General features: G+C 39.5%; 3 protein-coding genes and 1 long non-coding RNA gene across 5 annotated transcripts; 3 read left to right on the top strand and 1 right to left on the bottom strand.

Annotated features, from left to right (window-relative positions):
* Positions 1 to 48,822: 48,822 nt before the first annotated feature.
* On the top strand, positions 48,823 to 52,944 carry NPVF (neuropeptide VF precursor). Its single transcript, XM_060627302.1, has 3 exons — positions 48,823 to 48,960; positions 50,630 to 51,033; positions 52,893 to 52,944. Exons 1-3 carry the CDS (start codon positions 48,823 to 48,825, stop codon positions 52,942 to 52,944), a joined length of 594 nt encoding a protein of 197 aa, XP_060483285.1.
* A 21,657-nt stretch (positions 52,945 to 74,601) lies between these two features.
* Positions 74,602 to 76,299, bottom strand: LOC132679296 (uncharacterized). The gene is made up of 2 exons (XR_009610064.3): positions 76,216 to 76,299; positions 74,602 to 74,756 (listed from the first exon to the last, which is right to left on the bottom strand). It is a non-coding gene; the product is annotated as an uncharacterized LOC132679296 (long non-coding RNA).
* Positions 76,300 to 80,137: 3,838 nt separating this feature from the next.
* Positions 80,138 to 123,292, top strand: SPMIP4 (sperm microtubule inner protein 4). The gene is made up of 10 exons (XM_060632742.3): positions 80,138 to 80,458; positions 81,122 to 81,274; positions 91,492 to 91,668; positions 101,994 to 102,065; positions 104,115 to 104,144; positions 107,191 to 107,372; positions 110,888 to 110,976; positions 118,176 to 118,350; positions 118,643 to 118,734; positions 122,411 to 123,292. The coding sequence occupies exons 2-10, from the start codon at positions 81,141 to 81,143 to the stop codon at positions 123,230 to 123,232; spliced, it is 1,773 nt and encodes a 590-aa protein (XP_060488725.2). The 5' UTR covers positions 80,138 to 80,458; positions 81,122 to 81,140; the 3' UTR covers positions 123,233 to 123,292.
* A 7,537-nt stretch (positions 123,293 to 130,829) lies between these two features.
* Positions 130,830 to 133,343, top strand: CYCS (cytochrome c, somatic). Of its 2 annotated transcripts, none has more exons than XM_060632745.3 (3): positions 130,830 to 130,938; positions 132,027 to 132,203; positions 132,315 to 133,343. In XM_060632745.3, exons 2-3 carry the CDS (start codon positions 132,035 to 132,037, stop codon positions 132,461 to 132,463), a joined length of 318 nt encoding a protein of 105 aa, XP_060488728.1. In that variant the 5' UTR covers positions 130,830 to 130,938; positions 132,027 to 132,034; the 3' UTR covers positions 132,464 to 133,343. The 2 variants fall into 2 exon arrangements, with proteins under 2 accessions (XP_060488728.1, XP_060488726.1); XM_060632743.3 differs by having other exon boundaries at positions 130,873 to 131,004.
* Positions 133,344 to 144,179: the final 10,836 nt, after the last annotated feature.

Here is a 144,179-nt window from a genome sequence, read left to right as displayed (position 1 = left end):
TCAAGCCCTGCATCGGGCTCTGTGCTGACACCTCAGAGCCTGGAGCCTGCTTCGGATTCTGTGTCTCCCTCTCTCTCTCTGCCCCTCCCCAACTCATGCTTTGTCTCTCTCTCTCTCTCAAAAATAAATAAACATTAAAAAAAAAAAAAGGCCTTTGGTTTGCAAGTGATCATGGGCAAGCCCACATGCAATTGTTTCTATGCAGAGGCCACAAATCAATGTTTTGCCCCCAAATTTTTAAGGGTGACTCCAGGACTGTGGAAGACAGTCCATGAGGCAAGGAACAAGAAAAATGACTTTATTTTTGATACCTACCACTCTTCACAATTTTAAAGCCCCTGCAGAGTCCTACAAATCATAAATAGAAGCTTCAGTTACAACCAGAGCAAATGAAACCATGAAATGACACTTTAGAATTATTTCTTCACCTTCTCAACTGTTTAAAAGTCACAAAGATCTGAGAATCCTGAGACTACAGTACTGTCTGGAGCTGGTCAGCATAGTTGGTTTAGGCAACTGCGCTAATGCAGTAAGTCCAGTCTTCAGGTGCTAATTTGTTTATTCTCATTCTACAGCTGCTTTCACCCAAAATTCACAGAGCACGTCCTATAATTGAAACAAAAAGGAGGAGAGTCTGTGTGGGAAACTGAGTGTGGTTAGTACAAGGGCTCCAGTGCTCTTAGTAAACGTATCCAAAAACACACACCACTCACTTGCATGTAATGATGTAATGTTTACACATATCCATACACTTAATTTTGAAAATTACACCCTGAAACTTTGCCATTTCTTTTCTAAATAAATTCATACTGTGGGGCGCCTGGGTGGCTCAGTCGGTTGAGCGACTGACTTCAGCTCAGGTCATGATCTCACGGTTTGTGAGTTCAAGCCCCGTGTCGGGCTCTGTGCTGACAGCTCAGAGCCTTGGAGCCTGCCTCGGATTCTGTGTCTCCCTGTCTCTCTGCTCCTCCCCAACTCATGCTCTGTCTCTCTGTCTCAGAAATAAATAAACATTAAAAAAAAAATCATACTGAGAAAGAGAAAAGCAGCCCCTGACATCCAAGGAGCTGACCTAGTATGATTAGCTGGGCCTTGACATTGTCCTGTTGTTCATAAGCAATTTCACAGAAAATCAATATCAGACAAGGCCACTCTTTGACCAAATGGAACAAGACAGAAACATAGCCACTCAGTAATCATATCTAAACAGAGACAAAGCATGAACATTGTCCTAACCACAAAATACCAAAAAGCCCACCTAATCTGAGTGACTGCTGGATCTTTCCCAATTACAGCTGTAGCTTTGCTCCCATCCCAATCAGTAAGATATACTGAGAGAGCCATAGAATTGTCCTTGAGTTCAGATAGCATCCAATCCAGACCCAACCTCTGTTTCCTTGGATCCTCCCCAAGTTACCCAACCAAACTTAAGTCCTATAGTAAGTCCTTTCTAATACCCTCTTACAGAGACATTCTGTGGCTCCCCAGGGTGTACAATCTCCCTCACTGGGATGAATGATAAGCATTTGTTCAAATACAGGTGTGTTCCTGGGGGTTTTGACTACAGAGCATTGACAGGAAGCATAGATAGATTTGGAATGAAAGTGAGAAACGTGGGACCATGAATGTTTTACCTTTAGCAGAATGTGGTCCAAACAATGGTGTGGCACAGTTAGAAAAGTGGTTATGTGGCCACATTTTTCCAGGCCACCGTTTTGTGACTTCATGGAAACCTGACTACTGCCACTGAATATAATCTATATGAATCTGTGTAAATATCAATTGTGGGGTTGGAATCTGCCTCCACTTCTTAAAAAGTCAGTGATCTCTCCAGTCCAAATTGGATTTTTTCATATAATCTCCACACCTTGCATGCTAGGAGGTGCTTTTATAAAGACTTCTACATTTTTCATTTTGAATACAAGATAACATGAAGACTCTCATTGGAAGATCCCAGGCCGACTAGAGCACCACCTGTTCCTGATTTTGTTTCAACCAATTAAGCATTTAAATTGTTTCTTATCTAAATTGAATTTGACTTTATTACTTTTTTCTTACTCTTTTTCTTTTCCACAGTCATCAACCATATCTAGTAAACAATTATTTAATATGCTAGGGAAACAAAAAGTGTGATTGCAAGGCAGTAGAAATGAGGGGGGATAGGATGAAGTAGAGAAGGAAAACTGTAACCTGTAGTACATCTGGGACTTATCTTGCATAAAGTGATCTTAGGTCACCTCAACTCTCTGGATGTCAGTTTCCTCCTCCATAAAACAAGGTTAAGATGAGATCTCTAAACTTTTACCAGGCAAAATTCTAACCATACCCTCCCTGCCCACCTTCACTTCTTCCTGACTCAGAAGAAAAGAAGCCCCTTCAATCTATAGCTCTTCCTTCCCTTTGAGATCCAAGTTCACCTGCCTGGCCTCCATCAAGATGTTGTTCTTTCTCTTGAATCTTTAATCCCTTTCTCCCCCATTAACTTCTCTTTTTCTACCAAAAGCTCTACTCCCAATTCACTTTTAGGAACCACTAACTATTGACTTCTGTGGCTTCTTTGACCACAATCTAATGAGTATATTGCTCATTGATTCTACATTCCTTCCTTTGGAGCTAATCTGTTTGCAACCACCCCAATTTTCAAATGATTTGGAAAACAGGTATGAGTGATCTGGACTCAACACAGAGTCAAGAAAACATTTTGTTTTTAAAGGCGTATGTGTTGGAAATGAATTCTTATTACAATAGCATTACAAGTTATAGTAATCAATAGATAACTGTATTTAATAATTTGTTTGAAACAGACCATACTTCTATTTTTCCATGAGATTAATCAGAAGCTTTCATGGAAACCTTTATGGAACACATGATTGTGTGAATATAATTTTTTTATTTAATTGGCATTTAAGCAAACGGTTAAATTTTTTTCAACAAACTACAAATTTATTTTCCTTGACTTTTGGTTTTATTAGTTTATGGTTGATTTTTTTAGGCTAGTAAAATATATGAGAAGTCAATTCTCCTCTTAAAAGGGCTAGACTGAATTTGAAGGCCTATGCCAGTAAGAGATAACAGAAAGGAGGTGCAGAGTTTTGACTCTCTTTCCCTCAGAACAGAGGCAGGGAAACTACGTTCATCTCCTCTGCTCCCAAACCTATCAATCCTTAAAACTTCTTTCCTGACAAGCCTCAGGACTAAGGAATAGGTATTAACAGAACTGGTCAAAAGTGTAGCAGCTTTCAAAGTGCTTTCAGTGAATAATCTGATTTTATCCTCATCACCCTGGGAAGTCAGAAGGGACAGATAAGCAACTCCATTTTCTTTCTCCACAGTCTCTCATATCATATAAAAGATACCTTCCTCACCTTCATTCATGTATACCAAAAACATTTATTGTGCTCTTAGTCTATGCCAGCAACAGAAAAGTTGAATTAAGGGCTGTTATGGTTTATTTCCTTTGGGGAAAGGCAGTAAGCAATCCTCTGGAAGGGAGACAAGTGCTAGAAATATCTCTTTGTTCAACACCAGCTTCCTTAAAACACCAACAACTTCCTAGGGGGAAAAAAAGCAACCACCCCCATATTTCTATGACTTGAGAAAGAGAGATTTGAAGAGTTTCCTTTAGTGTTCTCCATGCAGACTTTTTTTTAATGTGTATTAATTTTTGAGAGAGAGAAAGACAGAGACAGAGACAGAGACGGAGACAGAGCATGAGTGGGAGAGGAGCAGAGAGAGAGGAAGACACAGAATCCGAAGCAGGCTCCAGGATCTGAGCTGTCAGCACAGAGCCCGACGCAGGGCTCGAATCCACGAACCATAAGATCATGACCTGAGCTACAGATGTAACTAGAATAGGGTGGGCCCTAATCCAATATGATGGATGTCCTTTTGAAAAGGGAGGATTTGGACACAGACACACACACAGGGAAAACATCATGTGAACATAAAGTTAAGGATCAGGGTGATGCTACTATATGCAAGGAAACACCAAACATTGCCAGAAAACTACCAGAAGCTAGGAGAAAGGCATAGAACAGATGTTCCCTCACAACCCTCAGACTGGACCAATCCTGCCAACACCTTGAGTTCAGATCTCCAGCCTCCAGAAATGTGAGACAATAAGTTTCTGTTGTTCAAGTCACCCAGTTTGTGGTACTTGTTACATCAACCCCAGCAAATGAACACAAACAGCTTTACCAAAATCTCTGCAGGGCACTGGTCACAGGTAGCACTGGTATCACTCCAATAGAGAGGACACAACGAGTCAGTGTCCCCACAACTGTGCCACAAACCATAGTAAGCTCTGACATCTCATAAGCTTCCTTTCATCAGCAGTGGGGCTCAGGGTCATAACCAAAGGAAACCACAGAACTGGCTGGCACGGTGGGATGCTTGGGGGACCCAGCAGAAACCCAGAAGGGGGACATCAGAATGAAAGGAAAAGCTGAGGCTGCCATTTGTCTGGGAATACATATGAGAGCCCATAGGACCCCCGTGATTGCATTGGGGGCCATTAGTTAGCAGGAGGCACAATTATCCCATGAACAAGAAGAGCAAAAGTCACCAAAATAACCAGTTTAATCTGATCAACATTTTCATTAAGAAAATGACCCATAACTTTGAGTTCTCTACTGGGATTGCTCTGTTCATCCTAGAAAAACATCATGCTCTCACTTTCCATATCATTAAGGTAGGGTTGTTAACTGGAATCATTCTGTGTCTGGAGTACACAGCAGTTTGGCAAGATTACAGAGAAAATGGAAGGAAATGGGTTCAGAAAACATTAACAACTTCATTCAGCTGTGTTGACTACCAGTCAAGTACAGCTCATACAACTATTTCAAGATGAAAAATGTAAAGCAAATTAAGGAAAGTAAAAAAAAAACCATGAAATAAGATTATGATGCAAAAATGTTCAATCAATCCTTTCCAATTTTCTATGCACCCTAAATAAAATGTATGTTTAACTGTAAAATGGGACCTTGTTTACTAATGCAAGACCTTGTTCTTTTATGGAGTCTGTTAGATCAGGGCCATGCAAAGAGGTATCAGGAAAATGCAAAGGGAAGCAATGATTGGTAATTAACTTGTCAATGCAGATAAACAATAAGCATATGATTTAGGCCCCTAAACCAGTTTGTGATCAGATAGTATAATGGAGAACTGAAGAATATTAGCTACAACAGGCACAAGGAGATCTTGGTGGTGATCCTGGTTTTAAAAGGAGATAGTGTCTATCAATATTATTAAAAGTACATTTTGGAGTATATAGTAATTATATCATCCTTAAAGGATATTTAAAATTATGTAATTACAACTATATAATTAATATAACCAACTTAGAAATAAATATTGTAGGTATTTTCACAATGCAAAATTGACACCTGTTAATAACTGTAAATTCTAGGTGGTAGAACTATCTAGGTTAGTTATGCTATCCTTTGCCCTTTTCTGTTTTTAAAAATATCTCAGGGCATCCAGATAGTTCAGTGGGTTAAGCATTCGACCCTTTATCTCAGCTCAGGACTTGATCTCAGGGTTGTGAGTTTAAGCCCTGCATTGGGCTCTGCACAGGGTGTGAAGTCTACTTAAAATAAAAAAATTTTTAAAAATCTAAAAACAAAAAAAGTTTTTAAAGAACTCTTATCCAACAGCCTACTTAGCTGCAGATCTGAAATTTGCTAGTATTGTAAATTTAGGCAAATGTTTTACTCTCTCTGAATTGTTTCCTCATCCACCAAGTGAGTTCATAATAATAGAAGGGCATTTTCAAGAATTAGACATGATGTGTATATAGAGGTGATGGTAGACAGTAGAGACAGCCGTGAGAACTTTGAGCTCTGACAAGGAAACTCTACCTTCCAGTCCAGCCTTTTATGTTTTTTAATTCCTTATTGTTAGAAAGCCCACCAAATGGTCTCCCTGTACCCGACACCCATGATCCTAGTGGGGGCTGCAAAGTCCTTCCACTCAGCATTATTTCAGTATTTTTTAAGTTAATTTATTTATTTTGAAAGAAAGCGGGTGGGGGGGCAAGGCAGAGACAGAGAATCCCAAGCAAGCTGTGCACTGTCAGCACAGAGCCTGTCATGGGGCTGGATACCTCACAGAGCATGAGATCATGACCTGAGTCAGGCACTCAACCGACTGAGCCACCCAGGTGCCCCTTATTTCAGTATTTTAATTCAGGTAAGGATCTTCCAATCCCCTTCATCTTCCCCCATCTTCGAAGCTTCTCTTTTCCAGGTTAAAAATATCTCAATCTCTCTATCCTCCCACATGAAACTTAATTTTGAGTTCCTGTACAATGGCAATGAGTTTCTTCCTATAGTATGCTTCCATTGACCTTTATCTCTTTAAGTTGCAATGCCTGGAGTTGAGATTGGAGCTATACTTTTCTCCCTATCCAAGATCCTTGTTCTAGATCATGGATGGGCAAACATTTTCTATAAAGGGCCAGATAATAAATATTTTCAGCTTCACCAGCCATATAGCCTCCATGCAATTATCCAACTCTGTCATTGTAGCACAACAGCAGCTATAGTCAGTATGTCAAAGAAAGGACATGGCTATGCACCAATAAAAACTTTAAAAAAAAAAAAAACAGATGGCAGTCTATATTTGACCAATAGGTCATAATTTGCTGACCTCTGGCTTACATGATATTCTTCTGCTAAGGAAAGACTCCCACTGGACTTTTTCAATGGCTTAACCACACTGGTGTGTCTTTTGTCATACTTGCCATTAAGCTATGTCTTAAACAATTTGAGTGCCTTTCTGAGTGCAAATAAGGATATAGATATAGGAACAGAGTTTAGCCAACCCCCGTCTTGGTACATGTAGCAAGGAGGAGCATGTTGGAACAAAGCAGAATAGATCCTTGTTGCCAGTTCCTGTGCTGATAAAGCAGCTATCAGCTCACCACATATCTACCCAGGTGCCACTATAACTGAGCTTAGCATGGAGAAGTTAATATCCCTCATGATGGAAGAATTCTACAGACAATACAGCAGAGCTGGAGTTCCCAAGTGGTGAACTGTGCCATCATCTATGTTACATATCATTTTGATAGATTCAGCTTACCTCTCCAACTAGTTGAGTACTTTTCAGATAATCATCTTATTACCTAATGTGTGGAGTCACATCTGTTCTTTCCTTTGTTTAAAAATTATTTTCTCCTTTATTCATAAGATGTTTGCATAATTAAAGTATTTACATGGTAGCAATTAATTAGCTGCTAATGAGGCACAAAAAGCCATGTAATTCCTTTCAACAGTAGTTCATAATTCAATCCAATTTTTTTTTTGTTTACTCAGACTCAAGAATGCCCTTAATTAAGATTTGCTATAATTTCTTGCCTTGACAATTCAGTGTCTATAGTGTCATCAGCCTATTATTGGCAAAGAAGTGAAAAGAACACTGGGTTTTGAGTCAAAACTCAAATATTAGTCCCATTTCTGTTATTTTTTAGTTTGAGCACTTGAACAGGTTAATTAAGTTCTCTTCACCCCTATCTCTTCATGCATAAAATAGAGAAAATCATACTTTCCCTGACTAGTTCATAAGGTTAATTTAACTGGCAAACATGAACATGGATTTCAAGGTTATTTTCTCCAAATATGTAATGTGTTTATTATATACAAAGATTTTCACAACATACTGTTGCCAGAAAGACTAGATAACAGTTTTGCCTTATCATCTAAATTTTTCTGGAAGGAACCACACCAAAATGTCAATAGTGTTTATCTCCGTGGGGTAGAAATAGAAGTGGTATTTATTTTGCTCTTTTCTATTTATGCATAGTTTCTATGTTTTCTACAATAAGCAAGTAATACTTGTATAATAATAAAAGATCAAATTCTGAAATACTTGCGTATTGAATTATAAAATAATACATGCTAACTTAGAACACTTGGAAAATACAGAAGAGTAGAAAAAAAGATCACATATATTGGCATGTGCTTACTATGGTGTTACTATGACCCTTAAGAGGAGTTGTACTAAACCATCTCCAAGGTTGAGTTCCCACATTCCATGGTTCTTAGTACTTAGTACTTAGTCTAGAGTTACCCTAAAAAGCAGCTGAATAGCTATATGCACCAGGCAACATTTGCGTATATAAATCTCCATGGCAACTTAAATATGGAATTAAAATTGCTATGGCCCATCCAGTCAGAGGTGAATCATAGAAAGCTATTTTGGTTGGCGCTGCTAAAACTTATGTTGTGATGCTGCTAAAACAGAGCAACAAATAAAGAGGTTGTTTGGGGAACTCAGTGTTAAATAATTGGAAACAAATAAATTTTCCCTAAAAGAATATATTGAAAAACCAAAGGAAACAAGACTTTCAATTCCTTTAAAAAGGAGTAAGTTAAAGGTGAACTTTGGAAAGGTTAGCTCTTGCGAACGTAAGAATGCAATTCTTCTAAATACCTTTCAATTCTAAAGCACAAAATCTAGCTATTCCATCAGAGTGACTTCCAATCAGCTCCTACACTTGAAATATGAGGAAAACCACTAAAGCTAATGTAGAATGTTAGCAGCTTATATATGGTACAAACTTCTTCTCCCTCTTGTATTGTCACCAAGTGGGAAAGAAAAAGGAAATTTGTGACCGACTTTACACAGCAAGTGCATTTCTTCATTCTCCCTAAACCTAAAGCCACATATAAAAAGCCCCTGGTTAGGGGTGCCTGGGTGGCTCTGTGGGCTAACACCTACTTTTGATTTCAGCTCAGGTTATGATCTCATTGTTTGTGAGATCGAGCCCTGACAGGCCTGTCAGGCTCTACACTGACAGAACGGAGCCTACTTGGGATTCTTTCTCTCCCTCTCTGCCTCTCCCCTGCTCGTGCTCTCTCTCAAAATAAATAAATAAACTTAAAAAAAAAAAGCCCCTGGTTAGAACCACATGGTGATCATAAATGTAGATGGTATCCTAGGAATTTTTTTCATTCTTTTCAGAAGGCTTTTAACAGTGGCTAAACCTGTTACCTAAATTAACCCAGAACGAAAAAAAAATATTTACAAATTATATATCCTATTAAAAACTTGTATCTAGGATGTATAAGAACACTTATAACTCAGTAATATAAAGACAAATAATCCAATTTCAATTAGGCAAAATATCTAAATAGACATGTCTCCAAAGAAGACATACAAATGGCCAATGGCACATGAAAAGATGCTCAGTTATCACTGGCCATCAGGGAAATGCAAATCAAAACCACAATGAGATATCACTTTACACCCACTAGAATGGTTCTAATCCAAAACAGAAAATAATGTGTTGGCAAGGATGTGGAGAAATTAGAACCTGCCTTCACTGCTGGCTGGAATGTAAAATGGTGCAGCCACTTTGGAAAATAGTCTGGCAGTTCCTCAAAAGTTTAAACATAGAGTTACCATATGACCAAGCAATTCCCCTCCTAGGTATATACCCAAGAGAAATGAAAACATACATCGACACAAAAATCTGTACACTGTTCATAGCAACATTACTCCTAAGAGCCAGAATGTATAAACAACTCAAATGTCCATCAAGTGATGAATGGATGAATACAATGTATAGTCCTATGATGGAATATTATTTGGCCATGATAAAGGAATGAAGTATTGACACATGTTACAACATGGATGAATCTTGGAAACATTATGCTGAGTGAAAGAAGCTAGTCACAAAAACCACGTATTTTAAGATTCCATTTATAGAAAATGTCCAGGATAAACTAATCTATAAAGACAGAAAATAGATTAGTGGTTGCCTAGGGCTGAGGGAGAAGGTAACTGGGGGAAAAGAGGGTGACTGCTTAAGGTTGAGATTTCTTTTTAGAGTGAAAATGTTCTAAAATTGATTGTAATGATGGCTGCACAACTCTGGGAAATACTAAAAACCATTGGATTGTACACTTTAGATGGGGGAATTGTATGACGTGTGGATTATATCCCAATATAGCTAGTGTAAAAATGATAGGTAGGTAGGTAGGTGGGCAGGTAGATAGATAAAGATAGACAGACAGACCCAGGTAACAGTTGCTGAAGGCCAGTTTCCAGAGCTGGTTGGGTCTCAGAATTGGATTAGTAAGAATGGCTAAGTCACTGCTAGCTAGGTACTGGTTCCTTTCTCTTCCTCTACCCCAAATCACCCAATCAATGAAAAATAAATTGTTCAAAACTTCTTCCACAACTCGACTCCTGGTGCCTTCACTAAAGTTGATTCTTTCATTAAAAATATGTATATATGTTGACTACTTATGTAAGAGAAAAACACGGCACAAAAATTGTCCAACTTCCATTACTACCTTTATTCATGTTCTCCATACCCAAAAGTTTCATCCCATGTACCAACTATGGAGTCTTTAGGACTCATTCCCCAAGAAGCTGGCATTTTCTCAATCCCATTCCAGTCTGGGAGATTTAAGATAACCCCATCCCTGTCCCCAGGGAAATACTTTTTTGAAAAATAAAAATGTTATTTGGATCTAAAATTAAGTATTTCGCTTATTCAGACGCTGTGCTATAAATCCATCAATGTTAATAAAGAAGCCACAGTTATGATTTAGGAATCTCAAACAAAGACTAAGGTTAAGGTCCCAAGTGAGATTAATGAATACTCTTTTCTATCACACATGGCAGATTTCTCTGTTACATCTCCCTGTAAAGAGATTTGGATCCCCCTTATGACAAATTATTTTACTTCAGAACTTATCTTTACTCATCTGAAATATAAACCTCTGTATTTACAAGAACATTCATATCAACATTTGTGTCCACTGCTATAAATAGTGATAGCTTAGGAATTGCTATTTAGCGCTCATTTAATGTGTTACTGCACCTAGTGATTTATTATTAAAATATTATTACTGTAGTGGCAGCAGCAATAACAGTAGTGGCAGTGGTAATTCCCCACCTAGTCCTAAACTCCTTTTCTTTTCAACTATAAAAACCACAACATGTCTTCTGGTTTTTGAGATGGTTGTTTTAGAACTGTCAGCTCCCTGCTAAAGCATTTTACTACCAGCTTGAATCAAAAGTGCTTCTGACATTTCTAAGGCTAAGACAGACATGGAGCTTTAGCTCTCCTCCTACTTCAGTGGCCTTCAGTTCCTCTTACAGCAGATCCCCATGCCCATGAACATACCCGATACTCTTTCCTCCTGTTGCTCTAAGTTAGAGGGAATTGTCCATGCTGTAAAGGAGATATTCGCTAAGAGTCTCTGGTCTTAACCGCTCTTCCCCAAAGGACTCCCTAACCCTGGAAAGCAAACACAGTGGGTTGGCCTGGACCATAAGGAGCACTCTTTTCCCATAATCTAAAAAGGCTTATATTAAAACAGGTATGAGGCCCAAACCTGTGTCTTGGATCTCTCCACATTCCTTTCTGCAAGCAGGAAAAGGACAAAGGTGTGAGTCCATGGTGCTTAACTCTTTAAGCTGTGTGGACAAGGAAGGTAGACAAAGAAAAGACGGACACCGGTCCCTTGAATAAGCCCTCGTCAGAAAACCACTTTGGCCACTTGGGTGAAGGAAGAGAGGAAGTCACATCCATGAACTGATGTCTTTTCACACATTGACTTCACCATGAGCAAATATGGCCCAACTAATACCCTGGGAGCTGACCAAAAAGATTAGCATGTCTTCTACTTTGGCTAAAAGGAGAAACACAGGACAGAAGGGAACCTCCCCTCTCCTCGTGGCCCATGACTTGGAATACTCAACTTCTAAAATCTTAAAATCCACTAAATCATCACCCTCTTTTCACCCCTCCATTTCCACTTCAGTCATTCTTTGCCAGCATTTCTGCCTCCTTGTCTCTTCACCTGATCTACTCTGGAGCCCCCAACTGCTGGTGTCCTCACTCCCCTAACAGGCAGCTGAGCAATGCTGGAGACCATAACGTATAGACCACAACAACTCAGAGGCACTCTTCACCCAATTCTTTTACATCTTCCAAATAAACCTCCTCCACCTCACAACAGATGTTTTTCCAAATCTCCAGTACTCTTCTGATGCTTCTTCCTTCCTTTCCACCCACCGCCCCCCCCCAATTCCCCCTGGCAGATGTGCTTGACTGTCTCTACACAGAGAAACTGTCTGTGAAGGCAGGAAGTTGAAGTTCTGGTATCTGAATCAATTCTATTTCCTTCCCTCTAGTCTCATAGAAAAAGATGTTCTTTCTCTTCAAACCATGAAGCAACATCCATGTTGTCCCTGAGTAGAATCTACTTGTGTCTTTGCGATATTGCTAGAAATCGAAGTCTTAATCTCAGTGTATATTCAATTTGCCTTTCTCTTAATATAAGGGAAGTTGAGTGTTGTTTAAATGTTTTTTGTATACATTGAATGTTCTTTGCCTGTTTTTTCCATATATCATTTTATTTCATTCTTTTTTAACATTTTCTTTACTTTTTATTTTTCTTCTTAATTCTCTATATCGTTTACTGTGTTTTAGAGTATCTGTTCTCACCATTTCCCTTCCAATTTTGCTATCATCCCTATGATTATTTTACTACTTTCTTCCTTACATTGCTTTTGTGAGGTTTTCCAGTTTACATTTTATCTTCTCCTACACTGTACCACCTCTTCCCTGGGCTCTCACATCTCTGTTTGAAGCTCTTGTTTCATAAGAACTACTGTTTCATTGATTATTTTTAAAATTCATGCAATGGGGGTGCCTCGGTGGCTCAGTCGGTTGAATGTCCGACTTTGCCTCAGGTCATGATCTCACAGTTCATGAGTTCGAGCCCCACGTTGGGCTCTGTGCTGACTGCTCAGAGCCTGGAGCCTGCTTGGGATTCTGTGTCTCCCTCTCTCTCTGCCCCTCCCCCACTTAAATTTAAAAAAAATTCATGCAATGTATTTCGTTGCAATATTCATCTGCTCTAAGGCAACTGTGTTTTTTCACGGGTGTCCTTTGTTTAACATTTTTTCCTGTTCTTTCTTTCTTTTCTCTACAGCCTATATATATATATATATATATATATATATATATATATATATATATGGATATATATGGATTCTCACTTCTTGATTCCTCATTACTGAAAGACACAAATTTTTCTGGACCAACTATTTGCAGGTATATGTTGGGAAAAGGCCAGGGGCACTGAAATTTTCCCATTACAGAGTTTTGTGAGTGGTGATGACTGGCAGCAGTGGTTCTTTCCCACAATAGCAACTTTATCTTCTTCCCTGACACTGTGGATATGGTCTATTTCCTCTGTACAGACTTCCTGCACGACTTATTTGGTTCTGCTTCCTCTGATTCTTAAGAGCAGAGTCCAGGAGCACCCCTGGCCCCTATATAAGCATCCTGTTGCAATGAGCATTTGGGGTTTTGAGCCTCAGAGGGTACTCATTTCACTTTGCTGGCTCCTTGAGATCTGTAATCTCCACATCCTCTCCCCCCACTCTTATAAACTATCCCCCCCTTCTCCATTACCATTGATTTGGGAATTTACAGTTCCTTAATTTCACTAAAATTGGAGTTTGAGGGTTTGTATTTTTGCTTCTTATGTTCATTTTTGTTTAGGGATGATTTCTAAAAAAAGCTAGAAGCACTCTCAACAATAGCCAAATTATGGAAAGAGCCTAAATGTCCATCAACTGATGAATGGATAAAGAAATTGTGGTTTATATACACAATGGAATACTACGTGGCAATGAGAAAGAATGAAATATGGCCCTTTGTAGCAACGTGGATGGAACTGGAGAGTGTAATGCTAAGTGAAATAAGCCATACAGAGAAAGACAGATACCATATGGTTTCACTCTTATGTGGATCCTGAGAAACTTAACAGAAACCCATGGGGGAGGGGAAGGAAAAAAAAAAAAAAAAGAGGTTAGAGTGGGAGAGAACCAAAGCATAAGAGACTGTTAAAAACTGAGAACAAACTGAGGGTTGATGGGGGGGTGGGAGGGAGAGGAGGGTGGGTGATGGGTATTGAGGAGGGCACCTTTTGGGATGAGCACTGGGTGTTGTATGGAAACCAATCTGACAATAAATTTCATATATTGGAAAAATAAATAAATAAATAAAAATAAAAAAAGCTAGAGAAAATGCCAAATTTATGTTGTAATACATCAGAAATCTGTCTCTTTCTTTGAAACCTTGCTTTGAAACCTTTGAAACTTTCTCTGAAACCTTGCTTCACATGTATTTTCAAGCTCATCTATTTTTTCCTCAAATTTGGGGGAAGAAAATAAAAAGCCTCTCTGGTACTTTATGCCCCTTACCTACCACTGTATCTGTTTTGTCATTCACCAAATATTTATTAAATGCCTACTCTGGATGTGGCCCTGACCTCAGTACCAGGGTTATAATGTTGACCAAGATCAGCATTGCCCCTCCTCCCTTGGAGGTTACAGTCAAAGAGAGAGAACTGAGAATTAAATCAGCAATACAAATACTCTGTGTCACCATCCTACTTGCCCATCTTCCACTGGCTTTTCAATTCTCTGCAATTAATCTCCTGCCTCTCAAATCTGCTCATCTTGTATTCAAAGTCGTCAGGGAAATTTTCATTGACAAATCCAGTGACGATCTATCAGTCATCATCTTGCCTTACTTTCTCATGGCACAGTTTACTATTCCTTTCTCATTAAAATATACTGTACCCCAAATTTCTCATTTGAACTCCCCAACCTCCTCATTTGCCCTGGACCTCTCTGTCCACTGACAGACAGTTCCCCCTGCTTCTCACTGAAGGTTAGTGTTCTCTGGGGCTTTGTCCTTGGCCCTCTTCCCTTTGCATTGTATGTCCTCCCTAAATGACTTCACAGTCTCAATAGTTTAGCCACTCCTTCTATTACAAACAATTCTCAACTTAATATTTTTAACTCAGACTTCTCTCCTGAGCTCTAGATTCATATATCAGCCACCTATGGGGGACTCTGTATCTGGATGTCCCTCTTTCAATTCTAATCAGTTAGATCCAAAACTGAATTGAGACTTTAGATTTTAAAAGTAAGTCTGCATTCCACAGGCCTGTTTAGTGGCTTTACCACATACTTTATTACCCAACACTAAAGCCAGGCATTTACCCTGAATCTTTGCCCCTTTCTGATACCATTTAATGTATTTTAAGTCTGCTCCCTTGCCTCAGTAGGCAAGCCCATCTTTACTGCCCTAATTCAAGCCCTCACCATTCCAGGCCTGTGCTAGAGTCATAGCCTCTTACCTGGTCTTCCCGCCTCATTCCCCCCTCTCTAGGCAACACTGTCACTAACGCCACAGTGAGCTTCTAAAATGTAAATTTAATCATGATGGCCTCTACTGAAAATCCTTTAATTTTCCCCCCTACTCTTGGATAAAATATAAACTCCTTACTATAATTTGAAAAACCTTTCATGATCTGCCTGTGCCTATAACCCCAAGCTTATATCTTGCCGCTTCCCTTCCTTCCCTGTCCTATACCCTATGCTCTGCTGTACCTGTTACTCCTTCTCAAACCCTCCATGCTGGTTCAAGTCCTATAGCATCCAATATGATCCTTCTTGGAATACACTTCCTGGAACCTTCCTTTTCCATGTTTCACCTAGTGAATTCTTGCTCATTCTACAGTGCGTCTTGCCTTGCCCCACCTCCAGCTCACTCCACAACTTTATCTCCTCTGAATCCATGTCTGATGCCCTACATGCATCTAAGAGCATCTGTCCCATCATGTTTGAATTCTGTGTTTATTCATTGGGACTTTGACTACTGAGAGCAAAGCCCCTTGAGGGCAAGGACATGGTCTTATTCATTTTTGCATCCTTAGGTACCTTTCCAAGAGCCTGGTGTTCAAATACTTGTGAATGAATGAGGGAATGAATGAATGAAGTGTGTTGAGATCATAAAGTATGGAACACTATACACTAGTCAGTGGAGAAAGGCATTTTACAGCCATGGTGGTGTTGAAAGACGGGAAATACAGTCCTTCTCTCTAGCTATTAAGTGTTTTACATCAGATCCTTTCTGAAGTGTTAAAAGTTAAATCAATTTCCAGGAAAACATGACTGCCAATGTAAAATATGTCCTGAGGGGAATATTTCCCCTCCTAATACTTTCCATGTGCATGAAAGGGAAAAGTGCACCCACCGCACATGTTCGATGTTGTCATCTAGAAGCTCATGCCCTTACATTTCTCCAGGAACTTATTTGCAAGCTAGTAAATCAGTATGTTGGCCAAGGATCCATCCATGAACAAAGTTGGCAGGTTCTCTGCAGTATAACGAGCCATCTCCCTGTCGGTACCTGGTCAGGTCTGGCTGTGAGACAGAGCAGGCCAGAAGGGGCCTAAAGGGACCAGACCAATCTGGACAGACATGAGGAACAATGCTCCATCCAGGCAAGGGTCACCAGTGGAGCAAGGACGGAGAGCCATGTCCACTCTAGAAGACAGATATTGGATTCATCAGAGTATCCATGATGAAGCCAAAGGCAGTATCAGCCACAATTTCAGGAATCTACAGGTGTTAAGAAATATTGATAAGATGAGCAAGCATAATGTCCTGTGATAGAAGTCCCATGTGAGCGTAGGGGCAGAGACCAAAGGCCATGGTACAAGTCAAGGTACCCGTTGAAACTGGACCCAAGGGAGCACAAAAATAAGAGAAAGCAGTGACACGGTTTCCCTAAGGGAAAAAACCCACTCTATAACACAATGGCAATATAGTATTGATCCTGGATCAGTGGCATTCTTAGTGTATAGATAAGGACTGTGTACAGAACATTTTGGGGGTTTGTGTGCCCAGAACGACTTCCTCATATGCTTCTGGTAATAGAACCTATCTTTCCTGCAGAAAGCCCATTCCTTGTGGTTTGAGTAGACCTAACCTAATCCCCATAGCTCCAGACCCGATTTCGTGTTCCTTCCCCAGGCTGCTGGGGTCCCTAAGGTAGCGTACTGTAAGTCTCAGGCATCTGACAGCCATATTGCTTACCTGCCTAAAAAATGAACAGGCAGAAACAAGTACAAGTGAGAGATGCAGAAAGGTAAGAGATTCAGAAACATCATTTGATCCCTGAAGCAAGAGGCTACCCCTGAAATTCCTTTCAAAAGAGGTCAGAATTGGGTGTCTGCAGCTGAAAGAGTCCTTTCTCTTAGAGGCCAATGTGCATAGCTCCTAGGAGCCTGCAAGGCGTGGCAGGTGCTTGAGGCTAGATTTACAGTGTGGGCAGAACACTGGATCTTCTGAGACATTCTCACAATTCTTTTTTTTTTTTTTAATATTTTTTTCAACGTTTTTTATTTATTTTTGGGACAGAGGGAGACAGAGCATGAACGGGGGAGGGGCAGAGAGAGAGAGAGACACAGAATCGGAAACAGGCTCCAGGCTCCGAGCCATCAGCCCAGAGCCTGACGCGGGGCTCGAACTCACGGACCGCGAGATCGTGACCTGGCTGAAGTCGGACGCTTAACCGACTGCGCCACCCAGGCGCCCCTCTCACAATTCTTAATGTGACTACTAGATTTTACACTGAGATTTGTTTTTCAAAAGAGAAGGGAAGTCTATATATCCAGGCACTGCTGTTACCTTTTCTGCTCCTTTTTGTTTCTCAAGCTTTTCACACCCACACTCAACTTTCTGGATGAGGGGAGGGAAGGGGCTGGTTATACGACAACACATGACCACTTGAAGCCACCATAGGATGGCTTAGCAGTCATCTTCTGGATACTCAGGGTCCTTCTGCTTAGTGGAGGGAAAGGCTGCCTATACCACAATTACCTGTCATCTGAGAAGTCAGCATAGGCCTGACTTCCCTTGGGGTTTAGTTTCCCCATGAAACTAAAGTGGAGATAGAGCTCTACTTCATCCTACTCCCTGTGGGATCCCAAAATGGTCCTGTATAATTAGCCTGAAGACATTCCCTGCTGTTTGTTTGTCACGAAAACAAGTAGAAAGCACTAGAAAAAAAGAGTAGTTATTTAGAGGTAAATAGCAAGGGAAGGTTGGAAATGTTTGATCTCATATATAGATATGGCCTTTGTGTTCCCCAAGTAATTACTTTTGGTTTACTTTCTTCTAAAAGTGCGCTGAGATTTGAAGGTTAGTAAGAATGAACAATAAAATTAGGTACTAAAAACAAACAAGGCTCTCAGGGGATGGATTCAAATAAGAGAAAGCTAAAATCTTGGCACTACACTTAGGTGCAAAAAAAAAAAAAAAAAAAAACAGACCTCACAAGTTTTGTCAGCCCTTCTGTATCCATCAGACTTTCTTTACCTACAATAATTAACCTGGAGAGGGAATCTGAAAGTTTGAGTCAAAGCCTTGGGTTTTCAGATAAGAGAGCACATCAGCTTTCAGAGAAAATTCCAAATGTCCCTACATTTCTTCATTATAAAACCCTATCCGTGATCTGTATTCTAGAAAATTTTGAATCATGTTTCCGCAAGGTGCAAATAGCCCTGATGACGATGTGTCAGGGGTTTCATTTTAAAACACTATTAAACCAAGCAGGTGGTGGCCAAATTGGAGAGGATGTTTGATCCCGTCCCAATTTTCCACTGCTGTAAAGACAGACACCAAAATAGCAAATCATTCTTTATAGTCAGTTCTCCTGTTTTTCAAGAACCAGAAATAATTTTAGAAGACCTTTTTTTTTCCTTGCAAGGGCTCCATAACTTTGACACGCAGCTTGCAAAATAGAAGGAGAGAACGGAAACCACATCCAGAAATAACCATTTCCCAGTCCCTTGTAATGGATTATAAGTTAAAGGGACCATTGACAAAATTAGCACGATGGTGTTTCATAAAAAGTTAAGTAAATCTTAAAGGGAGGTAATGCTCTTCTCATTATACTTAGGGATGAGGAGATGGTGGGACACAAGATTTGTCAACAAGCAGCAGCTTTGCTTCATTTCTTCTTATGCCACCAAATTTAACAGACAATTTGAATAGAACATTCGCCTCACATACTCACATAAACCGAATCTTATTGCTAGCTGGGGCATACTGAAAAGCACGAGACTAATGGAGCCAAACTTTCCACAATTGTTTGATCAATTTGCTATCCCTTTATTTTCTAATTTTTTTCAGAAGAGCAAAGTTGCATTTTCCTCAGGCCTTACTCAACTAGTAGATAGGAGAAAGTCCTTATTATTCTTTTTAGAATTGCAAATGGGATTCTTTATCTCAGAGGCCCAATCACCATTTCAAAAGAGAAGATTTTTATTTTTAAGAGATTCTTTTTTTTTTTTTTTTTTTTACTTGGTTACTTAGGTCTGTTTTAGAAAACGTACAAACTCACTGGAGTTAACTTGATCTATATGGTTCAAAAAGGGGCAAATTCTACCAGAAGGAAAACAGCATGGACATTGGAATGCAGTTATCTGGGATAATAATACTTAACAACTAAGTAGAGGAAGTAGTTCCCCTTTAATATCTCAGCTCAGACTTCCCTCTGCTATCACTATGCTAGTAACATTATGTTCAGAAGCAATCAGATGCATGCGACAATTGCTTTTTAAGCACCACAGAACTGGCTGCAGTAATTTGGTTGTTTTCAACCATTCTCCAAACAAAAATATTTGAGCTAAATACGGTTTAACACAAAGGCTCAGAGTTTGTAAATTGTTATTTATTATTATTATTATTGGAAACTGACCTACACATTCCCCTGCACTCTATCACCCTGCATTGAAAATATAACAGAAGCGAAGATTGAGAAGGAGCTAGAAGAACTTAAGAGCACTTTCCAACCTTTTGAAATGCCTAGAATGATAATGCAAATATAACGTATATGCAATAACCCTGCAGTAAAGAGGAAGACGTACAGAAAAGAGAATGTTGCATAAAAGCATGGGTAATTATACATTTTATTTTTCTTTTCATGTTTTTATTTTCTTTTGAGAGAAAGAGAGACAGAGTGCAAGTGGGTAAGGGGCAGAGAGAGATTGGAAGACAGAATCTGAAGCAGGCTCCAGTTCTGAGCTGCCAGCACAGAGTCCAACACGGGGCTCAAACTCACAGACTGTGAGATCGTGACTTGAGCTGAAGTCAGATGCTTAACCGACTGAGCCACCCAGGCACCCTATATGTTTTAAGTGTAAGGGGAGATGTCAAAGCATTTAGTTATTTGTAGCACCTATTTAACTGTAATTCCATATTCCACATTAGGTGAAAATCTGAGTTTCAGCAAAGTTGCCTTTTTTGTCTCTTTAATTACCCAGGCATTGTGCCCAGAGATAGGGCTGTAATTACCCAGGAAACCAAGGGTCATAGGGAATGACTGATCAGGTCAATACTGAATCCTCTCTGAACCAGGAGGAAGGCTTTCACCAGGCTGACTTGGAAAGTTGTTCTTCTCTTGGAGTCTCTTTCCTGTAAGCAGAGTCTGCCCCCACGTGGTAAAAGTGAGGGGCTGCTCTTACTTCCCCAGATGCCTCCTTCTTGCTCTAGGTCAGCAGGAGGGTATTTGTAGCAACCCATGCCCTTGACCACCCTCCTACCTTTGAGCTGCTTTTTACTGCTTCTCTCCCCTCTGTCCTCCTTCCCCCTTTTATTGTTGTTCTCCTTCCTTCTATCTTTCTTTTTATTCGCATCTACTTCTTCCCTCCTCCTTGCCTTCCAGAACCTTGCACAGTATTATTATTTAGCAGCCCAGCCATGAGGGCTAAAACTGATGCAGACCTTCCGCGGAGAAAATTTGGATTCTTATTTAAGGAATTTAGACAATGTTGTTTCGATAAATAAATAATAATCACCTTAAGGGGTAATACCATGACATCTAGAGAGCTTAGAAGATACTGAATGAGAAATCAGGAAACACAGGTTTCACTGGCCTTGACCCTGTCCCTGAATTATGATGATTGTAATATGTTTGTATGAAAACTAAGAAATCTGGACACAGGTACACCTTCATATAGAATCAGGGGGCAGGAAGGCAATGTGGGTTTCTCTGCCCACTTCAAAGAAAAGCAGAAGGGCACCTTACCCATCATGTCCACCAGCAAATCAGCAAGCCACCCAAACACACACAACATAGGTAATTAAAAACAATGCCATTATGCAGATGTGGCTGCAAACTAAAGCTGCTCATTCTCATGATGGCCCTATTCCAACCAGCTTGTCATCCCAAGGACCTGAGCAACCAATCCATCCTGGATATCATTTTCATCAGTCCACCTCCCTACACAGAAATCTTCAAAGGTATATTTCTTCAAATATACCTTCGAAGGTATGACTTCAAAGGTATATTGCCTTCAAAGTCTAAATACCTTGTACATTCAGGATCTCTCTCTCTCTCTCTCTCTCTCTCTCTCTCTCTCACACACACACACACACACACACACACACACAAATAATCTCAACCTACTCAAGGTCTCCACTTCCAGCCACTTTTCTCTTCCTGCGTGTCCTCAAATGTCCCTGTGTTTCTTGCCTTCATGCTTTTGCATTTTGCTGTTTCCCAGCCCAGAATGGTCTGACACGAGGCCCACAGCCTTTGTGGAGTTAATGTCAGTCTGGAAGTCCCTTTTTTATTTAACAAAACTGAAACTGCATTAGTGCACAGAGTGAGACATGTTACCCAAGGCCATATAAGCTGAGGGCACTTTCAGACCCATATGAAAGCCTCATGTTGAGATATAATACATATATTTTAATACAGTGTAATTTACAAAGCTATTAATCTTCCAAGGCAGGAGGGGGGATGGGAGTGGGGAGGGTGAAGTGTTCATAAACTAACAATGAAGAATTCAAATAGCTTATGCCATTACCAGAATCCTAAGATGGAATTATGGCCCCATAACTCAACGTTGGCCAGCTCTTTCCATTCTCTAATGGATGTATTTGAGGCTTGGGTTCCTGCTAACTTTCCCTATTTATTCTCTAGCTTCCACTCCCTTCCAGTTACACCAAGAAGCCCCCTAACTACTTCATAATCTGCCTCAGAGGCAGAAAGCATGACAAGTAGTTAAGCTGTATCTTTGTTGAAATGCAGAAGGAGCTCTCCACAACCCTCTCAATCCAAGGACTGGGCACAGGATTGTGGTGGGGAAGTGCCTCTTTCATAGCAGCTGTATAAGTGCCATAGAGCATCTGCCCATTGCCTCTAGATTTGGCTGGCACTGCTCCCTCCCAGGAGCAATAACACACAGTACACAAAATACCTATAGATAAGGGAAGACCTAAATACTACCCAAATATTATAACACATGTCCATTTGCATGAAAATCCTGAAGAGTACTTATCTAAGTGTAATAATCAATCCACTGAATCAGAATCGTCTAGCATAATCATTTGAAAATGCAGGTTCCTAGGCAGCAACCCAGACCTATACACTCAGAATCCCGGAGGTAGAGCCTTGGAATATAAATGTATAAGCAGCAATTGAGGCCATTCTTATCCATACTAACATTTAAGAATCTCCCTTCCAAGTATTTACTCCGTTTTCCTTCCTTGTGCTAAATGCAGTATTCCAGGCAGGGCCTACCTTACACAAAACCATGGAATAACTAAAAGTATCAAAATCCATGTGTCGTAAACCTACTTCTGCCCCTGTACCTACCTTCCCAAAGCAGCCCTCTCCCAGCCTCAGCACTGAAGCTTCATCAGTGCACTCACACTGCCCCTGGGTCTCCCTTGAATCTCCCACCTCGACTTATCTTACTCACATCTGCACTATACCAGCATCTAGATCTTTCCCTCCACCTTCCCGTCCAACAAAGTGTTATCCCATTTCTGCTTGACTTTTCGAGAATTTTGCCATTCATTAGATGAAAGCTAACCAATTTGGTCTGATCACTAGCCCGTGCTAAAGGTTTAATTAATAGGCACTTCTTGTACTTTGGCAACGCTAACGGACATTTTCTGGGACAGATGAGGAGAGCTTTGGCCTTCTAAATTACATCATTAGTCCTAACCTGTCTACCCTTTGCTGGTAGGTTTCAGAACCTACACAACTTTATCTCTAGAATGAATTAATAATTTCCATTTGCCGCCAAAGAGTAAGGCTTAAAAGCACTTTATAAACTGAAAAGTGGTATATAAACAAAATAATGTATTATGATTCATCTCAAGACCAGCCCTGATTCAGAAATATGTGGCAACTGTTTTCCTGGTTTTCACTCTCCTGGTAGCAAACAAAACGTTCTGATTAATGTTTTGCCAGCCAAGTCTGTGTCAAATACATCCTTTGATGAGCAAAAATGGGGTTCCCAGTGTTGACCCTGTCTGCAGTTCATCTTCTTTGTCCTTCTCCATCCTCATGAATTTTGGCTTAGGCCTGCCACACCAGGCAGATGTGGCCCAGTAAGGATCGATTAGGTAGTCCTACCCTCTCATTTTACAAAAAGGAAACTGCTCCAGACAGGTGACAGGAGGTAGTAGCGGAGGTGGAGCCTGAACCCAGATCTTCTCTCAGCCCACTGTGCCACACTGCCTTGAGGTCGCTTTGTCTGAATGTACCATAAAATGTCTCTAGGATATTTTTTATAGTCCTTAGAGATGAGCCCATCATGGCCAGTCCCATACCCTGATTTTACCCATCTCCTTATCTCCCTGCCTATAACCAGATTGCCCTCTAGACAGTTCGTCCCAGAAGGCTATGTTGTTGTTGTTGTTTTTTTATCTTAAAAATATCCTATAGGAGTGACACAACACATCCAAATGCTGTACGAGCAGAACAAATACCCTACACTTATCTGTGTAGACAAGCGCTGCCTGTGGAATTCGGTAGCATATAGACATGCGGCTGACTACTTACTGCCAAAAGCAGTAGGTACCACAGGAGATGGATGGATGGTTAGACTGTTACATAGTCCGCTCTGTAATAAGCCAGGTTCTCACATGGACTGTGGGAAGAGACGGGAAGGATAGGAAGAGATCTTAAAAGTCATGACCGACCCCTCCAGACAGATGGACAAGAATCCTAACAGGATATCTTGTTACATGGAACTTTTTCAAAACCTGTGTTTCAAAAAGACTGAGTTCAATTCTTTGCCCTTTTAGGCTAGAATAGAAACAGCTCCCATGGAAGGCTTTGCACGTGAATTGCTGCATATTGGGTTTTTTAGCCCCAGAATTCCCTTGAACTGGGGGGAGTACAAATTGGAACACAACACACATGTTCTTTAGTTTGAGCCAGTGACAGAAATCTAGGGGCTGGACAATGCTGTCAAGTAGATATGATGCACAATAACAGCAGTGGCCGTGTATAACTAGCCTAGTGAATTTGAAAACCAAATCAGAGAGCATTTGGTGGCTTGATTAATTTGCTTTGCCTATCTGCCATCTGTTCTTGTCTCCAGGAGCCCAAGATGGGTAGCCCTGCTTGGTTCTGCCGACTTAGTCCAGCTGGAAACCCTCCTTCTACAAGGAATGCAGGGTGAGGTCTACAAAGAATGTACATCCCTGGCCCCTGCTCTGATCTCACCCTGTGGCTGCAAAGCCAGGTTTTGTATACGCAGCTCCTCCCATACGTTTCAAAACTCCTTTTACATCCTCTGCCTCTGTTTAAAAGTTGTGTAAACTCACAGGTTCACCTGTTTTATATCTTCCCATGCTGACGACTATAAAGAAAAGTGAGGTCACCTGGTGACAATTGGGCAATTGTTTCTTCTGAGCTGAGCTGCAGAGTGTCACATTTGAATTTTGCCTTTGTTTTTCTTTTAGCTGAATTACTTCATTCTTTTCATGGCAAAGCTTTTCATCAAATGCCTCATGCACACTTGGCATACAGTGCCCTAGGTAGGCTCAGTTTTGCTTTCTGAACTGGGCAATAAAAGTAGCGCTCATCTTTGCCCTTCTCTTACCGCACCCCCCCCCCCAGACCTACACTCAATTTGCCTCATTCATTCTTCAACACAAATATAATGAGTGCTTCATACGTGAGGGGCAGTGAGCTAGGTCCTGAGGGCTCAGAAGTGAAAGCACAGTCCTTGGTCCTCACTGAGCTCACAGGCTAGTGGGGGAAGATAAATAAATAAAACTATGCTACAAATATTATGATAGAGATTTACACAGCGTACTCATGGCAAAGATTTATGGCTGGTCACCAAAATCGTTTCCTTTCTTCTTCCATATAATAGAGTTTTAGCTAAGCATATAGCCAGCCACCCTGCCCTGAACTCCCTCCCGGGCAACTGAGCATGGTCCTATCTGTGACTCAGTTCTCCCCATCAGGAATACGAAGTGGAAGAGATATGTGCCACTTCTACAGCTAGGTCTTAAAACATGTGCTCAGGTACTTTCTTACCCATTCTCAACAGCTGGAACACGGATGTGCCTGCAAACTAGCTTCTATGATGTAGAGGAGGACACTGCCCTAAGAGGTGGGAAGAAACAAGGCAGAAGGGACACTAAATGATTGCACAGCGCGAATGGGCCCACCTACCCGTGCTGGGCTGCTCTTAGAATGAGAATAAAGTTCTTTCTTTGTTCCTTCAGCACTGTATTGTAGGGATTCTTTGTTCCAAGCGATCTGCTTTCACTCTACCCAACACAACACAGTGCCCTACACTCACGGGACTGAAGCCCTGTGTAAAAAGGGAGTCAACGATTCCTCGATTCATTGGAGATCACATCTCACAGCAGGTCAACTCACCTCCCTAGCATCTGCCATATGCTCATATCTGCTGCTGCAGGCTGACTCCGGAGGCAGTCTTCTAAGAATTGCAGGACCTTTGAGTAATGAGGGGCCAGAACCACTAGCAACATTTTTAATTGCCTAGGAAGCAATTAAAAGGTGTCATGGAAAAGGTGTGTGGAGTGGCATCAGAAAAATCTAGGTTTGAACCCTGAATCTGCTTCTTACTACCTCTGAACCTTGGGCAAGAATCTTAACATCTTTGAACATTTTCTTTTCATCTCTACATAATAACATCTGTCTGGCAGCATGGTTGAGGGGGTTGTAATAGATATAAATGCCAGGTCCAGGGCCTGGAACACAGTAACCTTCTTTAGGTGATTATTAGTAGCAGTATTTTGCAGGCCTGGTGAGAAAAGAACTAAATGCTCTCTCACTGCAGAGACAATTCTTTCCTGTAGCCACCAAGCCCACACTGCTTCAACTAAAAAGTTTGCCTACATTGAAGAAATGTAGAATTTGATCTCCTCACCTAAAAAGCAGCTGGAAGTGTATTTTGTTCTGAATCTTCCTGTACACATCTTCAAACCTAGAATAACGCACACAAACTCACTTATACCAAGAGGACAAATACACCTATTAAAAGCAGAGAAGAGCTGACTACTGTGTAAATTTATTTTGGTGCCAAATTCTGCATCACTTTTTCTGGATGCCTGTTTCCTGGATTATAAATGTGGCAAAAGCAGGAACAGTGCATTTTTCATGCCATCTTCCTCCAACTTCAAACATTTGACCCCATGGCAGGCATTCTGCATTCCGTAAATATTACATGAATCATAAAAGTTTAGAGCTAGAGGGTCTTTAGAGATAATCCTAGCTTGCCCTTGTTTCAGATTAATTTATTCATCCACTCATTCAGTCAATATATATTTATCAGGAACTATAATGTACTGACAGATTGGGCTATACCAGAGATGAAGAAAGTAACATCACAATTAGTAAAATGACTTGGTCAAAGTTGAGCTATTACAAATTAGGAGTAGCGTGTAGGTGTTGTAGCCTCAGTGGTCTTCTTGCAGAGTCTTGCACACACACCAAGATCTTACCCAAAAAGCCCCTTGGCTCTTTTAGTTTGTCACTGCCCCCACATCTGTGCAAAGCTGTCTGCTCATCCTGTGGGACTCAGATCAAGGAGGCTTTGCTCAATCATCCTAGTTAAAGCCTCTAAAACCTCCTTCTCACAGCTGATAAATCAGCCCCTCCAGGGCACCTGGATGGCTCAGTTGGTTAAGTGTCTGACTCTTGATTTCAGCTCAGGTAACGATCTCATGGTTCATGGGTTCAAGCCCCATGTCGTGATCTGAGCTGACAGTGCAGAGCCTGCTTAGGATTCTCTCCCTCTCCCTCTCTCTCTGCCCCTCCCTCAGTCGCTCTTTCTCACACACACACACAAAGTAAATAAATAAAACATTTTTTAAAAATGAGCCCCTCCATAATCAAACTCTTTGTTAAATATTCTAAAAGTTAAAAACTCAACAAATAAAAATATTTGTTATTTTAAATTGTTTTAATGTTTGTTCATTTTTGAGAGAGAGAGAGAGAGAGGGAAGGAGGGAGAGTGGGAGGGTGGCAGAGAGAGAGTGAGACACAGAATCCAAAGCAGGCTCCAGGCTCTGAGCTGTCAGCACAGAGCCCGATGCAGGGCTTGAAATCACCAACCTGAGTTGAAGTCGGATGCTTAACCACCTGAATCACCCAGGCGCCCCTGAATACAAATATCATTAATGTTTTATTCCCTTAAAATCTTCCCACTCCCCAGAAGAAGACCAAGGATACTGTGGTCCCCTTTCTTCTTAAACTATGCCTAAATCTTCCATCAGTATGAGTATCACCTTGTCAGTTATGAGTCCTCATTTCTTTTTAAAGTTGATTTTGAAATAGTTTCAAACTTTTAGAAGAGTTTCAATAATAGCACAAATAATCTCCATATACTCTTGATTCAGATTCACCAAATGTTAACGCTGTAATGCATTTATCATTCTATATGTGTGCATGTGTGTGTGTACACGCGCACACGCGTGTGAGTGTGTGTCCCTTCAACTCGTTTGGGAGAAAGTTACAGACACAAATACTTGACTGTATTTCTATCAAAAAACAAAGACCTGTTGTTACATAACCACAGTACAGTTATTAAAATCTATAAAATTAATACTGATACCTAGCTATTATGCAATATACAGATCTTATTTAATTGCCATCAATTGTCCTAATAATGTCTTTCATAGAAAAAAAATGTACTACTCAAAAATCCAGTCTAGGATCATGAGTCTCCTTGAATCTTCTTTAACACAGAACAATTCCTCAGTATGTCTTTGTCTTTCATCACCTTGACATCTGAAAGAATACAGATTTTGTAGTATGTCTCTCCATATGGGTTTGTGCCATGTTTCTTCAAGACTGGATTCACGGTATATATTTTTGACTAGAATGTCACATATGTTGTGCTTCTCCCATTGCATTTTTTCAGACAGCATGCAATTTCCATTTGTCCAATTCCTGGTGATGCTAACTTCTATTATTTGGTTAAGGTGCCAGCAGTGAGATAGGGGGTAAAATTGGGATACAGTTCCTCCCAAAGAGATGACTGCCACTTCTTCATGTAAAACTCATGAAAAACTCAGACCTACTGTCTTAAATATACCATTTCCACTTGACAAGGCAGACTTATTGGACACTTCCATCTTGTTTTGTTGAGTCCATTTTGACTCATCCCCAAATGGGTACACCCACCCTAGAGTCCCTCCATCAATAAGACTTTCAGTTTCAACAAGAGCTTAGTAGCAGATTATCAGCTGCCTTAAAAAAGGTTGGGGCAGCCAGTTGGTGGCTGTCAGAAATGGTCTACTGTACTGAAAAGTACTGCCTCTCCTAGTCCTCTGGCAATCATTATACCCTTAACTAAAGCTGAGATGTCCTTTTTTCCATCTGGGTTTATATATTGTTCCTGTTGGACCAGCTAGGAGGGGCCAGTACATGTGGTAGCCCCTGAATAGGAAAATTCCCTGACATTTATGGGCATTTACAGTACAAGCATATAAAACATCATTGCCAATTATGCATTCAATAGTGGAAACCACAATAATAGTAGACTTAAGTGGCCCAGAAGCCCCATGCAGTAGGCCACTTGAGCTTCTCTTCCCCACTTTGAACTGTGCCCAAATCCCCAAAGTTGAATTCAGGCACCAAGGAGTCTGATGCACATCAGAGTCTACACAAGATACCAGATCATGCTATTTCCCAGGTGGGCAGGTGAGAAATAAAGCATGGTAGGAGAATCTGGGCTATGGTAGGATGGCAGGGGCAGCAGAAAGAGAAGTTTATTGCTAGGCTTTTCCTCCCCTTTCAATCCTTTACCCGAGGATCAGAGCCTAAGCACAGCACTACTTCCTCCCTAAGACACTTCCTGTTGCCCAGCAAGCACCAGGACCCCGGATCCCTTTTCTTTCTGCCCCAGAACACAAACCACTATGGTTCCACCATGCTTTCTGAGGACCTTTGGGGTCTTTGGTGACCCCTGTGCCTAGCGTTCCATCTTCTTACAAACCAAGTCAAGCTGTGAAGAGGGCCATGGAGATGAGCGCAGTGCCTCTGTGATATTAGGCAAGGTGTTGGGTTCGCTTTTCTTTCTGAGTGGCCTCCTGCTTATGGCTTAACCAATGCTTTCAATTCATCCAAACCAATGTTTTTGGTTCACCCAAAGTTCTATTTAAATAGCAAGGTCCTCATTACTAACATCAATCACTTGGTTTGGGGGACTCCTGGCTCAATAGCCATAGACATAACTGCCTTTCAGCTGGGGCCATGGAGCCTGCTCGCCTGTTGTTGTGGTAATATCCCTTCCTCTGCCCGTGAAGATGAAAGAATAAGCAACAGTCAGGCACCATTTGGGTAGTTCGTTTAGTCCTACTTTTCATTGTTCGGCCTATAAGCATTAATTCAACTTGTGTTCATTAACAGGACAGTAGGAAACCCCTCTTCCACTCACACCTTCCACACATACCCCTCCTCCCCACTACTTGGGCAAGAATACTCACTACCAGATCACAGAAAATGTTCTCATCTCTCTGAACCTGGTTCATGAAAGCTTCCTCTTCCAGAAGGTCGTGTTTCTGTGAGCATCCCAACCTGGTCTCCAGAACAGTCAAAGTTGCAATTTGACTTTACCCCACTTTTATAAGCTATGAAGTTAGCCTATTACTGTTTCATGGATGCTTGTAGAAAACCCAAGACACTTGTATCACAGACCATAGACCGGCTACTCACAGTACAATAAGCATCGTGAGCATCATGAGCTTCAGTGTGCTTACATTGGTTCCCCTTACCCCCAGGTCCCATGGGGACAACAAGGAGGACCCAGATGGAGACCTGCATATTCAGTGTGCTGCACTGTAGGAAAGCAACACTTATCTTCAAGAATCTACCAATTTTACAGCAAGCAGTAAGCAAGCCTACCTTTTGTCCCGGAGAGAGACATTACCTTAATCTTCAAAATTGCTCAGATGCAACCCTGAGAAACAGCCTGGTTAAAGAGAGATCAGGCCTTACATTCTTGGCATACAAAACAAGATATGTAGAAGCATGAGAGACTTATGGAGGGGTTTTTCCCAATAACAACAAGCCCTCTGGGAAAAAGGGAAAAAGGTAGTAATTTTCAGAGGTCTGCATTGCATCATTTGCCAATTTCCTGATTTAAATACTACCTCATGGCTGACTTCAAGCCACCACTGTGACAGCACTCACGTGAAAGTTGGGAAAAGATGTGCACACACACTAGCTGGACCATCCACTGATAATTGTTGTTTGAATCAATTGTTACTATGATTGTTGCCCTTGTCTTTGAAATGCATACCTGAATCTTTTGTTAGATATGCATAGTTGCAGTTTATCTGCATGTAATACAAGAACCTCCCTCATCTGAGGATCCTAAGATAATTTCTGGTGAAGTTTGGAAGGGAAATCTTGAGTTATACTCATGGATAAAAGAGAACCCATAAAACTGAAATGTTGAGAACTGGGGTATGATAGTCCCAGCCTCTGACTGGTAGTCAATCCTCCACATTTCTTTCTGAATCTTTAGTAAACCATTAAACCCATGTTTATAAATTTCTGAGTCTGTGGTCATTTTCTCTGACATTACCTGACTTTAATTTTCTTAACAGTATTTATTACTCCTTAAATTTCCTGGATCTCTCTCTCTCTTTTTTTTTACTTCATTAATTGTCTTACTGCCTTTAAAATGCAAAAAGAAAAATTTCATCTATCTTATTTACCCTTTTAGCCCCAGCACCTATAACACTGCCTAGCATGTGAAAGATAGTCAATAAATATAGGACATATAAATGAATTCTGGGTCCTGTTTTATTACCTATCCCATCTCATTATGTTGCCTCTGTATTCAGTAATTTTTTGGATGTGGACATAGCAGATACCAATCAAGATGGCAAACAAAAGCTGCAAATTTTTCCTCTTGTAATTAAATCTTGATTAGGTTTCAGGTCCTATGATATCCCAATGCCACCACTCATATACTCCGTATAACCCAACAAATCATTAAGCCTTTCCATGCTGCAGCTTCTCCAAGGATCTCAGGATCCTTTAAGCATCTAAGGATGCTTAAGGATCTCAGAAAGAATGGCTTCAGTTTTCATTGTCATCTGTAGACCATTCAGTACTGGGCATGTATCAATGACAGTTTTTGTCTCATTCCAATACCCTCCTTGCCTCCAGAGGGTGACAGGAGAGTAGGAATGAAAAGCTATAGTCTCACATTTCTCTCACCTACCATAGTGATTCAGAAAATCTGAAGATTCTTTGAAGGCAATTTCCCAGCTTCTCTTTAACCAGGAGATAAACCGTTACTCTGACAAGTTTCCCAAACTCACGACTCCTCTGTTTTCTCATCTGTAAGATGGGGCTAATAACACCTACATCACAGTGTGGTAACAATTAGATGAGATAACCTAAGTCAGTGGTTCCCACGTGAGGGCCTTCAACCAGCAGTGTTGGCATCACCTGCCAGCTGGTTAGAAAGACAAAATCTTGGGACCTGCCCCAGACCTACAGAAGGAGAAACTCTGGGGTTGCCCCTTCCATCTGTGTCTTAATAAGCTTTCCAGGGGATTCAGATGTACACTAGAGTTTGCGAACCGCTGACAGATGAACTCAATTGACACTTGTTTAGCCCTAATGTCTGCTTTTCACTTACTCATTCAGATTCACTAGCCACCCAAACCAATCCCAGCTAAACTGCAAAATTATTTCTCCTCACCACATTTGGCCGACGAGAACAATGGGTGGGAGACCTCGGAGCAGATCCTGCTCTAAACCCAAATGTAAATGCTTATTCTGGCTGTTGTTCCTCTTCTCCCCAGTTATCATAATTTGGCCAAATGTTACCTAGGTGTTTATATTTTTGTCTCTCCTGGATCTTTTATATTTGTTGAGGAGTTGTTTCAGTAGACCATTTTATGCATACATGAGTGGCCCAATGGTTGCCTGCACAGGCAGATGCTAAGAAGGCCATAACACTGGGGTGAAAGAGAGAAGAGCATGTGCTTCAGAATCAATCAGTGCTGGGCTCACACCATCCAGGGAGCACTGGACAAGTTAGCCATGGTGGAGCCTGAGTTACTCAAATGAAAAATGGGCTTAACAACAAGAAAAACCTCTATTTATTGAGGGTCTCCTATGTGCCAAGCACTAAGCTAGGCATCTTACATTTGTTATATATTATCTCATTTAAACCAAAACCATGAGTTATCTTTTTTTTCTCTCTTTAAATGTATCTTGTTTAAATACTTCCAACATTTTCAACATGATTTTGCAACATTCAGGGCCCATCAATTTCTTTTCCAATATAATCAAAAGATAATAAAGACACTTGGGGGAAACAGGACTTAATAACTAGTTTTTGGGCAAACACTGTTAGAATTCCTCGATTCCATTAAGTGAGTGATATCAGTCGAAAAATGAGGCTAATTTTGCTGCAGGTTTAAAGAAAGTGGAAATAAACTCTAAATGGTAGTTTATCTGTGCTTTGCAGTAAAGGTTCTTAGTTCATACTTAATCGAAAAGGCAAGTTACAGTTGAATTTTGAAAATCCTGAAAGAGTTTTTAAAAGTAATTTAATGTAGCATTTTATGGTTGCTTTTGTAGTTTAGAATTTGCGATGGATATCGAGGGATGTATATGCCTTCTGATCCCTTAGATTTAATCAGACTTCTCGCTTGCTTGCATAATGGTTTATGGTACCTTTGATGATTTGCAGCCAACCTAGCTCTTTTAATAATTTACTGTAGAAGCATTTAATTTTTAATGGACAAGAATGGGTTAGAGGTAGCTTTTGCATTGGTAAGTGCTCTCCTGAAGACTGGAAAAAAGGAACAGTGTATTTAAATTCCAAACGTTATTGAAAAATACGCGTCTTTTATTACCAAAATCAAATGCATAATTGAAGAACATACCAAACCCAAAATTATTGTTCATGCTTTATTTAACCAGAAGATAGCATTGCTTTCACGATGCTATCATGAGGACATTTTTTCAAATGGCCCCCACTTTTTTTTAACCTTCCTTGCTGCTCTTAATATTTTGTCCCACTAGATAAAGTGTATCTGCTACAGGGTGAGAATATACATCATTTTATTACATCTTGCTCATCAAGAAAAGCCTAACAAAAGAACGGTTTGTAATGTCTGGTACATAAAAGAAATACCATCTTATATTCATTTTCCTTAAAAGTTTTTCTAAGATCTCAATATAATGAGCATACCTAGGAATGATTTCACATCTAGTCTCAAAAATATCAGAGTTTCCATGTGGAAAGAAAAATGGGAAGATGCCAGGATAAATATTTTTTAAGACTTGATGGAGGACAAAACATATCTTGCCTTCAGAGGCACATAAAACAAAAAATGTTGCAATTGCTGAATAACCCCTTTTTCAGCTCTGCCATATGTAAAAATAAGAATGCCTTCACAGAACTACTTTCTGGGGAATCAACTAACAGCACACAGTCCTGGAAACTTATTCTCTCCTCTCCTAACATTCCACAGTTGACTGTCCCCAAGCTTACCCTGAAATGGCCTACCGGGAGAACTCTGATGGTCAAGGGTCCAAGTCTGAGCTCTGTTTCTAAAGCACCTTTGGAACTCAAACATCAGAGCAGTTATGAAAATGGGAAACCATTCTCTTTGCTTTGGCCTTCAAACAATCTTGAGATTAACACCTGCTACAGAGATTGGTTCCCAAGAACCTTTGGTTCTTAGCCAAGAAGTTTGTGCTCTGTCAAAAATTGCCCGATCTAATGATGAAAGTTTGAGGATCCAGCCACCATTTCCATGCTTGGTTTCCTGGGATAAACCTGCAGGTGCAAGACTTACCTGGTTAACAAGGACTCTATCTACTGCCCACCATCTTTTGGCTTCCTAGCAGGGGTTATATATAAAACAGCTTATATAACATGTTTCTAATATTAGCCAGATTCTCATCTTGACCCCAGCTAATGAACAGAAACTTCTAGATTTAATCAATTGTCCCCCTTATTTGAGGAAGCAGGAATTACTCCTGAGCAGACAAGTTCCGGGGCATCTGACTTGGGTGACCTTATTAATCACATACATGCATATCTTTTTCTTCTCTCCAGCTCTCTCTGTTTATCTCATATCATCAACATTGACTTTTATTTGTTTGTTTTAAATATTTATTTTTGAGAGAGAGACAGAGCATAAGTGGGGGAGGGGCATAGGGCAAGGAAGACACAGAATCTGAAGCAGGCTCCAAGCTCCTCACTGTCAGCACAGAGCCCGATGCGGGTCTCAAACTCAAGAACCAGATCATGACCTGAGCTGAACTCAGACGCTTAACCTACTGAGCCACCCAGGCACCCCTCAATGTTGACTTTTAGAGGTAAAGAGTCCCTAGTGATCATCTGGCAATCCACGAACTTTTCTGTGAAGAAACTAACTTAGGTATTTGTCCAAGAACTAACTTAGGTATTTGCCCAAGGTTACACAGAAGCCAGAAACTAGAATTTTCTAAATTGAGTGCTTTCAAACTAGAGTGCTTTTTGCTTTTTGAAATCTGCTTTCTAAATTAAGTGCTTTTCCCATTACATCATAGTCTCACTCTCCCCTTCCTCTCCTCCCTCCCATCCCCTATCCCCTAACTACTGTCATCACTTTTGATTTTGTTTTAGGTCTTTCCAGGGTGCCAGGGGTACCCATGAGTGTCACTTATCTGCTGCGATAGGCTTTATTCCAAAAAAAAAAAAATTAAGGGAAGGGGAGGGGAGACCGATAGTGGGTGCTCCTGATCCCAGTCTAACAACCTGTTTTCCTCCTCTTCCAATCAAGTGTTCTGCCTCTTTTTTACATTCTGACAACATCATAGAATGAGCCGACTTAACCTTAGCTAATTTTCCAGGCTATTCTCCATGACAGAAACATAATTAAGTTTCTTGGGCATATTAATTCCTCTTAATGTCCTTACCAGGCTGAGGCTATGTGAACCATCTTCAAAAGAGATCAAGGAGGGGCGCCTGGGTAGTTCAGTCAGTTAAGTGTCTAACTTCAGCTCAGGTCATGATCTCAGAGTTCATGAGTTCAAGCCCCATGTTGGGCTCTGTGCTGACAGCTCAGAGCCTGAGGCTTGCTTCAGATTCTGTGTCTCCCTCTCTCTGCACCTTCCCCTCTGGCACCCTATCTCTTTCTGTCTCTGGAAACTGAATAAACATTAAAAAAATTTTTTTTTTTTAAAGAGATCTAGGAAATGTAGAAAAGAATGTTATAAATGTAGCCTTTTAACCTCTATCCTGCCTGGGTCCTCACCTCCCCCCCAAATTTATGCCAACCAAATACATGAAGTGATACATACACTAAAGTGTTAACATTCATCACTCCACAGGTGTAGACCTGGAGTGGGGTAGAACCAGAGAGAGAGGTTATTATCTTCCTTCGAGTAACATCTTTTAAAAAATGAGAAAAAAAAATGAAGGAAGGGAAAACGGGAGGAAAACATGCCTAAGCCACAGTAAAATTTGTAAGCCTGAAACCTAGAGTAACTCAGGAAAAAAATGTTTTAAATATATATTACAAATAAAAAGTTTATAGGCATAATATAGTCAAATCTATAATTCTTTAAATCTATAAGGCTAGGTTTTTAATGAAAGGTGAAAAGGTCTACAAATTCCATTTTTTTTTTTAGCAGTTAAAAATAGGGAAATTCTGAGTTATGGACTGATTGTGGGTAGAGAAGAAAAATGTCTCTGTTATGGCTGGGTGCTAGAATTTTATACATATACCGCCCATGTCTATATAAGGGGGAAAACAGATGGAATAACAGTCAATCTTGTATTTTTGTCAGACTAAATGATTAACCATTTCACATCTGAGTCAGTCTCAATCCAATCAACTGTATGGAAATTAGTCACTATAATGGGAAAAGTACTTAACTCAAAAGGGTTCATTCATTAATCACATACCAACACACCAGAAAGATAATTTTTCTGCCTAAGTTCCCAGACTCTACTTGTTCATTCATTCCTTCAGCAGATATTTGTTGAATTCATACAATGAGCCAGGTACTCTATAGGGCACTGAGAATAAAAACATACTCCTTTAAATAAAGGATATTGTAGACTGGAAGAGAGAAAATAAAAAATAAATAGATTAGCTCATGATCTATAAACATTAACACAGATTTTCCACACTGCCCCCCCTCAAAAAAAATCCTGTGGGGTTAGGGGGCAAAAGGGAATGAACAATTATATACCTATTCTAGGGCAAGTGGAAAAACCTTCACAGAGGAAGAGATACCTGAGCCAGGACTTAGGGAGAAGTTGGAGTTCATTGCAAATTTTCCAATGAAAATCAAAGCCTGAAACTAGAAGAGGCCAAGTTTATGAATACCTCCATTAGGCCAGCATTTCTCAATGTGTTTATAGACCTTATTTGAGAGGGGAAAAAAAAAAAAAAAAAGGATTCCATGGTCAAAAGAAAGTTTAAGAAATTGTGGATTCTGCAACATGTAAGTTTTCTTTACCGCAGGACTTCTCAGAACCTTTACACCCTCAAAATTTATGCCAACAAGATACATGAAATGATACACCCAAGTGTGAACACTGGTTACTCTATGGGTATGGAACTGGGGTGTAGTGGAGTCAGTGAGTATTACAGTAATCCAGAAAGGAGGGACATAATGCTCAATGATTCCCAGGCTGAAGGAAAGACCCCTTTTCTTTTTTTAATTAAAAAAATTTTTTTAATGTTTATTTATTTTTTGAGAGAGAGAGAGACAGAATTTGAGTGGGGGAGGGGAAAAGAGAGAGGGAGACACAGAGTCTGAAGCAGGCTCCAGGCTCTGAGCTGTCAGCACAGAGCCTGATGCAGGGTTCGAACCCACAAACCGAGAGATCATGACCTGAGCCATAGTCGGATGCTTACCTGACTGAGCCACTCAGGCACCCAGGAAAGCCCCCTTTTCTTGATAGAATTTGAGGGTCTACTTGTCTGTGTATACACTTTATATTCACAATCTGTACTAATGGATTTATTTTCATGTGTGTTTTAGACTAAGATAAGAAAAAGTGATTGTATGCTGCACAAGTGAATGTTCAAATCCCTATTGGGTAAAGCAGCAGACAAATCTTAACATTTATTATGACTGTTATCAACACTACAATCATTCTCATTGCTGAAGGCTGCCATTGTCTTATAGAATTCTAGAGAGGCTATGCCACCATTTTGTTTGGTGTCAGTGTCAGAAGACCCGAAAACCCAGAGGAAAATGACTGAATAATACATATGCATATGATTGGTAATTATGTCTGAAATAACTAGACCAAATAGCAACCCGGAAATCACTTTTCTTCTTTGTATAATGATCAACAAATAGATTAATAATCAGATCTTCCCTTTATACTCACTGCAGGTATGTGTTGAATTACGCTTTTTCTATTTGTGAAAAAAAAAGTATAACTATGTATATTTTAAGAAGTAGTAAATATTAATACAAGGGAGGAGAAATGCAGATAGTCTAGACAACATAGTAAAAGATGAATGGACTCACTGGGTCACTGTTTCTGTGAACAGAACTTCAGACACTACAGATAAAGAAAGACTCCAGGCCTGTTATATGACACTAGTTAAAGCATGTACCACCTGTATAATAGGCTGGGAAAGGGCTGATCCAATTGATGAAGGGAACTTTAGATCTATGACTTACATTATCATGATGAATCCTATATTAATATTAAAGTTCTATCCATCACACTGGAAATTTCCCTAGAGAGTTTTTAACAGTTCCCTGGTGGCTGCCTTAATATGTAAATCACTGCCATCCTGGGAGACCAGTGCAGAAACTCTGCTAAAACTTCTTCTACATTACTTTTTTTTTTCATTTTATTTCTGTGCAAACTGCGTCCTTTTGGGTTTTATTAAAAAGAAAGTCCCTCTCTCTTCAGATTACCTGAATCTGTATCACTCTTGCAAGTGCTCTCATTCAACTGTTCTGTATTATTTCCTATTTCCCTTTTGTTTGCTGATAGTAAAATCAGCAGCAGCAAGGCGTCTGCTCTGTAGGCTTAGGAAACTTGGCTCGATTTGCTAGCACAAGCAATAAATGTTGGCCAGCTTAGATTTTGTAGCCTGTAAAATGTTGGATACTCTAGCTCGGATTCTTTGGTCGGTGGCCACAGTCTGCAAATGTCACTTTGCATCAAAATCACTTCAGCAACTGTTGTTCACAGGCCTGACCAAAGGGAGAGAGGGTGATGCAATCAGAACACGTGGGAGAGGAGTTAGAGTCTCGTGGTACTAATTTGCCCTGTGTTAAGAACAGTGCTGCCACAGGTTCTCAGGTGTGACAAAAATCTGGGGGTCTCCTTGACCCTAATTACAATAAGTTCCAAATTCAACTACTTTTGAGATTTGGGATGGGGAGTGAGGGGGGAAAAAAAAGATACATGCAGAATTATTCACTTGCCCCGATTCTCTCTTCTGTGCCAGAAAAAACCTTGAATATAGAAGTTCATCTTCTACCAGCCTTCCAGTTATGCTCTCCTCTCTCCCAGACCACCTCACTCTTCCTCTTTCTTCTACCCCACAATTAACTCTAGAGGGTAGGGAGAATAAAAGCAGAGAGGTAGCTGTGATCAGTAACCAATATTTTGGAGGAATTTTTGGAGCTGATGACTCAGCCAGCCCTGCTGAGCATTTGCTCAACTTTTTTCCCAAATGAGTCATTCAGAAACTTCGGGCAACTGAACGGAGAGCACATGGACACTGACTAGCTACCCTTCACCCCACACCTTTCATTTGTTCCAGAATGTGGCCAACCCAGACCATCCTCCCTGGCTCCAACTTTTTTCAGAATCCACCCCTCAAAAGGCTTCCGGGGGGGGGGGGGGGGGCGACAGAGGAGGATCCTGAACTTCCTTTACTAGTGTGTAGTTAGAGGAGAGGGGTGTAGAACCAAATGTTCCAGCCTCTTAGAAGGAGAGCACCTACTGCAAGCAGTAGAAAGGAGAAATTACCTGGCAGATTTTTCATTCGAATAACTTTATAAATTTTTTAATCTTCCTCTTTCAAAATGAGCCATAAATGGGTCAAATGATACAGAATAGTGAAATGGATGTGGTATGAATTCTTTATAATTATGGAAATGGCAGCTTCCTTATTGGTTACATGAGTCACGTAACATGTAATTCCCTGTCTTGAGTTATTAATAATGGATACACGGTTATCAAATTGTTCTAATGAACACTTCTAAAATACTTTCTGCCACTGAAAGAAAATATTTTATTGTAGACAGATATACTTGGAGGACTGAACTAGGATGTCCCATTATTACTACTTCCAATTTAATGTAAATATTGTCAAAAAATTGACATAGAACAATGAAGCTAATTATCAAAAGAATATATGCTTCTAGTTGGAATAAGAGTCTTATTTTTAGTATCTCCAAAATAACCCTTACCAATCTATTATTTAAGGAAAGTTCATTATTTAAGGAAAGGGAATTTTGGAGGGTTTCCAAAGATTACCCAAGTGTCAGACAGAGAATGGCAAATCTGCCAACCTAATAGAAAAATAAACTTCCTTGCTCAAAAAGCAATGAACCACTCTACTCTGGGTCATAGAATTCACTCAACCTTAGTAAACTCAGTGGGAAGAAATGAAGCAAGCCAGTATCACCACAGAAAAATAAAGGGTGTGAAACATTTAGCAAAGAGGCCCAAGTTAAAAAGAGTTTAGGACCATTTAGGGACCAAACCACCTGGTCTTGAAATTCTCAGGACAGTGCTTCATATCTTGTGCTGAGCATAATGGTGGAAACAGGAGTGCCTCCAAATGCCAAAGAGAAACACCTGAGCCAGGGCTCTCACCTGCCAGGGGAGAAAGGGAGTCTTACAGGCTCTCGAAGTTGGCACTGCTTTTGATGGATACATGGAGAAATAGCTGGGAATTGTGCCCTCAGCTGCCCCTGGGGAAGAAGATCTAGAATTTGTTTTGTTTTGTTTTGTTTTTACCATCAAAGCCCCACATGAGCCACAAAAATATCTCACAAGAACACCTGCTGGCGAAAACAAAGGCCCAGATGGCACAGATGAAGGCACTGTCTACTGGTATCACTGAGCCAGGATAGAGACCTCGTCAACATCTTTAAAGAAAAACAGAGAAATGCCCACCAATAGAATGGTCAAGTTGTCCTCCGGCTGTAACTCAGCACCTAAGTTTTTCACCAGCTTGGGAAGCAGTTTTCCCCTGCATGGGGAACTGGTTTCAGGAAGAGAAGAGTCCAAATTCCCCCTCACACTGTATCTACCCAGCCACATTAGACACTTTTGTATTGCCTTCCCAGTAGCAACACCCACCCTCAACTCTTACACAGGTGTGCAATAGGATCTTCAATACTGGTGCAACGTGACCCATCCCTGGCCATAAATGATTGGTTCGGGATGGGGCACCTTACCTAGACTGGGCCAATCAGAATCCTTCCCTGGTAATTTTGAATCTGGAACTGAGATAAAGCAGCTTCTCATGAGGAGGCTGAAATTGAGGATGTGTAAACTCAGAAGGCATTAACAAATGGGCGGAGAGGTGGAAAAATCAAGACAGCAGTAGGAGGGAATAATGAAACTGATGCACTGAGAGAAGAAATGAAAATCCAGGAGGAAGCCCCAAAGGTGATTTGAGTCCTAGGCTCCAGATGTTCTATAGGCCCCAATCCCATTCATAAGACATCCCCATATCCTCATAATAAATTCTCCACTTTGCTTAAACACATTAGAAATTTCAGTTATGTGCAACCAAGGAGCTCTGAGTAATATATCAGGTAAAGGAGAGCCTAGTTTTGCAGCTGTACCTATATGAAAAGCTTCAACTACAAAACATTTACAAGAATAGGAAACTGCTCAATAGGCAGGGAAATCCAAAGCAAGTCAACAGTGATTTCTCTCCGTTTGCATCCCTCACCATGCCCAGGATTCAAGGATTCCTTCTTCCTAGTTATTTTTATCCAAGTTGGATCAGGTTAAGATATTCATTAAGGGAAGTTTTGAAGTGGTAAATTTAAAGTAACAAATCAACCCAAAGAATATAGAAGCATAGGAAGGACAGATCTAGAGATTAGGGAATGGGGTAAGGACAGAGATGGTATTCACTGAAAGATCCACATCAGTCTCCTAGCTGGATGCTTCTAGAGTATGGATCATCGATTACCCCTTACCAATGAATCAGACAGGGCTCCAACAGGGCCCATCAGCCAAATCCCACCATCATGAAACTGCTCTGGTCATTCAAGCCTGTGTCTATGATAAACCATTGTCCCTAGATATGATATGCCTGCTTGCACATCTAAATATGTTCTAAAACCTTTACCAGCTTTGTCTATTTTCTTTATTATTGTTTCTCAAGGGGAAAATACCTGATTTCTTCAACTCATCTGGTATAAAACCCAGTATAAAATTAAATCCATTAGGTATTTAATAGGATTACATTAACATTTATTTAGCTCATTGAATCTCAGTAAGTACAGAATTTTCTGTCTAGATCTCACCTTTTAGAATCAGGAGGTTGTCAGAAAAATCTTCTCTTAATTAAATTGATACCCCAAGTCACTACAGGTTTAAAAGTATGCTTTTAAGTGCTTCCCCCAAAGACAACTATTTGACTGAGGGTTTTTTCTGTTTGCTTGCTTGGAATTGGTTGAGTTTTATTTATCATGGAATCAGCTGAGTTTAACCAGCAGAACGCCACCCTGTAATTCCTGGCTATGTTGTGGACACATCCTTTTGAGGGTCCAATAAAACCAGTGTCGAAGGAAAGTGCAAACCACTCCTCAGTAATGAAATCCAGCCCCTGTGATCTAAGGGATACAGGTGCCCATTAGTATGAGGTACCCACATGAGCTCAGATCTAGAACAGAAAGGCAGGCAGAATGGCCAAAGCCAAACAACTGGTAACAGAAAAGAATAAAGTCAAAGTGCCAGTGTGTTAATGCAAGGGTGGTCAGAGCCAGGCCAGCTTCTGCTCACAATGGCAACTACATGGCTTCGGTGGGCCTTTGAGAAACTCCTAGCAATAGTACTCAGGAGCACAGAAAACACATGATCCCTAATCAAAGAGAAACAGGCAACAACCCATTCACATGTACATTTCAAGTAGCCCCCTTATCATCTCTTAATCAGAGATGAAAGAGCATCTAGAAAGACCCACATTTAGCGATGACACTCATTTTTTATTAGTTACTCATCTGTCCTTATTCCTGTTTTGAGAGGAGAAAACAGTTGTGCTTATAAACATCCTCCAAAACTCCTATCAATGTAGGTTTAAGTAACAAAATTTCCTCCCCAGTGAAGGTGTGTTCAGGCTAATGGAAAAATCAGGCTGGTGGATTAGGCTAGGTCCTTCTGAAACTATTAAAAGTCGTGACTTTTCTCTTCATTAAAGCAAATTATTATTAGAAGAACACATTCCACATTTTAGAGCAGAATCCTTCATAGATAAAACAAAAACAAGATACTGAAAAGGCACACACTTTGTGAAAAACTAAATTATTTTGCTCAGTTTGGAATAACAAGATGGCTGCTTGCTTATTTTAAAAATATCAAAGGCAAAACTGGCCCAAAAAAGAGAAAAAAAAAATCCCAGGAAAGGTCTTGGTTTCCATTACCTATATTTGTATAAAAGCTATGTGTTGTTTTAACTAAACATCTGGTCTTTGTCCCTCATGTAGAGCATTCTGAGTTTTCTTGACACTTTGGCAAGAGGTACCATAACCCCCTGCCAGGCCAGTAAAAATCACACATTTTTCCTGCAAGGAAAAAAATGTCAATAAAAATGAAACATTAAAAAGCGTAAAAGCTTGAATTGGAAAGCTGTGTTGTAGACCGGCCGCTTCCTAATCAGCCTTGCACAACTGCTTTAAAAATTCTTTAAAACATTACCACTCCATATCACTTGAAAGATTTAATACTGAAAAGTTTGTTCAGTACATTGTTCTAAAATATATCCTTTAGACATAGGGAACTTGCCATTTAATCAACCTTCTAGAATAAATCATTTGAATTAATTTTTATAATTACTTAATGTGTATTCTTGTACAAACTGATTCTTTAAGTTACTCCAACTAGAATTGAATTTCAGCTGCTTTTACTACATGGAGGGATAATCTTTGTCTCATGTTCACATCAGCACCTTGCAAGGCCCTGGCATTGTAATCTGTCATAATAAAAAGCATAGAAGTAAATACAATCCTGCCATCAAAATATGACATGCTCATTATAACAAGCCACTCATAAATCTTGAAACAAAGGCACCACCACACATTTTTAAAACAGTAATTTTATACAATTTGCATAGGACAATTTTATTTGGAACCAAGGCAGACATTTCTTTCTCTTTGTACACAATAGACTGAGATGTATTATACAGTAATACCATCACCCACCTCTAAAGGGGGCCTGAAATTCGTTAACAAATGGCTACAAAATACTTTGCAAACATGCAATGAAAATAATACGATAATGCCATAAATTCTTGTGCATAGCACAACAATTGGACTCTGCTTATATGGAAAGAAAGAAAGAAACTGTAAGAAGGTAAATAAATGCCCTGAAAATAAACTGCTTGGGTGAGGATGAGGAACAGGGTTGTATAAGAAAATTCTTCCGTATATTAATATTCAATACCTCTTTGGCAGACATCACCATGGCCTTAGGGGGCATGGATCAATGTGTGGAGGAAGGTAGCTCTTCTGTATAAAAATTGCAATAAAAACTTGCAGCCCATGGCACAAAAACAACCACGTATTTTAAATATTTTCCTAGAGGGGCAGATAAACCGGGACATTACAAAGTCCTAAACCCAACTCACATCACCTCAGTTCCTGACTGGCAGAAATGATTTGTCCCCTACTCTAACTGCCTGGCAAAGGTCAGGGACATCTATTGGGCATGGAAAAGTAGAGCCCTTTTCTGCCCTCAGTCAGTGGAGCCTATGAAGTCCGCCTAATGCAAGACCCTGAAGCATGGTCAGGAAGCCCCTCTTAGGGCTGAGTAGTCCCTTTTCACACCCTTCCTGCTGTTTGGACACAGTAACACAGCAAGACCCATCAGAATACATTGAACTTATCAAACTGCATATTGCACTGTAACAGGATAAAACATACTTGCATTCAACCTACCTATACTTGACTGTCCATGTATGGGTCTCAGTCTGGGAAAGCTTTAGATGTGAACCCTCACCGGGAGAATGTTAAGATGGTAAGATTTCAGTATAAGCCAACAAACTTAAGCTCTAAAAATGTATAAGTCACAGTAAAGAGGAAACTCTGGTCAACAGCCAAAACTGGGAAAAACAATTAACAAGCACCTTCAGTTTTAACTCCTATTCCTAACACCAACGAAAAATACATTCATTCATTTAGAAATAAAATGTTCTGAGCATCTGTGATATAGACAATGGAAATAGCACCGTGATGTGCAAAAACAAGGCTCTGCCCTCATGTACGTTTCCAGAACAATATAGGAGGAGGGAGGCCAAGGTACAGTACAGGACAAGTCAGAATGAAAAGGCCACAATTGGCGAAGAACAAAGAGCCATTTATTGGAGCTGGAAGTCAGGAGAGGCTTCTCACAACATGTAATGTCTCAGCTGAGACCCAAACAATGAGGAGGTGTAAGAAGGAGACAGGGGAATAGACGAATATTTCATGCACAGGAAAATCATAAGCAAGAGGCCTGGAGGCAAGAAAAATCGCATCCATTTGGAAAACAGAAGTTTATCATAGAGGCTCCTGGGTGGCTGAGTAGGTTAAGCATCCGACTCTTGATCTGGGCTCAAGTCATGATCTCACAGTTTGTGAGTTCAAGCCCCACATTGGGCTCTGCACTGACAGCATGGAGCCTGCTTGGAATTCTCTCTCCGTCTCTCTCTCTCTTTGCCCCTATCCCACTTGTGCTTTCTCTCTCAAAAAAAAAAAAAAAAAAAAGAAAGAAAGAAAGAAAAAAGAAAAAGAATAAACTTAAAAAAAAGGAAAGAAGTTTATCATAAAGCACAGAGGTGGTGAGAGAGATGATGTAGGAGAGGTAAGAGGGCTACTAGCAATGAAAAGTGGGCTATCTAAGTGATTCCAAGAAAAATGGCAAACCACTGAAAGGTTTTAAAAAAGAAATCATAAATATGTTCTATTTTGTAAAAATATGTCTGATTACTCTGTGGAGGAAGAACTGGACAGGACCAAGAAAAAGGTTAGTTTCAGATAGTGGGGTATAGTTATTTGTGGGACAGTTGTTGGGGAGATATTATAGGAAATTAGGTATCCTGAAAAAATGCTTCCAATTAAGAGATGTTTGATGGAATTGATAAGGTGGGGATTATTTTCATTGATTAGGTTCAAGGAATCGAATCGGGATAAGAGAAAATGGTGAACTGAGTAATGGCAATGGGGATGGAGAGAGGTGAACAGATTAATTAGAAGCTAGAAAAGACCAGGCTTGACTGGGTGGAGTGGCAGAGTGAGAACGTGTTCGGAATGCTTGGGTTCAAATCCCAGCCCTGCCATGTACAGAGAAAATTATTTCACCCTTCTGCACCTTAGTCCTCCTTTCTGAAAAGTACGAATAATGATAATAGTAAATACTTATGAGATTATTGTGGAAGACAAACAAGTTAATTCACAAAGTACTTAGGACAGTTCTTGGCATGTGGTAAGTGCTCAAGAAAATACTATCTATTATTACTGAGTATAAAGCTCAAAACTAGAAACAGTTGTTCATTAACTACAGAATGGGATGAGGGAGGAACGGGGAGGAAATAGTCATGGTTCTCACAAAGGATTTAGGAGTGGTCCTATGGGTGGATGACTGAGCCAGTTATCTATTTATTGCCTTTCAGCTCCAAATCCACTCCACATTTCACGCTCGGAGATAATAGAGATGGACCCAGTAAGCATTTATCTTTTGGGGCTATAATAATTTTAGGCTTTGTTAGTAAAAGGCATTAGAAGGGTACTATGGGAGGAAGGGATTTCCCTTTCTGGCTCAAATGGGTTTCCATTTGCTTCTTTTTGTTCCTACACATGGCTGCCCGTGGTGCATGTTCAGGACATCTGGTAACACTCATCCCCGTGGAGTTGATTCCTAGTGAGTCTCAGAGATATCCCAGAAGTTGCCTTCCCAGCCTTGGCCCATCTGCACCCTGGAAGAGTATCTCCCACTTGTGAGTGTAGACAGGCTCTGGCCTGGGGTGACCCAGCAAACTTCTCTGCCATCCTTACTTTCTCCAATATGGTCTGAATCCCAATCAGCTTGCCCTTTCCTTGGATACTCTCCCTTGGCTCTAGTGTATTCTTTACCCCTTTATAGTTAATCCCCTTTATAATTAATAATGCTTTATATTAATCAAACTATTGTTCAAATTACTATGTATTTTCTATCTCCTGATTGGACCCTGACAGAAAGAATACTGTTCATCGAAATGGGAAACATAGGAGGAGAGACCGGTATGAAAAAGATAAATTCCACTTTGGACATACAGCACTTAAGATGCCTGTGGGGCATCCCAACAGCACTGGGTGGTCGGAAGCCAAGGATGTGGGGGGTCTAAAGCTCAGAAGTGTTCAAGCTGGAGACAGAGGCTTAGAAGTGAGTTGATTTCAGGTTCCTAAAATCTTAGTGAAGCATGTATGTAAATGCCACGTGTCCGGGAGATAGATTTTTTTCATTTTTTTATGCTCATGTCTCAGCAAGAATCCCTAAATATACTATGTATGTGGCAGCACATTTCATCAAAAGATTTATGATGATTTCATACTGTGTATGTTAGGTCATGTTGTTTTATAGCAACATTTTCGAAGCTAACTGAAAATACGGCTGAAAAAGTGCCAAGCCCTATATTAATAAGATAATTCTCATTATACTCCAAACTTGGAAGTTTGAACCTGGTGGAGACAGGGGAGTAATTAGTCATATCGGCTACTCTAGATGCTGACTGCAATCAGAAAAACTCTAATAGATGTGTCAAAACCTCAAGTAGCAGTACTGAAAATGGATGCACTGCTAACATTTCAAACAACCAGATAACAGAACGTACTTTGAAAGAGACCCAGGTGGACCGTTTCCACTTTTTCCAGGGTGTGAACTCGGCCAACATAACTTGCTCCTTGCGTCACCCATTTCTCAAAAGTTTGGATCTACTGACCACAAAAAAAGGAAGTTCCATCAGCAGTTTGCAAAGGAACAATTTGAAAGAGAAATGCATTAAATCCTCAGGGAAATTAAACCCAAATAATCCAATAACAGTGTTACAAAATTAACCCTAGACTATGAATTGAATTAATTGCCTCCTACTGTGGGGCTTCTTGGCTAGCACAGACTAAAACAAATGAGGCCAATGATGTCAACTGCCTTTAAGAGAAGCTGCAGGCAAGTGTGACCTTGGGGTACTCAAGAGTTTAACCATTGTCTTCCTAATTTATTCTGGAGATCTATAATATAGAGAAAGGTCTTCACTTCTGCCCATCGCAAACCTCAAATCATGTAGGTTGTGGAAGAGGCTCAAGATGGTACAATCCATGACACAAAAAGATGTGATTTTATAATTTGCTCTTTTGTGAATTCACCTCTAAGTGTCTGTATCTAGAAGTAGCTAAAAATCAATCACTATAAGGTCTTTTTTTCCCTGAGAGGGCTGAATGGGCAGATGGGAATAAATAATGATTTCTCTAGAACCTAGGTAGTCTCATGATAAGACAGCTGTTTAAGAATACCAGTCATCTGCTCCAAAAGAGACTCGCTTTGGCATTTCAGTAAATAGCCATTTATTTCTATAAATTCTTTTCTTATGCCATGATGTCAGTATGCCTGTGGCAATGCGAGATTACCTAAATAATATGGGCCAGGGGACCAACAAAATTAGCATGTGTGTGACTTACCAAACCTCTGCTAGGGTTCTTAAGGGCTCTGAGGAGGAAGGTAGGGTGCAGCAGCACCACAGAAATAAAATCCCAGTGATTTATACGGTTTTGCCAAATAAGGCCCACAGGGCAAATACAAAAGGCCTGGAACTGCCTCCAGCTTCTCCTGAGACAGCCAGTTTGTCAAAACGCCTAGCACATGGTCTGATGCCCACCTTTCACGTCGCAGCTGACATTTACTCCTGAAGCTTTTTCATAACCAAACAGCATTTTACAAAAAGTTAATTAATGGCATTTATTTGGGTATTATGTGACTTAGAATTCTTTTTACATTCTTAATTTTCTTTGACATTTTGAAATTACTATGCCTAACTCTTTTGTGTGAGTAAAAAAAAAAATGTTTTTTTTTTTGTTTAAGATAGCTCGCATGTATTGAATACTATTTTTTTTCCTTCTGAAGAATTGACGCAAACACCAAAATATTTTTTATTTGCGCTCAGAGAAATGAAGCATTCTGTTTGTTCGGACTCTTAATTACCATGGCCCCAAACTTATCTAATTAGAAACTCCTTCATAATGAGGAAAATTATTTTCAAAGTTAATGAATTTGCAAACAGGAACATAGCTGTCTTTTCCAGAATGAATTACCCACATTCCTTAAATACATAGTTTAGTTAAACACTCTAATTAATATTAGTACTTAAAACATGTGGGATTGGTTTCACTGTTAAATCAATCTTTCCTTTGTTTTTAGACAGTATAAAAAGACCACGATTCCCCATCTTGCAGACATCAGGCTGCACATAGAAACTTAATTCTAGATTCTGAACAAAATGAAAGTTATTTCATCAAAATGCTTTATTTTATTGACTTTAGCCACTTCAAGCTTGTTAACATCAAGCATCTTTTGTACAGATGAATTAATGATGTCCAGTTTTCACAGCAAAGAAAATTATGACAAATATTCTGAGGTAAGTTTTTTAACTCCATCTAACATGACTAGCATTAACTATATATATGTCCTAAATCTGATGCCTTTTTGTATTTTGTAAAGAGTAAGGAATAAGCTAGTTTGTGCTTTGTTGTTTGTCAAACTGCAGGCTTCCCATGACAGTGCATTGATATAGTTTGTATTTTTTAACACAACAGCAAACAGCCTGGCCTCTCTAATGACAATTTATGTACAGGGTATGATATGTAACAAGTATAAAGGTGCATTAGGAATTTTCAACGGACTCAGAAGTACACAGTTGTAATAAATAATTGCTGATATAAGATCTGGATATGCTTCAGCTGAACATTTGAATGGTCTTCAACTATAAACTAAAAAAATACAAGGGTTGTATTTTCTACCTAGCAATTATGAGCTGATAAGTTTATGGTAAATCTACATCTAAGTAAAATATCTATCCCTAGATGGTGGAATTGCAAGTTATTTTTATTTTCTTCTTTATGCTTTTATACATTTTCCAAACTTGCTGAAATGAGTACATATTACTTTTTACAATCAGAAAAACGATCATTTAAAAATCTTAAGGGGGCACGTGGGTGGCTCAGTCGGTCAAGTGTCTGACTTCGGCTCAGGTCATGAGCCCCTTGTCAGCCTCTGTGCTGACAGCCAGTGCCTGGAGCCTGCTTCAGATTCTGTCTCCCTCCCTCTCTGCCCCTTTCCCACCCTTTCTGAACTAAATAAACATTAAAAAGCAATTTTTAATCTTCTTAGGGACAAATTTTCATGGGAAAGCTAAATTTAATTAAATATTTGTTGTATTTTAAGTGGTTCTTTTAATTTTTTTTTAATATTTATTTAGTTTTGAGAGAGACAGAGAGAGACAGGGTGTAAGTTGGGGAGGAGCAGAGAGAGAAGGAGACACAGAATCTGAAGCAGGCTCCAGGCTCTGAGCTTCAGCCCAGAGCCTGCCACAGGGCTCGAACTCACAAATGGTGAGACTGTGACTGTGCCACCCAGGCACCCCTTAAGTGGTTCCTTTAAAGTTGGTAGAGTAGTGGTGCAGTGACCCACAAACCAATCACTGCTTTAATAAAAATGTAACTTATATACTAATAAAAATGCAATCAGTTTCTTGAGCAATGCTTTTAGAGTGGAGCTCTGAATGTGAGTAGGTAAGAAAGAAATTCAGTGGAGCCTCCTCTAGCTATACCCCAAAACCTAGCTAGCATCTCTCATTGCATTTATCCACCACTTTGTCATTTAAAAAGAGGAGAAGCAAGAGACATGAAGAGGCCGTGTAAGGTTTCTCTAAAATCAAAATATAAAAATATATGAACTATTTCATAAATGGCATGAATCAAAAGCTGAAAGAGAATAACTTCAGCAAAATAAACTTTTGCCTCATTTCAATACTTTATTATGTTCCTGCTGCTCAAACACATTGCTGTATTCACTATATGTTTTTTATTAATATTTTATGCGTGCCTTACAATAGTCCAGGGACAGAGAAACTAGATTGCTTTAAGAAGCCTAATGCGAACGCTTTATTTAAAAATTCTGCACATTAACACAAACTTTGTTTATAGCTTTAACAATTCTGCAAACCAAAGTCTGGACTTAAGTTAATTTGGGGTTTATACCTACTACCTGAAACAATAACTTATTTTAATATTCTTTTCTAATCATAGCCTAAAGGAGACCCTGAGGGAGAAAAGGAAAGAAGTCTCAGTTTTGAAGAGCTCCAAGACTGGGGTCCAAAAACTGTCATTAAGATGAGTGCACCCACAGTCAACAAAATGCCACACTCAGCTGCCAATTTGCCATTGAGATTTGGGAGGACCATGGAAGACGAAAGAAGCACTGGGGCAATGGCCAACCTGCCCCTGAGATTTGGAAGAAATATAAAGGAAAGTATCTCAAGACATGTTCCTAATCTGCCCCAAAGGTTTGGGAGAACAACGGCCAAAAGCGTCGCCAAGACACGGAGTGATTTGCTCCAACAATCCATGCTTTCACCATCTGCCAGTGAGTTACTCTACTCCATGAACTGCCAGCCCCGAGAAATCCAGAATCCTGATCAAAAACACCCATGGTAAATACCTGAAAACCAGTTAAAATGAATGGGCAGTTATATATAGCTGGTCCGGAAACATTAAAAAGGATTACCTCTTTTCAAAAGTTTCTAAGAAAGTTAAGTTTCTTAGAAGGGAAAAGGTAAAGAGACAGGGAAATGAATACCTGAACTGAGAACATGACCACAGGTATAAAGTAATGAGGTGGTTTCCCCTAAGCCACACGTGGGCATCAGTCTCATCATTCTATAGCCACATACTGAGTAGGAAAATCCTGATGACGGGATTGGGAATTTAAGCCTATGACATACTGTCCAACATTTAATCTCTCTAATGTAAAAGATCCCATATGAGGGAACTGTCTGCAAGTACACAGGATGCCATTTCAATACACCAGGTCTCAAATTCAGAAGATTTTCTTCATCAACTTTAAATCAATTTTTTTTTCTTTTTCTTGATCTCATTTTATAAATGAGTGCTATTACTATCATTGTATTAATAAGTATTTATGAAGTATCTACTATGCACAAATCAAAAAGCAAGAGTTTCATAAAATTAATAGACAAGCTACCTCTTATTCCTTTTTTATTTTTTTTATTGTTTATTTATTTTTGAGAGAGACAGAGCAGGAGTTGGGGAGGGGCAGAGAGAGAGGGAGACGCAGAATCTGAAGCAGGCTCCAGGCTCTGAGCTGTCAGCATAGAGCCCTGCTTGAACCCACAAACCGGGAGATTGTGACCTGAGCCGAAGTCACACACTTAACCAACTGAGCTACCCAGGTGTCCCTCTTATTTTCTAGTAGAGAGTATATATAAAAACAAAAAAAAAATTTATATAGAGTAGAACATGAAACTTTAAGGCCTGTAGAAAGTCAGGTAGCAAGCTCTGACACCTTATAAGTGAGACCTTTTCAGAACATTCCTAGTTTATTTTTTATGTGGCTCTTATTGCCATCTGACATATTTTCTCCTTTACTAGAATTTGGGGTCCATAAATTCCATGCTTTTTGTCCACAGCATGGCACAACAGACTGTGCCCGGCGGGGGTGGGGGTGGGGGTGGGGGTGCGGTGCTGGGAGTATTCCTACACATAGCACTCTGAGAAAGTTTCACCAGTTAGACTTTGAAAGGTGGCTCTGTTTTGAACCTTCAGAGACAGGTGGGAAAAGAGAAGATACTTTCAGGCAAAAAGAGAAGTGTGAACAATGGTACTAAAGCAAGGGTGAGCCCCGCACAGCTAAGGTTCAGTTTGGTGAGAGAAGCAAGGGTGCAAAGAAAAGAGGAAAGAAGGAGACAAGGTTGGGCTAAGAGCTGACAGTGCAAACTCAGGGCCAAGTAAAGGACTTTGGATGTTATTCATTAAGAAAGGGATGGGGCACCTGGGTGGCTCAGTGGGTTAAGTGTCCAACTTTGGCTCAGGTCATGATCTCGCTGTTCCTGAGTTCCAGCCCCGCGTCGGGCTCTCTGCTGACAGCTCGGAGCCTTGAGTCTGCTTTGGATTCTGTGTCTCCCTCTCTGTCCCTCTCCTGTTTATGCTCTCTCTCTCTCTCTGTCTCTTTCAAAAATAAGTAAACATTAAAAAAGAAAAGGAGAACTACTGACATTTCTGCTGAGGTCCTGAGATATACAGGGGTAGAATTTGGCAACTAACCAGATGTTGCGAGTGGGGCAGTGTGGAGGGAGAGAAGTGATTCCAGGGTAAGCTGGTAAATCCGAGTACCCATTACAAATTCAGGATCTCATCAACATGTCACTCATTTGAAGTGCAACACAATTCAACTCAAGTATAATTAAGCAGTTAGGACCATGGCTTGTATTTTTATATGCACTTATGCTATTGCTATGATGGATGAGAACATGTTGTACTGCTTACATTTTAGGAGACTGGGATTCAAGAAAATAGACGATACAGAACTGAAACAAGAAAAATAAGAGATTTGGAGCTTGTCCCTAAAGATGATATAAAGCTGTGGCCTGTAATCTGTAAACAACTCTACAGTGACGACAACAATGAAGGAAGAGTCACGGTACTCTTTTGATGGGTTATCACTGACAACAATTTTTCCTTGTCACTAGAGCTGGTATCTTAAAAGTTATTTTAAAAAATTTAAATAATATTGTAATGTAAAAATGAAATAATTTTTGTCTAAATAAAAAGAACATTGCAAATACTTAAGAAGCCTCTGGTAATGGGGAGAAAGGGGGTGGGTGGGCAGGGGGAGGCTGAAGCTATACCACTATCTTATGTAAATATCATGGACACAGCCACAATGAAGTAAAAAATTAAATAGAAGAGTAACCTGACAAATATTATTATGAAATTTAAATAATTTAAGAGAGTAATATGGTTGACATATGAACCAGAATAACAAATCACTTACAAATTATGTTTTTATACACCCATTTTTCTCCATTGCATCAATTGTTAGTGACTCTATGCTAGGTTAAAATTTTTCAAAAAAGAGAGAGAAAAAGGCAATTATTAAATACCTCTTTAAGCGCCTCTCTATCTGTATCTGGAAATTTGCCTTCTGGTATGTTTCTTTTCTCATTTAATATTTCAAGTTTATTTATTTGCAGAAAAAATCTGGTCACTCCTAAACTAACAGTTTATAAACACAGTACACCACAATATAAATGCATAGTTACTCGACTTTAGTCATAATAACATGAAGTCCTTAATCAGATATAGCTAGTTTATTGAACAGTCTCAAATCCATAGGGTGCAAATAAGAAATAGTGTTATTTTTCTCCTATGCTGCCCCCAGCTGGGCTGTTTTGAATCTCCTTTCCCTGCTGGGTAGTGATCCTTTAATGATACCCTGGACAGATTCTATAACTTCCTTGGTCACTTCCCGAGATTAAAATACTCAGTCAACTCCACAAGAAACAGACTCTTAACTATAGAGAACAAACCGATAGTTACAAGAAGGAAGGTGGATGAGAGGATGAGTGAAATAGGTGACTGAGATTAAAGACGGCACTTGTGATGAGCACCGAGAATTGCACGGAAGTGCTGAATCACTTAACTGTATACCTGAAACTAATATTATACTGTATGTTAAGTAACTGGAATAAAAAAAAAAGAACCTCAGTCAAGTCCAGTGGAAGATGCCAACCTCATACCCAAAGCAAAGTTTCCCCTCCCCCACTGCTGGCTGGTCTGATGGCTGGAAGGACCTGAAATGGGAAATGGGCATCTTTCTGCTCTTCCTCTCTTCCTCCCCTTCCTCATCTCAGAGGTAAGGTGGTAAGAGGCAAAATGATAGCCCTCTGGAAAACAATCTCCCCTCCCATCTTCTGTCTAGGGTGTCTGAATGGGCAAAGGAGGGATGGGGGCAGGGCATCAAGGGTAGCCATTTTGTCCTCTCTATATGTTACTGCTTCCACAAGTGAGTTCTTCAGGAAACCCTATAAGGACCTTCACTTGCCCAGGTCACTGACTTTAGAGTCCTGGATGCTACTCGATCTCCTCCAACTACTGTTATCTCACCTGTACTCCCCACAGCTTCTGATTGCCAGAAAGAAAGGCTAGAGCCAGCTACCTTCTCAGTGTCCACTTGATCCACAGAAAACGCAGCCATCCTCGTATGCCAAGGGCTAGGCTGCATGCTAACCCTCGACTGCTCCACTTCTGCCCCTGTTTGTCTCCAACCCTCTCTGCCCTGCTTAGGAGGGGCAGGGGCCCATCAGTAAGTCTACTGCCTAGGCAAACAGCCAGTCAGAAGCGAACCGCCAGTATCCGCTTCATGACCTTGCTCTCTATGAGGGATTTTCCAGGAGCCTCTCTTGCTTGGCTTCAGGGTGAGAAGCAGCTACAGCAGGCCTCCTTCAGGCCAGCCTCTCACACACAGCTGGGTGGGGCAGGGGCCAACGCAGGGGTCAACGCAGGGGCTGATATGGCTCCACCACCTCTTCGCAAGCCCTTAAGGGGTGTCTGCCCCCCATCCACATTTTTCATTATAATGTTAGGTATTTTGGCACACCTTTGTACATCCAAGTTTGGCCCCTAGTTACCAATTCTGAGCAACAGAGAAAATATCATGCAACATCCTGATACACTACTAACGAAATAACAAAAGGCCATTTGATCCTTGATACTATATGACATAGGGAAATTTCTTATTGTATAACATGGGTTCTTTACCTAAACCCTTGAAATATATGGAAAGTGTTAGGTAAATAACCAGCCATCAGCTGTGCCCTTACCTACTTGGCTTACTCTGTCTTAGCCCCTCACCACTCACCAGCCCCTTTGCCAGCTTCCACAAGAAACCATTCATGTAAGAGAGTGTGTGATTTTGCTAAAGATTTGTGGGGTCTTGAGGTCGGGATCACATTGCAGAGCATTTCACTAAAACAGTCTCAATTAGACAAGTCTCTTCTCCCAAGTGTCTCTTTAACGGGACCACTAGTAAGTTCCTTTCCTCTTCTGATCTCTGTTCCTCACCCCAGGGTAGCCTCATGGGTGGGTAACACGCAGACACACAGGGCCCTCACTTGGTTAAATGCTCTGTTGGTGCTTATTTGAAATTCATAATAATTTTCAACAAGGAGCCTATATTTTTATTTTGCACTGGGCCCCTCAAATTATGTAGCATGCCCTGCTCCCCCAGACTTGGCCCTTCTGTCTCTTCTTCCCACACTCCAAGTATTCAATCCCTCCCCATGTTATTAATCAGAGGAGTTCCCACTTCCCTCTTAAGACCCAAGGGCCAGTCTGCCACGTGGGCTGGGGGTGGGGGGGGGTGGGGGGGAGTAGGGTCTGCTTACATCCTACAGTGGGTATCAATATAATGGCACAACTTGTGAGATGTGGTCAAAATGCAAATTTATTTTTGCATCCCATACCTGTGCTAAAAACATAAGGGACAGGGAAGAGGACATACAGCAATTTCCCCCTGGCCCTGGAGGGAACTTAGACAGATGCCATGAACTTCACAGCTCTTGAGTGATATCAGACCCCTGGCCTCTCTAAGTCAAAAAGGCAGTCAATTCCACTGTAATCAGCATTTCAGTCTGTGTTTGGCCATCCATCCATTCATTCTCCACTGTTCCCGTGTAAGGCCCGAGGTCAGAATTATACTCAACTTCTGCTTTTCTTCCAGCCTCACCTGCTTCCCTACTCCCTGGCTGCTTTGTTGGATTGGATTGGGGTGGAAGACCAGATGAGAAGCAAAAGGATGAGACAGTTCTTACTGGGATGGATGGATTCACGTCTGGGACCCATTGCTGGCCCTCTCCCTCCAACTTCTGTTCCCACGATGTATTTCAATCCCCAAGCTGGCCTCAGCTCTTGTCCTAGGACACAGGCACCCACTCTAACACATGCCCGTTTCTCCTCTGATGATCCTCTTCAGTAGAGCTCGAAATGGCTCTCTCAAACTCTCTTTACCAAAGTCTGGTCACACACAGCTCACCCTCCATGCTGGAAGCCCTCCAACATGCCTCTCTCCAGAAGCTTTAGCTTTTTGGCCTAGAGTTGAGGACAAGTCCTTTGTTTCTCTCAACCACATGGAACACATTTCTCCATCATATGGAAGCCACCCCTCACCCCCACCATTGAAGAGTAAGAAACAGTAATCTCTGACACCTGGGCATGGGTAGGGGGCATTAACAATGAGGTAACAAAGCTCTCTAAAGAAATCTCTTCATAAACCCAAATCTTATCCCTTTATAGTCTCTAAGTAGGTAAGGGGATTGAAAACTAGTAGAACCTCTTTCCAGACACTTCCTTCAGAGTCTGCAAACGGTGCTCTTGCTTTGGAATTTTATGTCTGCTAGATTTTGGTGTTTGGTTAAAACTTCATTTTTGACACCCTTTGCAAAAATGATGAATCAATCTCTCCTTATGAAGAATGCTTACAGCTCCTAAAAATGATACTTTCTCTGAATCATTACACATACATGTACATTTTTCTGAAGAAGAGTTCAGAGCTCTTGGATAAACTCTCAGTGGTTTTTGTGATTCCCCATAAAGTTTAAGAATCACTTCAATGGAAAATTCTTATTTCTAGAATTACTTGAAATTAATATCTAATTCGGTTTATAAGTGAATGTTGTTATCTGGTCATTTAAGTGCCGAGAACATAATGCCAAATCAATCAGAATCACCCTGGAGGGAAGTATTGATCTTCCTCCAAATTCTGACTTTTTACAGTAGCATAAAGTGGAAGTGACATGGTAATTATGCTCTCCTCCTCAATGTGTTTTCCTAGGCACAACCCCAAAACATCCCCCATTCTATACCCCTCCTCCTCTCTTCCAACACTTCCCTTCTTTCCCAAGGATATACTATTTGGATTGGTCCTAACCTAAACCTCAGCCAGCCTGTAACAGAAAGTAAAGTATAAGAGCTTCAGATGAAAGTTGGGGTTGACAAAGTCAACGATTTTCATGGAAGGCAACTTCCATGCGATCTGAGGTCCACATTTCATACATCATACCATGACAATGACCTTGAGAAATACAAAAAGGAAAAAAAAAAAGTACTGACTCTGGGACCAATTTCTCAGGGAGAAAAATGAAAGGTCAGTGTTCACCTAAGTGTGACCGACAAAATGAAATAGGCAAGAAAGGTGAGAGCACTGGCCTCCACTTACTTCATGTGTGTTTTTTTCTTTTTTTATCCTAAAGCTCCTCCTGCAGACATTATGTGACACTCTTCCTTTGAAACTTACCCTATTATTTAATGAACATACCAAACTACATGTTATTCCTAGAAACAGTTTCACCTTTTCTGTACCTCTTCCCAGCATAATAATAATGACAATGTATTGTTATGGTAACTATGTCTGTTTTAACATTTAATGCTGTTTTAACTATTTCTGTGATGCTCATTTAAAAAAAATTTTTTTAACGTTTATTTTTAAGAGAGAGAGACAGAGAGACAGAGCATGAGTAGGAGAGGGGCAGAGATAGAGGGAGACACAGGATCCAAAGCAGGCTCCAGGCTCCAAGAGGTCAGCACAGAGCCCAACGCGGAGCTTGAACCCACAAACCACGAGATCATGACCTGAGTCAAAGTCGGATGCTTAACAGACTGAGCCACCCAGAAGCCCTGATGCTCATTTTTATACATGAGAAGTAAGCTTAGAAAGAACTTTCTGAAGAAACGTGAGCTAACAAGTGGCCAAACCGAGATCTGTCTGACTTCAAAGTTTGTGCTCTTCCTTCTCTATCCACCATCCCGTCCACCACCACAAGCACCTTCAATCCGGACCTCAAACATTGTAAGCATTCAGGAAACATTTGTAGAATTAAGCTTTAAAAAAGAAAACATGAGTGCACTGGATCCCAGGAATAAATCCAGAGTGTTTTATGTACAGATTTTATAAAGAGGGAGGGAGGTAGGAAGGGAAAGAAGGAAGGAAAAAAGACCAGAGATTCCGGGACAGCTTTCACTTACTTGTTCCTTAAAGTATTTACCTTAAGAATAGGTAAGGAGGTGCCTACCTCATCACTAATGAATGACTATAATGGGTAAAAAGATCACAGAATAAGTTCTAAAGAAACATTAATTATTATTTTTTTTTCCCCATAGCAGACCAAGTGCTATTGTTGATGACGAAACTCAACTACCAGTTTCTGCTTCAGTGGGAGAACCGAACTGGTCAAGAGAGCTGCTAAAGTATGTACTCATTGGCAAGTGGACTGGGGGAAAAAAGTATTGGTAGGTAAACTCATCCTGATAGATCTTTCACTCCCTAGGCTATTTGCAGCCTCTTACAGATCTCATTCATGAACTGGGACAAAGCAGTAAAGGCATTAAAATTAATCAGAAGGAAGTATGCCCTACCCTACCAACATGAATCATAGGTATGTCCGGGTGTTACAAGCCTTCCCCTTCCTCTCACGTAGACTGATGTGTGTCACTAATCACTTTGCTTTTTGGAGTCCGGCTGGAACTAGGAAAATATTATGTAGTGAATGTCTGTCCCTCTTTATTATATCCAACGTTTATTTGAACTTACTATGTATTAATCTGGCCCTGAGTTCCTAAAATGCTTATTAGATATTACACATTTTATTCATTGTTGTGAGAAGTATTAAAAAAATCAGGGAGGTTTTCTTTTTATTGTGGTAAAATGTACACAACATAAAATTTACTACTTTAAGCATCTTTAAGTGTACAATTCAGTGACATTAAGTACATCTCAAAGGTGTCTTTTTAAATAGTCTAGCACTATTCTCTAATTATTTTCACACTATTAATACCTAAATAACCACATCCAAAGCTTTAGCATGGCTTTGCCTACCCAAAAAAACTCCCATCAACAATAAGGTTGATGTTTTTAGAGATGCTGACTCTGACAAACCCTTATATTATTTAGTAATGTCGCATTTTTCACCAGAACATTGAGTTTTTTCTACATTCCCATTATGTTTGTCTTGAAAGGAGGTAATTGTTGCTAATCTTTTTTTTCCTCCTGATCTACTTTATCATCTCACCAACTCATAACATGTATGTGTTCCGTCTGGGGCCAGAGCTAATGCTTCTCTGCAAATACCTGAAACAGTAAAGGTCTCTTTTAGCAGTCAGGTATGAGGCAACATTTATTTCAGAACAATAATGAAAATGAAGAGTTTGGTTAGTTTAATTATCTTAAGAAATAAAGAATGGTCAACAATCATTCATATGCTTGCTATTTTATAGCCTTTTTCTTTGAACCTCAGGGCTCTAGCACATTCTTCCTAATAGTCTATTTTTCTCTTTCATGTATCATGAAGTTTTCCTCTGATAATATAACACTAAGATAATATGTATAATTCTATGCTTAGGAAGTGGGAAGTATTATCACCCATTATTTTCTTCCTTAATATAGGAACTATGAAAGAAGTAAAACAGGAAAATAGCTGTTAGAATCAGGAGTGGAATTAAATTATAATGGGATCAATGCGAAATTAATACTCTCTTCACAGAGGCAGAGAAATATTACTTTAATCCAGAAAAAAATTATCTCAAAATTTATTTCTTACCAGATTTCCAGGAATTGGTATATTGTGGTCAATAAAACATAAAATTATTATTTCTCCTTCTTAAAATATGCAACTATAGTAACTGGCTACAGAAATACACCCACATAATTTTCAAACCGCTTTAAAAAAAATTTTTTTTAATGTTTTTATTTATTTTTGAGACAGAGAGAGACAGAGCATGAACAGGGGAGGGGCAGAGAGAGAGGGAGACACAGAATCTGAAGCAGGCCCCAGGCTCTGGGCTGTCAGCACAGAGCCCGACGTGGGGCTCGAACTCACAGACTGTGAGATCATGACCTGAGCTGAAGTCGGACACTTAACTGACCAAGGCACCCAGGAACCCCTCAAACTGCTTTTAAAGTACCATGAAATATCATGTAGCTTTTCTCATGTAATTTAAAGCTCTGAAATATAACTGATATTGCAAAATTACTTTTAACCACTAGAGGGCAGAAAATGCTCCACATTGTACATAACTATTTTCGTCTCATTTTATTTTATAAAGTTTATTTATTTTTGAGAGAGAGAGAGAGAGTGAGGGAGAGGGGCAGAAGGAGGAAGAGAGGGAAAGAGACAGAGACAGAGAATCCCAATCAGGCTCCACGCTGTCAGCACAGAGACCGACACAGGGCTCTATCTCAGGAACCATGAGATCATGTCCTGAGCGAAAATCAAGAGTCAGACGCTTAACCAACTGAGCTACCCAGGTGCCCCTTAACTAATTTTAAATTCTTAAACCAAAACAATAACCACCACCACCACCACCACCACCACAAAAAGTCTTTAAGAGCCTCTTGTTTTATACTGTATAGTATACTGTAACTTAAGACTCAGTTAACTTAAACCTAACATACAACTTTAACCTAATGTAAGACCACCTCAATTCAACAGTTTTTAGGAGGCCAAAGTAAACAGATTTCCAGCCTCAGTCTAGCTATGAGTTAAGGATTAGTAGCAACAGAGAATCCATACATCCTTAAGGAAAAGGAAAGTCCTAAAAAAACAACAAACAGAGCCAAGAATCAGCAAGATTCTATGTTAAAATACCTGCAATGAAATGCAAAGGTTGTATTTATTATAAAATTGAAATAGTCACTGAAGTCCCAAAGTGATCAAATATTAAAATATTTACATTAGGCCATTTAATATCTATATGTACTTTCTTTAGCCACAAACCGACTGTAGATCTACTTGAGGCAAAAATGTTTTTAGTCTCTTCTTAATATATCGTTTTGATCTAATTAACTTTTGCTTCCCTCCCAATTAAGCCATTTGCATTTCAGTAACTAAAGTGTTACTTTGTTTGATTAGAAACCATAACCTCTTCACTTTTTCACTCTCATTAATTAAAATGCATCATGCTGAATAAGTCATTTGGATTTCAGTCTGAGTGGGTGACATTTTAACAACTGCCCCTTCAACCTTCTCTCTCTGTCAATCTTGGCCATGTCCTACATCATAGGACAGCGGGAGGGCAATGGTGGCAGCCCGATAGAGGATTGGGTCAGGCATGGAGCCAGGGATTATACATCACTCAAGTCAGTGATTTCTCTGATGCATGAGCCTTTCACTTGCCAATCAAACCGGATAAGGCTTTTACCTTGTAGGATTATGCATGACCTTACTCAAGACACTAAATCATTTCTCAAGTCTTGTTTCTTACCCTAAGCAAACCTGCTCTCCCCACCTTTCAGGTCTATGGGCACTGATCACTCTAACACTAATAAGCAGAGCACAGTGGTACAGAAAAGCTGAGGGGTAAGTCAGGGTATAGGTGTTACTTCTTTTAAACTAATGAAAGCAACGCACTTCTAAAATTGAGGCTAGTCAGAGAAGAGAAAAGTGCTTCTGTATTATTGCCTATTAGTGGAAGTTACAAACTGGTAAGTATGAAAGAAGCTTCTAACAAGTATAGCTGCCCAGTAATTGATCTGACTGATATGGGCCATGGAAAAGTGTGTAAGCAAAGACTGGATGGTTAAACACCAGGAATATCACAGGCATCATTTCTGCATGGACTGTCAAGTTATACTAATTGGCTTCCAAATTTTGAGTCTTCTTTTAAGATTAATTATATGTTTAGAAAGAAATAGGTGTACAAAGTTTAAGAAGTCAAAAGAATTCTACCGGATTTGTAATTAGGGTGACTGCATCCCCGTTTTCCAGGGATAGTTCTAATTTAGGTTTATTATCCTAGTGTAATTTTAATAGTGCCCCCCCTTTCACTCATAAAAGGGCTCCAGCTGGATGAAGAATAACTGTCCCAAGCCCAACCTCATCCACTTCCAATTTCTATTCCTCAAAAACAACTACTTTCAATTTCTTTAGGATTTTTTCTATATGTTGTCAAATTTCCAAACAAACAAGCAAGATTATAGTATTTGCATCAATTAAGAAGTACCTGTGGGGGCACCTGGGTGGCTCAGTAAGTTAAGCATCTGACTTCGACTCAGGTCATGATCTCCTGGTTCATGGGTTCGAGCCCCACATTGGGCTCTGTGCTGATAGCTCAGAGCCTGAAGCCTGCTTCGGATCCTGTGTCTCCCTCTCTCTCTGCCCCTCGTCTGCTCATGCTCTGTCTCTGTCTCCTAAAAATGAATAAGAATGAATGAATGAATGAATGAATAAATGAATAATTTTTTTTTAAAGTGCCTTTGAATTCAAAGATGGGTGAGGTGGGTGGTATCACTGACTTAAACAAATTGAAAGAGATTCTGGGAAGGTTTGAAGACTTATTAATCAAAGAATAACTTCTCTTCCTTCACACCGTTGGGATTTTATATCCATCCAAACCCTCAACGAAGTGCAGGGATAAGAAAAGTAAGGACAGGCCATGTGCTCCATAGCTCCCCAGAGGGTTAGCCAAGGTTTTGTCAGGCTTGAGACATAGGCAGACTTCTCCCTCTGCCCAGTCCTGCTTCCTTTCCTCCCTTCCACAGGTGTTTATTTTTAACAGACACCTTGTACCCCAAACTCCCTCTCAGCATCTGCTTCCAGAAAACCTAACCTACAGCAAATAGGTAGTATGTTCAAAATTCAAAGTGTACAAAAAAGGAATATGGTAAAATACCTCCCTCCCTCCCTCCCTCTACTGAGTTTCAGTTACTAGTTCTCCTTCCCAAAGTCAACCAATGTAATGTGGCCGGGTTCTTGTGCATATTTCTAGAAATACTTTGCATATGTAAGAAATGTTATGTGTATTTGCAACTACATGGATGGAACTGGAGGGTATTATGCTAAATGAAATTAGTCAGAGATAAACAAAAATCATATGACTTCACTCATATGAGGACTTTAAGAGACAAAACAGATGAACATAAGGGAAGGGAAACAAAAATAATATAAAAACAGGGAGGGGGACAAAACAGAAGAGACTCATAAATATGGAGAACAAACTGAGGGTTGCTGGAGGGGTTGTGGGAGGGGGGATGAGCTAAATGGGTAAGGGGCATTAGGGAATATACTCCTGAAATCATTGTTTCATTATATGCTAACTAATTTAGATGTAAATTATAAAAAATAAAAAATAAAATTAAAAATAAATAAATAAATAAACGTTTAAAAATGTTATGTGTATACATATATATATATACATGATTTATAAGAAAATACATAATTTTCTTTCATTTACTAACAAATAGCATACCCTAAAACTGTTCTACACTTAGATTTTTCCTCCCTTCAGATAGATCTCAGAGACTGCTTCAAGACAATAAATAAAAAGTATCATCACTCTAAGGGCACCTGGGTGGCTTAGTCAGTTAAGTGTCTGACTTCAGCTCAGGTCATGATCTCACAGTTTGTGAGTTTGAACCCCGTGTTGGGATCTGTGCTGACAGCTCAGAACCTGGAGTCTGTTTTGGATTCTGTGTCTCCTATCTCTGCCCTTCCCCCACTTGTGCTCTGTCTCTCTCCTCTCTCTCTCTCTCAAAAATAAATAAATGTAAAAACATTTTTTAAAAAGTATCATCACTCTTTTTAATGGCTGCATGGGATTGCATTGTATGGATGTAATATAACTTGGTTGATGGACATTTAGGTCATAGCAAATCTTTTCCTGTTCCATACAAGGCTGCACTGAATGCTCTGTGTGTGTGCTTGAGCCCTGTGTGTGTGTGCATGTATGCAGGAAAAATTCCTAGAAGAGGAATTCCTAGTCAAAATGCTATCAAATCACAATTTTGATAGATGTAGGTAAACTGCTTTCCATTTATGTTGTACCAATTTAAAATCCTGCTAAAATAAATGAGAGGCTATTTCCCCCATACGCTTCCTTTATGCACACCAATGAATTAATAAAGTCCAGTATAAAATATAAGCAAAAGTAGAAATTTTAAATGTTAGGATAAAAAATATAGAGGTTCTAATATTTTTTCCATGCCCTATTGGATCATCTGGTTCCATCCTGAAGATGCTTCACCCTTCTTTGGAATCTAAGTTACTAAACTGCAGATTTTCCAAGATCAAGGATCAGACATTTTCAGCTTTGCATCCCCTACTGTAAAAACACAGTAGTTGTTCAATTGACATTTACAGAATAACAGAAATAATGGAAAAAAGAGAAGTCTGGTAAGCAATAATCATATAAAACCTCTCATTTTAATGTGTATATTTTACCACCAATATGTGTTAAGAGTTGTGTACATACATATATAGTTCATCCTTGAACAACACAGGGTTTGGGGTACCAACCCCTGCGTGGTTAAAAATCCAAGTATAACTTTTGACTCCCCCAAAACTTAACTACTATTAGCCTACTGTTGACCAGAGCCTTACAAGTAATATCATCAATTAACAGATACTTTGTTTGTCATATGTGTTATATATTGTATTCTTAAATAAAGCTGGAAAGAAGAAAATGTTATTAAGAAAATTGTAAGAAAGTACTGTGCTGTGAAACATTCTCATATAAGTGAACCAACAGTTCAAATCTGTGTTGTTCAAGGGTCAACAGATAGTAGATTGATATTGGTAGATGTAGTAGATATTGGGAAAGTGTATGTGTATGTATGTGACATATGTGTATGACTAAAACACACGAGTTAATTCTCAAATTCTTTTTACTAATTCCATTTTACACACACCACATTTTCTTTATCTATTCATTAGTCAATGAGCACTTACGTTGTTTTCATGTCTTGGCTATTGTAAATACTACTGCATGAACATGGGGGTCTAGTATCTTTTTGAAATCATCATTTCATTTCCTTTGTATATATAATCAAAAGTGGAAATGCTGAGCCATATGGTGGTTCTATTTTTAATTTTTTGAGGAACCTCCATACCATCTTTCAATGGCTGCACCAGTTTGCATTCCCACCAAAGTGCACAAGTTTTCCCTTTTCTCCACATTCTCACCAGCATGTGTTGTATCTCATCTCTTTGAAAATAGCCATTCAGGGGCGCCTGGGTGGCTCAGTCGGTTGAGCGGCCAACTTCGGCTCAGGTCATGATCTCGCGGTCCGTGAGTTCGAGCCCCGCGTCGGGCTCTGTGCTGACAGCTCAGAGCCTGGAGCCTGTTTCGGATTCTGTGTCTCCCTCTCTCTGACCCTCCCCCGTTCATGCTCTGTCTCTCTCTGTCTCAAAAATAAATAAATGTTAAAAATTAAAAAAAAAAAAAAAAGAAAAGAAAATAGCCATTCTAACAGGTGTGAGGCCATTTCTCACTGTGGCTTTGATTTGCTTTTCTCTGATGATTAGTGATTTTAACCATTTTTTCATGTACCTGTTGTCCATTTGAAGGTCTCCCTTGGACATAATGTCTATTCAGGCTCCTTGCCTATTTAATAAGATTATTTAGGGGGTTTGCTTTATTGTTGTTGGTTTTTGTTTTTGTTTTTGCTATTGAGTTTTATGAGTTCCTTATATATAGGATATTAACCCCTTATCAGATATGAGGTTTGCAAATATTCTCTACCATTACGTAGGCTGCCATTTTGTTTTCTTTATCATTCCTTTTGCTGTGCAGAGGTTTTTAGTTTAATGTGGTGCCCTTATTTATTTTTACTTTTGTTGCTTGTGCTTTTGTGTCATATCCACAAAATTGTTGCCAAGACCAATGTCAGCGAGCTCTTTCCAGGTTTTCTTTTAGGAGTTTTATGGTTTCAGGTCTTAAGTCATTAATCCATTTCAAGTTAATTTTTGTGAATAGTATATAAGGGTCCAGTTTCATTCTTTGTGAATATCCAGTTTTCCCAGCACCTTTTATTGAAGAGACTATCTTTTCCCAATTGATTATTCTTGGCTCCTTTGTCAAATAGTAACTGATGTTATACACATGGGTTTAATTCTGAGCTTTCAATTCGGTTCTGTTGGTCAATGTGTCTGTTTTTAGGCCTATACCACACTGTTTTGATTATATAGCTTTATAATATAGTTAGAAATCAAGACTTGTGATGCCTCTGGCTTTCTTCTTCTCAGACTTGCTATGGCTACTCAGGTTCTTTGGTGCTTCCGTACAAATTTTAGCATTGTTTTTGCTATTTTTGTAAAAAATGCCATTGGAATATTGATAGAGATTGCATTGAATCTAGAGAATCTAGATCTACTTTGGGTAGTATGAATATTTTAACAATATTAGTTCTTCCAATCCATAAATATAGGATATCTTTCCATTTACTTGTGTCTTCTTCAATTTTTCATCATTGCCTCATAGTTTTCAGTATACAGATCTTTCCAACCGCTTGGTTAAATTTATTCCTATGTATTCTATTTCTGATGCTATTGTAAATTGGATTGCTTTCTTTATTTCTTTTTAGATAATTTATTTCTAGTGCATAGAAATACAAACAATTGGGTATGTTGATTTTGCTTCCTGTAACTTTACTAAGGTCATTTATTAGTTCTAACAACTCTTTAGTGGAGTCTTTAACATCTTCCACACATAACATCATGTCATCTACAAACAGACAATTTTATTTCTTCCTTTCTGATCTGGATTCCTTTTATTTCTTTTCTGTGCCTAATTGCTCTGGCTACGACTTCCATTACTACATTAAATGGAAGTGGTGAGAGTGGGAATCTTGTCTTTTTCCAGATTTCAGAGGAAAAGTTTTCAGTCTTCCACCATTGACTATAATGTTAGCGTTGGGCTTGTCTTCTATGGCCTTTATTATGTTGAGGTAAATTTCTTCTACATCTAATTTGTTGCATTTTTAATCACGGATAAAAGTTGAATTTTATCAAATGCTTTTTCTGCATGTACTAAAATTATGATATGATTTTAATCTTTTATTCTATTAATGCAATATACCACATTTATTGATTGGTATCTGTTGAACCATTCTTGCATCCCAAAGATGAATCTCACTTGATCATGGTATATGATATTTTACTAAGTTCCACAACTTAGCTTTGTAGTATTTTGTTGAGAATTTTTGCAATTATATCTATGAGGGATATTGGCCTATAGTTTTCTTGTCGTGTCCTTATCAAGATTTGGTACTGAGGTAATGCTGGCCTGGTAAAATAAGTTTGAGAGTGTTACCTGTCCTCTATTTTTTGGAAGTTCAAAAAGGATTCGTGTTAGTTCTTATGTAAATGTTTGGTAGAATTCACCAGTGAAACCATCTGGTCCTGGGTTTTTCTGTGTTACAAGGTTTTTGATTACTGATTCAATCTTCTTACTTATCATTGATCTTTTCAGATATTCTACTTATTTCTGATTCAGTCTTGGTAGTTTGCATGTTTCTAGGAATTTATCCATTTCTTCTAGGTTTTCCAATTTGTGGTTGTACAATTATTCATTCTTCATTGTAGTTTCTTATGACCCTTTGTATTTCCGTTGCATCAGTTATAATACCTCCTTTTTCATGTATAATTTTATTAACTTGGGTGTTCTTTTTTCTTGGTTAGTCTAGCTGAAGGTTTGTCAATTTGGTTTATATTTTCAATGAACCAACTCTTAGTTTTGTTCATGTTTTCTACTGTTTTTCTATTCTCAATTTAGCCCATTTCTGCTCTAATGTTTATTATTTCCCACCTTCTGATTACTTTGGGCTTAGTTTGTTCTTCTATTAATAGTTCCTTGAGGAACTAGTTAGGTTGTTTACTGAGGTGTTTCTTTTTTCTTGATGTACTCATTTATTGCCATAAACTCTTATAACTGTTTTTGCTGCATATCATACATTTTGCTAATGTTGTGTTTACATTTTCCTTTGTCTCAAGATATTTTTTATTTCTTTTTTATTTCTTCTTTGACCCATTCATTGCTCAGAAATGTACTTTTAATTTCCACACTTAGGAATTTTCCAATTTTCCTTCTACTATTGATTTCTAATTTCATACTATTGTCATCAGAAAAGATACTCAGTATGATTCAACTCTTCTTAAAGACTTCTTTTGTGGCCTAACATATGATCCATTCTAGAGAATGTTCCATGTGCACTTGAGAAGAATGTATATTCTGCTGCTGTTGGATGCAATGTTCTTTATATGTCTGTTAGATCCATTTGATCTACAGTATTGTTCAAATTGCTATTTCCTTATTGATTCTCTATCCATTGTTGAGAGAGGGATATTAACATTCCCAACGGTTATTGCATTGTTGTTTATTTCTCCTTTTAATTCTGTTTGTATTTGCTATATGTATTTAGGGGCTCTGATGTTAGTTGCAAAAATATTTACACTTGTCTTATCTTCTTTTTTTTCCAGTCTTTTTTTTTTAAATCTATACCAATCTACCAAAGCTCCCTCTTCCCAGATTATTTTGAAGCAAATCCCAGATGTTATATATTTCATCCAGAGATCTTTTAACATCTTTTCTCTGAAAAATAAAAACTTTTTAAAAATTAAACATAACCACCATACCATCATATTCAAAATTTAGAAATAATCCCTTAATATCAACTATTTACTAAATGTTCAATACTCTCCATGTTATATAAAAATTTTTATATACTTTCTTTATTCACCTGAGCATCCAAAAGGACCTATATATTTCAATGAGTTGCTATTTCTTCTAAGTCACTTTTAATGTATGTTTCTCTCTCCTCTGTGCCTTTTTTTAATTTTTTTCCTTATAATTTTCTGTAAAGAAAGTGGGTCTTTGCCCTATAGCATTTCCTAAGGCCTGGTTATTGCTGATTGTATCCCCATGGTGTTATGTAACATTTTCTTCTGTGTCATGCATTTTCTGTAAATTGGAAGTTGGATCTAGAGCAGTCGTTCTCAAAAGTAGCCCATGGGAATCATCTGGAGGAGATCTTAAAAATCCTGAAGCCCAAGCAAGTTCCAGACCAACTACATCAAAGACTCTGGAAGTGAAACTGGGACTCTGGGATTCTTTAAAACTTCTCAGATGATCCCAATATGCATATACTTGTTATATATTCTTGATGAATTGACACCTTTCTCATTTTTATAATGACCTTGTTTCTTTTGACCATTTTTGGCTTAAAGTCCATTTTGTCTAAGTAAAGCTATGCCTACTGTCTTTTGATTATCACTTGGTTAAAATATCTCCTTCTAGCCCTTCCCTCTCAGTCTATGTGTGTCCTTAAAACTAAGTGAGTCTCTTGTGAGCAGCATATCACTGTATCTTTTTTTTTTTTATCCTTTCAGTCATTCTATATCTTAGATTGAAGAATTTAACCCATGTATTTAAAAAAAATTTTTAATGTTTATTTTTGAGGAGGGGGCACAGACAGAGAGGGAGACACAAAATCCAAAGCAGGCTCCAGGCAGGCTCTGAGCCGTCAGCACAGAGCTTGACGTGGGGCTCAAACCCATGGAACCACGAGACCATAACCTGAGCCGAAGTCACATGCTTAACCCACTGAGCCACGTAGGTGCCCCTAATCCATTTATCTTAAAAGTAATTATTGGTAGGTAAGGACTTACTATTGAAATTTTGTTAGTTTTTTTCTCTGACTGCTTTGTAGATTCTTTGTTCCTGCTTCCCCTCTTACTGCCTTCCTTTGTGACTTGATGATTTTTTGTGATAGTATGCTTTGACTCTTTTACCATAATCTTTCATGTATCTATTATAGTTTTCTCTCTGTGGTTACCATAATGCTTGCACAAAATATCTTTAAAGCATCCTATTTTAAGCTAATAACAACTTAACTTTGATAGCATACAGAAACTACATTTTTACTTCCCCCACCAGCCTCACATTTTAGGTTACTGATGTTATAATGTACATCTTTTTATGTTGTGTATCCAGTAATATATTATTATAGTTACGGTTATTTTTAATATATTTGTTTTTTTAACTTTTAAAGTAGACTTATAAGTAAATTATGCACCACCATTACAATATTAGAAAATCTGACTTTGACTATGTATTTACCATTACCAGTGACTTTTACACATTCACTTGTTTTTATGATGTTAATTAGCAACCTTTTAGTTCAGCCTGAAGAACACCCTTTGGCATTTCTTGTAAGTCAGTCTAATGTGATGAACTCCTTCAGCTTTCATTTCTTAGGGGAAGTCTTTCTCTTCCCTTTATAAAGTATAGCTTTGCCAGGTATTGTATTCCTGGCTGACAGTTTTTTCTTTGAATATTTTAAATGTATCATACCACTCTCTCCTAGACTGCAAAGTTTCTGTTCAGAAATCTGCTTATAGTTGTATGGGGCTTCCCAGGTACATGACGAGTCATTTTTCTCTTGTTGCTGTCAACATACTCCATCTTAAATTTTGACAATTTAACTATAAGGTCTTAGTGTAGCCCTTTTTGGGTTCAACCTATTTGGGGTTGTTTGGACCTCACGAATCTGTATGTCCATTTCTCTCCTCAAGTTTGGTAAGTTTTCAGCCATTATTGCTTTAGAGAGACTTTCTGTCCCTATCGCTTTCCTTTCTCCTTCTGAGATTTCCATTTTACTGTTTGTTTTGATGTCATCCTGTAAGTCACATAGGCTTTCTTCACTTTTTTTCATTTTCTTTTTCTCCTCTGACTGGATAATTTCAAATGCCCTAACTTTAGTTCACCAACTCTTTCTTCTGCTTAGTCAATTCTGTATTGAAGCTCTCTATTGAATTCTTCAGTTCAGTCATTATATTCTGGTTCTAGGATTTCTGTTTGGATTTTTTATGGTTTCTATTTCTTTGTTAAACTTTTCATTTTGTTCATGCATTGTTTTCCTAATTTTGTTTAACTGTTTGTTCTTATATTTCACTGAATTTCTTTAGAGGGTTATTCTGAATTCCTTGTCAGATAGTTCATTGATACCCATTCCTTTAGGGTCAGTTATTGTTTCCTTTAGTTATGTTTCCCTGATTCTTTGTGATCCTTGATTTCTTGCATTAATATCTATACATTTGAATAAGTAGCCTCTTCTCTATACTTTACAGGTTCACTTCAGCAGAGAAAGACCTTCAACAGTCAGCTCAGCTTGGACTGAATGGGTCAGCTGGTACAGTCTGTGAGCAGATGGGCTTGCTATCAGGGTCTCTAGTTAAGCGAGGCCACTTCTCATGCTCTGAGGTTGGCTGGCAGGAGGGTGCCACTGGTTGAGCTCTAGGCTTGGGTAGGCTTCCTTGCTGGGCTACATATTAAGCAAGGTAGTTGGGTGGGCTCTCTTATTGGGTGGGGCTGTTGGCTGTGCTTCAGTCAGATGTGGTCACTAGCTGGGCTCTACAATCATCTCTGGTAAGGTGAGGTCACAGGCTATGTTCCATGGCAGGGTGATGCCACTGGTTGAACTCCACAGCCGGGCAGGGCTATGGGCTCAGCTCTACAATTGCTTGTAGATTGTAGATTAGATCTCAGACTGTTCTCTCCAACTGGATGATGCTACTGACTAGACTCTGTGCTCAGGTGGGAATGCAGGCAGAGCTAAATGGTTGGTCAGGTCTCAGGCTGGTTCCTGTGATCAGGCAAGGCCATAGGCTGTACCCTGAAGTTGGGCAGGACAACAGGTTATGCTTCATGATTAGGTAGACTGCTGGCTATGCTCTCTGATCAGGAGAGGCCTCGGCTGTATCCTGCAGTAGGGTGGGTCCAGATAGTGTACTCTGAGGTCTGGCAGGTTCACTGGCTCAGTTCCCTGCTGGCAAGGCCATGGACTTGGTTCAGCAATTGGGTTGGGTTGTAGGCTGGGCTCTGCAGCTGGATAGTAATGTAGGGTTGGCTCCAAGCCTTCCCAGGGTCACTGTTCATGCTCCCTGGTTATGGGAGCAGATCTATACTTACTTACTCCCTGCCTGGGAGCCTCCATCTCTGCATGGCTGTAGGATAGACTCTGTGGCTGCCTGGATTTCCTGATCAGGCAGGAGGCTATACTCAGCAATCGGGACTGCAATGTTGCTTCTCTTCCTGGGGATTAAGGGGCATAGAACAGGCTCAACAGCCAGTAAAGCCTGTTAGCTCGGGACCCAAATCAAGTAGAACTGCCAACAAAGTTCCCTGTCTAGACTGGTTTTGCTCTGCAGATGGACAGAGCCACTGACTGGGATCTTTGCAAGCAGGAATAGGGTTTGCCAAGTTCTGAGCTTTGGCTGCTGTAAGCCCCACCGTCTTCTCCATCTCTATCTTATCCTCAGTGGTTAAGCCCCACAGATTCCCCCAGTGATCTCTGTGAGGTAAGACCCAAGTGGGCTTTCTGGGAAGCATCCCACAATGCTCAGAAGCTGGATGTCCACCTTGGGTTCTATATTTTTCCCCACTGGAGAAACTATAGGCCCTGGGGGGACATCAGTGCAGCACTATGCCAGTGAGAGAAAGACAATACAAAGTGCAGTCACTCCTACTCTCCTAATGTGGTTTTTCTCAATCTTTATGGACATGGGAGGTGCTTCAGCCTTACCCCTGGGTTCTGCAATTTTTACAATGGTGTCTTGTCTATGGATAGTTGCTAGTTGGGTCTTCTTATATGGGGGACTGAGGTTTAAAATGGCCTATTGATTATGTCACTCTGTCTGTATTTAAATAAATGGTATGGTGCTTTAGATCTCACTGTGTTTCTTACTTTTTTATTCAACAGGTTTTTCTTTTCTATGTGTGACACAATATGAATAGTTAGGAAAACAGAAACCAAACTAGGCATTTCAGCAGAGGGAATTTAATATAGAAAAGTGATTACACAGATGTTAGAGGCCTGAAGGAGCAAAAAAGAATAGAAAAATAGAAAGAAATAATAATGACAATAAGCTAGGGAAGCAGAGGAAAAATCAGGGGTTATCAAATCCTGGAAGCTCATGAATCTTAGACTCAGATCTATGAGGGATCTCAAACACACAGCAAAACTCCAGGAGCACTAGCAGAGAACAGCTACTGAGGACACAAGAACTGAACAAGGATTCTGGATACTGAACAGTGCCAGGGACACACCGGAATTCAGGCTAAGCAAGAGTGGAGACTTTGGTGAACACTCTGGCCATTCAGCTAAGGCCATTTCATAAAGGGCCGGGGGTGGGGGGGTGGGATTGAAATAGACCCACCCTAAAAAAGCACTCTAAAAAAGCATAAAACCAAGCCTCATATATGCTGGTAATTTAACTCCTGCTAGAACAAAACTCAAAACTCTTTAAATACCAATAACATAATCCACAGGATGATTCCAAAGTTTCTTACTTGAAAGACTAACAGAAGTAGGAGCACCTAAGTGGCTGAATCGGTTAAGCATCCAACTCTTGGTTCCAGCTCAGGTCACAATCTCACAGTTTTGTGGGTTCAAGCCCTGCATCAGGTTCTGCACTGGCAGCACAGAGCATGCTTGAGATTCTCTCTCACCCTCTCTCTCTGCTCCTCTCCCACTCAACATTGTCTCTGTTTATCTCAAAATAAATAAGTAAACTTAAAAAAAAGAAAGAAAGAAAAACTGACAGAGGTAGAATTTGAACCTAAAGGAGATTTAATGGAATGGCCAACAGCAGAACCTATCCATGACTGTGACCTAAAATTGTACCATTTTATGATGGGCTAAATGTTTTTTAGGAATCAAACCTTTCCTATGCACAAACATATAAAAGAGATTTTAAATTGACAGTTTCCTATCACATTATGGTGTTAATAAACCAAATTATAAAATAAAATAAAAACAAATAAGGCTTTCCCTATTCCCAATATTCAACAAGACCTTACTAGCTTATCCAATAGTAAATACTCAACCCAACTCAAGAGATTTACTTAGCACCTACCTATATGTTTCCAGAGTTATCTAGCTCACTGACATTGGTTTCAAGGAGGGGACATCCAAATAATTATTCTTTTCATGAGTATTTAAGTGCCTCTTAGGTACTAAGTACTAAAGGTAGGCACTGGGAACCCAAAATGAAACAAAAAATACGATTCCTGCTTTTCAAGGTCTCCTACATTACCGAGAGAGGTAGACACACAAACCAAAAGGTACTGCAACATAAGTGCTGTAATACAGAGGCAAGTACTAAGGGGGAAGATAAGAGGGCACATTTAACTTTCCACAGAGAAGAAAAGAATATCAGGATGGCAGAGAAGAGCATAGCTTTAATGTCCAGACAAGAGTGGATCATTTTTTGTATATGTCAAATGAGGATATCTACTTCACAGAGATGCTGTGGGTTTTAAAATTATGTACACCTACAAACACACACATACACACACACACACACACACACACACACACACACTCTTCTATCACAGCATCTGGTACACAGTGTATGTTAAATAAATTACCATTACTAGGGTGTGCAAGTTATCAATTTATTGGCTCTCCATTCCAAATCCACTCTTCTTTGCCCTGCACTTTGTGATACTGGACTTGGATCCTGCAAAAAGTTCTCCGTCATCAGGTGGCAGAATTTTAAGTTTCATCAATAGAAAGCACTGGAATGACCCCCTGCAAGGCAATGATAACAGTAAGACACTTCTGTTTCAGTTACTGATCCCTTATTATTACTATTCATCACTAGAGCCTGGCATCCACCTAGAAGCGTTCCAACTGGCCATTAGACCACTCTCTCTCTCTACCAGCAGCCATATCCAGCACATAGCCTCCAGCAATGGCAGGCCACTTCCAGAGGCCAGTCCTGGCCAACTCACATCCTCTAAGATGAGACCACTTCTAGAGAACAGTGCTAACCTACACCTCTAACAGGTTTCTTCTCCATCCGAAGGCTGTGTGTACCTATGACAGACACTCTGTCTTCTAAGAAGTTTAAATCTTCCTCTTTTCGTAGCTAACCAGCCTCTACTAGTTAATAATCCTTTATATTAAGTTTACCCTGCTCAAATAATAAGCATGGTTTCTGCTCCTTACTGCAAGTAAGGTCAATATAATTGAAGGGTGGGCTGCTGTGGGACAGGATTGAGAAAGATTAGATTAGGAAAATTTTTTTCAAAATCAGAAGTCAGCCTTCATGCTGTGAATAACAGGGGTCCATGGTGAATTTCAAGCAAGACACATGTCAGATTTGCATCTTACAAAAATCTCCCAGGTGGTAGTATAGAGAATGATAGGGTGAAGGTAAAACTTGGAGGGAGGCAAAGTACTAGAAGAACACTGTGACTGACGTTACTAGAATTCATTAACATTTCCCATTCCCTAGACACACAGGAACATGACATATCGCAGGCCATGCCCTGCAATTTCCTTGGCCATAGGAATGTTTATAAACTGCTGTGAATCACTTGTGAGTAGAAACAGCTAAGAGCTGGTGCTTAATTACCTACACTCCCTTCTGCTGCTGCAAACCCTGAGGCCCCACATTGAAATGGCAGAGTTAGGAGACAGCAGCCCTTGAATGACAAGGTACAGGGTCCCCTGCAGTACTGGTTTATGGAACATAAGGAGAAACAAGCCACTGAGATTTTAGGCCACTTAGATTTGGTGGTTATGTGTTACTGTGGCATCAACCAGCCTACGCTCTACTCCTTTGACCCTAAGGTATCCACAGACACATTTCTACCCATATTTAAATGTCAATGCAACAATTATATGGCATGCTTCCACCTAAATGATGAAATTATTCTTCATACAAATGAATATCCCATCACTCACTCCCCCACTCCCCAGATGACCCTAACAGTCACTATTTCTATTTTTGGATGATGTTATTTCGTCTCCTAGTTTAGTTACAATGCCATAAAAATATTCTGCATCCTAAATACTACATTGTAAAGTCAACCACCAACATTCTAACTAACATTAAAATATTAAAACATTCTAATATTTAGAAAGGTAAGAAAGAAAACAAATTATGTAGTATGTACAAACATTATACAATAAGTGGTTATCTATCACTGCACAGGAAACCATACCAGGACTTGGTGGTTTTAAAGAACAACTATTTTATTACCTTTTGTGATTCTGTAGGTTGTCTGAGATCATGTAGGCAGTTCTTCCACTGGTCTCACCTGGGGCTTCTCATCTGGTTGGAGTCATCTCTTCAGATAATAGGGACATTATGACAACAGGGTCCCTCTCCCTCTTCACGTAATCTTCCCACAGGGTCCCTCTGGTAAGGTAGTCAGACTTATTTCATGGTGGTTCAGGTCTCTCAAAAGTAAGTGTCCCAAGAGTGAGAAAGTGGAAGCGACCAGTCCTCTTAAAGACTAGGTCTAGGATTGGCAGAGCATACTTCTGCATTCCAGTGGTTAACACGAGTCACAGAGCAGTTCATACAGATGTAGGTGGGAACTACACATAAGCATTAATAGCAGGAGCTGTGGTTCATTAAGGGCCATCTTTAGAGCCTAGTCAACCAGAGGCCAGGAAGAAAATATCCAATATTACTATAGTCCTTATTTCCATAATTCTTGAGGCTAGAAGTGCAATGGGTGCCATCTTTAGAGGAGTCTACCAGAGGCCAGGAATAAAATATCCAGCATTACTAATTTCCATAATTCTTTAGGCTAGAAGTACAAGGGTGTTTGCTTCCCAAGGTAGCACCTACCTCATTGGATCGTAACTGTTTCCTGTTCCATATCCCCAGAGATTGCAGGCACTGGGGCAATCCCTGACACACTCTGGGAAATTAGGGATTATTTACCAAATAAGGACATTTTATAAATATCTGCACCCATGTCATTGCAATGAGTACACAGTTCCTTAGCTACTCAAGGCAAAAAAAACCTCAATTTAATATTAAAGTGTCATTAAACTCATTTGTAATCAGTTTAATTTTAAAGCCAGAAGAATATGTAGTTTTAATTATCATCCTAGTAAGTAGGATACATACATTGGAATCAACGAGGTTTTAAGTTTTACAGTTGTTTTTTAATGTATGTTTTAAAGTCACTGAAAAAGACTTCCCAACCCATCTTCTTGGCAAGGAATAATACTCAAACTTTTTCCATTTAAAAAATACTCATGAAGTATGCCTGGATGGCTCGGTCAGTTAAGCGTCTGACTCTTAGTTTCAGCTCAGGTCATGATCTTGTGGCTTCATGGGTTTGAGCCCCACCTAGGGCTCTGTGCTGACAGCGTGGCAACAGCTTGTGATTCTCTCTCTCTCTCTCTCTCTCTCTCTCTCTCCCTCTCTCTCTGCCCCTCCCCTACTCGTGCTGTCGCTGTCTCTTTCAAAATAAATAAACTTTAAAAAAATATATTAAAAAAAACTTAAATATTCATAAAATCACTATGTCAAAGAGAGATCTACACCCCATGTTCACTGCAGCATTATTTATAATAGCCAGACATGGAAACAACCTAAGTGTCCATCTACAGATGAGTGGATAAAGAAAATGTGGTACACGTGTGCTCACGGAAAAACTATTCAGCCATAAAAAAGAAAGAAATCTTGCATTCCTGACATGTATGGATCTTGAGGGCATTATGCTAAGTAAGACAGAGAAAGATAAATACAGTATGATCTCACTTATATGTGGAATCTAAAAAAAACAAACTCATAGAAAAAGAGATCAGATTTGTGGTTGCCAGAGGCAGGGGGTGAGAGGTAAGGGAATCAAGAGAAGGCGGTCAAAAAGTACAAACTTCCAGTTTATGAAATAAGTAAGTACTGGGATATAATGCACAACAGGATGACTATAGTGAACAATGCTGTTTGGTATATTTGAAGTTGCTAAGAGAGCAAATCCCAAAAGATTTCATCGCAAGGGGAAAAATTCTTTTTTGAAACAATATGAGGTGATAGATGCCAATAAATAAAATTTCTGTCACAGCCATTTCATAATATATATATATATGAAGTCATTGTGTTGTACCCCTTAAACTTATACAATCTTATATGTCAATTATATCAGTGAAACTGCGGGGGGTGGATTAAATACCCATATCTGCCAAGAAGTACGAGATCCCTCAAAACTTTATTTGGTTCATTATCAAATATCACTTTAATTAAAAGTCTTTATAACAGATTTAAAATAAAGGTTATAGAGTATAGCTTACATTATTATATACTTCCTGTATATTATCTCCTTGAAGGCGAAAGGTCTAACTTTAACGGTTTGGAATTTCTGTCAACCCAGACACAGTATTCTATGCATACATTTTTTTCATTCCCAAATTTCATCTTCTCTGCTGGTGGGATTACTAGTGACTCAAAGAATACATTAAGGTAAATGAAGTGGTGACGGAGAGAACAGTATGTCAGGAGAGATAGAAAGGTGATCTGACTCCACAGGAAGTGGTGACACACCTAAGAAATCAGTTATTTTGAGCATCCCAAGGCAGGTGCTTACTTTTGGTTGGGGTCACATATACATGATCTGATGGCTGAGGAGCGCGGTCAAGTAGACCCAGTTCTGACATCCTCAAGAACCTTTCAGATGGGGAAGCATTTCCAAAGAGAACACTTGTTTTACAAAGATCTGACAATGAATTTTTTTTTCTTGCCTATAAATTTTATTTGGAGATAACAAAGTTAAAAATAAGTAATGCTATTTTCCTACTCTTTACACCGTTTGACAGAAAATAAAATTTCAAACTCACTAGAACCTGGAGACTCTCACCACATATCCTGGGTCCCATTGTGGCCCTAACTTCCCTGGTCTCACAACCATCCGCATACATACGAGCCCATGGCTTGTGATGCAGCTTCAGCAGATATCCCTGATTAAATCTATTGTGTTCAATTATTACCACCCAGGAAGAATCAAGCCATGAGGAAATGGAACAAAGGTCAAGCACAAGAGAAAGGTGGGATACAGAAATTACTGGAAGGCTGGGCACATGAAATAGGCTAAGTTGACAGGGAATTCAATGGGAAGGAATTTAAAAGGAAATCCTGAAAACCCTAGAGCAGCAAAAAGGCAAAAAAAGATTAGGATGGACTTCCATTGAGAAGTTACTTGGAGGGGGGAGGGGGGATAAAATGTATAAAGGGGAAAGATGAGGGCAAACTTCACCTAATTCACAATTCTGTCTCCAGCAGTATTTACTCTTGCAAGCTTAGTGGAATTGGGGGAGAGGTGCAGAGACTATCAAGTTGACCAAGAATATAAAATCCCGACCTTGCCGACTCCAATGCACCTTTCTTTCTTGCATGTCACCTAACACTCACCTAGAAAGCACAGCACAAAATGAATATCCACTGGCCAGCTGATTAAAAAGCTGTTTTAAGAATCAGAGAACAACTCCCTTCTCAGAGGTAATCTCTCTACCTCCGCATCCTTCTGTGTTCCTACAGGCTCAGTTCTAGCCTCTCTCAAAATGTAAGCTTCCCACATCCCGGTCCTTCGGGGGTAGGGGGGTGTCTCAGTCATCACAGAAACTCAGGGCTCTGTAGGTGCGGAACCGTGTTCACATTAGCTTCTGGGGGAAAGGGGATGGAGGTGGGAGGGCAGGGGTTGCGCGTAACTGAGGTCATCAAGGTGGGGCTAGGTCCTTGGGAACTGGATAGTAAGCCGCAGCCAGACCTGCCCGTTTGCCATGTCCGCACCCACCCGAGGAAGAAAGAGCCAAGTGTCCCACAGGGCACAACTCCGGAGCACGCGTGCAGAGTCCAGCGAAGCCACCTTCAAAGCGGCCGCAGCCCCCCATTCCAGCAATAGGAGGCGGAGGGGGAAGATGGGCAGGATGCTCTCGCCTCACCAGGGTGTCCTGCCCTCCATCCCGGCGCTGAGCCCGTCCTCAGCCCAGTCCACACTGGGAATGCTAGGGCCGGAGAAAAACCCTAGGACAAGCAGACCAAGTAGAACTCGATCTTCCACCAGAGGACGCCTGGGGGCGGGGCGAGATGTGGGGGCGGGGCCGAGGGACTGGAGCCCCGGAAGAGCCCCTTTCGCCTCTAGACTGGCCCTCTTGTCCTCTCTCTACACTTCCAGTCCCGTTTCGGATTACTACCAGTCGCAAGGCTCCTAGGCTGGCTTCCTGCGAAAACTCTAATAGCCTCCTGCCCCTCCGCAAGAATGCATTACCTAGTGCCACGGTCACGGTTGCCGTCATAGGCACCCTCAACCCCACCCCTGGCCTGCCCGCGGTCCCTCTCTCTCCCCACCCGCACCTGCCCGTAACCAGCAAACTCCCTGGGCCCGCAGGTGTGGACAACGGCGGGATTCCACGCCCCGCAGAGGCCCACCAGCTCTGGGGAGGACAAGGGGAGACGTGATCCGGGGCCGCCCCCCAGGCTGATGTCCCAGGTGCGTCCGAACCCCTGAGTCACCGCTAGGCAGGACGCTAATGGCATGGGAGGCCCGCGGTGCTAGCCGGGGCGCCTCCTTGGCTTCCCCGTCCAAGTCCGAGGGAAGGAGCGGGATTCTAACCCTTTGGGGTCCTGCTGCACCACTGCTTCTCCACCTCTCTGCAAAGCTCTTCCCTCATTCCGGATCCCTGAAACCTTTAGAAGCACAGCTGCTGATTCTGCTGTGTGATTCTGCCTGCTTTTAAGAAATATTATGGGGATGGGGTGGGGGGTCAGCTGAGTTTTCTTGAATAGTTATGGTAAACTTTGAGGCAAAAATTTAATCTCAGTCGATGTCCATGGAGGAGTGGCCTTGTATGGTTATGGACCTGTCGTTCAGTAGTGTTTAGATTGTCCTTAAGAACCTCTTCCACTTCCACTTTCAATTTCCCTTGAAATTCACTTCCATAGAATTTAAGTTACTATTTATTACTGATGTGATATATGAGGGTCCACAGATGGTTTCTTGGTGAGGAGGGTAACCCCTGATTTCTATGCAATGTTGAGTTGAACAACTTAGCAGTATAAAGTATGTTTCCTGCCTGCCCTGAGGGAGGGTCAGTGTGATAGTGACCAAGTCAGTTGACTATTGGAACCAACTGTGCCCTTCTTTTCTTTCCAGTCTGTGCCTTTCAAGAAACATGGAGGTAATTCATGGCAGGCCCTACTGTTGCAGAGAGCTTGAAGGAGCTGACCTATTGTCAAACACCTTTTACTCTAATGAATTGCACACTCCATTACAAACAGCTACTCGCCCAACTGCCTCCGAGGACAGGTAAAACAAAAACTAGAGTACGTAAATAATTACAAAGGGCTTTAATATATTAGTTTATTTTTATATGTGAGAAAAAAAAAACACTCAGATAGAGGGCTCTTCTGTTTATCACACCTTAGGGATGGCATAACATGACAATTAACTAAACTGTAGTGTCCACATCTGTTAGGAACTTGATCAAAAGTTGGTGTGCATCTTTACAAGGCAGACATCAATTTCATTCACAACATTCTAAAATTCCAGAATGATCACTTCCTTCATTTGAAAATTAATCTGTTTTGATCAAACTTTTTATTTTATCAGGAGTAGTATAAGAGGTTCCCTATCATCCCCTGACACCATCTGTTCAAAAACACTCCCAGAATCCGTTGTTCAAGGTTGCCATTTAAATGTTTGCTTCACCAAATTTCCTGTAACACACTAATTACAAATTATTATTTAAATTGCATCTAACGTATGTTGATTGATTGCTGTTTATGGACACTGTACCAAATGCTTTGTATACAGTGATTCTTTTAATCCTCACAACACCCCTATGAGATAAGTACTATTATTTTCACCATTTTACATATGAAGCAACAGGTGCAAACAAGTAATTTTCTAAGATCTCAGTGCCAGCTCTCTGTATTGTATTTATTTGAATCATTTTGAGGAAAAAGAAAAAATCTCAAAACACTTCGATGGTTAAAAAAAAAAAGCGCCTGTATGGTTATTTTGTTCAGTTTGGTTTGGTTTTATTTATAATTTCACTTGATCAAATCTCTCGTTTAAGAATTCCTTCTTTAAGAAATCATACAGAAAGCCACCCAGCCTCAGTTTACACTTCCAAAATGGGACATCACTACCACACAGGCAGTCCATCCCAATTTTGAATGCTATTGGTTATCAGATAATTTCTTTCTACTGAGGACATTTTTCCTCCTCAATTTCTACCTGCTGACCCTGGTTCTTCTCTCCATGCAAAATAAGAATAATCTACCTATCATCTCCATGACAGCAGCCCTTCAAGAGTTCGAAGATCTTTTTGGCTCTGTGAGAGTTCTCTTTGCCAGGCTAAATACTGCTGCTCTGCAAACTTAACTCTTCCTTCTTGAATCTGGGCTTTCACCATCTTGATCAGACTTCCATGGATCTAGTCCAGTTTGTAAACATGCTCTTTATATGAAAAAAGAAGCTTTTCTTTTCCTAATTATAAAACTAACACATTCCTCATAAATAATTTAGAAATCCTGGAAATCCACAAAGAAAACAAGTTTTCCATTTTTCTAACAAAAGGAAAAGCTATGAAATTAAAACAAAAGGAAGAAAACCTCTGTACTTCCTTTATCCAGAATAACCACCGTTAACACCATGATATGTGTCTTCTCCATTTTTTTAACTTAAAGATCATATTTAACATATTTTGTAAACTGACATTTTCATTAAATGAAAAGGAATATTTTCGTATTTGTGGGAAAGAGGACTCAGCTCACTTCTACTAAGTCAGTCCTTGCTACACATGCTCTTCTGTTCCCTGATTCGCCAAAATGGCTGTCGGTCCTAAATTCCTACTCAGCTCCAAGAGTCATCAGAATCGGACGGGCTTCCCTTGAGTCAGAGGAAACTCTTAGCAGATTGTTCATGATCTGGGGATAGACAACTGTCCCTGGCTCAAAAACAGCAACATAAAATTTTATATTTGGTCAAAAGGAATCTGAGTAGGAATTTAAGGCTGTCATATCTGACTGAATTCACTAACAGCATGTATATAAGGCTTTTCACTGAAATTTTTATCTCTTCTACCTAAATGGTCCTATGGTTGGTTAGTAATTGGCCCCAAAACCTTTTAAATAGCATGAAATTTAAGAGAAGCATCTTTGAGGGGTGCCTGGATGGCTCAGCTAGTTAAGTATCCGACTCTTAGTTTTTGCTCAGGTCCTAATGTCAGTGAGTCTGAGTTCTGAATTGCGATGACAGTGAAGAGTCTGCTTGGGATTCTTTTTCTCTCTTTCTCTGCCCCTCCCCTGCTCTCTCTCTCTTTCTCTCTCTCAAAATAAATAAACTTAAAAAAAAAAAAAAGGAGAGAAGCATCTCTGAGAAAATATTGCTTTTTATTAACTGCCTATAAAATTAAATACAATATATGTTCAGTTACCTGCAAACTACAATAAGGTACTCCTTGAAGCAGTAGGTAGGTACAACCATGTTCCTGACTCCTAATAACTAAAATTTGCTTTCCCTTTTATTCCATATGAATTCTTTCCTATCATAGTCCCCAAATGGGAAAGCCAGGATGATCATGCATTCTCAGAACCCCCTTTTTAAACCCCCTCTTAAAAAGCAGCTGGACAGCATACAGAAGTTCCCTTTTTCTTCTGAACTGCTCTGAAAAGTGTCATCATGGTAACATTGGAACCTCTACTCTGTCAATGCTGAGGCTTACTTCTTCAGAGGAAGTTCAGGGTCTATGGCTCCCAGCTCAAACCTCAAGGTATCTCAAAGCAAAACACAACAAAAAGCTCCTGGCCTTTAGGGTTTACCCTTCATAATGATAAGGATGAACATGAGTCCTAGCATATGTTACCTCTCAGCAGTTTAGTTTTCTAAACTTGGATGTACTTAAAGGGATGCCTTTTTAAAATATCATAGTGTATTCTGAACTCCTCAATTTTAACAGCAACACAAAATGACTTCCTCACATCAGTGTACTTTTTCTTTTCAGAATAGGCAGCCTAGCTCCAGTGTTATCCAGCACTGGTATGCAGACAGAACACATCAGAACTACCTGAGCAGCTTTGTAAAAATAGAGAGTCCTGGGCTCTGATGTGAGTCTAGGAAATCTGCATTTTTAGAAGTTTTTCAGCTTACTTGGAGAACCAGTGGGCTAGCAGAAAGCACTGAAAACAGTAAGAAAACCAGGACTATGGCTGTAACTTCCCCACTGACCAAAAGCGAGTTACTCTTCATACTTCGGTTACTTTCTTCACTGGTGTATTTCATAACAAGCATAGTAGTCACTATTATATATACTCTGACTTGATCTCCTTTAAAAATATTAATAAACAGATGGTATTCTTTTATATTTCTTCCACTGAAAATTTAAGAATGGCTGATACTGCTATTTAGAATCAGGACAGAGATCTGTCTCCTTTTTCCATTCAGTTGGCATCTCCTTATCTCTAGCAAGTTCTCTAGCTCATTAAGCAAACAAACATCAATTAGAGAAGTGCCTTGAGAATTGCTTAAGATTTCATCATTGGTTCTCATTTTGTTTCTGAATTCATTCCACTGCTTTTAGATTCTTTAACTTTTTTGTTATTGTTACTACTAGTTCTCTGCCAACTAAAAATGAGAAAATGTTTGTTCTGAGCTTCCTTTAATCATTCCTTCCAATAATTACTGGCTAAATTCAGCTCCCCCAAGTAGAATGTAATACTCAAAACTCCACAGTGACTCCAAAGCAAGATGCTGGTTCATCCTTAGGAAACACATCTTTCTCAAAAACAAGTAAACATTTAATTTTATGTGGTCACAGATTGCAGTACTAATCATTTATTATTATTTTCTTTGTTATGGAGACATGTATTATTTAAGCTTTCACATTACTTAATCCTAAAACTTCAATATTTATGTTCCTAGTTCCTTCTATACAATGCTGTCAATATTAAAGCTGAGGGGGGAAATGTGAGACCCTAAAATAAAGGAGAAACAGGACTTATTTTTGCATTTGCCTTCTATTTTAAATGGATTCCTACAACTTACTGGCTTTAGATGGATACCAACCCAAATGACTGATTAACATTTTCTACTGGCTCATCTTCCTAGGACAATGTAATATATGGAGGTCAGATATTGAGAAATTGACTCATCTAATTTAAATATAACTTTTAAAACTTAGATATTAAAGCTTAGGTTGTCATTAATCAAATGTATTTAAATATTTTTCACTTGTCATGTCCTCCAAACCGTGTCTACTGATCATAGCCATAAAGCTGGTGAAAGCCTCAGAGGTCTGAGAGCTGAATACCGCCATCCCTTCGACAGCACCCTAAATCAATGGTCACCTAGATTCTCCTTGACTAGCAAGTGCAGAGATGGGCAAACTTACTCTGTAAAGGGCCAGACAGGAAATACAGGTGGCCATCGAACAGCACAGATTTGAACTGCATGGATTCACTTATTTGCAGATGTTTTTCCAATAAATACAGTATGGTAATATAAATGTATTTTCTTTTCCTTATGATTTTCTTAACACTTTCTCTAGTTCACTTTATTGTAAGAATACAATACATAATACATATAACATACAAAATATATGTGTCCACATGTGTGTACACTATTACAAAATAGTGTAATCAACTGTTTATGTTATCTGTAAGGTTTTTTGGTCAACAGTAGACTTAATAGTTACGTTTGGGGGAGTCAAAAGTCATACGCTGATTTTCAACTGCATGAGGGGTCAGCACCCCTAATTCCCATGTTATTCAAGGGTCAACTGTACTTTAGGCTTTAAAGTCTCTGTCGAACTACTCAACTCTGCTATGGCCAAAAAAACAGCCATAGACAATAGACAATATATAATGAATGGTTGTGGCTGCATTCCAACAGAATTCTACTGACAAAAACAGGCAGCAGGTTGGATTTGGCCTAAAAGCCATGGTTTGCCAACACCTATCTAGTGACTTTATGAGATAAAGCATTCCATTTATAAAAGACAGTGTTAGTTCTTCATTCCATTCAGCAGATATTTACAGGGGATTACATTAAGCCAAGTGCTATACAGGTACAAAGAAGTTCCACAGTCCATACCCCTCTCTCTGAGCTCCTCTCCCGTGTTTCTAATTGGATCCCGCTGCTCAGACAATACAGTCCAAAGGGCTTACAAGGCCCAGAGGCTCTGGTTCTTGTTTTCCTCTCTTGCTTTATCTCTTACCATAGCTCTTCTCTACTGTGCTTCAAATTCCTGGATTCTGTATTATCTCTACTGATTTGGCCCAAAATTCCACTCCCATTTGCTCAGCCCTTAAGATCTGGATAAGTTCCACTCAAATCTTTATACCTTCTGAAAGTCCAAAGCCTTCCTCAAAACGTTACAAATTCCCAGGGTGGGGTGGAGGTGATCATTACTGACTTTCTGACTTTGGTTTTTCCTTTGGTTCCACTTAATACTGCTTCTGTTCAACAACACTTTGACCCAGACGTGAAACATATTCTTCAGTTTCCTCCAAAGACCTCATCCACACAGAGCATTTGTGAGCCTGGTAAACTTCCCTGATCAGTTATAGGTCAAGAGGAAGAATCACATCACACCATACAACACATAACTTAAAGTCCCTTATTAGCTGTAACCTCTGTATTCTTAAAAGTCCCTGAACTCAGTTGTCACTAGGGTTCCTCACTGACTTTTCACCCAAGTGCAGTGTCCAGTCTCCTAATATCTTGATGGCTTCTCCCTTCATCTCCCTGTACTCCACTTACCTCTCATCTTCCTCTCACAAGAGCAAAACATCAAATCCCTCCCACAGCAGAGCAGCTTAGTCAGTCTTAGGTGGCTTGGTATCATACTGACACCCATACTCATAGAGTCTCTACCTCTGTATCAAGTGGCCTAACGAAATATTTTATCAAACAAAACAGATCCTTTCCTAAGAAGGGTTCTAGAGCCAAGGCTGTCAGAAATTTTCAATTCCATAATCTTTTTAAACTCTTAGCCTTTTGACATGTTATTCCCCCACCTAAATGTCTGACTCATTCTTTAGAACTCATTCCCCCAACAGTCTTTCCTCCAAAAAGGAATCTTGTTGGTCCTGCAAGGTACCTGGGGGTATGCTACCTATCCTGGACCACTCCAAGGTCAGGTGGTGGGCAGATGAAAATTTGGACAGAAGATAATAAGAGAGGTGGTTTACTTCTAATTTAGCTCTAATATGAGATAGTAATCTTTTGGAGCTTATTGTAGAGATGCTCTCCTTTAGATTTCTCACCTGACTGATTTCTGTACTGCTCACCCCACAGCATCCTTAAAACAAAAATGAAATTGGAAACAATTGGCACTGCCTTAAGGGCAAAAGTGGCTCCTGTGCTTTTTTTACCTCTCTGTAGCCCTATTTTCCCTTTTTTTTCTTTTTAATTTTTTATTTAAATTCCAGATAGTTAACATATAGTGAGTATCGGTTTCAGGAGTAGAATTCAGTGATTCACCACTTACACACAACATCCAGTGCTCATCACAAGTGCCCTCCTCAGTACCCATCACCTCACCTGTCTAGCCCATCCCTCACCCACCTCCCTCCATCAACCCTCAGTTTGTTCGCTATCTTTAAGAGTCTCTCATGGTTTGTTTCCCTCTCTCTTTTCCCCCCTCCCATATGTTCATGTTTCTTAAATTCTACATGAGTGAAATCATATAGTATTTGTCTCTGACTGACTTATTTCACTTAGCATAATATACTCTAGCTCCATCCATATCATTGCAAATGGTAAGATTTCATTCTTTTTGATGGCTGGGTAATATTCCATCATGTGTATATGTATGTATATGTATATATGTATGTATATTTATATATGTATATATATATATATATATGTGTGTGTCTATATATGTGTACACACACACACACACACACACACACACACACACACACACATACTACATGTTCTTTATCCATTCATCAGTCAATGGACATTTGGGCTCTCTCCATAGTTTAGCTATTGTTGATAGTGCTACTATAAACATCAGGGTACATGTACCCCTTCAAATCTGTATTTTGTGTCCTCTGGGTAAATACATAGTGGTACAATTGCTGGATCATAGGGTAGTTCTATTTTTGAGGGGCAGGGGCCTCCATACTGTTCTCCAGAATGGCTGCACCAGTTTGTATTCCCACCAACAGTGCAAAAGGGTTCCCCTTTTTCCACATCCTTGCCAACATTTGTTGTTTCCTGAGTTGTTAATTTTAGCTATTCTGACAGGTGTGAGGTGGTATCTCACTGTGGTTTTGATTTGTATTTCCTTGATGATGAGTAATGTTGAGCATCTTTTCATGTGTCTGTTAGCCATCTGGATGTCTTCTTTGGAAAAGTGTCTACTCATGTCTTCTGCCCATTTCTTAACTGAATTATATGTTTTTGGTGTTGCATTTCATAAATTCTTTATAGATTTTGTATACTAACCCTTTATTAGCTATGTCATTTGCAAATATCTTCTCTTGCTCTGCAGGCTGCCTTTTAGTTTTGTTGATTTCCTATTTTCCCTCTTATGGATCTCTGGTATTTCCTATCTTGTTAACAACTAGTCACTTTCAAAAAAGTATTTTTCTTCTTTTCTTTTCAGCATTTTGTTTTGTTTTAGTCTGTCTCCTCCAGGTAAATCAATAAGGTCAGACAGAAATAGATTTTAACTTCTCTAAGAAAATTTAACCCAAAAGTGTAATTGATTCCCTTTTTAAGATCTTCATGTCATTGTCTGCTCTCCAGGAAAACCACCTAGACAATAAATATCTGTAGCCCATCATATATTTGCATTATATATTTGCAAGACACTATGCTTTATCTTGGGGATTTTGTGGTGAGTATGGCAGAGTCCTTGTCTACAGTGACTTGTCCTTTTTGCTGTGCTATGGAAACTGTGATGAATCAGTGTTCTTTGTTCTCTACAACATTATACTGTTCATCTCTTGGCAACAGATTACCAGGTTATTATAAAAGGATAAAGCTTTGAAACAGCTAGGTGAAATACATGCATAGGACAAGCTATGTGGAAAGGTACCCAGAACTTCCACGCTCTGTGAGTGCACTACTCTCCCCACATTGCCATGTATTCATCAACCCAGAAGCTCCCTTCTCAGTACTTTTGGTTGTTTTCAGTGGGAATATATTCCAAATAATCTAGACAGCCATAACTGGAGACTTAAGTCATTAAATCCTTACTAATTAGGAAGCAGATTTTTTTGTCACGTATTCTTAAGTGTTTTGTGAGGCCTTCTTCTAGGCAGAAGCTTCCATTCTTGTGTCAATGGCTACAGTCCAGGAAACAAATCCATCTCTCTGGCTTCACTCATGCATGCACTCATTCAAAAGACATCCACTGGATATGTTCTATAAAGCATGGTTATAAGAGTGAACTGGTTAGAGTCCTTGCCCTCCACTTCCTTGTTAAGAACGAGCAGGAAGAGCCATGTGAATTACCAGTTTTTAAGGTCAGAAAACCCTACCAGCCAACTTATGAAATTTCCACATCTCCAGCCCACTGAATGGCACAGTTATAAGGGACGAGAAAACTTTAGCATGCATAACAATCATCTAGAGGGCTTATTAAAACAGATTACAGGGGCCCACCTCCAGAAATTGTGATTCCTAGGTCTGAAGCAGAGCCTGAGAATTTGTATTTCTAGCAAGCTTTTAGAGAGATGCTGATGCTTGGTCCATGGTCCACACTTTGAGAACCACTATGAAAGGAGCTCTAGATAAAGCTTAGGAGCAAATGCTTCTGCTCCTTTGCAGGACTCTCCATTTTTAAAAATCAAAAGATAATCCATAGCCAAAACCATTCAATGGGGAAACAATATTCTTTTCAACAAATGGTGCTGGGACAACTGGATAGCCACATGCAAAAAAAAAAAAAAAACAAAACATGAAGCTGTATCCTTATCTCACACCATGTATAAAAATTAACAACAAATCAACATGGATCAAAGACCTAAAGATAAGAGTTAAAACATAAAAACTATTAAAAGAAAATAGGGGTAAATCTTCATGATCTTGGATTTGGCAGCATATTCTTAGATATGACACAAAAGCACAAGAAATAAAAGAAAAATTGGTAAGCTGGACTTTATGAATATTAAAAACTTTCGTGCCCCAAAGAACACTATCAAGAAAATAAAAAGACAACATATAGAATAGGAGAAAATACTTGTAAGTCATATATCTGAGAAGGGACTTTATCTACAAGTTTTATACCTCAGTAATAAAAAGAAAGCTCAGGGCCCCTGGGTGGCTCAGTCGGTTAAGCATCCGACTTCGGCTCAGGTCATGATCTTGAGGTTTGTGAGTTCGAGCCCCCATTGGGCTCTGTGCTGACCGCTCGGAGCCTGGAGCTGCTTCAGATTCTGTGTCCCCCTCTCTCTCTGCCCCTCCCCTGCTTGTGCTCTGTGTGTGTCTCTCTCAAAAATAAATAAACGTTAAAAAAAAATTAAAAAAAAGAAAAAGAAAGCCCAATTTGAAAATGGCAAAGGACCTGAATAATACACATTTCTCCAAAGAACATACATGAAATGGCCAATAAGCACATGAAAAGATGCTCAACATCATTAGTCATTAGGAAAATGCAAATCCAAACCATAAAGAGATACTACTTCACATGCCCTAGGAGGGCTATACAAGAACTAGAGATGGACAGAAAGTAGATTAGTAGTTGCTTGGGGCTAGGGTGGGGATGGGCAAGTGTGGAAATAAACAATGGCTAAAGGGCACAAGGTTTCTTTTTGAGGTGATGAAAATGCTCTAAAATTATTGTATGATGGTTGTACATATTTGTGAATATACTAAAAACCATTTACTTGTATACTTTAAATGGATGAATTGTATGGTATGTATATTATATCTCAATAAAGATATTTAAAAGAAAGAAGTACATGGAGTACAACTACAAATCACCATCATCATCATCATCATCATCATCTGTAGGCCCTCAAAAATTTAACCTCATTCCTTCAGCAATTCGAGGATGCCCAAGTAACCAGTATCTATCATAACGTACCCAACACTGAGAATTCTGTGTTTTAAAAATGTAATCTAAAAATAATTTTAAAGCTTTAGGAATTTTAGTTGTTTGTCTTAGTGTGTTCGGGCTGCTATAACAAAGTCCTCCCGACTGGGTGGCTTCTTAGAAGCAACATTGATTTCTCACAGTTCTGGTGGCTTGAAGTCCAGGATCACTGCGCCAGCATGGTTGCATTCTGGTAAAAGCCTTCTTCCTGGTTTGTAGCTGGCACCTTTTTGCTGTATCTTCACATGGAGGAAGGGGCTGGCAAGCTCTCTGAGGTCTCTCAAGAGCATGAGTCCCATTCATGAGGGCTCCGCTCTTGACCTAGTCACTGAGTAAAGGGCCCACCTTATACCGTCACACTGGGCATTGGGATTTCAACACATGAATTTGGGGGACACAAAGATTCCGACCATAGCATTCCATAGTATTCCATGCTGAAGTGATTTCAAAAGTATCTCTTTTTTCACAGATATCAGGAATTAAGGGAGTCATTCCAACAATGTAGACTTCCATGGGGTGCTGACAGAGAATATGGTGGGGTAATACCCATTTCACTCCCTGAGGAGCACAGGCCAAAATGTGAACCTCCTCATGTCATGGGCAAAGGACATCAGCATTATGGATTTGGTGGAGAAACCTGGCCAAGGTAAATAAACTTCCTGCTCTTTACATAGAGATCCTTATTTTGCATTTTTCTTTGCTCTTTGTTTCCATTGTGAGTCTTGTTAACTTAAATCTACCTCCAAATTTATTTCTTTTACTATTTATGAAAAGACACAGATGGAAAAACTAATTATATAATTTCTAATTGTGAAATCTGTAAAAAAAAAAAAAATCTGTTTATGGATGTCTTTGCTATCCTGAGAGATGTTCAATTATTGTGATCAGAAATTTTGATTAATTCCCTTGCTAATCACATTTTATCTAAACTATATGAGAATATTCCAGAGAGATATTAAATTTAAAATGTTTTTGCTTGAGCAAATAGCTGGCCTCATTTGTATACATGTTGTTGATTTTTGGAACTTTTGATTTCTAATTTGTTCATCAATCTGTAGTCATTAGAATCTACTGGGCATTGTTTTCAAGTAATAAAATATTTCAATAATCACTTGTAACTCTTAAAGTCACTCTTTCAGCGACTTTATTCAAAACATATTAAAACTGAAGAGAAAGCAAAAAAAAAAAATCTGAGCAGGAAATTAAATGTCACATTAACTATTTACTAAAAATATGAAATTTTAAAAAACTATGAAATTTACTCAAAGCACAATCTATCAAACCTTCCCACAGAGCCTACCTACTCCTGCTTTATCCAACAATCCTGCTTACCTGGCTTACTAACAATCTAGCTAACTAGTTTTTTGTTCTAAAGCAGTTTCAAAAAATACATTAGGAAAGACAAGCTGCAGGCAGAAAGAGAAACAATAATGACATGTGGCAGCTAACGACCTTACTGAATAAAAAGCAGACAAATGAAAAGGCCTGTCAGTCCAATGGGAAAGCTGCAAATACTGACATATTACAGATAGCAAGGACCTCAAGATCATGAATTCATCCAACAGATTTCTTCAAGTCACCACTCTCATGGAACTTACGTTCTAATATAATATAGAGAGATTTATAATATCGTTGTACAGTAGCCACATTGTTATCCTGGTTTTACAATACATGGAGACCCAGAAGATTCAGTACCTTTCCCTGGATCACACAACTGTGAAGTTGTGGGACAGGGACCAGAGTCCAGATTTACTTGACCCCAAAGACCAAGTTCTTTTCATCTGTCCATTCTGTTCATCATTCACTCCAGCTATTCATTTATTCAGCAGTTTTGAGTATGGCAAGCATTGTTCCAGACTAGGGTTGTATGTATCTCTTTATGGACTCTACGTCTATTGTCCTCAAAATTTACAGATTAAAAAAACACACAACAGTCTAAAAGGATCAGAACTGTACTCACAGAATTCAAGAGTGTAAAAGAAGAGCCAAAGACAGGTTTCTTAAGGGAAATCCAGTTTGAAATGAGAGGTTTGTGTCTGGTGCCTCACTGAATGCAGCCCTAGGCCACTGGGAGATAAAGTACTTGTTCCAATTAGAATGCCCATCATCCCTGGCTCAGAAATGCAGGTTGCTGTACTATATTCTCTTCACAACTATGTTATATGTTATCACTTTGGCATATTTATCTCTTAAAAATATATTTAGGACAAAGTCCTATTTTCTGATACAATGCACATTACTTGGCAAACAACTACAGAATAGGTTTTACTTGTTTCCTAATAGGTAATAACTTCTGTCACAATATTTTCCTTTCTCCCCCAAAAGGGCCTTTTGTTTAATAACAGAATATTTTCCAGCTCTCTGAGGGGTCAAGCCTCATCCCGGTCCATATAAAATCTTGCTCTAACAATCACACCCTACCACCTTCCCTAATGGGGATTTTCAGTGGGGTGCTGTGGTGCCACACATTCACCCCATCCTCATGGGGAACAGGATCACCCCTTTGCCTCACCAACCCTCCACTCATATGACCTTATAAATTGAAAGTACCTGCTTCTTTTTTTTTTTAAGTTTATTTATTTATTTTGAGAGAGAGAAAGAGAAAGGGAGGGAAAGGGAAGGGGCAGACAAAGAGGGAGACAGAGCACCAAGCAGGCTCTGCACTGTCAGCACAGAGTCTGACATGGGGCTCAGTCTCACTTTGTGAAATCATGACCTGAGCCAAAATCCAGAGTTGGACATACAACCCACTGAGCCACCCAGGCGCCAAGTACATACTGCTTAGGAAAATGTCCAGTGAGAGGTCCTATGGTATGTCGTCTGAGGTTAAGAAGTTAAAAGAACATGGCTTACTAATGGAAATATAATCATATGCATTTATATATGCACGTTCCAATGCAATGTCCCTGTCAACATCAGTATTCCTTCCGGCATTTCATGACATAACCTATATCTAATTAAAACACTTTTAAAGGAACTTAAACAGTATCTACTTAACCAAGCGTCGGAAATTCAAAGTGAAATTGTCATCACCTAACTCAGCATCCATTCGCTTAGAAGAATGAAGTTACAAAGTAATAACAATTTATAGCTTTGTTTTCACTTCCATAAACACTTCTTCTTATAAGTTTGATAAAGTAGCAAAGTTTTTACTTTGTTTAAGAAAAAGGAAATGAATTTTCCTCTAACAACCTGGCAAATGTTAAAAAGCTGTTCGATAGATATACAGTGCTCTGTGAACTAACGAATACTTTGAAACTCTTGCTAACCAGCACCCTTTAATGATGACACAAGTAGTAGTGGTGGTGATAATGCCTGGAGGTTAATGCTTATGAAACAAAATCACAGAATATCCCTCTCCTGTTACCTAACAGAGAAATAAACAGGAAATTCACCAGCAGCCCCCAAATAAGAAAAGAAGAACGACTTTATGCCATTAATTTTAATATTATGTCAAGAAAAGAAAATTCCATGTCATTTATTCCAGTCCATAACTAAATGTTTCTCAAGAGGGCATCTGGAGCAGGACAGTTCTTTGTCCGGTATACTGCAAGATATATATCATCTCTGGCCCTCAACCTGTAAATACCAGTCTCATTCATTGTGACAACCAAAATAAAACCAGCACACATATTTCCAGACCCCTGGAAGTGCTGCAGGTCCAGAGAGAAGACACACTATTGGTTGAGAGGCATTATACCTAACTCCATCCCTATATTCCAAATGCATACTGAGACGAGTCAACAAAATCCTGATAATTCTCCAATTTGAAGAGAAGATTAAAAGACTGAGCAATCCTAATAGGTAATCCTATTAGAACTGAAGAAAAGCCTCAAGAGTAGAAGCCTCTATTTTAAAAACAACAAGATCTCAGGGCGCCTGGGTGGCTCAGTTGGTTGAGTGTCCGACTTCGGCTCAGGTCATGATCTCACAGTTCATGAGTTTGAGCCCCGTGATGGGCTCTGTGCTGACAGCTCAGAGCCTGAAGCCTGCTTCAGATTCTGTGTCTCCTTCTCTCTCTGCCCCTTCCCCGCTCATACTCTGTCTCTGTCTCTCAAAAATAAATCAACGTTAAAAAAAATTTTTTTTTTTAAATAAAAACAACAAGATCTCAAGAGAGATGAAGTTGTGCAGAATATGTGGTCTTCCAGAACACTGTGTTGACCTGAGGGAATGAGTAGAAGCCATGGGTATGGCTCCTTCCCTAAATGAAAGGAATGAGCCTTACAGAGGACATTTAATAGGACCTTAGACAGCAGTACCAAGAGACTCGGATTCCATCTGACACAATCTCAGCACTTAACTCTCTGTCCCCTCCATCCCATCAGGCTAAAGAAATATGGAGAGAATAATATTCAGTCATCAAGCTTGTAGCACAGACAGAAAGGCAAACTTATTTCAGATGACAGGATCAAGAATTCACCCACACTAGATCAGAGCAAATAGCTGCATTTAAACAGAGCTGCTCAATTAAATACATGTAATATGAGAAGAAATGATGAGGCACCAGGAATATAAAATTATATCTATATCTATATCTATATCTATATCTATATAGCACATTAAAAAACTAGTCTGAGAAAAAACATAGCCCAGGAAACAAAAGTAGATTCTCTCTTTTTTTTTTAAACTACATTCTTTATAAAGGGACTAAATAAGTATGTGAATCTCATAAAAGACAGGATGATTAGAAAATAGAATATTATAAAAGGGAAGACCACAAGGCTTAGGGAAAAAATAAGAAAAACACACAAAAGCACTCACAAATCTAGTAAAAAAAAAGAAGCAGCAAGAAACAGAATGGATGTGACTGAAAATTGATATAATGGCATAAAGACAATAAATCACAGAGAAAGCAGAGAGAAAAGATAAGGATATTAAAGCAATAAAGGAAAAAGTTATGGCTATTAAGAACAAGCATAATTATCGTAAGGAAAACTGATGTCCCAAATGCAGAGGATCTAACAAGTAAAACAAATAATAAGTAAATCTAACAGAAAAAGGTATTCAGAGATACACAAGAAAATTCCCTTGAAATTAAGAACTGAATCTGAAAATCAAAAGCATATACCATATAATGGCAAAAATAGAGTGGAAGTACTGACATTGAGATACAACCTGGTTATTTTAGCGAGAGAGAGAGGAAGAAAGAAAGGGAGAGAGAGAAAATGTAAGTGGGGGAAAAGAGCACAGAGAGAGAGAGAGAGAGAGAGAGAGAGAGAGAGAGAGAGAGAATCCTAAGCAGGCTCCACGCTCAGCATGGAACCCAATGTGGAGCTCTATCCACAACCCTGGGATCATGAGTTGGGCCAAAATCAAGAGTCGGATGCTCAACCACCTGAGTCACCAGGCGCCCCAATATTATTTTATTCATAAAGAAAGAGTTCTCTCAACATTCAAGCAGGAAAAGCAAGGCACCTACAAGAAGGAGAGGAGGCTGGCCTCAAGCATCTACAGCAGCATTCAACTCCAGAAGACCTATCTTCAAAGGTTTGAGTAAAAGTAAACATAACCCAAAGATATTGCATAACAATTGTCAATCAAGCATAAAGACTGCGATACAGGCAGAGTTTAGAGTAATAGCACCCAATGAGCCCTTCTTAAAAAAAAAAAAAATCTGAAAATGAAATTTAACAAACCAAAAAATAAGTCAAAATAAAGAACTCAAGAACAGAGATACTGTGATAAAAGGGTTGATGATGAACATTGAATCCATTCAAGCATGAGATGTCTGGACACTAAATGGTGAGCCCTGAATCCATTCACATGGTTGGGAAAATTATCATCATACAATTAGGTAAATGTTATAAACCTTGGCAAACTACAGATTAACTAAACAACCAAAATGGAGAGATCAGAGAGAGAAAGCAGAAGCGAGTGAAATGGTCTCACGCCTGAGAGTCAAAATTACCTAAGAAATAATAATGACTCCCAACATCCTAAATGTTTCAAAAACGTTTTCTTACTTTTACATGAATCTTTTAGAAATTTATGTCTATGTAGTGAAGAAATATACTTATGGTTCAGGAATTCCTACGGTTTTACACTGCCATCTATTAAGTGCTAATTAATTTTTTTAATTTTAATTTTCTTTTAGAAATTGAATGAACATTCATCCTATTCTTGAAACTTTGATTCTGACTACAGCTGTCCATTCCCCCATTCTTATTGCCTTACATCTACTTTTTAAAGAGAGACAGATATCTAGAATCATGTTTTACATGGTAGTATTTATATGTACTTTTTTGTAATTACTTAAACCTTTAAAATGAGAATGATGCCATTTCCATAAAAACAGAAAACAATCTCTTTTTTAAACAACAGCATTAATCAAGTACTTGTACTTGATTAGCCACACATTGTGCTAACTGCTTTATAGACATTATCTCATTTAAATTAAATTACATTTGACTTTTTCACAGTAAAACCACTTTTGTTCTTTTTTAAATTAAATGTTAGTTTCACAAGTTATCCATTTGTGTCAGGAGTTTTAGTTGCAAAAACAGAATCGGTTCTGACTAGTTTAAGAAGAGGATCTACCAGAGGATATTAGGTTAACTCACAAAACTGTGGGAGGGCTAGAGAAATAGGCTAATTGCTAAGCTTCCGGGAATAATATCCAGACTCATTCTGGAGACTCGCCTCCTCAGGAAAGAGCTTATGCTAAAACTGGGCGGCTCTGCTGCTACCTTATTAGCAATATGGATGCCCCCCTTGAAGCCTGTGTTTTTAGGCTACTCACATTCAAATCAAAGTCTGGTTGCAGATATGGATGACTGGCTCGCTGGTTGCTCAAGGGGCTGGAAAGTGGATTCTTCCTGGGCAAGTGGGATATTCAAAATGTGAAAAACTAACAGAATACCGAGAGGGTACTGTAAAGATGTCAGCCACCTGTGCCAGTTGACTGTCACACTAAATAACAGCAGCAAAAACAGTATCATGCTTTCCTACTCAACATGTGGTCCATGCACCAGCAGCATTGAGTACCATCTAGAAAATGATAATGCAAAATCTTGGACCCCACCCCAGATTGACTGAGACAGAATCTGCATTTTAATAAAATCCCTCAGGTAATTCTAACATGCAGTGAAGTTTGAGAACGGCTGCCAATGCAAGACGTTTTCATGAAAATGCACTCACCTCCCCCAACGGGGAAACCCAGAGTCTCATCAGTGCCTGCATCCAGCTCCAAGTCCAAGATCTCTGGGTGACGTTCTCCTCTAGTTCAGTCATAATCTTGCCCTGACAGTTCACAGCTACACACTTAATGAAGTAAACCGTCACCAACACCCTATATAGAATGATAAGGAAATAAGGGAAAAGGGTGAATGAAAAAATAAAATTAGTTAATATATAAATATATTATATATAAATATATTATAAACTTTGTAGTAATTATATATTATGATATATAAAACATATAGAAAAATATATTAAGTGTGTGTGTATATATATATAGAATATATATACTATATATATACAATATATATAGAATATATATAGAATATAGAATATATTCTATAGAATATATATAGAATATATAGAATATATATATATATATAGAATATAGAGAGAGAGAATAACATAATTATATACATAGCCAAGTTCACTTGCCCTCAGCAAGCACCTGGGCTGGTACAAGTTCATTACAAGTGGGGTACCCCCCAATGTTGTTCCTGAGAAATCTAAGCAATTAGTGGTTTTACCTGTGTGAGGCTGCTCCAGTATTCCATTAAATTTATGCCACTAGAGGCAATACTAAGAGGTGTCCAAAAGATTCTTTAGGTTCTAAAAATACTTTTGCCCATGACTGCACAGCAACAGTCCTCTTGCCCTTGACATTCAGAATCAATCATCCCAATCTACTTCTTGCCTGTTTTCTCCAATCATAAGGAGCCTCCAATTACCACATCATCAATTCAACTTCCAATTCAGTGGGACCATTGTGTCTTCTCATGGTAGCATTTCTCCCTTGACCTCAAACCCAGCAAAACTCAAAGGGGTTGGGAAGGAAGTAACATTTTTCTCAAGTGTAACAGTAAGTATAATAGTGAGAGGTTCCACTCTGACCCTTTGCTTTTTAGACCATCCGCTCTGGCTATGAGAGACACCACTTCTTGGCCACTGGTTCAGAGCATGTGCCACACTCTTTAGGACAAGCTGCAGCCACAAATGAATCTTCAATAAGCTATTCTACATTCTGTAAATAGGAGACCAGTAAATCCTTTAAATGCAATCATTGCCTTATTTCTTTTGTGATAAATTGAATTCCTTAATCGAAAGTAGTATTTTTTAAGATAGCGTGCAGTGAATAAGGCATTCAGGAAGTCCACTGGTGATGTAACTGGCAGAAGTATATAGAGAAAGAAAGGGAAATCTGTCTTTAGAAGTGTCTACTCCTGTGGGGATAAATCATCTCTTTCACGATGTAATCAACCTCCCATCAGGTGGCTGACTAGTACACCCAGGGAGAGTTTTCTCTATGAAATACTTAGGGTTAGGGGCACCTGGGTAGATCAGTCAATTAAGTGTCTGACTCTTGATTTTGGCTCAGATCATGACCTCACCGTTCATGAGTTCAAGCCCTGCACTGGGCTCTGTGCTGGTAGCACAGAGCCTGCTTGGGATTTTCTCTCTCCCTCTCTCTCTGCCCCACCCCTACTTGTACTCTCTCACTTGCTCTCTCTCAAAACAAATATATAAACATTTGAAATACTTGGGATTAGTAACTTCCACTGGCAAACTCAAATGTTGCCAGGTCAGTTTGATGAGAAGTTCACGTTGTTGAATCTACCTAGAACTTCTGTCCTGCCTCCATGGTAATTTAATTTATGAAGCCACCGAGCAAGCACTGTGATGACTGGAGAAAGCCTGACACTCACAGAGTTGGTCACTTTGTTTGCCTAATTACGAAGCACATCCTCAACTGTAGGACTCTCTTGGTTAGGACTCTCGTGGGGTACAAATAACCCTCACTACTCTAGGGCCATTCTCAAAGACTGAGAAAGCAAGCTTTTTAGAACTTTGGGTAGATGAGATAAAAGACGGGTGTTTAAAAGATACCTGGAGCCACAAGCAACAGTTGAGCACTACAATGCATATTAAAACGCTGTAAGCACAAAGAGCAAAGGCTAATGTAAACCATGAACTTTAGGTGATAATGATGTGTTGATGCAGGTTATCAATGGTAACAAATGTACCACTCTGGTGAGAAATAGTAAAATGGGGAGGCTAAGCCATGTGTGGGGATAAAGGGTATGTGGGAAATCTCTCTACCTTCTCTCAATCTTGCTGTGAACCTAAAACTACTCTCAAAATACAAGTCTTTCTTAAAAAAAAAAATTAAAAAAAAAAGTCAAAGACAAGGTCCAGTCTCCCTTGACCACTGTCCCACCAATTCCAGTTTCCTTCCTAGAAGGAACCATTGCTGTCACTTTGGTGTACCTTCTTTCACACCTTCTGCACATTTATATAATTATACATGTACCCCTTGAAAATATATGTATTATACAGTTTAAGTGTGGAATCGCTGGATGTATAGTATTAGGCAACTCGGTTCTTTTTTCGCTCTCTGCAATCTAAAGACTGTAAACACAGATCGATCTAATTCATTTTAATTTCTCATTGTGTCTACAATACAGATGCATGAGAGATTATTTAGCCATTTTCATATTGTTTCCCTTTTTTTGACATTAACTATATGTAACGAATATCCTTCTTGTACAGTTGTACAGGCCTCCTTGAGCTCATGCACAAATGTTTCTCTAGGGAAAATCCTAAGTGAAAGTTATGAGTCACAATGTATGAATATTTTTAATTTTTTTTTTTTTAACTTTTTTTTTTTTTTTTTTTTTTTGAGACAGAGAGAGACAGAGAGAGACAGAGCATGAACGGGGGAGGGGCAGAGAGAGAGGGAGACACAGAATCTGAAGCAGGCTCCAGGCTCTGAGCCATCAGCCCAGAGCCCGACACGGGGCTCGAACTCACGGACCGCGAGATCCTGACCTGAGCTGAAGTCAGACGCTTAACCGACTGAGCCATCCAGGCGCCCTGAATATTTTTAATTTTAGAGATATGGCCAAATGCTTTATATTTTCATGGTAGTGTGTAAAAGTATCTATTTACCCACACTCCTGGCCAACTGTGTTATATTATCAAACTACATAATTTTTGCCCATCTAGTAAGTATAAAGATTATCTGGTTATCAAAATTCATTTCTCTGGTTGAGTACTTATGTTCATGTTTTCTTATGTATGGTCATTTCATTCCCTTTTCTGTTCTTACTCTTTGCCCATTTGTACTGTCTTTTAGCTATAGGTTCTTACTAATTATATTCTAGATAGTAATCCTTTCTATATCCTTATTGCAAAAATTTCTTCCAACCTTTGTTTTATTTGAGGGTTTTTTTTGTTGTTTTTTTTTTTTTCAAGTAAGCTTCATGCCCAGCATAGAGCCCAATGTCGGGCTTGAACTCACAACCCTGAGAGCAAGACCTGAGCTGAAATCAAGAGTCGGACCCTTAACCAACTGAGCCACCCAGGCACCCCTATTTCAGTTTTATTCCATCCCACATTCAAAGGTTTTCTTCTGATGTCATAAAATTTCCTTTTGGATTTTGAATTTAAAAGAAAAATCTCATTTAAAATGTTTTCCCTACCACAAAGAAAAAAATACATTCTTACATATTTTATTTTAATATTTGTATGTTTTCCCCCAAATATTTAGATTTTTAATCCATCTGAAATTATCTTTATGCATAATATGAAATGGAAATTTACTTTTTTCCAAATGGCTAGTGATTTTTCCTGCATTGTTTACTGAAAAGTAAATCCTTTGCCACTGACTTACAATGTCACCTTTTCATATACTGAATTTCCATAAATACATGGTTGTTAGTCTGTTCATCTTTATACTATCTGATAATCACTGTATTAATTTAAAAAGATGTTCTATTTAATCTTTCTTTTCAGAAAACTTCCTATTGAACAATTCTATTATTTGACACAGAACAAAAAAAGTGACATCTATGGAAATGATTCTTTGTAAGTTTGGGGTTTCTTTTCCTCATAATGGACCAAATAGCTTTTTTAAGTGAAAATGTGTTATATGAGAAATAAAAAAGCTCCCAAATGGGAACTTTTAGAAAAACAAAAGTGTTCTTTTATTTTTCCAACAGAGATCATTAATAATAGAAACAAAGACCAAAGAAATAAAAATTTAAAAAATAAACCAAAACCCACTTATAGTTTGTAGCAATTAAACAAAGAAAAAAATACGAAATATGGAATAGTAATTTTCGAAAGAATTCAAACAAGTCATCTGGGTCCATTTCTCTGCCTTTGACCTAGTTAATCTAATAAGAATCTGTTAAATTTCTTAAAAGTTTCATAGGAAATGCCCCAGCGCCCTCAGCAAAATTTTTCGTCAGGATATTATGAGGGGAGAGGATTATCATGACAATTTACAAATAATTTGTAATAAAGTTACTCCCTAAGTCTCCTTTTTGGATAAGGAATATTTTTTAATTTATCCTTTGCTTAGAGGAATTACTTTCCAGCATATGAAGTTATCTTTCCTCTCTGCAATAGTCTGTTATATATATTTAAAAAGCATACTTCTTAATTTTCAGATAAAAATAAAATACTGACAACACTGAAGCAACAAGGAAAATATCACTTCTTTACCTTTATTAGAATTGTGAGGAATTTGTGTAGATAAGAAGTTAATATAGAGTTCAGCCACAAGAGGGAGCCAAAAAGACGTGAAATTTGTGGTGGCTACTAGGTCCTATTCATTTATCCCTTTGAGATCAGTACACTTTGAAAAGTAAATGTAGAGTGCAGCAGTAAAATAATGGACTGGTTTAGGTCAAGGGCCTGGGTCTCTGAGCATTTTTAATTTTCATTTTATCCTTTCAAACTTGAACTTTTTAAAAAGTTTTCTTTTTTAAAAATTTTTTCAATTTTGAATCCAACTGATTTTAGATATACATTTGTCAATATCATAGCTAAATTTGTCACATGAGAAAAATTTTAGCTGCTGATTTAACATTTCATATATTATAGCCAATCTAGGAACTCGGAATTCCTTGGATTAATATTCATTGCCCCCGCCTTCCCCAAATCAACCATAAATATAACTGGAAGACATGTTTTTTGGTTTTGTTTTTTAGTCCCAAGCCTGCAAACTTGGAGTCCAAATAAAGAAAGACATAAACCTGTTAAGATTCATCTGAATTATGTGTTGATAATACACTGTGGAATCAAAACATAATATAGCTTACGTACTACTTTCTAAAGAAACATACAAAACTTAACCGGCACACTCCATTTTGTTGACCTCTGCTATCAACAGATAACATTCTATTCACTTTTTTATGCCTGAAATATTTCAGAAATATCTGCATAGGCTGAAAGTAACTGTTGAATCCAATAGAAGTAGGTGACAGGCCTGTAGTGTGGACTTTGTTCCTGGGCTTCAGTATTATTTCTTGGCAGGCAGGGCTCAGGGTAAATAGTAAAGACGTAACTTTCAAATGAACTGATTCAGAAAAGACATGCCTCCAGAAACGTGTTCAGGTTTGTTCCAGCCTTTCTGTCAACAGGGCAACATTTATGATCGTGATAGATCAGCAATCCTGGGCAAAGGGACAAAGCACACACAGTATTTCTATATCTTGTCCCACCAGGCCACACTGAGGTCACTTTAGGTCATGTAATTGCACCACATGCATGGTGGCAGGCTGCCTGCAGCACTTTGGCTACTGCCTGATTATGAGGGTGAATGTCAAAATCAGAGCCGCATTATCATTGGAAGCAGTCAGTCCTGCACCTGCACTGCAAATAGGAAATGCAAAATGGGTGGTGAGTGGGACTGAAGTTAGACTGATCAACAGAACTGAGATATGAGGATATCATCCCTCTGACTGGTCAATATTCAGTGTTCCAGAAAGTCAATCGAGAATGTTATCTTAAAGACACTGTAGTTTGAAATTGGGACACATCTTTATTTTTAAGCAAATTTCTAATAGGAATGTAAGCTTTGAAAAGTCCTTAATATAAATTAGGATTTGTTTCCTGTTTTTACTCTAGGATGCCCAAACCACCTAATGCAACAGTACAGTAAGTATATACTTAACATTTTCCTTCCATGTTATAGTCAAGTAAAAAATATTGGCAATCCATGTCTCAGTGTGAGTACAAATGTGACTTTTCATGAAAGACTTTAACAAGTGGGAGAAGAGGATGGTATTATATACTCTGCTAATCCTTTCTTAATAAACTTTTTAATTTAGTACAGTTTAAATTTGCAGAATTATTTGAAAAACAGTACAGAGTTCCTATATACCTCATACCCAGTTTCCCTTATTAGCAATATCTTACATTAGTAGGGTGTATTTGTTACAAATTCATGAGCCAAAATTGATGTATTGTTATTAACAAAACTCCATACTTTATTCAGATTTTTAACAAAAATAGCCTTTGTACTATATACATAAAATATTGAATGAAATCTCATACATAGATTCAAGACAGAGTCCATAGCTTTTGAGTTTTAGAGTAAAATGTGTTTTGCTAAATCATTACCAGATATAACTTAATATTATTAACTAGGAAATCGTTTCTAGAATCTGAGGGGGAAGAAAATTCTGCCTCAATCCCAAATGATCAGAATTAAGTGGGCCTCTCCCTGCCTTTGTAACTTCCACCTTTTATCCCTTCTTCACAACGCAAAACCCTGGCCACAGACAAAACCAGAAAGACCCAATAACTATGTATACACGTTTTGCAAATTTACTTCCTATTAGGGGGACCAATCCCCAGGAAAAAAAAATGTCTTATGAAATTCTTTTGGTTCTGTTTTTGTAATTTAACGTGATCTTGGCCTTTGGAATTTGTATTCTAAATTAAGAAGTCAATCTCTACTTTCTGGTCATGTCTTTGTGATGAACAAGATACGAGATACAATGAAAACCAAATGCCTTTGTCGGGCAGTCCTAGCCAACATCAGATTAGTACTAAATGGGGCCACCCTGCCCTGGCCTCTGGGTGCATGCTAGCATTTAGCCTGTTGAATGATTCTCTGATAAAGAGGAGAGATAAAGCAGTTAGCATAAAGCCAGGAACATAACTGCTTTATTGTTGTAGTTATTGTTGTGGTTAACAACATCTCAAGGCAATGTCCTCTGAGTATAATTCCTGCTCCTGTAGTAGTTACAATGTCTCAGGACCTCCCACATTAACCACTGAGATATTTTCTAGGGACAGTGGACAGACATGACCATTTTATGAAATATTCATACGACATTTCCTTAAACTACATCATCAAGTCTAGGGGAAATGGCATTGAAAGTTCAAAAATTAATCCCACTGATTCGCCATTCCCACCAATTCTTACATCTTATCTCAATCTGACACATACTGGGAAAAATCCAAGAAAATCAAAATTAATCTTATTCCCAGGTAGGTTAATTAGCATAGACTGAGACAATCATTATACTGTATTTACTCAGCCATTCTTTCTAGTATGATTTGTGACTAAATGTCTCTGTTGGACAATATTTGAACCCTGGACTTTCTCATTTCATTCTTTACTGTCCCCAGGGTCTCTATCTTTCTTACCTAGGTCCCCTGCTTTCTGACTACTACACCTGAAAGTGAACGAAGCAAACCCTCAAGGCTCTGAATGTACAAGAACTTCTCTTATAACATGGGCTTTTTACTAGACCTCAGTAAACTCCGTCCTTTCCTGACTTAAGTAGACTGGACATTCTCCCCATGAGGAAAAATGTGTTCATTCCTATTTTATTCACAGTTTGCTCAAACTATAAATGATCGTTTATTTTCAAGCAAATTTATAAGGGGAAGTTAATTTGAGGGAGATGGTTAACTATAATATCCACTGAATTAGACAGTGGAAATGTTTATTTAGAATAAGTGGAAATCACTGTGTTGTATATAAAAGGAAGTATACCCAATATTGCTTCACTGAAAGCAGTTACTAGGCTAGTGTTTTTATGACTCTGAGGTACATCAGTGAGTTGGAATTCAGGAATGAATGTCTTGATTCTGTGTTCTAATATCATCACGGAGTTGATGACCTCGTGCCTTGTACCAAGCCATGTAGCCATTGATGTGGTGCTTTTTAAGCAAAATAAATACATCAGAAAAGTTTAGTGATTCACAATAAAATGATGCCATACCCAATGCAAAAATGTTTTCAACTGAGGGAGTTTGTGACAAGGGCAAGAAAACCAAATCTTTCCACAAAAACAGAACGAGCTGGCCTTCATAAATGACTTTTGCTTGAAGTCTAGACTTTTTCTCTTGCAAATCAGCCTTAACTTCTTGCGGTATCTATGAGAGATCAGGAACTTGTTAAGAATCTTGGACTGCTAGGTATTTCAGAGAGCCCGTCATGATGCCAAGGCTGCTGAATTCAGTACGGATTTGCATTAGCGGGCCGAGTAAGCAGTAAGGGGCCGGGATCTGGGCCTGGGCCACCACTGATTGCCAGCTATCAGCTCTCACAAATCTCTGCTAGTTCTTTTAAGAACTCTGCTAGTTCTTCAAATCATAGTAAAATTGTATCCCTGTGGTCTTTTTAACTTGTTGGTTTTTATTTTTCCCATCAGTTTATCAGCTATTTTTGGCTTTTTGATTTCTAAACAGTACTGTGTACATAAACAGGCAGTATATTTTGTTGATTGACTGCTTAAAAGAAACAGATGGCCTAAGTTGAAAGTTCAAGGCAAGATGGTTGGATATCACTTTGCATACTGAAGCTGAATGCCCAGAAATGATTCCATAAAATAAAGCACTGGGATCCTGTTAAAACAAGAGGCAGGAATTGAAAACAACTAGGAAAACTACAGATTTCATGTATCTTCTGCATTAGCTGTGAAAATTATTCACAGATAAAGAATTCAGTTATGATTTATTTTAAAAAGTAATTTTTATTTCTCTAGCAAAATTAGGAAAATATGTTTCGTGGCACATATTCCACCAGAAAGCTAACTCCAGGAGTATAGGGGCCTTGGCTCACTGTCGTATCCTCAGAAATAGAATAGTACCAGTCACAAAGAAGGATCCCAATAAATATTTGATGATTAATTTTTTTCAATTGCATTTCTTTCTATTCTGTTTTGTTTGCTCAACTAAATTTCAGAGCAACCTGCTCCCCATATCCGATTGAACACCCCTACCACACACACATCTCACGTGGTGCCATGTTCCCGACCTTTACATCACCTAAGGATCCTTACACTGGCATTAAAGCCCGAAGCCAACGGCCGTTTCCTCCCACGGTGCCAACGAAGGCTTACGATACGACGATTTTGAAAACGAGAGGTAAAATGTGGTTTGGTATCAGAACAGTATTAATTCTTCTCATATTTGAATTTTATTCAATTAATAAAATCAAAGAAAGGAGGGCAAAGGACTCAAGACACAAAAGTGTGACCCATCAGATTAGGAAAGTTGTTCCTAACTGGCTGTGCTTTAGAATCACCGGGAACCCTACCACAAACCAAGTAAATCAGATTTTCCGCAGGTGCTCTTAACTTTTCTTCTTTATACAGCCTTCCATGCTAGAAGCAGAAACCAAACATTGTAGAATTAGTTGTTTTTATTCTACCTGTTTTTTCTATTTTTATTTCCTTCCTGCTTTCTCTTATGGCTTAGCTTTTAAAAATTTTATCCTAGCTCAGGTAATTAGCACAAGGGACAATATTTGGTTCAGAGCATCAGGGTCTAGACATAGGTATAGCAGTTGTGATGAAAGTGAGACAATGTCATTAAAACAAGACTCAGAAAGTAATAGGAACAATTTGTTTAGGTCCTCTTAACACCTTGGGGCATCTTCTTGCAGAAGCAAACCTTGGGGTCTTTCCAGATGTGTTGTATTAGGATGGTAAGCCCATTCACTAGTCATCAAGTCTCTCCCACACTAGATATCTTAAAACAGAGAAGAAGCCTATGGAGAAAGACTGAAAATACTACAGAAGAGGTAACCGAAGGTGACAGAAAAGGTGCATGTTAGGCAGAGAGAAACATTTGTTGAATGAATTTAGGCTGTGATGTAGGTAAGACCCAAGAAATGTCCTATAATGCAGTGCCACTGTACATAAATATTTGGACCCAAATGTTTGCCATCATTAGTATCAACCTCCGTACCTTACTAGGAGACAGCAGTAATATTTTGAAAGACAGTATAGTGGAGTGTTTAAACATGGACTATGCAGTCAGATGGCATGGGTAGAATTCTAGCTCTGCCACTCTGCCACTTACTCCCCATGGACCATAGAAAAGTTTCTTAACTTCTTTGCCTCCACTTCTCAATCTATAAAATGGGACTATGAGCACCTACTTCATAGATACCAGAGATAAGTGTTAGCAGTTACTACTTTATTACTCTCTACCCATATAATGATTCCAGTATGTGTGCCACATACTGAATTTCTTCATTACCTCTTAGTCCAATCATGGATAAAAGGTAGTGAAATCTGTATCAAATATATAGATATATAGACATCTACATACATATAAATACACTCAACTCTAAATGATACACATACATACATATATACATGTAAATACATGGGAGGTTGGGGTGGGAAGAGCTGTGCAAAAGAACTACAAGATAGGATGCCAAGCAACTGAAATTTGTATGATCTTATTAGGCAAAGTGTTAAAGTTAATTTATTTTTTTCAATCCCTGAATTAGATAATTTCTAAAATTACATGAAGTGCATAGAGTTAACAAGAAATCAGAGAAATGTGTGCAGAATTTATAAAAACACTTTTCAGTGCAGTTGTAGGTCACAGACTAAAGTAAGTTACCACCATCATTACCCACTCTTCCAAGCATCCACCTGTTCTGACCAGTTAGTCACTCTTAGAGGACCTTAAAAAGATGAGTATATTGGGGCGCCTGGGTGGCTCAGTCGGTTAAGCCTCCAACGTCAACTCAGGTCATGATCTTGCAGTTGGTGAGTTCAAGTCCTGTGTTGGGCTCTGTGCTGACAGCTCAGAGCCTGGAAGCCTGTTTCAGATTCTGTGTCTCCCTCTCTCTCTGCCCCTCCCCGCCTCATGCTCTGTCTCTCTCACTCTCAAAAATGAATAAATGTTAAAAAAAAATTTTATCTAGGACCAAAAATGCAAAATTTGTTCTGATATGTAAATATTTTATAGAAATCCACAAGAAAACACTAACATGTTTATCAAACAATAAGCAAAAGACAAGGGATGACAATTTAATTACAAAAGACCGAAAGAAATGTTTTTAAAAAAGAAGCAAGTTCAGGGGTGCCTGGGTAGCTCAGCTGGTTAAGCGTCCGACTTCGGTTCAGATCATGACCTCATAGTTTGTGACTTTGAACCCCGTGTCGGGCTCTGTGCTGACAGCTCAGAGCCTGGAGCCTGTTTCAGATTCTGTGTCTCCCTCTCTGCCCTTCTCCCACTCGCACTGTCTCTCCCTCTCTCCCAAAACTAAACATTTTTTTTTTTTTTAAAGATGAGTATATTGTAATAACCCTTCTAAAAGACCTTTCCAGGGGTGACTGGGTGGCTCAGTTGGTTAAGCATCTGATGTCGGCTCAGGTCATAATCTCACGGCTTGTGGGTTCAAGCCCCGCATCGGACTCTATGCTGACAGCTCAGAGCCTGGAGCCTGCTTCTTATTCTGTATCTCCTTCTCTCTCTGTGCACCCCGCCCCCCATGCTCGCGCGCGTGCTCTCTCTCTCTCAAAAATAAACATTAAAAAAATTTTTTTAAAAGACCTTTCCAAAAACTACTATACTACCACATTAGGTTTTCTACACTTATTTGAACTCTTCTTTAATAGAAAGACATAGAAGAGTGCCTTAGTACCAGATTGCCTGAGTTTGAATTATTCCGCTTACTAGCTGTGTGATCTTAGGCAAATTGCTTATTTTTGTTGTGCCTCAGTTTCCTCATCTGTTAAAGTGGAAGTAATTGTACCTTACAAATAGCAATGTGAGTGTATACATAAAACAGTACACAGTTTTATGTACACAGTAAATGTTCAATATATGCCAGCCTTTGTTCTTATTACATATGAGGATAGATGTTCAGAGCATTCTTTTTTTTTTTTTTTTTTTTTAAGTTTATTTACTTTGAGACAGAGAGAGAAAGAAAGAGACAGAGACAGAGACAGAAACAGAGAGTGAGCTGGGGAGGGGCACAGCAAGAGAGACAGAATCCCAAGCAGGCTCCACACTGCCAGAGTGGAACTCACAAACCTGACCCAAAATCTATAGTCAGACACTTAACCGACTGAGCCACCCAGGCGCCCCAGAGCATTCTTTAATGTGGAACTTCTTACAGGACCAGAGGAGACCATGCTATATCTGATAAAGCTTATCAGACTACCACTAATACCTAAGAAGCTACATTCTTTAAAATGTTCTCTTTCAGTACCTTTTTGGTAAGCAAATACTAATTCTATTTCTTGATATTTAGGCAGGGAAAGCCCAAAACAAGTAGTACAGAAATGTATTTACTAAGCCTTCAGAGACCAAAAGAGGACCCAGGAAAATTTAAACTTAAAAGTTATAACTTACCTAAGAATCCCCTTCGTTAACAAGAAAGGTACATTTCTACTGCCCCCTCATATTGCTGGCAACACTTGGGTTAGAGACTCATTCTTGCTCTGTGTGGCCCACATGCTGCTCATCAAGGGGAGCAAGAATTAAGCAATGCTCTAATACACTAGCTAAAATATGCACCCTCATTCCTCTCTATCTCCTATCATCTTGTTTCTGTTTATTGCACCCCAAAATCCCATTCATAGAAAACTGTTATTGCATATTCAGAATAACAGCACTCTTCCTGAAAATTTCAGGTAACCCTTACAGATATGAACTGCTTGATTTTCCAATGGATTCAAAGAAGAAAGCCTTGAATTGGCCAGGTCAGGGTGTATATTATGATGTAAGTATCTTTTAAATATGTGTTTAAAACAAAGTAAAAATGTTTTTACTCTATACATTTATGAAAACCCAAAAGATGGGCTGTTTTATTTTCTATCTGCTTAAAAAACTTGAGATTTTGACCATGATTCACATTTTTTTGTGTGCGTTTCCTTAGCTGATTTCACATACTTTGGGCAGTAAAGTAACATTTCCACAATTACTAAAAAAAAAAAAAAACAAAACAAAAAAAAAAACGCTCCCCACTGAAAGAAGGTGGAAGGCTGCATTTCACTCACTGTGTATCCCCCAACCCTATTCTTATAATTCACAGCGTATTAAGTAACTCCAAATATACATAGGATAAATGAAAAATTCTCAGAAAGGTTTACAATTATTATCCCAACCATTATATTTGTGTAGAATCAAAGATAAAAACAGCAGCCACTGTGTATTGAGAAACTGCTACACAATGACCATTCTGGATACAGTATATCACTTAGCCTTTATAATAACTTAAAACGGTTAGTATCATCATCCCCATTTTATAGATGAGGAAACTGGGTCTCAGAGAGTTTGTGGCTATCTCATAATCATTGAACTCAAGCTTGTCGGACTCCACTCTCTGCTCTTAAGCTCTGTACTACGACTCCACGTAGGCAGGGAGAGAAAATTTTTAATCATGAAGGAAAAGATCCGGACATTTGAAAACTATAATAGCCAACATTCATTGACCAATTAGTTTGTGAGAGGCAGTACCAAGTGTTTTCCATATATTATCTTCTTGCATTTAACAATCTATGAGGTAGGCAAGAAATAACTATGCAAGGCTAGAAACATTTGAATTTTAGTTGGGATAACCATTGTGGCAGGCCAGAGTGTGGTCACTGCGGTGTCACACAGTCATCTACGAAATACACAATTTCCTATTTGTTTTTTGTAAAGTTATACATCAGGAAAGATCCTTACAGAATCATCTATCATACTGGACCTCTTTAATTCTTTCAAGCAAAATCTATATCAGAGTATATGAAGAAATATGAGAAGTCATTCGAGAGACCATTCCGTCAATACACGTTCTTATGGCCAAAGTCTCCAGTTCAGTGGTTTAGTTTCTTCTTTTAATCTCCCTCACTTCCTCCTGCTCATGAAAATGCCGCTGTCCTCATATCTCAGCCCTCTGCAACAATCTTGACTAGCTCTCCTTTACCTAAGGGTAAATTCCAAGGGTTAACTGAGCTCTGAAGACCCTTCAGAGTCTGGCCTTCCTTCCTTCCTTCCTGCAGCCTGGCTCAGCTCGCTGGTCCTTGAACAGGTGGATGGCCATCTCCCACTCTTGGAATGCTCTCCTTCCATGGCCTCTCTGCCTATGCAAAACTTGTTCATTCTTCAAGGCTCAGCTCAACTCTGGTTGTTTCTGCTGCAGAGCAGAAAGTGAACCAAATAAGGAGACCTGCATTCTAGTTATTCCTATACCTGCCATTTGTTCTCTTGGTAATATTAGCAATATTATTTCTGTTCTTTGAGTTTACATTAATAAAATATACCTGTATAATTTCACTAAAATCTGTCCAGCAGACTTCACAGGATATGAGGATTATATGAAGGCTATAAAAAGCACTTTGAAAAATGGAAAGTGCTATAATTTATAAGCATTATTACTCCAACAGAAGTGATTTCCCCTCTTCTGAGTTTCTACAATTATTATAACCAATAACTTTTTACATGTATTTTATATCTTATCAACTCAATTACAAGCTCTCTGAAAGTGGAATATTTTATAATATCTATATTCCCCACAGCACTTTGTATGTAAATATTTTTGACTGATTTATCTGACTCTTCATCCAATGATTAATCCAACTTTCTTAATCTCTTCTAATCTTAATTTTCAATCTTTCAGTTATTCTTCTGGTTTATCCCTAATCCTAATCAAGTTTTGTACTTCGCTGGACAGAAAAATAAAATAAAAATAAATTTGATACTGGGCTTGAAGGCAGTTATCTCATGACTCATCCATTTTTCCCCCTTTAGGATAATACCTATTCTTGTCCTCCTTGCGTTTCACCACTTCACTGGGGAGAGTGGCCAAGGGGTCTTCAACTTTATCTGCAATGTTCTATCTCTGTTAAAGGAGAATATTTTGTATAGTATTTACCTTTCCTGTTGTTAGAGCAGTGGTTCTCAACCTTGGCTGCACATTAGAATCACCTGGGGTGTTTTCAGAAATCCCAGTTCCCAGGCTGTACCCCACCCACATTATAATTGATTACATAATTATAATCAGCATTCTCTGAGGGTGGGAGGAGGCAGAGGGACACTAAGAACTTAAGTAATTCCAGGGGTGCCTTGGTGGCTCTGTCGGTTAAGCATCTGACTCTTGGTTTCAGCTCAGGCCATGATCTCCTGGCTTTGTGGGTTCGAGTCCCGCATCGGGCTCTGTGCCGCCAGCACAGAGCCTGCTTAGGATTCTCTGTCTCCCTCTCTCTACCCCTTCCTCACTTGTGTTGTCTCTGTCTCTCTCAAAATAAATAAATAAACTTAAAAAAAATAACTTAACTAATTCCAGAAATGTATCTCCTGGTTATAAAAAAGAAAACTTCCAGAAACCATATTTTAGTACTTTCTATCTAAGCTGATAAGACAACATGTATAACATTTCGTAAAGAGTACAAATTTTGGGGTGCCTGGCTGGCTCAACTGGTTGGGTGTCAGCTCAGGCTTGACTTGGTTTCAGCTCAGGCCATGATCTCATGGTTTGTAAGTTCAAGCCCCAATTCATTCCATGCTGTTAGCATGGAGCCTGCTTGGGATTCTCTCTTTCCCTTTCTCTCTCTGCCCCTCCTCTGCTCTGTCTCTCTCTCAAAAATAAATAAACTTGGGGCGCCTGGGTGGCTCAGTCAGTTGAGCGTCCGACTTCGGCTCAGGTCATGATCTCAGGGTCTGTGAGTTCGAGCCCCATATCGAGCTCTGGGCTGATGGCTCAGAGCCTGGAGCCTGCTTCCGATTCTGTGTCTCCCTCTCTCTCTGCCCCTTCCCTGCTCATGCTCTGTCTCTCTCTGTCTCAAAAATAAATAAAAACATTAAAAAAAATTAAAAATAAATAAATAAATAAACTTAAAACAAAATTTTTTTTTAAAAGTATAAATTTTAAAGTGGCTCAGCTCCTGGTTCTAAAAATGTGTCAACTGTAGGGGTGCCTGGGTGGCTCAGTCAGTTAAGCACCCGACTTTGGCTCAGATCATGATCTCACGGTTTCTGAGCTCGAGCCTTGCTTCCGGCTCTGTGCTGACAGCTCAGAGCCTGGAGCCTACTTCAGATCCTGTGTCTCCCTCTCTCTCTGCCCCTCCCCTGTTCACGTTCTGTCTCTCTCTCCCTCTCAAAAATAAATAAATAAATAAATAAATAAATAAATAAATAATAAACATTTAAAAATAAAATAAAATTTTTAAAAAAGAAAAAGAAAAAATGAAATAATTTATCAATTGTATAACCCTTGATAATATATTTAATTCTTCAATACCCCAGTCACCTCATAGATAGAACAGGAATAATCATAAACTCTACCTCATAGGGTTGTCTTGAGAATGAAATGCATGTAAAAACACTCAGCACCATATTAGCAGAGAGTAAGCTTATAATAAGTGTAACCTTCTGTCAATGTCATTATTCCAATGATTACAAAACTTTGTTGACCTAGAACATTAAGAAATGGGTGGTCTTGGAAAGGGGAATATTCTAAATAAGAGTTTAACCTTTTAAAAATTAAGTTCTGGGCCTTAATTTTAACACTATTTTAAATGTCATTTTGCTTTCATCCTTTTACATTCCATATATATGAAGCCTGTGCTCTCAAGAGTCACAGAAATCTAGGTACCTCTTTCCCACCCACTCCCCAGAGACACCCTACCTTTTTATCTCTTTGGCCTGACCCAGTTTTCCTTTCCTCAAGAGATTTTGTCTCTTCCTCAAATGGCCAAAGATTTTTTGTTCTATTTCTCAAGAGCCAAAGCATCTGGTCTTAGCTTTTGCAATATGAAAATATTCTTTGGGATAATATCTACCTTGTAATCATCTTTTGAGTAAGATAAAATATAATAACCACAGAGGTCAAGTGACATAAACTTCCCTAACTTTGGACTATCTGAAATATTTTAAGGAACAATTTTAAAAGCCTAACCGAGCCTACTATCCATTATTCCTTATCTGTAAATATTTGGAAAGACCTTTGGCTTCTCTCGCAAAGAGGATCCACTTATACCATCCTTACAGAGGAATGTGGTTTCCTTCTTGAACCACCAGCCCTCTTTCTAATCTAAAGTGCCCATCCCCCTCCTAGAGATATATTTCTCATTCCTAGGACAGTTCCATCTCTATATTGAAAACTGGCCAACTCTTCACTTCAAATATCCCTGACTCTTTACACTCTTCCAAAACACCACAGGTTACAATACAATTTCCCATTCCCTATTTTCTTCCTCTGTGCCCTTGCCTGCATTTTAGTAGATCACTGCTGTTACTTAAACTAGATTAAGACACAAGATTAATCCAGCCCCTCAGAACAATATTTGAAAAAAGTCCTTATTTCTAAGCTCGCTTTGCAAATCATTGTAAAGATAAAGAGAACAGAAAGGGTTTTCTTTAGCCCTGAATAAGCAAACCACATATTAGTTAAAGGTTTATAGAGGTGGTTATTGAATACTTGAGACAGTTTTCTAACAAGTGCCTTTTATCATGACTATTCTATATGTGGAAAATGGGGAGCACTCCAACCTCACAGAGTTGCTATAATCAGCATCACCCTTAGGTCCAGGAATTTTAGAAGGCCCCGTGCCTTTAGGGCCCAGCTCTGGCCTTCCTCTGGCTACACCCCTCCCTATGGGACAGGATGTTTATGGGAACAAGACAATCTGTCCATCTAGAGCCCATGCTCCCCAGGCTCCCACCCCAGACTGATGTTACACTGCAGAATTCCCTAAAAAAATGGCTTTGAATGCAGTACTAGGGCCTTCACGAGGTCTCTTCCCCAGGTCCATCCTCCCAGGGGTTGACAGTGCTCCAAGCCAGTATCTACCACAGGGCCAAAGCAGTTGCCAAGTGATGGCTGTTTGCTGGAAGTAGAGGTAATAGGTATAATGGAGCTTGAACTTGAGGGCCAGGGTACCCTTATATATAAGGCACTTCACCATTTGGGATGGAATTGGGGGTAGGAAGAAAGCAGCAAGTGATGTTGAGGCCAGGGGCCAGCAGCTAGCTCTTTTTGAACCAGTGTCCCCACTGCAGTCTAATAAGTCTAAATTTGAACTTGGTCTTCCAAGTTGTCATGAAGGTATTTTGTCAAGGTAGGAAAATGGAACATATTTATTTAACAGCTTATTTGCTTGATTTATAAATTAAACTATTTAGGAGCACCTGGGTGGCTCAGTCAGTTAAGTGGCCAACCCTTGATCTTTGCTCAGGTTATGATCTTGAGGTTCATGGGACTGAGCCTTGCATTGGGCTCCATGCTGGCAGCATGGAGCCTGCTTGGGATTCTCTCTCTCCATCTCTCTCTACCCTCCCTCCTACATGCACACATGTACATGCTCACTCTCTCTCTCTCTCTCTCAAAATAAATAAACTTAAAAATAAAATAAAGTAGGGGCGCCTGGGTGGCTCAGTTGGTTGGGTGTCCGACTTCGGCTCAGGTCACGATCTCGCGGTATGTGAGTTCGAGCCCCGCATCGGGCTCTGTGCTGACTGCTCGGAGCCTGGAGCCCGTTTCAGATTCTGTGTCTCCCTCTCTCTCTGACCCTCCCCCGTTCATGCTCTGTCTCTCTCTGTCTCAAAAATAAATAAATGTTAAAAAAAAAAAAAAAAAATTTAAAAAATAAATAAATAAATAAATAAAATAAAGTAAAATGAAATAAAGTAAAATAAAATAAAATAAAATAAAGTAAAATGAAATAAAGTAAAATAAAATAAAATGAAATAAAATAAAAAAGTAAAGTAAAATGAAATAAAGTAAAATTAAATAAAGTAAAATAAAATAAAATAAAATAAAGTAAAATGAAATAAAGTAAAATGAAATAAAGTAAAATAAAATAAAATGAAATAAAATAAAAAAGTAAAGTAAAATGAAATAAAGTAAAATTAAATAAAGTAAAATAAAATAAAAGAAAATGAAATAAAATAAAATAAAATAATTTACACTAATAGAATGTAGGGTCTCAATATAGCCCCAGGACCTGCAAACGTTAAGGATAGGCTTTGTTCAGGACAAGTGCATAGTGTTCATGAAAGTTAATTCCATACTTTCCACCACCATCCATACCTCTGCTCTTGCTGTTCCTTTGGCCTCCCTATCTCTGCATGTCCTTCAAGGCCTATTTTCTGTGGTATGACATAACATGGGCTCTTGTCTCCTCCATTCTTCTCTGCTCCCCACTTTACTTTCCTGTTCAGTTAGAATCAATCTCTCCCTCCTCAGAACTTACCAATAATTCTTTCTTGACCTCTTTTATAACAGTTACTTTTCATCTTAGAGTCATTTATGTTCATTCCTTCTCTCCTCTTCTAGCCAATACATCCCTGGATGACTTGTTTCTGGTCCATCCTTGTTCCCTGCCACTACCTTGCATATATAGGTGCTCAGTAAATATTTACTGAGTACGCTCAATCTGAGAAAAAGGTGAATTTCTAAATACCCAAAGAGACTTCAATGAACCTCATTCATTCATTCACTTTTACATACACCTCCTTTTGAAAATACAAAATAAACTCCATTGTAAAGTTATACTGATAGAAGGAAAAATTTTATTTGAATTTAAATGACTTAAACTTCATCAGAAATCCATAAAATATATCAAGTGGTGCCATTTCTGACAAGGAAAGAGAAGTGGGAGACACACAATTTTGGCTGAATTTAGCCAAAGGAGTACCTCAGAACACTTATCTCTAATAAAATTTTACTGGAGGTAGAGTATTCTCAGGGACATTTCTCCAAGGTATGTTATCAGATAGAGTCCGTGCTAAAGCAAAAAACTCATCATTCATGTGATAAAATACTGTGTTTAACTCTAAATATGGTTAAGTTGCAGAATATTAGTGATTAATGAAGAAAAAAATCATATCTGACTTCAGCCTAGAATTTCCTTTATGCTCCTTCTTGCTAAGATAGTGAATCAGCCCTATTCTACTAGATGGCATTAATAAAAATAAACTTTGATGTTCATATTCTAGTTTCCTAAATGTGTTGGAAAGAACAAGCCAGTGTTCTACCCAAAACCTCCTAAAACCTTCGCTCCTAACACTTCTTTAAATTCGTGGGACCCGATTAACTCTCTAAAAGAAGCCAATATACAAAGAAATCTTGAGAGGTCCCACTGGATCACTTCATATGCTCATGATTTTACAGGTATGGGTTTACTTTAATACAAGTAAAAAGAAGAAAATTAGAATATTTGACAAATGCTGTTACCAGCTTGCATCTTCTAATATTTTCCCCTGTTTCTTAACCTGAATACTAATAGAAATTAGGGTGGGTAGTAAGCTTCTCTTAGCAGGGAACTGGGAGGTAAAACTGTTTTCAATTTATTCATTCTAATTATATTACAAAGGGAAATGGGTAAGTTTTTCTATAAAATGTCATTTAAGAGCCATCCTTCATTTACTCTAACAAAGTAATAAGATGTGATGTTTCCATTAAGGTCTGGGGCCCATGAACCCCGTTGAACTGGATGATTACCATGAAAAGGAGAGAGCAGAGTTAACTGGACAGATAAGATTTGACCCAGAGCCTGTAAGTAATTGCAGTCAACTCGCAGTTACATAGGGGGAAAGTATCCAAGTGTTAGGCCTCTTCTTGCTTTACCCACTTTTTATTTGCTTCATGAGTACTGGTGACCAAGCTAACAAAAGGAAAATTTAACTCATTATAGAAGTTAGTTTTGAATTGATCTGAACTGCTTTATTTTTTTTTTTTTTAATTTTTTTTTTTAACGTTCATTTATTTTTGAGACAGAGAGAGACAGAGCATGAACGGGGGAGGGGCAGAGAGAGGGAGACACAGAATCTGAAACAGGCTCCAGGCTCTGAGCTGTCAGCACAGAGCCTGACGCGGGGCTCGAACTCACGGACTGTGAGATCGTGACCTGAGCTGAAGTCGGCCGCTTAACCGACTGAGCCACCCAGGCGCCCCGATCTGAACTGCTTTAAATACCTTTGCCCACTATTACAAAGAACAAGCGAGGTTTCTTTTCCTATTCCCAGTGCTGGTGTTTTGAGGGTTTGGTTTTGTTGGGTTTTTTTTTAAGTTTATTTATTTTGAGAGAGCGAAAGAGCATGAGAGCGCATGAACAGGGAAGGGACAGAGAGAGAGAAGGAGAGAGAGAGAATCCCAAGCAGGCCTGCAGTGTCAGTGCAACCAATGCAGGCCTCAAACTCATGAACTGTAAGATCATAACCTGAGCCGAAATCAAGAGTTGAGAGGCTTAACCAACTGAGCCATCCAGGCGCCCACTGAAATTCTGTTTAAAAAACAGATTTTCTACTATGCTACTGTTGCTAGAATTTACAAAGGAATAGGTTTACAAATGCTTACCCTTTAATGAGATTCTTAATAATTCTATGAACGTTTATATACTTGTATATCTTGTACATTACCACTGCTTTTGAAGAGATAAAGCCTGATATTCACAATTGAGAGTTGGCTAAATTGCAATTGAAAGCCAATAAATTCTCTGCAAATATCAATACAAATTTCTTAATTGATTATGTGAAATGGCCTGAAAGAAATGATCAAGCCCGTTACTGACAGAAATTATAGTCTGTTGGATTACTTATATATACATGAAATAAAATAATTTAACAATAGACATATATGCTATTTTATCTGGGGCCTAGATTTTATCCTCTAAAGCTACACGGTTTTTAAAACAAAATTAGTATTTCCAAAGATATAAACCGTAGAATTTAGACTGAACTGAACACATTTATTTTACATTAGCTTTGGTATTTCCCAAGGTGATAAAAAAATCATAACACCTGAAATAGTTATACAGACTGTGCTTTATCATTCACTGAAGGGTTTTTTTTTACTTTTCACTTGCAACAAATATTCTCTAAGGCTAGAAAGCACTATACATGTACTCCAACATTGTCAAGTGTGTTCATCAACTATCCAGATTTCCACAGATTTGACCCTGTAGAGTCCAGCCCTTCAGGAAGCAGCTTTATCATTTTTACAAAGAAATACATGTACAGTTATATAAAGAATGTTTGCCAAGTATATTATATGCAAAATTATTGTGCAAGTAAACCATCAACTAAATTTTTATTAATAATAAGATAAAATACGCCTAAAATAAAGTTTAAAAGTTTTAGGGGTGCCTGGGTGGCTCACTCAGTCGGTTGTTTCCAGCTTGGTTTCAGCTCAGGTCACGATCTCACAGTTCATGGGTTCGATCTTCGCATCAGGTTCCAAGCTAACAGCACAGAGCCTGTTTGAGATTCCCTCTCCCTGTCTCACTCTCTGTCTCTCTCTCCCCCCATCCACTCTCTGCCCCTCCCCCACTTGTGCATGCATGCATGTTCTCTCTCTCTCAAAATAAATAACTTTAAAAAAATAAGTGAAAGTAAGTTTTAGTGCCTCTTTCTGGTTTCTGACTAAGACATGAATAACAGACTCTGGGAAGGCATGTTTTAGTGGTAATAAGTGTATGAAGTATTTTGTTACAGTAGAATGAAATAAAGATACTAAAAACTGCTTCTTGCATAAAGGGGTCCTGTCCAAGGAGGATATGATATACCCCACACTTTTTTGTTTATGACAAATTTAACAAAGTATTTTAAAGAGCTGGGGTTTCTTCTAGTATCTACTGAAACCTAACTAGCTAAAGGTTATAACAGATTTGTTAATAATAGATGGAAATTCCTCCAACTCTGATAAATTAGGATCCAAGAAGACACTCCTAACTCAGTTTTGTTTTCTACGTCCAAACTCCAGTTACTGTTTTCTCGCCATTCTCATTTTTATTGCCTCTGCTATCGATTCCATTATCACCATCCATCCATTCTGTTAGTTTTTCTTCAACATACTATCTTAAAAATCTTGACAGTTATGGAACGTTGAAATAATTTTACAACTAACATCCATGCACCCGCCACCTAGATTCTACCATCGGCATTTTGCTATACTTACTTTATCACATAATCTATCCATCTTTCCATCTCTTCAGCCACCCATCAATACACTTTATTATGTTTTATGCATTTGAGAGAAATTGCAGACACTAGGATACTTCATCCTTAAACAATCAGCATGCATATCATTAAACAGAGTTCAATCTGTTGCAGCTTTTCTTTTAAGGCAAAATACACATTCAATGAAATTGCACATATTTTAAGTGCATGTTCACTGAGTTCTGACAAACGCGTACACCTTTGTAACCCAAACACCTATCAATACATTAAATATTACCATCATTCCAGAAAGTTTCCCCATGCCCCTTTCTAATCAACTCCTCCCTCTTATTCCTATACCCCCACTGACATATATCTATTAGTAAACTTGTAAATACACTACTTTTGCAGTTACCAGACATGATTCATAATATCTGTAAAATATCTCAAAAAGCACAGATAGAACAAGCCCCCAGCAGACTGCTGTTTAAGACAGCACATCACTGGTCTCAGCATCACTCAAGATGTTTGTTACAAAAGCAGATTCCCGGAGCACCTGGGTGGCTCAGTCAGTGAAGCATCCGACTCTTGGTTTCGGCTCAGGTCATGATCTCACGGTTCATGAGTTCAAGCCCCACATCCTGCAGTGTGAAGCCTGCTTAGGATACTCTCTCTCTCCTTTTCTCTCTGCCCCTCACTCTGCTTGTGCTCTCTTGTTCTCTCTCTCTCAATAAATAAATAAACTTAAAAAAAAAAAAAAAAAAAGCAGATTCCTGAGCTCCACTGCAGAATCACAGTCTCTGAATCACAGTCTCAAGTGGATCAAGCTTAGGAATCTCATTTTCCCCAGCTCCAAAGCTGATTCTGATTCAACCGAGGTTTAAGAACCCTTGCATTGGAAAGCTTTCACTGAGATTTAAATAACCACACATAACCTTCAACATCATCTGTTGGAGATGGCAGAAATTCTGCTCAAGTGATTCTTTTATATCTTTGAACATTTGAAAGCAAAGAGTTCCTACACAGAGGAATTTTTCCATAGCCAAGTGAAAACATCCCCTTTCCCTATCAGCAAAAACCAGTAGAAGAGAAAAACATGTGTTTATTAGGACCCAAATGTCAATGTCTGTAAATAAATAAATAAATAAATAAGCAAACATTGCAATGTGCACTCCTACACCCATTCTACATTTACTCAGTGAAAACAGGTACAAATTTGACCTGCCGTTTGTGGTGATACCCTTACAATGCCAGATTTATTAACTGATTTTCTCCTTTTTATCCCACCACTACAGCAAGAAAAATTCCATCCTGTCTTAAAACCTCCAAGACCCCTAGCAGGACGAATTGCTCGACTGATGCAGAACCGACGGCCTCTGGAGGCTGTTGTCCAGCAGAGACCACATTCCTGTCCAGATTGTACCCCTAGAGTTTTGTGTAATTTTCATACCTTTGTACCCAGTTCTACAGAAATGATGGCACTTAGTGATAACACACTGGCAGGTGTCACCCATAAAAAACAGGAAATTGAAGACAAGATTAAGGAAGAACAAAGTTTGCTATCTACCTATGCATCCCCACCTTGTTACCCAACAAGAGATCTGACTAACGTTTGCGACATAAAAATATCTCCAAAAATCACAGATACTAAGAAGATAAAAGATTTGTACTGGAGACAGCTGGCATTAAAACCCCAACCTATACCTTGCTATAGCCCAAACCATTACATTCAGTATGAGCATCTAAAACCTGCCATACGTGACCCGTGTACTATGTGTCAAAACTCTGTTAGCTTTAGTAAGCCTACTATTTTAGAAAGTAAATCAGACTTGGAAGCTTTTGATTTCGAACACTTTTTAAGTAAGCCAGAAGAAAGGCTGATCTTGAACACAGAAAACAATGAGGAGACAAGACCCATTCTGGGTTGGATTCCTAGAACTGGAGTGGCCAAGCCTCAGACTGACCTGCTAGGGCTTAAGAACTCTTTTTCAAAAACTGGTGCACAAAAACGTTTCCATAAATCAATTCTAGAAGACCATAAAGACCTCAGGGATAAGGAGCATTCAGGGATGAAACACCAATTCTATGGCTATAATTCCTATTATTTCTATAATTGAGATTTTCATCCTTTCCTTCAAAACCCAGCCTCTTGCAAGAAAAGTAAAAATTTAACAGAATTTCTTCCATGTTGTTGGATTCTGTTTTCTAGAAAAGCCATAATGACCTTGTTATGAAGTTTATGTTTTCAGGAATTTTAAGTTAGGATCTAGTCAGAGGAACCCATAAAAAGGGGATGTTCTTACTTCCTGAAAAGTTTAACAATTCGGCAATAAAATATTAGAACCAGAAAATTTTATAGTCTTTAATCTCATTTTCAAATTATACTCCAAGGTAATTTTCCAAAATCATGAAAAACAATGTGTATGACAAAGTTCACATCATTGTTTTCCAGAAATGAGTATTTCAAATTCATATGCCCAGTAATTGACAGATGTCTATACAAACTATAGTACCTTAATAAAATAAATATGTGAACATTGTCCCCTTTTGTAAATGTTTGTACAAACTAACATCAAATACAAAAGACAAAATTCAAATGCCCAGTGAATTGACAGATGGGCAGCTCTATAAACTACATTACCTTAATAAATTAAATATATGGGCCCTTTTTTTTACGTAAACGTGGACAAATTAAGTCAGTAGAAAAAACAAAACCCAAAATGCCTTGCATGCACACATTCAAAGTTGGATGTTTCTTTTCCATTAACCTTCTGATAGAGAAACATAACCAATTTTTTCACGCAGGAAAAAAATGATTTTATTGTGAAGGTCTAGCAGTGGCTTTAATTAGTAACTGGTGAGTTAATTGTGGCACGAAAGGAAGGCATCTTAGTCTACTTGGGCTGCTAAAACAAAACACCATAAACTAGGTGGCTTACAAACAACACTTATTACTCACAGTGCTAGAGGCTAGAAGTCTGAGGTTATATAGCACTGGTAGATTTGGTGAATGGGAAGGGTCTGTTTCTTCCCTGCAGCCATCTTCTCACTATAACCTCACATGGTGTAAGGGGCAGGGGATCTCTCCGGGCCTCCTTTATGAGGGCACTAATCCCATTCATGAGGGCTGTCTTCATGAACTAATCACCTCCTAAAGGTCCCATCTTCTAATAAACCTTAGGCTTTCAACACATGAAATTTGGGGGGACATAAACATGGACACCATAGCAGATGGCTTGATATCAATTATTCTAAAGCCAAATATCATTTTTGGAAGGTATCTACCAAGAGGCTAGCTAACCGTCAAATGCAAGCCAACTCATTTAATGTGCCAACAGGCACATTTTAGACATTGTTTATCATGAAAGTTCATAAGGAATTTCTATGAGTGTTTCGTTGAGATGTCTTTTAATTTTTATATTTCATGATCATGTCATTTAATTACACCTCCTTTCAAACTATTCTGGACTAGGGGTGCCTGGGTGGGTCATTTGGTTAAATGTCTGACTCTTTTTTTTTTTTTTTTACTGTTTATTTGAGAGAAAGAGAGAGCGTGCATGCATGCAAGTGTGCACAAGCAGGGGAGGGAAAGAGGGAGAGGGAGAGAAAGAATCCCAAGCAGGCTCCACACTCAGCACTGAGCATGGAGCCCAACTCTGAGCTCAATCCCATGACTGTGATATCATGACCTGAGCTGAAATCAAGAGTCAGACGCCCAACTGACTGAGCCACCCAGGTACCCCTGAACAATGTTCCTTTATATTCAACCACATATTCATCTATTTTGTTGCTCTTTATTTTTTCTCTTCATCTTTGATCTCTTAATCTGTAATCATTCTCCTTTTGTATAAAGAATACCCTTTAGAATTTCCTTCATTGTGGATATGCTGGTGACAAACTCAGTTTTTGTTTGAAATGTCTTTCTTTCCTAAGAGATATTTTTATTTTGCCAGATGAAGAATTTGATTTGACAGCTACTTTCTTCCAGTATATTGAAGATATCCATATACAGTTCCCTGACTTCCACTGTAGCTGTAGAGAACTCAGTGGTCAGTCTAAGAGTTCTTAGAATGTCAGTGTTTTTCTCATTTTGCTTTTACACTGTTATTGTATTTTTTTTCTTTTTACTGTATTAGGAATCACTGGAATTCTTGAACTATGGATTGATATCTTTCACTCAAATATAGTTTCTACCCCATTTTCTCTTCTCTCCTTCTGGGACTCCACTTAAAAGTACATTATCCAAGGGCACCTGGGTGGCTCAGTCAATTAAGCGTCTGACTTCAGCTCAGGTCATGGTTCATGGGTTCAAGCCCCGTGTTTGGCTCTGTGCTGACAGCTCAAAGCCTGGAGCCTGCTTCAGATTCTGTGTCTCCCTCTCTGTCTGCCACTTCCCTGCTCCTGTTCTATCTCACTATCAAAATAAATAAATATTAAAATTCTTTTTAAATAGTACATTATACGTTATCTTGGTATCTTCTTCATTCTGATTATTTTTCAGTTCTAAAGTTTCTATTTGACAGTTTGTTCAAATCTGCCATTTTATTTTATATATATACTTTCCAGTTCCCTTCTAAAATATTCAAGCCTGGCTTTTATGTTTAGAACACAAATATTTTACAGTCTGATAATTTTAAAATCTGGAATCCCTATGACCTTGTTCTTGCTTCTGCTAGTTCTCACTCATATCATGGAGTTAAAAATTATCTTTCTTTCTTTGCTGAACACTTTAAAAAGTTTATTTGTAAGGGTGCCTGGGTGGCTCAGCCAGTTAAGCTTCTGACTCTTGGTTTCAGCTCAGGTCATGATCTCACAGTTCGTACATTCAAGCCCCACATCAGCCTCTGGAGAGCCTGCTTGGGATTCTCTCTCTGCCCTCTCCTCTCTCTCTCCCTCACCTCCCTCTCTCTCAAAAATAAACATACATTAAAAATAAATAATTTGAGATTTAGGGTGACATTATAATCTTCCTGAATTTTCATTTGGTTCTGCCAGGTGCCTGAAGGCAACATAATTCCTTATTCCAAGTTCAAAATTTGAGGTATCCTTGGCCAACCACTAAAGTCAGGCTGCAGACCTTGTAGGATCAGTGTTTCTTCCAGTTCACCTTCATTTCCAGGCTGCAGGCCTTTGAAATGCTGACCTACAGCTAGGGTTGTTTACCAGGCACCAGGTTCGACAACCTCTGCAAACCCTGAATTGATACTGTAGGTATCAATTTTTTTTTGAGAGAGAGAGAGAGAGAGAGAGAGAGTGCATGCAGGATCAGGGGAGGGGCAGAGGGAAAGGGAAATAGAGAACCTTAAGCAGGCTCCATGCCCAGTACATAGCCCTACACAGGGCTCCATCTCACAACTGTGAGATCATGACCTAAGCCAAAACCAAGAGTTGGACACTTAACCAACGGAGCCACCTAGATGCCCCAAGACACATACATTTTCTATATACAGATACAGATAGCAATATATCTAATGACTAATAGTGTGTCCAATGATCCCTGCAGCCTAGTATTTACACCCTTTTGAAGGCTCCTTTTACATTGTACCACAATCAATGACCAATAAAACAAGTATGTCACTTCTAAGATTTACAAAAGGTTATAAAGGACTGGCATCTACCTTAGCTTCTCTATCTCAGTTTCTGGGAAGCAAGCTTCCATGGGGTAAGCGGTCCCATTCATAGGCCTCTAACCAAGAGCCAACAAGGATCTGAGGTCTGACAACCATATGAAATGAATTGGAATTGAATTCTCCAGCCCTATTTGAGCCCTCAGATAACTGTATCTCTGTTCAACAGTATGACTACAAATTCAAATTCTGAGCCATAGCCAAAACCCAAATAAGCTGCTTCCAGAGAAGCTGTAAGATAATAAATGTTTTGCTTATCATATTGTATGTAGTTTATTTCAATGACTATTATTTTTACTTATACAAATCAGCTTTCGCTCTTTTTAAAATCGGCCTGGTTGTTTTGGATAGTCTCTTATTCATTGCAAATGCTTTTGTTCCCTGCTTTTGTCTAAATATTTTAAATGTCATTTCATATTACACATTGTAAAGGTAAATAAAAATTATTTTCTGTTTTTAAAAGAAAATAAGACCATTTCTCTTCTTTCCCCCTTCTAGGAGTGTTTCCTATGAAAATCTAAAGGGCCAGAGTCCTCATTCTAGCCTTTAAGAGTATAAAAGAGTCTCTCAGAGGTCTGGGTTTTATGCTTTTTGGTAGGTAAACATGAAGGGAGGTAGAGTGTCACCTTAAAGCTTAATGTAAGTGTAACTTTGTTTCTCAGGAAAATAAGTTTTATTATTCTTTTGGATGAGGACAACTAATTAAACAAACGGCTACCCCAATTCCTGAGTGAACTTAAGGTAAAAGAATGTGAAAAAAAACCCTCAACCAAGAAGGATCTAATCATAAACTGTGATAAGTTCTCCTATGGAAAAAGGGTCACCATTAATACAAATAATAAGCAATAATTGTGCGCCCAAAGGGAAATAGGCTACTATTGATCCTAAAGCCTCATGTTCTATGCTAGCTAAAAACAGCATGGTATAAAAGGATTATAATTAATTTAGCTTAATTGTGTGAGATTTTATTCTGATTTGGTAGTTTCTTGTGGACTACATACGTACAACCACTTTATTGTGCTTACTCAACAGTGAACAAGTTTTCTTTCCTCATACGGTGATGTGAGGAGATATCTTTCTCAGTAAGATTTTTACTTCCCCAGTGACATCTAATAGTTCCAACACCTATGGTCATCTGTGGTGTAACTTTGCTCTTTGTTGTTTTTTCATAATGATCTCATGCTTGGCACTTCTTAAGAGTACGGAATCCTGAGGGCCTGGGTTAAAATATTCCTCTGCAGATTTATGTTTTCTTCTGTGAGACACCAGAACATACTGCTCATCCACGACTACTGTATTAATTTTTCAGCGAGAGTTTCTCAGACCATGCAGGTAGGGTAAAATCAAACCTGCATGAGGGCTGACCCATGGTTATGAATGCACAGAGGATACCTCTTCTTCTCACTCAGTACTTAAGGCCAAGCCGGACAAGACTAACCTGGTTCTTCCCTTTTCCAGGGAGATTGTATTTTATCCTTTAGGTTCAAGTGTTTCAGCATTATGCAGGGGTCTCAGCCAACCTTACCTCTCCATCCCCCCTACTGTCACCTTTTATGAGCTTTACTCTCATTCTGCTGAGCTGCTCCTAAAGCCTAAAGCTCTTTTACTTCAGCAAAAGTCCCTCAGGTGGTCCTAAAGTGAGCTTAAGCTTATCACATTCCTTTTCAGTGCTTGTTCCCCACCTCAGCCCTGCCTCCAACCAGGAGATTTCCCTTTCTTTCTTGCGACCTCGTATATGTTTTGATTTGGAGGAGGGTGGTATCTTATTAGATCTTTTTCATCAGGAGGGATTTTAAAAGTATGCCATCCATTCTATTGCTGGAAGGAAAAAGCTACGGCATTTGCTTTGTAATAGTTATGCTCCTTACCAGCCACTATCCTACGGGATAAGAGGAAGATAGACTGAACAGATATAACATATGAATATAACAGAGAACAAGTGCAAAATATTGTCGTTCCCAACTAATTCTCTCAGGTATCCTGAGTTAACTGTAAATACTATGAGTCTCTTCCAAACCTAAATACATAAATATTATAACACATAATTTACGGTATCTGCTTTACTACAGCAATGTGCCAAGTGTTTACTTTTGTTCTTTCTTTTTCATCTTCCCATTACATTCAAAAACAAGGCTCTTTATCTACAATGTCCTTAATTAAAAGTACTAAGAACTTTGCTTTCCATTCTCCCCTTCATAGGAATAAATTTTAAATGACATCAATTCATTTAGCCAACTGATTTAATGCTACATCTATATGATCTGCGGTAATAGCACAATATTCTCCATGAGTCAACTCTTCTACAAACAAAGACTAATAACTTCTGATGCCATGAACAAAACAGATTTTGATAGGACTATACCTATTTAAGGACCACACATTCCTTGGAGGAATATGGGTGACGCTATCAGTACTTGGCTTCAAAAGAACAGGTGTTCGAAATTTGCAAGGTGTTGTTAAGTTTGGTCTTTTAAAAACTTGGTTAGCCATGGGGTGCCTGGCTGGCTCAACTGGTAGAGCATGCAGCTCTTGATTTCAAGCTCTTGATTTCAGTTCTTGAGTTCAAGCCCCATATTGGGTGTAGACATTACTTAATAATAAAATCTTAAAAAAAAAGATTACTTAAAATAAGTAAATAAATACTTGGTTAGCCAAATGACCCTACTTCAGAAGTAAACCTAAATAATCACTATCTTGGTCCCATCCAAAAGCCACAAATGATCTTGAGTAAGTGTGATTTCTGCTGGTTCACAGCACACTTCTGGAGCAGTAGTGTGTGCAATTAGAGAGAGGGGGAACTGGCAGTCAGGACACAGAAAATAAAAAAAAAATCCAGTTCTACAGGGAGATGCGTGCTCTGGAGCAGAAATCACAGTATCAGTGGTTTGGAAGGAGTGTAAGGTAATCTAGTATCTATTGCTTAAATTGGGAGCAGGAAGAAGGTTGCGGAATGTAAGCTCCACCAGAGAGTCCTCAACGATTTACTCCAGGTACAGAATATGCACTCAACAAACACATGACTGAATGAATATGGCAGTGCTAGAATATGAAAGTTGGAAAAAATCATTCAGAACTCGGGGGCTAAATTAGAGGGCCACGGGAGTCCAGAAGAAATTTCCCAGTGATATAATTGAGCATGACAGGAAGGGGAGCTAGTTCGAAAGGAAAAGTATGATAACTGGAAACTGGGTTATCAAACCTGCATTTCTAATGTGATTCCAGCCCCGTATCTTATTTGAACATGACATTCAACCCTAGGTTAAATGAGATGCAAATCCGCCGTAGATTTCCAAGAATTCTCTAACCATGTAAAAATTGTTACTTCCTAACGTTGCCTGAACATCCTCCTTATTCTGCACATGGACGCGAGGGAGAGACGGGTGTTGGCAGAGAGCAAACAGGCAGGTGAGGGGCCAGAGCTACAATCTAGTTTTTGCCGCAGCTGCTGCTGCACCTGCCCCATTCCTCAGTCTTGGGGCATCCATCAAGGGGATATCTGAAAGATGACTCAAAGTATCGGAATGGAGGCGAAACAAGAACACGTCAGGAGCTCGGGTCCAACTCTCATAACTCCGGTTCCAGGGTATTCTTTGTGGGTGCGGCTGGCGCCAGCCGTGGAACCACGACAGACGCTGGGTAAAGGTCGCCAGCTGAAAAGATGGTAGCCAGGAGACCTCTACGTACAACAGATTTGGGGCGTTCCCCTCTGGGCAGGCAAAACGCCCCCTCAAGGCGCATTACGTCAACGAGCACAAGAGCAGTTACCTTAGCAGGATAACGCCCTCAGTCCACCACGCGACTCCGCTCCACCCTCCCCGGGGCACCCGCAGGCACACACAGGCCGAACGGTGACGTCAGCCCTTCCTGGCACCGCCTCGATGTCGTACTTCCAGTGGCCTGTCGTAATTGCCGGCAAGAGAGGCCTCGAGCAGAAGGGCACGCTCGCGGTACACCTTACCCTGCTAGCCGGCATACGCGCAGGTCGTTGGCGCAGGCCCCGGAGACCGAAGCCAATGAGGCGCGGTGACATCACTGCGTATCAGGCGGCGCAGCCGCACTCGGGCCGCGAGGGGGCAGAGCGAGTTCGGTTGCACCAACACCGGTACTTAGGCGCGGACCGGCGTGTCCTTGGACTGAGAGAGCTGGACGTCCGGCTTGAGAGCGGGCACCTTCTTTTCGCGCGCAACCAAAGAGCGGTGAGCGCAAAGCGAGGAGGCCGAAGCGGGCGGGAAGCGCAGCCGTAGGAGCACGCAATTGCGTTGGTAGGTATGCGGGCGGGGCCGAGGTCAGTGCCCGGGTTCTGCGAGTGGGGCCCACGCGGGGTCAGTAGGCCCAGAAGTGAAGACCCCGGACTTTGGCCAGCCAGACCCCGGTGGGCTACGGCTTGAAACGGGGTGGAATCCCAACTAAGTGAGGGAATGGGTCAGTCAGGACTCTGAAAGCCCAAGGCGACTTGGTTGCGGATCCGATGGAGACCCCAGCTTTCGTAGTCGGGGCTGAGGGTTGTAGACGCGACCGACGGGACTTCCCGGGATGAGGGCGGGACGGTGCGCAGCGCCTCACGTTCTTCATGGAGAGGAAAAAACTGCTCCTCCAAAAAGGGGTCATTTTTCTTCTTGGTTACCTGTCGCTTCTCCCCTTAACCTGCCTAAGCATCTCAGGAAGTTAAGTTTCATCAGTCTCCTTGAAACCAGCCTGATTGGGTGACCTCGTGGTCGCTTCCAGAGATCCCAGAGCGGGGTTCCTTGCGAGACCTCAGCCCCCTGCTGCCCTCCCACTCACAACAGCAAGACAGTTTGTAGTGACCTGAGCAGGCCGAATCAACCATGATTTCTATTTTTTTTTAAATATATTTTGATCTCTCCTGAGACGTGGCTTCAAACTGTAGTATGAATAAATAACTAGGCTTTCTTAAAAGTTGAAATTGCGGTAGTTTGGGTTTAATGTAACCATGGTTTTCAACGTATTCAGATTTGTGACTTTTTGTGACCTTGACCTCAACTTTTGAAATGGTTTTGAACTAGGTTCCCTCTTTGCTTACTTGGGTTTTAATTCTGTCACTTAGACACACATAGATGTGTTTTTAAGGAAGTTCTCCTTCCCTGTTTTTGGTACTAAAGAGTCTGTTGCAAGTGTACCAATAAGTAAAATGGGATTTACCCTGGTGCTCAATATCATATCATAGGTTCAGATTCGCAGTGGATGAGTAAGTGTCCAGAGTGATCACTGATTTCCATGGGACTTTTACTTGAAGGAAGTAAGTAATTGAGTGTTTCGTTTTTAGATTTAAAAATGGGTGATGTTGAGAAGGGCAAGAAGATTTTTGTTCAGAAGTGTGCCCAGTGCCATACTGTGGAAAAGGGAGGCAAGCACAAGACTGGGCCAAATCTCCACGGTTTATTTGGGCGAAAGACAGGCCAAGCCCCTGGGTTTTCTTACACGGATGCCAACAAGAACAAAGGTAAGGCGGGACAGTTGTAAAATTACAGAAGCACAAATTGCATGAATATAACCAACGGTAAGACCTTCATCGGGAGTGTAAAATACTTAACATACATTCCTCCTTGTTTAGGCATCACCTGGGGAGAGGAGACACTGATGGAGTATTTGGAGAATCCCAAGAAGTACATCCCTGGAACAAAAATGATCTTCGCTGGCATTAAGAAGGCAGGGGAAAGAGCAGACTTGATAGCTTATCTCAAAAAAGCTACTAAGGAGTAATAGTTGGCTGTTGCCTTATTTATTACAAAACAAAAATGTCTCATGACTTTTTTTATGTGTACCATATTTAAATTGATCACATACACCAGAATTCAGATCATGAATGGCTGATAGAATATTTCTTTTGGACAGTCCTGATTTAAATAAGATTGGCTTGTGGTTAAATGAATATGATTCACTTTTTGACCTTTGATAGTAATTCTGGTTCAGCAAGTGCTGTCATTGTTTTCCCCTTTGAATATGATTGGAATTGATTAGATTGTTGAGCTTTTCACAGAGATGGTAAATGCCATCTCTAAACTTACAGGAGATTGGTTTTATATTTAGATTTATATAACTGGTTATATTAATATATTTAAATACTGAGGAAATCCCTTCACTGTATCAGAACAGCAAGACTCAGCTGTGTTTCAAAAGTTGTGTTAGCCTGTTAAAGGCAAGGGCTGAAGATAAGCTGGCAATGTCCACTTTATCTTTTTAGTCTTAACTATGCCAATTTAATTAAAATTCCCTGCATTTAAAATGTTGCCTTTTACTTAATGAAAGGCATTTTAGTGTGGTTTATGTATAATATTAAATAAACAATAGTAACACTTCTCACATTTTATAGATGATCTGTAAGGTCAGATGCTTTTAAAAGTCAGTGTGATAAGTTATAGCAGCAGATTTGGCCTGTGAATTCTTTACTAAGTTATAATTCAGGATTGTCTTCTAAATAGCTATTCAAAAATACAACTGTGGAATTACCATATATGTATGATTGGTAATGGTGCTTTTGCTAACTCGTTAGAAGGGTTAAAGTAGAGGAGATATATCATCAGCACAAATTTGTAAATTATGTGATAAGGCTTAAGATAATTAAAAACAAAGTCACAGATCATGATTTTTCTAATGTGCTTGATTTAATGACTGATGCCAGAATTTAAGTACAACAGCCCTAGGTGCTGATGGAGCAGTGTTACTAATAGTGTTAGATTGTGTGCTTATTCCTCTAGGACAGTCTGAACTAGAACAACACTTCAGTGATTCATCCTTAGAGTTTCTTTGGCCAGAATGAGCCCTCAGACTTTCATATGTGGATAAAACAACATGCTTCTGGTCACAGTTTTGTGGTGTGTGACTATAATTTTTGTACAAGTTATTTCATACATGGTCCATGCCCTAACAATTAGAGAGACCCTGGCCATTTTATGGAGGTGGTGAAATTCTCAGTGAAAGAAACTGACAAGCTATCTCTGAGACAATAAGGAAACTGGGAAGAGGCCTTGTCTGTCAATGGTTTCAAAGACGATGGGGATGATTAGATAGCTTGTTGAGGCCTGGCAAAGCAGTTTGTCATTTAACCTTGTTTTCAATCATTGGAAAAATGTAAGTAAGCAAAGAAGTCAAACAATTTGGGAAAGCAAAAGAAGGCCTACTGTAATCAGAGGTAACACCTTTGTAACAACTTGATAACTGCAGAAGTTAGTGGTATTCAGAAACAGTCTAGCCATTTAGCTTATAAGAATTCTAGATCAATATGGGAAGACATGGAGTCCAGGGGGCTGATTTACTCCTGTGCCTCCTACATCAACAGAAGCCTATGTTGACAGAGATACTTGAGTACCTGCTGTCTTCTAGGACAGTTATACTCAGTAAGTGCATCTGGTGATTCATACATAATGTAAATGATCCTAAAACTAATTCAAAAGAAATTCCCAGTTATGAGGTATACATGCTCTTTTAGAAATCAATAGGATAAAAACTTTATTTTGAGAGATAGAGGGAGAGAGAATCTCAAGTAGGCTCCATGCTATCAGCACAGAACCCAACACAAGGCTCCATCCCAGGAACCATGAAATCCTGATAAAGCCAATATCAAGTCATGCTCAACCAACTGAGCCACCAGGTACCCGGAGAGCCAGATGCTTTTAAGTTTTTCTTCCCAGTTCCATCTACACCATGGATTTCGTCTAGAACAGCACTGTCCTATAGAATTTTCCGTGATGATGGATTGTACTTGTGCTATCCAATATAGTGCCAGTAATAAGCCCTTGAAAAATGGCTAGGTGTATATAGCTATAAATGGCTACCTTATATGACTGTTGTTGAGCATTGACACCTGTGAAAGCTCTGGACTGGTGAGCACCAGAATACTTTACATTCACGTCAAATTCCTTGAAAGTCACAGTGAAAAGTTGACCTCTTCCAAGGTTAGCAGTGACCTAATTGTCATGTCTAGTTCTTTTCTGTTCTCAATAGTTATGATGATCTCTAGGACTTTTGACACACTTGACTTCTCTTTTACTCTCCCTTGGTTTAGGTTTCACACTCAACATGGAATAAAATACAGGCATCATAGAATCTTTATGCACATGTAGCTTTAATAGGTTGGTAACTCATATACATTGTTTTGCATGACATTTTACCCAAATCCTAGCCCTATGATTCAGATTGCTTTATAAAGTCCATTCACTTTTCAGTTTAGCTTCAGTACCTCGTAAGGTGTATCATCTAGTAGCCTCTTTACAGCACTCACACTTCCTTTTCTTACTAAAGACCACATTCTCCAGGCCTCTAAACCTCTGCAGCCCTCACAGGTGGAGCCTGCTTGTTCTTTCACACTGTCCACAGCAGAGATCATCGTGGTCTTGGCACCTTCCAGACTCCTCTTACTCTCACAGACAGAACTACCTGTGTGAGATTGAGGACATCTTTGTGGACCCTTTCCTGTTTTCTGTACTTCAGGACCTTCACTACGTTTGCTAAGAATTTACATGCTCCATTCTCACTCTTGAAATAAAATTATACTGGTAAGAGCTACATAAACGTGAATGAATGAAAAAAAAGTGAATGAATGATCTGTCTTTAATGCCACTATAACCTCAAAACTTTTTACTTGATTTTAACTCTTCTCTGCTGCTCTCCCATAGCTGCAACTTAGACTTGTCGTTGCTCCAGAACTTCTCCACTTCTCAATTTTGAAATCCCATTATACAACCTCATACTACATGTCTCTCTTCTTCGTGTCTCTCTATTGTTTCCTTTTACTCCTCAAAATCCCAGTCCCTACTCGTTCCCTTGTGGTTTCCTTCCATAGCCAACTTTTCAGCATATCTTTTCAGTCGGTGCATTGCCTACATCCAATACCATTGTCACCGGTTGCTTTCTGTAGCATCTCCTCTGCACACACCCAGCCTGGAAGCAGCCCAGCCATCTGCTTTCTCCACTTCCACATCTGATCTGAGCATTATTGAAGAAAATCACATACATCTGCCAACTGGCACCACTGTAAACATACCTCTGATTCAACGGAACTAGCAGAAACTCTGTGCAACTGTTTTTTTATGTAACCATTCTTTCCCAGTCTTCCTCATGGTTAATTTACAAAATCATGCTCCTCAAGTTTCTCTCACCTCTCTTCTCCTGTTCTCACAGTAGATGGCCTTGCCTCCCATTTCAGATATGAATTCTTTACCCCTGGCTACAAGGAAGGGCTTTGTTCCCCACCCCCCACCTTCAGCCATGTTCTTAATTCAGATATGTTTCAGAATGTTCAGTTACATCAAGAGGAGCTCCAGATGTTACACTTCCTCCAGCATGGTCCGTGTAACACCCATTCCCAACCCTCTTCTGCTTCTCTCTCCCATAGAAGTTTGAAGAGCTAACTGCTTGCTTTCAGTTCAGTGCAGGAACTTCACAGTGCAGCGAGCCACAATTCAACATAACAAATATCACTAAGTTCTGGAAATTACAGCTTTCCTTACTCAGTTTAATGAAAGTGTAACTGGGCATGGGCAATACATCTGGACCGAGAAATTAAAAAAAGAATCTTTACAATTTGGAAATATGCAGGTTTTCTAAGTCACCAGCCCGAGTTAAGGCATATGGTATTGTCAGATGAAATTTTTTATACTTTTTACTGGTGAGAGTTGGAAGAAGATAGCCCAGGGATCTGAGCCCTCTGCAGACCCTGCTTGATGGAATTCTGTACAGTAACATTTGTGCCTTAAGTTAACTCATCTGTAAACTGTCATTAATTACATTAGCCCTGAGGGTTATAAGGATTAAACAAGAGAATGTGCTTGGTATATTGCCTAGCACTCAAACACTCAAATGTTAGCTAATTTTGAACTGGGTGGGCAGTATAGTTTGTCAAATTAACAGCTGGGCAGATTGCATGGAAGGGAGGCCAAGATGAGGCTTCTAAAGAAGTGATATAATGGAAGAGAAGTGCCTGGAATTAGAGATTTGTATCCGTGACTCCGGCCCATACTAATAACTGACCAGGTGATACCTCATTCCCTTTTAGCGACCAGGACCAAGAATGCATGAAGTGCAATATCCAACTCCATTTAGCTTTTCCAGAGAGGTCAGAGACATGTGGTCAAAAGGTTAAATGGGCACCTAATTTTCATACACTCATCTTGTGTGTCTAGTTTTTCTAGTAACCTAACAAAGACATAGTTGTTAATACTCTATTTACTGGGATTATGCTGGCTCTAGTCAACTTCCGAAGCTTTAAAAGTAATCTCAACAAGGAAGGAGACATTAAGATGGGACCGTGTGCATTAAAGGCAGTTTAGAGGGTAATGTTTAGTAGACTGACTCCAGCCCTCCATGGTTGCACCTCCCAGGATTTGTCTGGAGGCCTAATCCAGGTCATAGTAGGGTACCACCTGCAAGGCCCCTGTCCAAAGAACTAGTGCTTCTGTTTCCTGTCTTGGCACAGTGGTTGCTAACTTGTCTTGAGCGATATTCCATAGTTGTATTTTTAAAGAATGTTGATAATGGAAACCAGCGCCTTGTATAATTCTTGGATGGGGCATGTGTGATGTAACAACACTATTCTAACAAACAAACACTTATGTGCCTAGAGATAGTATGGGAAAAGATCTGTGGGGACAGTTTCTAATTTGTGAGTCTCCTGAATCAGAGTAGGTTAAGATATTTAGTTTCTTGGTATGTACATAAGGGGGAAAGGGATTTTAAAGAATGAATGCTTGGTGGAAAAAACAGGAAGGGCTTGCCTGTTTTGCCCCTTCCCAACGTGGTATCTCTCAAGATAAAGTAAGGAAGGAGGAAGGAGGGCCTTTTTTATTGTAAATCAAGGTCAGGTAAAGACTCCAGTACTCTTTTATAGCATAATAAAACAAAATGAAGCTTGCATATGCCAGATATGTAGATAACCTGTCTGAAAATTCTGGTAGCTCTCTTTCTATTCTCCACCCTGAAGTTGATCAAGCTGTTCACAACCAAGGCCTCTATTAGAAGATCCGACAGAATTCAGGCAAGGTGTAAGATTTTCTAATAGACCTCAGCTGGAGAAGTCCCCTTTACCCATGCTGGTTTTCCAGCAGAATCTATTTTGAAAGTGGACAGCCAACCTATACCCTTGGCCTTCATGCAGGTACAATTTCTGAATCCAACAATTTTTTGACAGGGAACTGTCCTTCAAGACACAGCTCCAAACTCCCCACCCTTGGTTCCTGTGGTCTTCTACTGATCATTCCTTCTCAGTTTCATTTATAGAGTCTTTTGGGGTTTTTGCTTTTTGTTTTTGTTTTTGTTCATTCTCAGACTACTCTTTATGTATTTGATACCCATTCTCTCCTACATTTTTAGGACCAGAACCTTGATTTTTTTTGTTTTTAGGGTGGTAATGTACTTATAAAAGATTACACTCCAACTTCCCTAGGTGCGGTCAGTGGGTCAAATGGAAGTCAGTTGGGTGGGTCTTAACAGGAAATCTTTTTTTAGAAAGATCTGACTCAGCTAGGAGGACTGCCCTTTTACCCCTTCTCTTCCTGCGTAGAAACTAGATGGGATGGTAAAACTCCGGCGGCCATTTTGGACTACATTGCACCATCGAAGACGGAAGCCATACACCTTAGGATGGTGGAGCGGAGAGAGAGAAGGAACTAGCACAGTGATGATGTTACCAGCCCAGACTTCTTTAATAGTTTGATAAACTTCCTTCTTATTTAAGCCATTGTTATTTTCAGTTTCTGTTATATGCAGCTGATTCTCATCCTAACTGATGCCCACCCCTTATGTGATATTGGTGTTCCCACAGTTATTCCTTTCATAATATCTTTCTTTACATTCCCCTTCTACCCCTCCCCCCCCGCCCCCCCCCCCACACATATCCACACACATCCCAGTGACTTCTTATCTTTATCTACAGTCCAAATCCCTCTTGAGCTCAAAAGCCATACACTCAACTGCCTTTAAGACATCTTTATTTGCCTTACCCCCTGGGCACAGTGGTAGTATGAATAAAGGCCACCTAAATATGTCCATGCCCTAATCCGTGGAACCTATGAATGCTACCTTATATGGCAAAGGGGACTTTACAAATGTAACCAAGTTAAGAATCTTGAGATGAAGAATTTATCCTGAATTATTTGGGTAGGCTTGATGAGTTAGAGAAGAAGGCAATATGACAATGGAAACAGAGATTGGAGTGATGTGGCCACAAACCAGGGAATGCTGGCAGCCTCTAGAAGCTGGAAGAAACAGAATAGATTCCCTTTTGGAATCTCCAGAAGGAAACAGCCCTTTCAACACTTTGGTTTTAGCCTGCTGAGACTCATTTTGGAATTTTGACCTCCAGGACTGTAAGATAATAAAGTTTGAGATAATTTATTACAATGGCAATAGGAAACGGATACAGGCACCTCAAACCTGACATATCCCAAAATAAATTCATTAACTTTCCCCCCAAACCTGATCCTTTTCTATTTCCTATCATGATTGTTATACAATCCAAAATATGAAATATATGAAATCAGTCATATATTCTCGATTTGTCACACTCTACCATCCTTCACTTATCACTTTGTATTTTCGTTTCTATACATTAATTGTCATTCAAATCAATTCCTAATTTGTCTGCATTATCTTCCATCTGTACTGTTAGAGTAGTACAATGGTTCTCAGCTGGGGGTGAATTTGCCACCTTGGGCAGGGGAGGAAGACATTTTTGTCTCCAAAAATGGAGACATCTTTGGTTGTTATCACTGTGTAGGGGTGCTGTTGGCTGGCATCTAGTGGGTGCAGGCCAACGATGCTACTGAACACCTACAATACACAGAACAGCCCCACAACAAAATTTCCTGGTCTAAAACGTAAAGCCAAGATTGAAAAAGCCTGCTGTAGTCTTAAAACTAGTCTCCCTGCTTCACATATTAAACCACTCCAGTCATGGTCATAATAATTTCCAATTCCCTAGGGAAATGTACAGGTGTATCTTATTGCACTTTGGAAATACTACATTTTTTTTTACAAATTGAAGGTTTGTGGGGCGCCTGGGTGGCTCAGTCAGTTGAGCCATAGACTTCAGCTCAGGTCATCATCTCAGAGTCCATGAGTTTGAGCCCCATGTCGAGCTCTGTGCTGACAGCTCAGAGCCTGGAGCCTGCTTGGGATTCTGTGTCTCCCTCTCTCTCTGCCCCTCCCCCACTTGTGCTCTCTCTCCCTCCCTCCTGCCCTCTCTCTCTCTCAAAAATAAACATTAAAAAAAAGAATTGAAGGTTTGTGGCAACCCTGCATCAAGCGAGCCTATTGGCACAATCTTTGCAACAGCATTTGCTCACTTTGTGTCTCTGTATCACACTTTGGTATATCACGCAATATTGCAAATTCTTACTATATTATTACATTTGTTACAGTGATCTGTGATCAGTGATCTTTGATGTGTAATTGTTTTGGGGTCCCAGAAACCACACCCATATAAGAGAGAACTTAACTGATCCATGTGTGTATTCTGACTGCTCCACACGTTGTTCCCCTGCCTCTCTCCCTCTTCGGCCCCTTATTCCTTGATACAACAATATTGAAATTAGGCCAATTAATAACCCTACAATGGACTCTTAAGTTTTCAAGTGAAAGGAAGCAGCTTATGTCTCTCACTTTAAATCAGAAGCTAGAAATGACTGAGCTTAGTGAGGAAGGCGAGTCTCAAGAACTGAGCTAGGCCGGAAGCTAGGTCTCTTACACCAAATAGCCAAGTTGTGAATGCAAAGGAAAAGACAAGGAGTTGCTTCTTAAGGATTAGCAAAGAAAGTAGTTACTTGAGATGGAATCTACTCCTGGTGAAGATGCTGTGAAGATTGTTGAAATGACAACAAAGGGTTTAGAATGTTACATGAACTTAAGTTGATAAGCAGTGGGAGGTTTTGAGAGGATTGACTCCAATTTTGAAAGTTCTACAATTTTACAGTGGGTAAAATGCCATCAAGCAGCATCGAATGCTACAGAGAAATCATTCCTGAAAGGAAGAGTCTGTGCAGCAAACCTCACTGTTGTCTTATTTTAAGAAATTGACATAGTGGGGCACCTGGGTCGCTCAGTTGGTTAAGCATCCGACTTTTGATTTTGGCTCAGGTCATGGTCTCACTGTTCCCGGATTCAAGCCCCACATCAGGCCCTGTGCTGACAGCGCAGCACCTGCTTTGGATTCTCTCCCTCTCTCTCTGCCCCTCCCCTGCTCATGCTCACTCGCTCTCTCTTTCTCTCTCTCTCTCTCAAAATAAATAAATTTTTTTTTAAAAAGAAAAAGAAATTGCCACAGCCATCTGACCTTCAGCAACCACTACCCCATCAGACAGCAGCCATCAGCAGCAAAAGGATTATGATTCACTGAGAGCTCAGATGATGGTTAAGCGTTTTTTAGCAATAAAGTATTTTTTAAGATTTTTTTAAATTTTGTAATGTTTATTTTTGAGAGAGAGAGACAGTGCAAGCAGGGAAGGGGCATAGAGAAAGGGAGACAGAATCCAAAGCAGGCTCCAGGCTCTGAGCTGTCAGCACAGTGCACAATGCAGGGCTCGAACACACAGACTGCGAGATCATGACCTGAGCTGAAGTCAGACACTTAACCAACTGAGCCATCCAGGCACCCCAGCAATAAAGTATTTTTAATTAAAGAGTGCACATATTTTTTAGACCTACTGCTATTTCACACTTGATAGACTACAGTATAATGTAAACATAACTTTATATGTACTGGGAAACCAAAACACTCATTTGACTTGCTTTATTGTAAATTGCACTTTATTGGGATGTTCACTTTATATTTTCAAGTTATGCCTTTTTGTTGTTGTTAATTGTGAGACTTACAGAGTCCTTGACCAATAGTGTCAATATCTGGGTCACTTATAGATCTATTGTTCTTTTTCTCCTCTCAGTTTTCAATCCTTTTGACCTTTCTCTTGGCATGCCAAGTAATTTTTAACTGAATACTAACATGGAGTATTAAAAATTATAGTGGCTCTGGATAATATCTTCCCCCAGAAGAAGTTCACCTTTTCTTTGCAAGGAGGCTGATTATCTCAAGCCATTTAGAAACTGAGCTGATTCGAGGCTAGGTTGAAACTCTGGAAAGGCTTTATCTACATCTGGTTCAACCCTGCTGTTAAAGTGTAGCCTTTTAGGGTTCCAGGAGATCACATCTCAGCCTTTTGGCTAAGATGAGAGTAGAGTTGGTTCCAGCAGAGCCTGGGGAGTTGACTGGGCTCATCCCAAGGTGAGTCTTGAACTGACACAAACTCCATCATGCTCTTTGTTGTCTGCTTGGCTTCTTAGCTTTGGTCAGCTTGAAAACTTGGAAGATGTCTTAAGGGCAGGATGTTGGGTACACATTTTGCCCCTTCTTGCTGAGATATTCACCCTTCTGTTCTCTACTTTTTATTTCTTCATCCCTGCAGAGTTTCTTTTCCTTTTAGTAGAGACCCTCTGCCCAAGCCCTTCCCCTGGATTCTTTGGCTTTTGACCCAAAATGAGTAAGTGCCCAGAAGGAAAATACAGCTACATCCTGTGGTTTTACCTCTGTCTCAAATTTTCCTTTCTCCCAGATTTTATCTTTCCAACACCTGATTGCTTCTGCATTATCTTTAAACAGTAACTGCAATCTACTTAATTGCAGCTCTACCTGTGAGAGAGAGGTGACTCCCAGGCTTCCTCAGCTGCTTCCCCAGGCTCTATTCTGTGACCTGCCCCTGTAAAGAACTTGCCTGGCATCCAAGCCCTGCTTTAATGACAGAGGCTGACATTCTTTTTCTTTCCCAACAATCTAACGGTATCTCTCCCTGGTTTAGTTCCCTACCCCAAGCCCCAGGTGCTTCAAGCTGCATCCCAGGCCAGAGTGAATAACACTAGGGCTTTCGTTGTTTTTTTCTGAAAAGCAGGATTGCCTGCTTTCTAAATCCTCCTCTCTCCTTGTTGATAATTCTGGAGTAAGTGCATTGCCAGCTCCAAATCAGGCATGAAAGAAGGCTCACTTTGACATTCATAGATATGTTGCCTTCTGTTCTTCAAATTATTCCTGAAATATAATAATAGCCCTCTTGTAGGTTGTATTCTCTTCTATTAAGTTATAAATGAGTCAATATGTGACTATTTTGGTAAGCAAGGTCAGAGATATTTATTAAAAATAATAACTAGCTATTTTATAGTTCTGATATTTTGTTCTCAGGTTGCGTGGGTGTGGGTGTTTTCTATGCCTGGTCTCATTTAGCACAACAATCCTATGCAGGGTGGGGGATTAGTGAGTACTCTTTATCAGGAAATGAAGCTGAGAGATGTTACATTGCTCATCAGTAAATGGTAGAACTAAGATTCAAAGTCAAGTCTCTCTGAGTCCAAAGCCCTTACTCTTTCCAATACATTCTGCTCCTGCCCCCTAATTCTCACTGTCTGATGCCACATGCAATTTGTAACCTCAACCCAGTCTAGTAATCATGATCACCCCCCCAGTGAGACTGTGGGTGACTCAGAACAGTCCATCACCTTGACTGAACAGTTAAAATGCAATGACACACAGAACACTTTTAGATACTGATAACAAAATTGAAGAATATTACGCCTAAGTACTAGTCAGTGGCTGAGAACACACAAAGAAGATAGAAAGCTTTTAAATACCTTGTTATATCTGAAAAAAAAAAAAATCCAGATTCTTGGCACAACCATTGGTGACTTGCCCCTCCCCATGCCGTTTGTGTGCTGGGTATCCCCTGCACACCGTCCCTTTCCTGCCAGAGTCTCAGCCTCTGGAGCAGAGGGTCTCTGTTCTACTTATCTTTTTTTCCCTAGCACTTAATATACTACTCGACAGGGGCACCTTAGTGGCTCAGTCAGTTAAGCGTCTGACTTCGGCTCAGGTCATGATCTCACTGTTTGTGGGTTGGCGCCCCGGGTCCGGCTCTATCTGGCTCTGTGCTGACAGTTCAGAGCCCAGACCCCGCTTCGTATTCTGTGTCTCCCTCTCCTCTGCCCCTCCCTCACTCTCTCACTCTCTCTCTCTCACATTGAATAAACAACAACAAAAAATATATGTATACACACCACTTGACAGTAGGAAACGAATGTTCCATGAATTAATATGCATGATCTTCCCAACTACAATTTAAGTTCTGTGACGGCAGAAACCGTCTCCTCTAATTTTCATCCCCGTGCTGCTGTTAATTACTCTTATTTGATTGCATGAACCAGAGGTCTCACGCTATTTCAGGTAATGGGGGGTTATTGGAAACAAACTCACTGTGACAAGGGAGGCCGCGATCATACAGGCTTCTAAGAACAGCACCGTTCACAGTCTAAGGCAGCTCTGGGGGCCAGATTAACATGTTTGCTCCTCCAGCAGAAGTTGTTGTATTTTTAACCCAGCATGCTGCCGTTAATATGACTCCTGTTTCGACTGCTTCTCTTTTATGTCTTGTCTACACCTGTTATCAAC

Source organism: Panthera onca, chromosome A2, assembly GCF_046562875.1.
Source record: "Panthera onca isolate mPanOnc1 chromosome A2, mPanOnc1 haplotype 2, whole genome shotgun sequence".
NCBI classification, from domain to species: Eukaryota; Metazoa; Chordata; class Mammalia; order Carnivora; family Felidae; genus Panthera; species Panthera onca.
This window is presented reverse-complemented; position numbering and strand designations above follow the sequence as displayed.

Bases quoted from the DNA above. Each gene is read 5' to 3' on its own strand.
- SPMIP4 (XM_060632742.3), top strand. From the start codon at position 81,141: ATGGAGGTAATTCATGGCAGGCCCTACTGTTGCAGAGAGCTTGAAGGA. The intron at 104,145-107,190 runs GTAAGTATATAC...ACTAAATTTCAG, and splicing joins CCACCTAATGCAACAGTACA to AGCAACCTGCTCCCCATATC. The intron at 118,735-122,410 runs GTAAGTAATTGC...CCACCACTACAG, and splicing joins TAAGATTTGACCCAGAGCCT to CAAGAAAAATTCCATCCTGT.
- CYCS (XM_060632745.3), top strand. From the start codon at position 132,035: ATGGGTGATGTTGAGAAGGGCAAGAAGATTTTTGTTCAGAAGTGTGCC. The intron at 132,204-132,314 runs GTAAGGCGGGAC...CTCCTTGTTTAG, and splicing joins GGATGCCAACAAGAACAAAG to GCATCACCTGGGGAGAGGAG.
- NPVF (XM_060627302.1), top strand. From the start codon at position 48,823: ATGAAAGTTATTTCATCAAAATGCTTTATTTTATTGACTTTAGCCACT. The intron at 48,961-50,629 runs GTAAGTTTTTTA...TTCTAATCATAG, and splicing joins ATTATGACAAATATTCTGAG to CCTAAAGGAGACCCTGAGGG. The intron at 51,034-52,892 runs GTAAATACCTGA...CTTACATTTTAG, and splicing joins CCTGATCAAAAACACCCATG to GAGACTGGGATTCAAGAAAA.